A 144,179-nucleotide genomic window follows, 5' to 3' on the forward strand; every position below is an offset into this window, starting at 1 on the left:
TGTATATGTGTATGTATGTATATATGTGAGTGATATCTATCACAGGTTTGGACCATATATATTATTAACAAAATGTTAAATGTAAATATGTGATCCAGATCCTTGATTATACACATATATAAATAAACACAACATATGTAGTATGGGTATATGGATTATAAGTAAAACATAATATATGTTTTATAGTATATTTGTTTTATGTCTGTTTGATAATACAGTATATTATACTAATATATTATATATTCACATATTGTTTAAATATTATGTTGTTTATTTTATATTTTTTATATATATAATAGATATATTTATTTATAATCTACATTAGAGGTGTCAAACATGTGGTCCATGAACCTGCAGCACTTCTGGGTGCAGCTTGAATCAGATTAAATGTAATTGGGAAATATTTAACAAAATAAATAAAAATAGAAGAAAATACAGAAAATATTACATTTTAAAACTAAGTCAATATACAGCTCATAGAGATCCTCATGTATGATTTATGGCCCCATTTCTATTTGAGTTTAACATCATTCATCTCGATTATATATAGGTTACAGTTTATAATCACAATGTAGAGTCATATATAGTTATATATGATCATATAATCATATACATGATTATGTATTTACGGGGTCCCTTCAGGTTACCAGTAGACAAATTTTTACTACCAAGGTACCTGGCTTCAGTTTTAAAATATTTCCTTTTTAAAATTATAAACTTGACAACCACCAGCAAGCAGAAACATTTCTGTATACAAATAACAGAGAAGATTGTATGTCGAACCATGAATCTCTCTTATGTATAATTTGTCTTTTAAAAGTATTTGTTAAATTTTACAGGATAATAACAACACTCTTCCATTTGGTCTGTGTATTGATCAAAGTTCTCAAGTTTTTCCAAGTTGTTTTCCTTTACAGCATATTTCCTTTACAGTCTTTGTGTAAATTGTTCTGCTCACTTCATTTTGCATCTGTTCCTATAAGTCTTCACAAGTTTCTTTAAATTCATCCCTTTCACTCTTTCTTTCCACTTAATAACGTCCTATTACATCTGTATGCCATAATTTGTTTCACCATTCCCAAATGATGAGCATCCACTTTCTCTCAGTTCTTTGCCATAACAAAATTAGCTGTTATCAATACTTTTGTATGTTTCCCTCTTACTTTGATTTATTTGGCAGCTAGGTATCATAGTGGACACAGTTGCAGGCCTAGAGTCAGGAAGATTTGAGTTCAAACTCATCTTCAGATACTTACTAGTTATATGACCTGGGGCAAGACACTTCACCCTGTTTCCCTCAGTTTCTCTTCTGTAAAATGAGCTAGAAGGGGCAGGTAGGTGGCACAGTGGATAGAGCACCAGTCCTGAAGTAAGGAGGACTTGAGTTCAAATTTGGCCTCAGACCAAACACTTGACACTTACTAGCTGTGTGACCCTGGGCAAGTCACTTAACCCCAATTGCCTAAAAAAAAATAAAATAACATAAAATGAGCTGGAGAAGGAAATGGCAAACCACTCCAGTATCTTTGCCAAGAAAACCCTAAATGGGGTCATGAAGAGTTGAACATGACGGAAATGACTGAACAACAATAAGAACAACAGTAACAACATCGACCTCCTAGGTTTCTTGTAAAGATTAAATGAGATATTTGCAAAACAATTAGTATAGTGTCTAGTGCATAGTAGGGGCAATATAAATGCCAGCTATTATTATAAGTATATGACTAATAATGGTATCACTGAGTCACAAGGTAAGCATAGTTTAGTGATTTTGAGGGGTAAAGGTCTAACTTATTTTCTGGAATAGGAACACTACTTCACACCTCTGTCAATACTATATTGGAGTGCTCTTCTACCATTTTTGCAACAATTGTCATTTTCCTATTTTTGTCATCTTTGCCAATTGATGAGTTTGAGGTGGAACCTCAAGGCTGTTTCAATATAAATTTATCATCAGTGATTTGGAGCAATTTTTCATATGATTATTGGTAGCTCAACACTTTTCTTTTGAAAACTTTATATCATTTCACCATTTACCTGCTGGGAATATTCTCGTGTGTGTGTGTGTGTGTGTGTGTGTGTGTGTGTGTGTGTGTGTGTGTATGTGTGTGTTCCCTCTGATCTAATATCTTAGATGTTAGATCTTTATTGGATAAACTTTCTGCTAAAACTTTTTCCGATTTTAATGATAAGTGCATTGATTTTGTGCAAAATCTGTTTTATTTTTATGTACTTAAAATCATTTTATCTCTTAAAGCCATTTCAAATCTTTGTTTGAACAAGAACTTTTCCCCTATCCATCATGAAAGACATCGCCTTTCCTCTTTTGTTTATATGATCTTTTATATGTAGGTCATGTATCCATTTGGGGATTATTACAGTATAGATTATGAAATGTTGGTCTAAACCTCGTTTATGCCAATCTGCTTTCCAACTTTCCCAGAAGATTTTGTGGAATAGTCATTGCTCCAGTAGTTGGCATCGTTGGGTTAATTGAACACTATGCAACCGTGGCTCCTGATTTCTTAAAACCTATAAACATTTTTAAATGATTTGTTTCTGTAGTCCCTGCATACTGTTAGTAATATCCCTGTTTCCCTCCTTCTTCCCAGCTCCTGCCCTTATTTCCCTGAGAGCTACATTGAAGATAGAGTGATCTGCAGTAGAGAATTTATTAAATGGATACAAATGAGAAACTGAGGCCCAGAGAGGGGAAGAAACTAACCAAAGCTTTCCAGAGGTGGTCACCAAAATTCCTTCTTCCTCATCTAAAAGAGCTGGTTCCCCATAGATGACTGGGCAAATACCTGATTAAACTCTAAAACTGTCATTCTGCCTTCTACATGGAGTCATGTTTCCTAAATTGTGTTCTGTGTGGTCCTTGAAATTGATGGCTAGCATTGGAATTAGAACCTGGGTCTTCTGATTCTCTGGCCAGGGCTCAGAGCAAAAGAGAGTCACCACATCATTGGCTTGGGAGTCAATTGCCATGGCCTATGTGGAAAATCCCCGATGGCTTGTTTATGTTCATATTGGGCAGTCCTGGCCCTGGCCTGGTCCCAATGTCCTGACGAATCTCCCTCTGATTTCCTGGGTTCAGGGATGAGGGGGAGGGTGTTAGAGGTAGTTTTTCCACTCACTCCATCACCCCAGAAAGGAGAACTCTTCTGTGCCACGTAAGCAAACTTTGAACCATCACTAGTTTACTCTGGTTGATAGGGAGTATATATCAGATGTGTGTGCAGCAGGGAACCAGGAATGGGGGGCAAGGGAAGGATGCATGGAGAAAAGGAATGGAAGTAGAGATGGAGTAAAGGAGGCAATCTAGGAAAATGGGAGACTCAGAAGAGGATCCAGTGGGTCAGAAGAACTGAGTACTGAAAGGGAGAACATACATTTATTAAGCACCTACTATGTGCCAGGCCCTGTGCTAAGCACTTTACAATATTATCTCATTTGATTCTCATCACCCTGCGAGATAGGTGCTTATTATTATTTCATTTTACAGTTGAGGAAACTGAGGCAGACAAAAGTTGTCACTTGCCCAGGATCACATAGATAAAAAGTGTCTAAGGCTGGATTTAAACTCAGATCTTCCTGAGTCCAGGCCCAGAAGTTCACGCACTCTACATTATGGCCAAACTCAACTATTCTCTATCCCTCTCTCTTATTTTGCCCATTTCCATTTCTATGACTTCGTGTACAACATCCATTATGCCTGGAATGGATTTTTCCTGCCTCCCCCTACCAGTCTCCACCTTTCTTTTCCTTCAAGATACAACTCAGATGCCACCTCCTCTATGAAGACTTTCCTGCCTTCCACCTCATGTTAAAATGATCTCTCCCTACTCATATCTTTAATAGCATTTTGCCTGGATTTCTCCTTTGCTCTGATGTCATTTTGCTTTTTATCATAACTATATGTGCCTCTATTAGATTGCAAGATTCTTAAGCATCAGGGCTTTGTTGCATCTATCTCTGTATCCCCAATGTCCAACAGGGTGTCTTTCACATTGTAAGTACTGAAAAATGCTTGAATAGAAATAAATTGCTTCTTCCCACTTCTTCGCTTATTCTACCCCTTCTGCCAGCCCTTGTCTTTATCCTCCTTTCCTTTTATCATGGAAAGTTGGCAAGTGAAGATCAGATCAATGCCATGCACGAGGTGCTCAGTAAATAACTATTAAATATGTAATTACCCTAGAACAGAGTGCCAGATTTGGAAGGGACCTTAGAGATCATCTATCCCAACTTCCTTATTTACAGAGAAAGGAACTAAGGCTTAGACAGGGGCAGTGATGTTCAAATCGCCCATCAAATGAGCAACACAGCTGAGGTTAGAACCCCATCCTCCTGAAACCTAGTCTAGTGAGATTTTCACTGTAAATGCCTGCACTTGACCTAGAGGTCACCAAAAGTCCCATAGAAAGGTCAATTCCCTAACAAACACACCTTTCATTCCAACCACAAGAGCCAGATTTCATTGCCATTGCTACACCCAACACCCAACTGAACCCACTGGTGGTTCTGTGAGATGCCGTTACTGTATAGGCTTCATGATGTCCCACCATAAGCATAGATTCAGTGGTGGCTATTGAAATCCTTTGCCTCTCCTCCACTACCTTAAAGAGTGGATTCTCCACAAGCCATTGGAAAAATCTCTGGTTGACTTTTGAAATTGTCCCACTCTGAGTGTTCTATGAGTAATTCTTAGACTTTTTCATGGAACTCTGCACCTTCATGTGATATGAGAACATATGAATGTTTTGTTTTCCTAGGATTGCTTTGTGATTGTTTTCCTGGGAAATATTGAAAATGCAGTTCAGTTATTCAACAAGCACTCATCAGGACCATGAGTGGACATTGCACTAGGCACTGGGGGTACAAAGACAAAAATGAAAACAACCGTACTCTCAAGGAGTTTGCATTCTACAGGAGGAAAACAACATGCTCTCAAATAAATAGTAAATTTCAAATATACAAAATAAGTGACAAGTGATTTCATTATCGTAGAGGGTAGGGAAGTACTAACAATTGGTGGAAGGCATGAAAGTCTTCATGTAGGGATTAAGAGCAATGGAATTGAAGGGAAACAGTACTCTAGTTGTGAAGAGTGACCTATACAAAGACAGGGAAGGCCATGGAGACAGATACTGGGAATTGTTGGTAGGCTAGATTTGTGTGTGGTAGTTTTTCAGGATGAAAGTAAGCTTAATTTCCTTTGTTTGGGGCTGCTAGTTGGTGCTGTAGATAGATCACTGAGCCTGAAGTCAGGAAGACCTGAGTTAAAATTTAGTCTCAGACACTTACTAGCTGTATGACCCTAGGGAAGTCACTTAACCCTGTTTGCCTCAGTTTCCTCATCTGTAAAATGAGCTGGAGAAGGAAATGGCAAGCCAGTCCAGTATCTTTGCCAAGAAAACCCCAAATGAAATCATGAAGAGTTGGACACAACTGAAACACCTGAACAACATGTTATTATAATTGTGTATATAACAATTCTATATTTATATTATATAATTATATGTAAATATGTGATATTTAAATTCTATATAATTGTGTAACATAAAATATGAATAAAATAGAATGTATCTTATTATATTAAAATAATATAATAAATTTCCTTGTCTCCATCCTAATGATCCCTTTGTTATTTCTTTTAAAAATAAACAAAACCCATATGTATCTTCCACAGTTTTTAAAAATTTTATTTTAATAGTCTCTAGAGATGAGGTAATAAGTTTAGTTGTGCTTTCTTTGTTTCTGTTGTTTGGGGTGTTTACAAGTCAAATAATCTGCTACATCTTTTTTTTTCCCCAGGAATGCTTTAAATGTCTCACTTTTATTAAATGTCCGTCTTTTTCATTGGTGATTAGACTTGGGTTTGCATTTTTGAGTTGCATCTTGAGCTCCTTTTGTTTTCTGAAATACAATCTTCCACTCCCTTCTGTGGTTTCTAGTAGGTGCAGTCAGGTGTTATTAAAATTTCCTTTGCTTTGTATTTTACGGTCTTTCTTCCAGCAGCTTGTAAATTTGTTGTTCGTCATTGAAATTGTGAAATTGCACCACCGTGTGTCTTAGAGTTTGAAGCATTCGGTTTTATTTGTTTGCTTGTATGTTTTTCTGGAGGTGATCTGTGGATTCTTTTGATTGGTGCTTTACCTTCTGTATTCAGAAGTTCTGAGCAGTTTGTAGTTTCATGTTTTATAGCATCTCTGAATCCTCAATCCCCAGAGTAATAGCTGCCATATGTCAATGGGAGCTATCCACCTGAAACTCATTTACGGAACCAAGACGGCAGCGCCCACATCTACCACTCAGGCATAAAACCATTCATACACATGCAGAACATTGAATGCTTCGCATTATCTTGGGCTCTTAATGAAACTTGAACCCTTCTCATTCTCTCAAGTATAAAAAACTTTTTCTGGACCCAGATGACTGATCTTCATCTGTCTCTAAGCATTTTGATTTGGGGGCACTGATTCATGCTTCTGATTTGGGAAACAACCTCCTGCTTTTGGCCTTTCTACTCAGTACCCCTATCTAGGGGTATGCTGGTAAATGTTTAGCAACTAGACCTCTAAGAATACACTTTTTTGTTGTTGGGTTTTTTTTTTTGGTTAGGCAATGGGGTTAAGTGACTTGCCCAGGGTCACACAGATAGTGTCAAGTATCTGAGGATGGATTTGAACTCAGGTCCTCCTGAATCCAGGGCTGATTCTCTATTCACTGTGCCATCTAGCTGCCCCAAGAATATACTTTTAAGAACACAATTTTAAACTTAACCTGCATTATCCACATTTTTTCCATCACTCTCTCTCTTTTTTTTTTTGGCAAGGCAATCAAGGTTAAGTGACTTGCCCAGGGTCACACAGCTAGTATCATGTGTCTGAGGTTGGATTTGAACTCAGGTCCTCCTGACTCCAGGACAGGTGCTCTATCCACTGTGCCACCTAGGTACCCCTTCCATCACTCTCTTAAACCTAAATGATTGACAAAAGAATATGTCAAGCCCTAATTTATGGATTTTGACGTATAAATGCTCACACTGAAAATCTAACAATCAGCTCCCTCTTTAGTGAGATGACCTGGCTCTGGCACACCGCAGTTCCTTTCCCTGGTAATTGATCCCTGGTCATAACTGATACATAACTAATATGGCACTCCTGGTCTATTTCTTAGCAAAGATTCTGCATACAATGGCCTTTCTTCGTTCCCTAGCTTTGGAAACCTCAACCTGTGCCACAAGAGACTCCTAGCACCAGCCCACAGCAGGGCCTGACCTGTATTAAAACAGAGTTCCGACAATATATTTTAAGCCTCAAAGCAATCTGAAGCTAGATTAGTTTGGGGAACTCTGATACAAAACATGTGACACAGATCTGGCCCCTACTCCTCAATATTTGCCTCCACCTCTCTCCCCATCAATAGGAGAATGGCTAAACAAGTTGTGGTATATCATTGTGATAGAATACTATTGTGGGGGCAGCTAGATGGTGCAGTGGATAGAGCTTCAGACCTGGAGTCAGAGGGACCTGAGTTCAAATCCGGTCTCAGACACATAACACTCACTAGCTGTGTGACTCTGGGCAAGTCACTTAACCCCAACTGCCTCACCAGAAAAACAAACAAACCAAAGAATACTGTTGTGTTGTAAGAAATGACAAGCAGAGGTGCAGCTAGGTGATGTAGTAGATAAAGCACCGGCCCTAGAATCAGAAGGACCTGAGTTCAAATTCGGCCTCAGACACATAACACCCACCCACTATTTCACCTTGGGCAAATCACTTAACACCATTGTCTAGCAAAAAAAAAAAAAAGAAATGACAAGCAGGATGCTTTCAGAAAAACCAGGGAAGACTTACATGAACTGGTGCAAAGTGAAGTGAGAAGAACCAGGAGAACATTGTACTCAGTAATAGCAATATCGTAAATATGATCAGCTGTGAATGACTTATTCTTAGCAATACCATGATCCAAGACAATTCCAAAGGATCCATGATGAAAATGCTATCCATAGGGGCAGCTAGGTGGTGCAGTGGATAGAGCAGATTAAAGCACATTTTTTATTTTCTTTTGTGTATATGTATGTGTGTTTTCTTTAGCAACATGACTAATATGGAAATGTTTTGTGTGATTTCACTTGTATAATTGATATATTGCTTGCCTTCTCAATGGATAGGGGAGGGGTGAGAGGGAGGAAGAAAATTTGAAACTCAAAATTTTTAAAAAATGTTTAAAAAATTTTACATGTAATTGGGAAATATTTAATGAAATAAAACATATTTAAAGAGCTGCCTACCCCATCAGTATCCATATATCACCTTCTCATGTAACAAGGGAACACAGCAACTTGGGCCACAGGACCAAGGCAAATTCTGAAGTGCTTTACCCAGAGAACCTTTGCACCATACTTTTGCTCCAAATCCTCCAGCTTTTCTTCCCCAAACACACAAGGATGTCCATGATCTGGCCTCCCTAGTTCCCAGAGGAAAAAGTCCAGCCTTGGCTCTGTCTTGTTTCCCGATTGGTTGGTTTCTTTGTTCTCTGTTATCATTCATGTCCCTTGGCCCCATTGCTTGTATTAAAAAGTCAACAAAATGGAAATTCCTTTCCTGAAATCATGCAGAAGGGAAAATTACACAGAAATAGTTGATATGGGAAATGAGATACAGGGGTTAGGAGGGCACACATGCCTGCAGGTGGGGTGGTGGGGTTAGAGAGAGGGGTAGATCCTTAGTATATAAAAGAGGAAAGTGGCTGCTCTTTTCCTCAGTCCATTTTGACTGTGGTAATCAGAGTAGCTTCTCTACTACTGTGGCTCATAAACTGGCACCATGAAGTGGCTTGTCTTGGTCCTGGTTTGCCTTTACCTCTGAACTGGGGGAGGGTTATCAGGTGGGTGATGAAATTTAAATGGGGCAGAGACGTAGTCCTAGGTCAAGAGACCATAGTCACTGGCAAAGGATGGGGAAAACTTCTATCTTCCCAGTTCTGTGTTCTGTTGGTGGGAAGACAGTGAACCATTCTAGGCTGGGCCACTGTGTGCTACAGGGGAAGCATACCATCTCACATTTCTATATTATAGTATTCTCTAAGTTTACAAAACCCTTTGCTCATGACCCTGTAAGTTGAGGTAGTACAAGTGTTCTTATGCCCATTTTACAGAGGAGGAAAGAGATGAAGAATATAAGAGGCTATGACCTCTTCCTGGTCCTAGCTAATAAACGTCAGAGCTAGGATTTAAACCCAGGTCTCCTAACCCCAAATTTAGTGCAATTTCCCAGACATTGAACCAAGAGAAGACATGGTTTCTACCTTCATAGTCTCTGTCCCCAGTCAGATGAGAACAGATAGTCCTCACGCTCAGGGCTTTCTCAGTCTGGTAGGGGAGACACAGTCCTTGCACTTGCAAAGTTCCAAGTCTGATGGGGAAAACACAGTCATTGCTCTCAGGAAGTCCCCAATCTGACTGGGGTATCATTTCTCAGGCATGACACAGTGTCGTTTCTCAGGCAACCTCTATCTAGTGTAATGGAGGAGATATAAATCCCTGAGCTCCCGATTTTATAGCAGAGACACAGTCCCTCCAGTCTGATGGGGAATACACATCACATGCCCTCATGAAATTCCCATTTTGACGGCGATGGGGAGAAAAAAGGCTGAAGACCCATAGGTCATGTATGGGACTACTGTCCAAATAGCTCTTGCCCTGCAATCCTGATGCAGTTTAGGGGTTCAGGGGTCCTGGGACCCCAAAATCACAACACATGGATCCTGTCCGAAAGAATTTGACCCAAACCTTCTTCCAGCCAAAGACAAGGTTTATTAGAACATCCATCATATTGGGCAGACTCTTAAGGAGCTATTGGCTAGATTTTAAGAATCTGAGCAACCACTAGATTATAAGAATCCCAGCATCTTAATGGAGACAAGATGGACCTTATATACAGAAAGCCTGTGGGAGGATCTAGGAGTGGCCAAGTAGTTTGGGCTGATGGGAAGAGGGGCCTAAGGAGATCTGGATGGGAGGGGACATGGCCAGGGGCAAGAGGGAGGTAAGACAATGGAGGGGAGATTGGGTGTAACCACAATAAAAGGCCAGCTGATGGGATTATAGCCTCATGGGAATGCCAGAGATTTGGCCATGTGGGAAAGTCCAGGGTTTTTCCTTTCTGGGACCCTATCAATCCCACTGATGAAAGAAAGTATCTCTCTCCTAGAAAAAAGTTTTTCAGCCCACCAACAGTAAGGTACTATTTTCTGAGAGGACCTTGAACGTACCTGGTCCAACTCACTCATCTTACAAAAGAGGCAACAGAAACCCAGAGAAAGAAAGTGACTTACCCAAGTCAAACAACTGGTTGGTGGTTGAGCCAAGAGACCACTGTCCAGTGCCTCTTCTAACATACAAATAGCTCTGAGAAGGGTAAGACAAGTCCTTTATTCCTGAGTGGGAAGGAGATTACCACAAGCTCCCTGACAGAAGGAACCCAGGCAATAGAAGTAAAAGGGTTATTGGTGGGGGGAAATACAGAGCTAAGGCACAGAAGGAATTCAGAGGGGGGAAGGAATAATATGCAAAAATGGATCCTGTCCACTTTGACATTTGAAGGAAGGCTGGCATTAAAGGTGAGTCATGAGCAGAATTTCCCAGGAGAGGAAGAAGTTACCTATTATTAGAGAGCTATTCCCCAAACTTCCATTTGGGGGAAGGACCTCATACCAGGCACTCCAGATTCTCCAGACTTAGTCACCATACCCTCCTCTCCTTTTCAGGTTCCCTTTGAATGGGATGTCCCTGTGAAGACTTCTCAGTGTAATTAAGGTAATGAGTTCAGAAGGTAGTGTGAGAAATGAACTCTCAGAAGTGAAGGCTCCTCAAAGAGTCAAATAATTCTTGATTATTGCTTTCAAAATCCTCCCCCACTCAGACACTGTTTTTAAGCACTTAACAGATAGAATAAGCCCTGCCCCACCCCCAACCTGAGCTGTTTGCCCTTGGCTTCCAGCCTCTTTCCTTGTCTTTGAATTTCTCTCCTGGAATGTAAGCCCCACCTCCCAGTTAAGGAGATAGGAAGAAACTTTACAGCTTAGAATGTAAGCCCCACCTCCAAGTTAAAATGTAAGCCCAGTTAAGGGGGTAAGGGAGAGTGGTGGGTGGAGACTTGTTTGTAGTGGACTGAGATTTGCTTTTATAAGGTGGCCCCTGTTAGGTGGTCTCTCTCTCTCTCCAGGTGTATGGAAGGAGCAGACAGCCATCTCCTGAGATTGTAATAAAGGTAACCTTTTCTCTTCACCTTGAGAAGTCTCTGAGTTTAATTTGGGTTAGGGTCGCTGTCCCACACACCTTTTATGAGTTGTCTCCCCTCATTAGAATGAAAACTCCTTAAGGGCAGGGATTGTCTTTCTTCTTGCTTATAGCTATCCCTTCCACATCTGGAGGGGGGCAGAGGAGTTAGGGGCACAGCACCCCCCTACCCCCTTCACAATCTGGCAAATCCACACAAAATTTTTTGGCCCTGTCTTCATACTAGAAAAGAAGTCTGAATTGTCATAGTATTAAAAGATAAAATATGTTGATATTATACAATATTATACATACATTTTATGCATTTTTGAGTTTCTAAACTTTTTTGGTGTCATCTTCTGGCCTTTGTGTGTCATCTGCAGTTTCCACAAAACTCCCCCAAAATTCCCATTTGATTTCTTATGACAACTCACAATAAATTGAAACTTTGATGGGGAAAGGAATAGCCATATTTCTAATTCCAGTGCTTAGCACAGTATGGTGCACATAGTAAGTGCTTAATAAATGATTGTTGCCTAACTGACTGACTGAATGGGTAAATATAGAAAGGAAAGTTCCAGGAATGGAGAGGAAAGGAAAGATCCTACCCTTGACTTGCCACCTTTTTCTTCAGAATTCCCCTGAAGAAGGGCGAATCCATCCAGGAGACCACGAAGAAGGGCATTCTGGAAGAGTTCTTTGAGACCCACCAATATGATCCTGTCAAGAAATATCACTTCAAGGATTTCAGTGTGGCCTTTGTACCCATGGCCTACATGGAGAGGTGAAATCTCTCCTATTTCACCAGTGCTGAGCCTTGGGGACCCAGCTTTCTTGGGAAAGGTCCTTAGCAGATACTCATGGACTAGTCAGTCACCTATGTGCAACTAGATTCTATCAAGCTCTCTTCTCCCTCCTGTCCATAGGCCCAAATCATGGCACTGTAATTTCTTTTCCCCATCACTGGAAAGGGCATGAAACTAACAACTCACTTTGGAAATGAGGGAACTGAAGCAACAAGCAGTGAAGATGACCTTACCCACTCAGTAAATTGGTACTAGGCTTAGACAAAGGTCCGCTCACTCCAAGACCAGTTTTCTTCCTGGCCAATCCAATTCAAAGATTTCCTTCCAAGCTGAGCTCAAAATCCACCTCCTGCATGAATGAGGCCTTTCCTAACCTCTCCTGTTGCTGGTGTCTCCCCCTCAAGTGCTTTGAATTTATTTGGTATGTACTTATATGTGTACGTGTCCACTCCTTGTCAGAGGGTAAGCTCTTTGAGGTCAGGGACTGCTTTATGTCCGTCTTTGTATCCTTAGAGCCCAGCACAACACCTGGCACTTTGTTGTTGTTGAGTTTTTCAGTCCTATCTGCCTCTTGGTGATTCCAAGAGATATTCGAGTGGTTTGCACCACCTAGCTGCCCATAAGTGAAATCATAGGACCAAATCTTTTTTTAAAATGTCAGACAGGGACAGCTAGATGGCGCAGTGGATAGAGCTCCAGCACTGGAGTCAGGCAGACATGAGTTCAAATCCGACTTGAGACACTTGACACTTACTAGCTTGTGTGACCCTGTGCAAGTCACTTAACCCCAGTTGCCTCACCAAAAAGGAAAAAAGGGGGGAAAAAGTGTCAGACAATGCTAGGGCCCTGCGTAGGGAGATAAAAATACTCCCAGCCCTCTTTTCTGCTGGAGATCATATTTTCAGCCTTCTTATTCCTTAAAACCAATCTCACATGCTATAACTGAGTAACAATCCAAACTTGCAGCTTTGGTTGTTCCCTTCTACTCTGAAACTTCCATGACTCTCCCTTTGCCCTTCAGAGAAGGGCAGGAGCCAGCCTTTATCCAAATCATAAAGTCCAATATTGGGGTGTACCTGTGGCCTGCACCACCTTACCTTGATGTCTTCTTTCCCCCCTTCCTGTGGTCCTTTCTCCTTTCTCTTCCCCACTTTCCTCTTAATGAAAAGACCTTTGAACTCAGGTCAGCAGTGGAGACTTGGATCCACCGTAGAATGTAGCAAATCACTCAACCTTCCCAGCTTGCAGTTTCCTCAACTGTAAAACTGAGGGAGCTGAAGTTGATGGTTCCTCAGGTTGATGAAGATGAGAGCTAGACCCCCAAAAGGAAAAACTCTGTACTTTCTCACATGGCCAAATATCCAGCGTTTGCTTGAGGCTATAATTCCATCAATTAATCAGTTAGCCTTTCATTGTGGCAACACCTAATCTCCCAATTCTCTGTTACCCCTAACCTAGCCTAGCCCTCCCTATAGCTGGGGGCCATTTCCCACACTTAATCTTAGCTAGGCTCCATTGTCCAGGCCCCAGGAATTTGGTTGACCCCAGTTTACTGGCCATTCCCATTCACATCTTCCTTAGACCCCTCCTCCAGTCACCCCAAACTACTTGGCCACTCCTAGATCCCTCCCACAGTCTTTCTGTATATAAGGTCCATCTAGTCTCCATTAAGGGGCTTAAGATTCTTAAAATCTAGCCACTGCTCAGAATCTTAGAATCTAGCCAATATCTCACAGATTCTCAGATTGCTCAAGAGTCTGGCTAATATGGCAGACCTTTAATAAACCTTGTCTTTAGCTTGGGTCGAATTCTTTCAGGCAGGACCTGTGTGTCATGGTCTTGGGGTCCCAGCATTCCTAAACCTCTAGACCTCATCAAGGTGACTTTCAGTTCTAAAACTCTGATCTCATGATCTTCAGACACCAGGTGAGTCCTTTCTCCTATTTTCCCTTCAGTTTCCTCATCTGTAAAATGGGGATATTACTTACTTCCATCTAGTTGACAGCATTCTGGTGAAAAAAGTCAATTTAAAGTTTGTCAACCTTAAAGCCTGTTATTTTGTTCTAGAACCTTCCTAGCTCATGGAAGAGGGAACTGATAAACTCAATCAATTTAAGCTGTTGGGTAACAGATAAGGGCCTACCCAGGGGTGTGTGCAGATTAAAAGAGGCAACAAGTCAAATCCTGCCTCAAGTACTTACTAGCTATGTGACCCTGGGAAAGTCACTTAACTCTCTTGGCCTCAGTTTCTTTATCTGTAAAATGAGCTGGAGAAAGAAATGGTGAGCCACTTTAGTATCTTAGTCAAGAAAATCCCAGAGTCACGAAATATACATGACTGAAAAATTACTTAACAACAAAACAATAGGCAATAATTAGCCCAAAGGAATTTTTAAAAAACACAATTGTCTTCATTGTTGTATCTTGTCTCATCACATCACAAAGCTAATATATTTGGGGCTAGAACAGGCTTGTAATAAAAGTCTTTAAATTTTTTTCCAATTACATGTAAAAACTAACAATGTTTAACATTTTTTAAAAATTTTGAGTTCCAAATTCTCTCCTTCTTTCCTTTCTTTCCCCTCCCCCCTCATTGAGAAGGCAAGTAATTGCATATAGGTTATACATGTACAGTCATGTAAAACATTTCCATATTATGTGAAAGAAAACACAGATCTCTCAAAAAATCCACACACAAAAAAATGAAAAAAGAGTATGCACTCTGACTCCATCAGTTCTCTCTGGAGGTGGGTAGTATCTTTCATCATATGTCTTTTGGAATTGTCTTACATCATTGTATTGCCAAGAGTCATTAACAGTTGATCTTCATACGATACTCTTTTTTTTTAATCTTTACTTCATTTTCTTGTGATATGTTGTTGTTGTTGTTGTTGTTGAGGCAATTGGGGTTAAGTGACTTGCCCAGGGTCACACAGCTAGTGAGTGTTATGTGTCTGAGGCAGGATTTGGACTCAGGTCCTCCTGACTCACCACCTAGCTGCCCCCCTACAATATTCTTGTTACTGTGAGCTGTGAACTATGTCTCCTGGTTCTGCTCTCTTCACTCTGTATCAATACATATAAATCTTCCTGATAAGGATGGTATCTGAACCCCTAAAAGGAAAAGACCATGTCTTTCAGATCTGGACCCCAAAAAGGAAAAGCCCCTGAACTTTCCCACAAATTTCAGCAGCCCAGATCCCTGGCACTCTCTTGAGGCACCTCTTCCACCCCAGCCCACCTAGATTACTTAATTAGTTTACTTGACACTCCTTAATCCTACCCAGGCCCCTTTCTCTGTCACGCCAGACCACCCCAGGCTATTTGCCTCTCCTTAATTCCATCCAGATTTTCTCACAGTCTTTTTCTATGTAAAAGTACCATTTTTATCCTCATCAAACACGCAGACTCTTAAAATCTGGACCACTTCAATGAGCTACAGGGTAAACCTTGTCTCTGACTGAAAGGAGGATTGAGAAGTCAAATTCTTTTGAGGCAAACCTGCCCTGTATTTTAGGGTTCCTAGCACCCCTAGACTGTATCATTCCCAGGTTTTTCTGAAAGCATCCTGCTCATCATTTCTTATAGCACAATAGTATTCCATCACACTCATATAACTACAACTTGTTCAGCCATTCCCCAATTGATGGGCATCCCCTCAATCTCCAATTCTTTGCCACCACAAAAAGAGCTGCTGTAAGTAGGTCCTTTTCCTTTTCCTTTGATCTCTTTGGGATGCAGATCTAGTAGTGGTATTGCTAGGTGAAAAGGTATGCACAGTTTTATAACCTTTTGGGCATCATTCCAAATTGCACTCCAGAATGTTTGAATCAGTTCACAACTCCATCAACAATGCATTAATATCCCAATTTCCCCTCATCTTCTCCAGTATTGGTCATTTTCCTTTTCTGTCATATTAGCCAGTCTGATAGGTGTGATGTGGTACCTCAGAGTTGTTTTAATTTGTATTTCTCTAGTTAATAGTGATTTAAAGCATTTTTTCATATGACTATAGATAGCTTTGATTTCTTCATATGAAAACTGCCTGTTCATATCCTTTGACCATTTATCAATTGGGAAATGATTCACATTTTTATAAATTAGCCTCAGTTCTCTATATTTTTGAGAAATTAAGCCTTTATCAGAGAAACTTGTTTTAAAGTGTTTTTCCCGTCTCCTACTTTCCTTCTAATTTTGATTGTATTGGTTTTGTTTGTGCAAAACCTTTTTAGTTTAATGCATAGGTTCCCAAAGTTAGCAATACCAACCCCTGAGGGGTGCTGGAATGATCCAGGGGGGTAGTATTAGTGTCAGATGCAATTTGGGGGTATTGAATAAAAATAAGGGGGGCATGGAAGCTTAAGGAAAGAAGAGAAGAAAATTTTGAAAAAAAAACATTTGTACATGTTTCATGTGCTATGTTACAGAATTAAAGTTTTAGTGATTATGTTATTTTCCAAATAAATGCACAAAATACAAGTTATAACCTATCAGTGGTCAAGTCTGCCTACAGGTCTTAACAAGCAAGTGTTGGCAGGTGAGTATGTCGCACATTGTTGGGAAGTCCAGCACATATTGTCAGGAATATATGTATGTAATGACTTGTTTACAATATGATACTATATAATTATGTGACACAATATTGCATTATCAAAATTTCAATGCATGAAAATCCCCACAAATTTGCAATAAATTATTAAATTTAAGATGTGACATTTAAAAAAAAATTTTGAAATGATATCAATTAGAAAAAAACATTAAAGGATTAAAGAAAGTAGATTTCTAGGGGGATGCTGAGTAATTTTTTTTTTGAAAAGTGGGCAGTAGGCCAAATAAGTTTGGGAACCTCTGGTTTAATGTAATCAAAATTACCCATTTTCTGTTCCATAATGTTCTCTATCTCTTGGTTGGTCAATAAATTTTTCCATTATCCATATATCTGACAAGTAAACTATTCCATGCTCTCCTAATTTGCTTATTGTATCACTTTATGTCTAAATCATGTACCCATTCTGATCTGATCTTGGTATATGGTAGGATATGTTGGTCTATACCTAGTTTCTGCCAAACTGCTTTCCAGTTTTCCCAGCAGCTTTTGTCAATAGCGAGTTCTTGTCCCAAAAGCTTTCATCTTTGCATTTATCAAACACTAGATTGCTACGGTCATTACCTACTGCAGATCGTGAGCCTAAAGGAATTTGGTAACTCCTGGATAGTAGAGATGTTTATAGGGGATGTCTTTCTCTCAAATCTCTCCAACCATAACACTAGACAATTTACTCCATCAACTAAAGAAAGTCCTCCTTCAAACGGCAATTCTTCAAAACTCCCCCAATTATCTTATCTATCCACTTAGCTTCCATGATGACCCAACCCATACTCTGCATTCCAGCTGTACAGACTCCCAACATTTGCTCCTTCTCTCTCCCTAATTATAAGCCCTCTCTCCCTAGTTATAAGCCCATAACCTGGCATAGCCCCCCTTTTTCTGATAGCTACCACCGCAAAGATCAGATCAGCCTTCAAAAGGCTGCCTCCTCCATGTGACTTTCCAAGATTTACCCAGCTCACCTCCAACCAGTCATTCTGCCCCATTCATGTCTACTTAAGGCTCTTTTAGAGCTAAGCCCTGGGGGGAATTATTTTGCCTCCTCAGTCTTTCTTTGCCACCCTTGCTAACACTATCCTCCACGCTTCCTTCTCCTGCCTACTCCCTAAATGCCCTCCATCTCTGCTCATTGATATTTCTCCCTCCAAGGCTTAGCTCAGATGCTCCTTTTTAGTGAAGCCTTCCCTGAGGCACTCTCCCCACTCCTTCTCCAGGTGCTGGTAACCTCCTCTACATCAGACTTCTCAAAGCATGGCTGTGGCAAAGTTGAAAGACCACCACTAGATTTGGAGTCACTAGAGAAAGTTCAAAATCCATCTCGGTCAATTGCTACCTGTCCAAAGTACTTTCTATGACACCACCCTCTCAGTTAAATCATATGTTACTCAAGGGCAGGGACCACATCTTATTTCATCTTTTTTTAAAAAATGGAATTTTTTTCAATTAGTAGGCATTGCTTTTCTCTCCCTCCTACCACTCCAACCCCACTGATAAAGGAAAAATGGAAAAACAGAACCCTTATTTCATTTTGTATCTTCTCTAGCATCTAGCATCACAGTGTCCTGCATACAGTGCAAAACAAATATTTATTGAATAGTGTGCCTGGTAATATGGGTGTCTCTAGTGCCTGTTATTATTCAGTGGTATGCAACTCTCCATGACCCCATGGGTCATACTGTCCATGGGTTTTCTTGGCAAAGATACTGGAGTAGTTTGCCATTTCCTTCTCTGGTGGATTAGACAAACAGAGGTTAAGTGACTTTCCCAGAGTCACACAGCTAGTAAGTATCTGAGGCCTGATTTGAACTCAGGTCTTACTGACTCCAGGCCTAGCACTTCATCCATTGAGCCATCTAGCTGCCGGGTGCGTTGGGCAGCTCAATACAACAAACACCTTTGGATGGACCTAAAGCTGTGGGCACAACTAAGAGAAGGCTTTCTATTGCCCCCTGTATTCAACAAGTGCTTAGGTCAGGCAGGGTCTTCTGAGTTTTGGCTTTGTTTAGAGAAATGGGATAGGTTAGGGAACCAAGAGGATCCAGTGTCTATGACCATACTTCTGGCGCTGTGCTTAGTTAAGGGTGGGCAACCCAAGGGCACAACGAGTCCATTGCCGGTGGGAGCATCTACTGGGTTCAGCAGGAATGATGGAACCCTTTGCTCTTCTCCAGTCTTCTTACTATGGGGAGATCAGCAGTGGGACTCCAGACCAGAACTTCCTGGTCCTCTTTGACACTGGCTCTTCCAACCTGTGAGTGCCCTCCATCTATTACCAGAGCCAGGCCGGGGGTGAGTACCCCAGATGCTGGGGAACGGGGAGGAGGGAGAGTCAGGGTCCTCAATTGAAGAAGATATGGCACCAAGTAGGAGAGGAAGACCACTGGGGGGAATTTCTAGCAGCCTGTTTATTTTCTCAAAATCAAATTGCATAGCTGGAGTGGAGCTGAAAAGAATCAATCAATTTTCTCATTCCATTAAACTCTAATCCACGTATTTTTATGAAGCATCCTTTGTGTGCTTGTGGGTGAGGAGGTGGAGAGGGGGCAGACATAGGAGAAATGTAAGATCTGGTCATTAGAGGGGCAACTAGGTGGCACAGTGGATAGAGCACTGGCCCTGAAGTCAAAAGAACCTGAGTTCAAATCCTGCCTCAGACCAAACACTTGACACTTACTAGCTGTGTGACCCTGGGCAAGTCACCTAACTACAATTGTCTAAAAAAAAAATCTGTTCATTACCCTGTAGTCTCAATTATGAGCATACAGGCCCTAGATATGCCTGCTCTATCCCTGCAAAACCCCAAGGTTTGGGTCACTGGGTCCAGTTTCCTGGAAAGCTTGGGAATCCAGAGAAAAGTTATCCATCTGAGAATGTACAGTGTACTAGAGAGGCAGGTGTCTTAGCTCCCATTCCTGGCCTTAAGCTTGCCAGTGGGAAGGGACGACATCTACAGGAAGAGGCCAGAGGCCAAGAAATCAGGGAGGGGAGGCTATCATGAAGGTGTACATACCCCAGATGCTCTCTGCCAGCCTATGCTTCATGGGCAATAAAAAGAGCATTGGGCTTGGGGTCAGGAAAATCAAGATAAAGGCCTGACTCTGCCACTAAATAGCTGTGTGACCCTGGTCAAGTCACATAACCTCTATAGGCCTCTGGTTCCACACCTGTAAGATGAGGAGGCAGCTAGGTGGTTCAGCATAGAGTGCCGGGACTGGAATTGGGAAGACTGAGTTCAAATCCCGCTTCAGACACTTTATTATATGTGTGACTCTGGGCAAATCACTCAACCTCTATTTGCTTTAATCCATTGGTGAAGGAAATGGTAAACCATTCCAATATCCTTGCCAAGAAAACCCCATGGACAGTACCAGCGTGCTCTAGTCCACGGGGTCAAGAACAACTGAATAACAGCAAAGAAAAGGAAATTAGATTAGATAATCTCTAAGGTACTAAGAGTCAGGAAAACCTGAGGTTAAATCAATATCTCAGACACTTAGTAGCTCTCAAGTCACTTAACCTCTGTTTGCCTCAGTTTCCTCATCTATAAAATGGGGATGACAATAGCATCTGCCTTCTAGGGTTGTTACCAGGATCGAACGAGTCAACATATATAAAGTTCTTTGCAGACCTGAATATACCATATCGATGCTATTCCAGCTCTAAAAGAATTTTAATACGTGAGTCCTGTGGGTTCCTTCTGCAGGTGGCCATGCCCGATTCAATCCCAGACAGTCAGTGGACAGACCTTCTACCTGCAATATGGCAGCGGTAGCCTCACATTTCTTTGGCTATGACACTATGACTGTGAGTAGCCAATCCCCCCCACCCCATTTTTTGTTCCCTTTCTTCTTTCTCTTGCCTTCTCAAAAAGGGTCCGACTTGTACTCCACAATTCTATGACTTTTGTACAAGGCTGAAGGACTGATGATATTAGGCCTCGAGAAGAGAAACCTTGAAGGGGGTGGGGTGTGAGAGCTGCCTTCCAGTATCTGAACACTCATGTGGAAGAGGGATTAGCTTTGATCTGCTTGGTCTCAGCTGGCCCAACAAGAGAAGTGAATAGAAGTTGTAGAGGCAGATTTCAGCTTGATGTAAGGGGGAAAGTTTATAGCAATTGGAGCTGGCCAAAAGCAGAATGAGCTTCCTCAGAAGTGATGTGAGTTTCTTATCATAGGACATCATCAAAATAAAACGTGGATGGCCACTTGTCAAAGGTAGCCGTGGAGGGGATGATTTCTTTTGAGGTATGGCTTGGACTAGGTGGTCTCAAGGAAATTTCCCAATCTGAGATTCTTTTAGCTACTGTATGGGTCAAATTGCAGAACAAATCACAGAATTCCAGAGCTGAAAGAGGGAGAATCAGCCATGGAAGGAAAGGGCCTTGATGGATAAATAGGATTTGGAAAATCTGAAGATTTATAGTTGTAAAGAACCCACAAATCATGCCATCCATCTCCTTCATTTTGCAGATGAGGGGCAGCTAGGTGGCTCAGTGGATAGAGTGCCAGGCCTGGAGTCAGGAAGACTCATCTTTCTGAGTGCCTCAGACACTTACTAACTGTGTGACCTTGGGCAAGTCACTTACCTTTGTTTGCCTCAGTTTCCTTATCTGTAAAATGAGCTGGAGAAAGAAATGGCAAACCACTCCAATATCTTTGCCAAGAAAACCCCAAATGGGGACATGAAGAGTTGGATACAACTGAATGACATTACATTTTACAGATGACAAAACAGGAGCTAGTGAGAATCAGGGAGTGCATTCTAGGCAGGGCAATGGGGAGTGGTGGGGAAGGGCAGCAGCAAAGTAAGTGTGGCAGAACCTTTAGGCACTCTGGGTCCCTCAAAGATGGGACACCCCCCTAAAGCCCTTATCTGATGGTCTTGCTCACAATCCCCCCTTACCATCTATCATCCCACTGTACTCTCCTCCAGGTCCAGGGAATCCAGGTCCCCAGTCAGGAGTTCAGCCTGAGTTAGAATGAGCCAGGAACCAATTACTTCTATGCCCAGTTTGATGGCATCACGGTCATGGTTTACCCTGCCCTGGCTGTTGGGAAAGCCCACACATTCCTGCAAGACATGTTGCAACAGAACGTCCTTACAAACCCCATCTTCAATTTTTACCTCAGTCAGTAAGGAGCCCAGAGGGCGCACAGTCCTGCTCTCCCTCTTTCTGCCTCTTTCAGCTCTCTTTTCCCAAGAGCTCTTTTCCCATTTTATTCTTCTGTGCTTTCCTCCCATTCACTTTTCTTTAAACCTTACAAAGTGCTTTTGTCTTTTTTTTTTGTAAACTTTAAACCTTAAAGAAGCCATGTGAGATAGGTAGTGAAAGTATAATTATACCTATTTTATAGATGAGGAAACTGAGGTTCAGAGAAGTAAACTAGTCACAGAGCTAGTGAATGTCAGAACCCAGGCCTCTTAACTTCAATTCCACTAACCATGCTTGTTGATTTGACCCTGTCTCCTTTTCCTGCTGCTTTTTCTACTACTATCTAGAGCTTGGGGTTCCTTCCTGGAGTCTCCAGTGTCAAGTGACATTATATACTTCCTTTACTACAAGAACTACCCCCCAGCCTCACTGTCATTTCCTACCTCCTACCTTTTTTTTTTTTTACAGAATTGTACATTATTTTACCAACAGGCATTATAAACAGATGCTAATTGCTAATAATCATATTTAAAAACCACAAGTGCCATGTTGGTGAATATATACTTCTTGAATGATTTAGAATGACTCCCATTTTATAGATCAATACACAGCATATAGAATTACTGAAAAAAGAAGCTATAATATGCATGTGATATAATATAATGTAACATAATGTAACATAGCACAATATTATTGTATATATCACAATATTATAATCTGTCAATTAATATATTAAAATTAATTATGCCACATTACATAAAGTTACATAATAGTATATCATTACTTTTTCTTCTTTTTTTGCAACATGGTTAATATGGAAATAAAAATGTTACTCAATATATACAAATAATATAAATATAGAATGTCACATATAGCAATATCATACAGCACAATATGTCATACAATAATACCTATTTGTCTAGTGTCATAAATAGAGCATAATTAATGCTTTCTGTGCTCAGTACATTTTAATGTATGATTCACATCATGCTTCACTTTCCCTAGGCATTGAATTCTGTACTTCTTCTTCCAAAATTAGTACAGTTGAGTTATGCTTAGGCATCATATTCTATTTATCATCACAAATTTAGTAAACGAGTAACACAAAAATATTCCATTCTCACGTTCATCAAATATTTGCCGATGATGAAAATAAACATGAAAATATTTTGTGAACCCTATGGTATATCAATCCTAGACTGGTAACAGATGACTCCTTTATGCTAACCCTGCCAGAGAGATATTATTAGTCTTCAGAAGACATGCAGAAATGTCAAGTGCAGATAGAAATTGGAATACATTCAGGCCAGTTGTCTTGGAAGTTCCAGAAACTTTCCTCTGGGCATGAGGATATAATATATAATTTATAATTATATAGTATATAATCTGATATAGGTTGGCCATCACAGGTTAGAAAGCCCTGTTCTGTCTTCTCTCTTTTGCTCTCGTAGGGTCTTGTAGTTTTCCTCGTATTTGCTGCTTCCCCAGTCTGACCGGTAGGTCTGGTCCTCTGGCCAATGGTGCCTCTTGGGTCTACTTCAAAGATGCCTGAAGTTTGGCTCTTCCCCAGCAGATGGCGCTCATTTCCTTTCCAGAAGATCAGCTTTGAAGCTGGTGCTTAGGGCTGAGTGTTAGAGCTTCTGTTTTTATTTTTAACAAACCCAGAACTCCACAGCCCCGAGGAGCGCGGAAGTTTCTCTCAAGGAGAGCTGATTGTTAAATTTCCAGTGTGAGTATTTCCATCTCCAAAATCAGCAAGCTACACATCAGGGTTTGATTTACTGTTTTGTTGTTTGTCTAGCATTTATATAGTTCTTTAAGGTTTGCAAAATGCTTTATGAATACCTCATTTTATTCTCACAACAAACCTGGAAGGCATGATTAATCTCCCCATTTTACAGATGAGGCAAACAGAGCTTTAGTAATTTGCTCAGAGTCCCATAGTTAATAAATGCCCGAGGCAGGATTAGAATTTAAGTCTTCCTGTCTCCAAGTCTAGCTCTCTATCCATTGAGCCACTGAACTATTCTAAAATTGAGTAAAGAGCATAATTGAGAACTGGATTCAGTGGCCTCTGATGTCCCTTCCTGCTCTGAATCTATGACCCTTAATTCTATGGATCATTCAAGTTCTAAGTTAGGATTTCACTGAGCAGCTTCATTATTTGGATTGGAGTATTACATTTAAGAGGCAGTTAGGTGGAGCTAGGTAGATAGAGTGCCCAGCCTGGAGTCAGCAGGACCTGAGTTCAAATCCAGTCTCCGACACTTAATAGCTATGTGAACTTGGACAAGTCATGTTACCCTGTTTGCCTCGGTTTCCTCATCTGTAAAATGAGCTGGAGAAGGAAATGGCAAACCACTCCAGTATCTTTGCCAAGAAAACCCCAAATGGAGTCACAAACAGTTGGACATGACTGGGGAAAAAAAGTCCTTTCCAATGATCTTTGGATTCTATGAACTACTCAAGTTCTTCTGAGTCAAGATTTCACTGGGCAACCTCATTATTTGGTTTGGAGTACTTGCATTTAGCCAAATACATATTTTAGATTATAGTTTTTGCTTTTATATTGTCTTCATTTCTAAATATATCCTGTCTTGCCCAGAGAGACATTTCTTGTAACAAAGAATAAAAAAGAAAGAAAAAAACACTTTTACAAAACTAATCAATACATTTGACTGTGTAGTCTGACTGTGTAGACAATATTCCACACCCATAGTCCCCCGCCTTTCCAGTGGTGGTGGTGGGGTGCATTTTTTTCATTCTTTTTTCAGGGCCAATCTTGGTTATTATTTTTAGGCAATGCTCAGTTGTTGTTTTTCTCTTGTTCTTTCCATTTGCATTGTTGTTGCTGTGTATTGTATTATTTTATTCCGCCAGATGCATATTTTAAAACATTACATGTAACTGCTACTTTGGATCATCCACTGTTTCCGAATTTTTTCCAGGTGAATGGAAATTACCTTCCATTAATTCTGTATATATCTTTATGCAATCAGTTAGTTGGGCAGCTAAGTGGTACAGTGGATACAGCACTGGGCTTGAAATCGGAAAGACTCATCTTCCTCAGCTCAAATCCAACCTCAGACACTTACTAGCCATGTGATCCTGGGCAAGTCACTTAGCTCTGTTTGCCCCAGTTTCCTCATCTGTAAAATGATCTGGAGAAGGAAATTGCAAACCACTCCAATATCTTTGCCAGGAAAACCCCAAATGGAGTCATGAAGAATTGGACACAACTGAATAACAAAAACAACCAGTTATTTACATGCTATCTTCTCCACTAGATTGTGACCTCCTTGAGGGCAGGGAATGTAGTCTTGACTTCTTTGTATGCCTAGCACTCAGGTAAACTATTAATAAATGAATGCTGACTGAACTGTCTTCAGGGAGTCGTATGTCTTATGAGGAGACAGAGGTTCAGTCATTTCTTCTCCCTTCCCCACCCCCTCTTCAACCTCCCCATAATTCCTTTCTCTCTCTTGCAGCCAACAGAGCTCTCAGAGTTGGGGTGAGCTTATCTTTGGAGGTGTCTACAACAACCTATCCACTGGTTAGATCTATGGGGCACCTGTCACTCAGGAACTCTATTGGCAGATTGGCATCCAAGAGTGAGTTGTGGAAGGGAGAGAGCGTGGATTAAAGTGGAGACAGGGAAGCTAGCAAGGGTAAATTTGGAGGAAAAGAGTAGCTGAGCCCCCTAAGGATATTGTGGTCTCCCTGAGCCTCACATTCTCTGCTTAACATGTCACACATCTGGGAAGTGGAAAGTGAAGCTATGCCTGGTCAGGCAAGTTCTTTAGAAGTAAACCTCTAATGATTCCCCAAAGCCTATACAACCTCAGTTGTCTTATGATGGAGCCTCAGGATCTACAGCTTGAAAAAGAGAGAGAAGTGAGAAGAGAGGGACTTAGTCACCATCAAGTGTTTATTGAGGGCTGTCTTGTGTGCATGTTGGGGCAGGCAGTAATGATAATCCAAACTGATAAAGCTTTTTAAGACTGTACCAACAGTAGCGTAAGCCTTATCCCCCTTTTATAGATTGGGAAATTGGGGCCCAGAAAAGTGAAGTAAGTTGCCCAGGGTTCCTCAGCTAATTAGTGCCACAGTTGGGAATCAGACCCAGGACTTCCAATTCCCAGAAGCAAAGCTCTCTGTGCCCTTGAGGAATCTAGAGGAAAGGTTTTGACCCAGAAAAAGAACAGGAGCAGATGAGCTTGTGTGGTAGGAGGAATTTCAGATAGGTACCAGGAAGAACTTTCCTTAGACCCAGGACAGTGGGATTGAAGTGGATGATAGAAATTGTATTCCTTCCCCCTGTTCTGTGAAAATCCTTTAAAGGAGATGTCTATCTGGATTGACTTGGATGGGGACTTTATGCTAGGAAACAGGGAGGGAACAAGGGGATCACTGGAGGGTCCTGTAGCTAGGTAAAGGGGCCTCTGTGATTAGAGTTGATTTTTAAGAAGCTGATCTTAGGTAGTAGAGTGGCTAGAACCGGACTTCCTGGAATTAGGAAGACCTGAATTCAAATATTGCCTTAGATGTGTATCTGCTGTGTGAGTCTCTTAACCTTTTTGTGTTCCAGTTTCCTCATCCGGCATTCTAAATCTATGATCTTTTAGTGAGATATGGTAGGGCTGTGTCACCCTGGGCCAGTCTTTTGCCTCTCTTTATCTCAGCTTCCTCATCTATAAGATGAAGGTATTGGACTTAATGGCCTTGAAAGTCCCTTCCAGGGGCAGCTAGGTGTCTCAGTGGACAGAGCACTAGCCCTGGAGTCAGGAGGACCTGAGTTCAGATCCGATCTCAGATACATAACACTTACTAGCTGTGTGACCCTGGGCAAGTCACTTAACCCCATTGCCTAGTGAAAAAGAAAAAGAAAGTCCCTTCCTGAAATGCATCTTTTGGTGGAGCCTGGGAAGGGACTTAACAGAAGTGCCACTTGCCCTTGGACTGCCTGTTCCTGACCTCTTAGGCCTGAAGTGCCTAGGCATTTTCAGTTCTCCATTGGGGTGAAGCTACTGGCTGGTGCTGCCAGGGTTGCCCAGCCATTGTGGACACTGCCACCTTCCTTCTCACTGTGCCCCAGCAGCACATGAGTGCTTTCCTTCAGGCAACAGAAGGCCAGCAGGACCAGTATGGACAAGTATGTTTAACTTCAATTAATATTTATTAAGTGCCTACTGTAAACTAGGGAAACAAAGATTGAAAAAAAGCATAATCTTTGTCCTCGGTGAGTTTTTTGTCTGCTGGGTGATGGGTATGACATGCATACAGATAAGTATAGCATAAGGTATATTATGATGGGGGCAGAGAAGAGACCCCTGTGTCTCATCGGCTACCTGTCCCAGGTTGGGGTAGCTCCTCCCTTTACTCCCGTCACTCACTGTTAACACCTCTGGGGTGAGGGCTGCTGAGCCCTTTTCAGGGCTGCTCATCCACCTTTGGTGTCCACCTGTCACCTAGCTCTCACCTGTGGCTCCAAGAAGCTGTAGCATGTACAGTGGCCACACTCCAGTAAAACCATCTTGGCAGACGGGCTAAACAAGGTTGAGGGTAACTGACGAGCCTCAAACCTGTCAGTGGGTTAGCGAGATGTCTACCTCAAGCATCTGAAGACTTCCCCCAAAGGAATGGGCGGATGAGAACAATTTGTTCCAACAGCCATGGAGGCAGCTGAAGCAGGCGCTGTAGAATGCTGACTGCTTGCTTAGACATGGAAAACATCAAGGTCACCCACTGCATCCGAGCCATTGAAAGTCATCCTGAAACTAATGAAAAGAAATGCAGGGGAAGGTGGCCTAGCAATTCCAGATCTTAAATTGTATTATAAAGCAGCAATCATCAAAACTGCTTGGTACTGGCTAAGAAATAGGGAGGTGGATCAGTGGAATAGGTTAAATATGCAAGACATAGTAGTCAATGACTATAGTAATTTATTATTTGATGAACCCAAAGACCCCAGCTTCTGGGATAAGAACCCACTCTTTGAAAAAAACTGCTGGGAAATCTGGAAAAGAGTATGGCAGAAACTAGGCTTAGACCCAAATCTCACACCATATATCAAAATAAAGTCAAAATGGGTTCATGACTTAGATATAAAGGCTGATACCATAAGTAAACTGGGAGAACAAGGAATAGTTTACCTATCAGATCTATGGAGAACAGAAGAATTCATGACCAAACAGGAGATAAAGAACATTCTGAAAAGCAAAATGGATAATTTTGATTACATTAAATTGAAAAGTTTTTGCCAAACAAAGCCAATGCAACTAAGATTAGAAGGAAGGTAGAAAACTGGGAAAGAATTTTTACAACCAGTCTCTCTGATAAAGGCCTCATTTCTAAAATATATAGAGAATTAAGTCAAATTTATAAGAACACAAGCCATTCCTCAATTGATAAATGGTCACAGGATATGAACACACAGTTCTCAGATGAAGAAATTAAAGCCATCTATAGTCATATGAAAAAAAATGCTCTAAATCGTTATTGATTAGAGAAATGCAAATCCAAATAACTCTGAGGTACCATGTCACACCTATCAGATTGGCCAACACGACAAAACAGGAAAATGATAAATGTTGGAGAAGATGTGGGAAAATTGGAACACTAATACATTGTTGGTGGAGTTGTGAAATGATCCAACCATTTTGGAGAACAATTTGGAACTATGCCCAAAGGGCTACAAAAATATGCATACCCTTTGATCCAGCAATAGCACTTCTAGGGCTATATCCCAAAGAAATCAAACAAATGGGAAAAGGACCCACATGTACAAAAATATTCATAGCAGCTCTTTTTGTGGTGGCAAAGAATTGGAAATTGAGAGGATGCCCATCAACTGGAGAATGGCTGAGCAAGTTGTGGTATATGAATGTAATGGAATACTATTGTGCTACAAGAAATGATGAACAAACTGACTTTAGAAAAACCTGGAAAGACTTACATGGTCTGATGCTGAGTGAAGTGAGCAGAACCAAGAGGACTTTGTACACAATAACAGCCACGTTATGCGACGACTAACATTGTTAAACTGAACCCTTCTCAGCATTACAAGGATCTAAGACATCTCCAGAGGCCTTGGGATGGAAAATACTGTCCACATCCAAAGAAAGAATTATGGAAGTCGAATTGCTATCACTTATTTTTACCTTTTGTTGAGTTTTGTTTCATCTTTCTGATGGTTCTTTTCCTATTGGTTTTAATTTTTACTTACAACTTCACTAACGTGAAAATATGTTTAATGGGTATGTAAATGTAAAGCCTATATCAGATTGTGTGCCATCTTGGGGAGGGTGGGGGGGAGGAAGGGGGAGAAAAATTTTCAACTCAAAAGCATATGGAAGTGATTGTTGATAAATCAAAATAAATTAATAAAATTTTAAAAAAAAGAAAGAAAGTCATCCTGACTTTTGTCTCATCTCTGGACTTTGATGACTCAGGAAGACAGAGTGAGGCTGATGACTTTGCACAGCTCTGCCTCACTTAAATCCAATTCATGAGAAAGTTAAGGCATCACCCTATGATGTCATTGGTGCTCTTTGAAACAAAGGATAAATAACAAAAACAAGAAGATACCTGGAAGATGAAGGCCCCTGGAGTTGGTTACAGGAGGTCTGGGTTCTAATATCAGGTCTAAAATGTAGTAGGGGAACAGTGGATAGAGCACAGGCCCTGAAATCAGGAGGACCTGAGTTCAAATCTGGCCTCAGATCAAACACTTGACACTTACTAGCTGTGTGACCCTGGACAAGTCACTTAACCCCAATTGCCTAAAAATAAATAAATAAATAAAAAATAAAATGTAGTAGGAAGATATTTTATCTCTCTGAACCTGTTTCCTCATCTGTAAAATGAAGAGGTTTTATCAGATGACCTCCAGGCTTAAATTTCTTGATCCTGTATATACAAAATGGCACAGCTAGGTGGCTCAGTAGATAGAACCAGGGCCTGGAGTAAGAAAGATCTGAATTCAAATCTAGCCTCAAATACTTACTAGCTGTGTGACCCTGGGCAAGTCACTTAACCCTGTTTGCCTCAGTTCCTCATCTGTAAAATGAACTGGAGAAGAAAATAGCAAACCATTCCAGTATCTTTGCTAAGAAAACCCCAAACGGAGTCACAAAGAATAGGACATGACTGAACAACAATAACAATAAAATATATGTATAGAACATATAGAGATATATTAATGTGAACTGTTATTATTACTATTACTAACAATTATGTATGTGTTACCCCTCCCAGAATCTGGGCAATTTCAAAGAGAACACCCAGAGTATGAAGTGCTTGGTTGAAAGGATTAATTTTGTAGTGGTAGAGTCTAAAGCACCAGAAGAGAAGTATGTGAATAGGGTCCTTTGATGTCCATTCAAAGTCTCCTGGGTAGTTGATTACCTGCTCTGTCTACTCTTGTTTTTTGTTTTTTTGCTTTTTGGTGAGGCAATCAGGGTTAAATGACTTGCCCAGGGTCACACAGCTAGTAAGTGTCAAGTGTCTGAGGCTGGATTTGAACTCAGGTCCTCTTAACTCCAAGGCTAGAACTCTACCCACTGTGCCACCTAGCTGCCCCTCTACTCTTGTTTAAAAAAAAATAGATTTTTATTAACAACTATTGCTTTCACCTCACCTACATTTCCCAATGTATCCCTTCCCAGAGAAAAATAAACAGAATAAAAAAGAAGGGGAAAAAATCAGCATAACTAAGCAAGATATGGAAAATTCTGCCAGTGTTCCATGCCAGGTTAAGATGGCTTCTCAGATTTCTTCTTTGGGATCAAGCTTGGTCATTATAATTTCACAGTATTTAATCTTGATCTGTCTACTCTCAAGGTGTAACTAGGGCTGGGAAAGGCCAGGATAAGGATGGGTATGAGACTGATGCCCTGGGCTTGGGAAAGTCTAGGTCCAAGCTAGGTCTCAGTGCTCTCTCTCCCCCCAACCCTCTGTATTAAATGGAATAATGGCTACTGCATTGTAAGGATTGAGACCACCTACTTGGCCTCCCAGAATGGCCAGCCCCTTTGGCCATTGGAGACATCTTCCTCAGGTCCTGCTTTTCCATCTATGACATGAGCAAAAATAGGGTGGGCTTTGCCACAGCTGTAGACTCACTGACTGGCTGTCGAGACACCATTCCTCTCTGCCTTTTTTTCCCTTCCCAGACCTTACTCCTCAAGTAGGATTTATCCCCTTTTGAATGACCACACATGTATAACCTGTATTGAGTTGCTTGCCATCTTAGTGAGGGTGGGTGGAGAGGGAAGAAGGGAGAGAATTTGGAATCCAAAGCTTTAAAAACAAATGTTAAAATTGTTTTCACATGCAACTGGGAAATAAGATATACAGGCAATGGCGTATAGAAATCTATCCTGCCCTACAGGAAAATAGAAAGGAAAGGGGATAAGAGAAGGAGAGGGTGTGATAGAAGGGAGGGCAGGTTAGGGGAATGGGTATTCGTAATGCATGCCTGTCTTGGGGTAGGGGTAGGGGTAAGATGGGGAGAAAATTTGGAACTCAAAATCCTGTGGAAACGAATGTTGAAAACTAAAATAGAGAAATAATAAAGGATTTATCCCCCTACATTCTCACCATGTGTCTCTTCCCTGGACTATGCCTTCCTCTCTACTGCTTCTTGGTAGTCACTCTCTGACCTTACCTAATAATAAATGGATCCTCAAAATACTTCTCCAGCCTGATATTTTCCAAGGGGGAGCCCCTGAAATCAATATATCCTCTGCCAAGAGTATCAATTTTATTTGATCCAACACAGATTTATTAAGTGATGAAAGCACTATGGTACACACTAGGACAAAGATAGATGAGATGCAGATTTTTTTTTATGTGGGTTTTAATGTGGCTTTTATGTGGGTTACTGTCAAGATTACAGCAAGAAGGAGCTTCCCCCAACCCCTTAAGAAACCCAAACTATGAAACAAAAGAGTAAGACAACAGCAACAAAGTTTTACTGAGCACCTACTATGTGCAGAAACCAATACCTGACCCTGGGGGATAGGCAAAGTTTAGACAAGAAATGGTCTCTGCCCTCAGAGAGTTTATAGTCTAGTGGAGAATAACAGGAGGAATGATGTTTCAGAAGGCCAAGAATCTAGGCTTATAACTAAGAAAAATCTACCCAGAAACTCCTCATAAGGAAAAAATGGATCTTTAATGAAATAGAAGAGTTCTAAGCATTCCTGATGAAAAGACCAGAGCTGAGTAGAAAATTTGGCACACAAACACAAGCATCAAGAGAAGCAGAAGAACACGAGTGAGAAATCATGGGGGAATAAACAAGATTAAATTGTTTACATTCTTCTATGGTGAGATGATCCAAGTAGCTCCTCAGAACTTTATCATCATCAGGGGTCACCAAGAGAGAGTCTCATTAGACTGAGGGCCTGGGTGTGATTCTGTTCTATTTGGATGACCTCAAAAGAAAAAATGGAATGTGTGGGGAAAAGGAATGCACCGGGAAATGGGGAAAGGGAGAGGAAGAATGGGGAAAATTATCTCACATTAATGAGATAATTTGATAATGAGATAAATGAGGGGGAAGCAAAAAAAGAGTTTATACAACAAGGAAAAGGCATTGGGGAAGGGGAGAGGAACGGCATTTGAACCTGACTTTTACCTGATTAATAGTTTAAAAAGGGAAAAATACATATACACACAGTTGGGTACAGATATGTTAATGATTTGCCCAGTCACACAGCTATTAAGTGTCTGAGGTTGGATCTGAACTCAAGTCTTCCTAACTCCAGCTCTCTACCCACTGCACCTCTATTAGTAACTATACCATGGAGGCTCCTAGGTCATGGATCTGGAGCAGGAAGGGACATCAGAGACCATATAGTCCAACTCCTTCATTTTACAGATGAGGAGACCGAGGCCTGTAGAGGTTAAGGGACTTTCTCAAGCTTATGCAAATAGTAAATGTCAGTGAGTGGAATTTGAACCCAGGTCTTCTTGGTTCCAAAACCACTGATCTTTTCACTGTAGAGTGGAGCAAAACAAAATGCTGTGTCAGTTCTGAGGGGTAAGGCTCATGTGGACCAGGGTAATCAGGGGGCTACTAGGTGGTGTGGTGGATAGAGTCCCAGGCCTGGAGCCAGGAAGATTCATCCTGAGTTCAAATCTAGCCTCAGATACGTCCTGTCTGTGTGACCCTGGGCAAGCGACTTAACCCTGCTTGCCCCAGTTTCTTCATCTGTAAAATGAGCTGGAGAAGGAAATGGCAAACTACTCCAGCATCTTTGCCAAGAAAACCCCAGATGGGATTGTAAAGAGTCTGACATGACTGAAACAATCAAACAACAATCAGGGAAGGCTTCATGATAGAGTTGGCATTGGGGTTGGACTTTATGGCTGGAAATTCAATTAATCAGCTAAAGATGGGGAAGAAAAGTATTTCTGGCTATGGAAAATGAGAGGAAGACAAACTCATTTTTACTGGGAGGGCAAAAGAAGAGGGGTTCAGGGAAAAATTCATGGAGTAGTTGGAATCTAAGAGAAGAGAGGGTCTTCAACAAATTGAAATGGGGGTACATTCTAGGCAGAGACATGTAGTTTATTGTGGTCACAGAATTTAGAACAGAAAAGGACCTCAGAAACAATCTAATCCAACTCCTTTCATTTTGCAGATGAGAAAACAACGGCTTAAAATGATTCACTCACCTAGGGTCACATAGCAGAGCCAAGACTAACACATGTCTTTTTTTTTCCCCACCTTTGGACAATTAGACTTTTTTCCTTCTATCTTCTTTGTTTTTGCACTTAATAGTATTTTTTCCCCAATTACATGTACAGATAGTTTTCAACATTCATTTTTGTAAGATTTTGAGTTCAAAAATTTTCTCCCTCTCTCCCTTCCTTCCCCCCTCCCCAGGATAGCAAACAATCTGATACAGATTATACATGTATAATCATGTTAAATATATTTCCACAATAGTCATGCTGTGAAAGAAGAATCAGAACAAAAGGGAAAAACCATGAGAAAGAAAAAAACAAAAGAGAAAATAGTATGCTTCAATCTGCATTCAGACTCCATAGTTCTTTCTCTGGATGTGGATAGCATCTTCCATCATGAGCCTTTTAGAGTTGTCTTAGATCATTCTATTACTAAGAAGAGCTAAGTCTACCGTAGCTGATCGTCACACAGTATTGCTATTACTGTGTACAATGTTCTGGTTCTGCTCGTTTCACTCAGCATCAGTTCATGTAAGTTTTTCCAGGTTTTTCTGAAGTCTGCCTGCTCATCATTTCTTAAAGCACAATAGTACTCCATTATATTCATACCGTACAACTTGTTCAGCCATTCCCCAGTTGATGGGCATCCTCTCAATTTACAATTCATGACCACCACAAAAAGAGTTGCTAGAAATATTTCTGTATATGTGGGTCCCTTTCCCTTTTTTATAATCTCTTTGGGATACAGACCTAGAAATGGTATTTCTGGTTCAAAGGGTATGCATAGTTTTATAGCCCTTTGGGTATAGTTCCAAATTGCTCTCCAGAATCAGTTCACAACTCCACCAACAATGCATTAGTGTTCCAATTTTCCCATATCATCTCCAACATTTATCATTTTCCTTTTCTGTCACATTAGCCAATCTGATAGGTGTGAGGTGGTACCTCAGAGTTGTTTTAATTTGCATTTCTCTAATCAACAGTGATTTAGAATATTTTATATGACTATAGATGGCTTTAATCATCTGAGAACTGCCTGTTTATATCCTTTGACCATTTATCAATTAGGGAATAACTTGTATTCTTATAAGTTTGACTCAGTTCTCTATATATTTTAGAAGGGAGGCCTTTATCAGAAACATTGGCTGTAAAAATTGTTTCCCAGCTTTCTGCTTTCCTTCTAATCGTGGTTACACTGGTTTTGTTTGTGCAAAACTTTTAAATTTAATGTAATCAAAATTAACTATTTTGCAGTTCATAACGTTCTCTGTCTCTTGTTTGGTCATCAATTCTTCCCTTCTCCATAGATCTGACAAGTAAACTATTCCTTGCTCTCCTAATTCACTTATGGTATCATTCTTTATGTCTAAAGCATGTACTCATTTCAACCTTATCTTGGTATAGGGTGTGAGATGTTGGTCTATGCCTAGTTTCTGCCATACTATTTTCCAGTTTTCCCAGCACTTTTTGTCAAATAGTCAGAGTCTTTGGGTTTATCAAACAGTAGATTACTATAGCCATTTGCTACTGTGTCATGTGTACCTAACCTATTCCACTGATTCACCAGTCTATTTCTTAGCCAGTACCAAGTAGTTCTGATGATTGCCACTTTATAATATAATTTTAGATCTGGTATGGCTAGACCACCTTTGTTTGCATTTTTTTCATTAGTTCCCTTTATATTCATTTTGTTCTTCCAGATGAATTTTGTTATTATTTTTTCTAGCTCTATAAAATAATCTTTTAGTAGCTTAATTGGAATGGCACTGAATAAATAAATTAGTTTAGGCAGAATTGTCATTTTTACTATATTGGTCTACCCATGAGCAATTCTGGCTATTCAGGGACAGAATCCAGGAAATTGGATTACTGGGTTCATAGGATTGAGAGCTAGAAAGTAGCTCTAGTGCAGGTCCTTCATTACAAGAACGAAAAACCTCTGGAATAGAGAGAAGTGACCTGCCAAAAGTCACAAAGGGAACAGAGCTGGGATTCGAACCCAGACCCCTGCCTCCCAATCCTGGGCACCCTCTACTGTATAACACTGCTCTTTACTAGAACACTGCTAGAGCACTTTGACCTAACTACTTGAGCTTACTAGCCACAGACACAAGGACACATAGGCACATACGGATAGACAGGTATTTTTGTTTTGTTTTGCATTTTTTTTCAGTTTTATTAAAATATTAAACTTTATTCAATGGCTAATAACCTGTAGGAATCAGTATCAACCCTTAATATGTCAGCACAGCTTGTCACACTAGGTCATTTTGCCACTGATTCATCAAGAATGTCGGTACTTGGGTGCAAAGATTCAAACTCAGGTATACTGCAACGTCGGCTTTTCCCCTATTGTGGTAGTACTGAGAAAGTTTGGGTTAAGGGTTAACTCCTTAGGCCCCAGAGAGACACCCCCCCCAAAAGCCAATTCTAATTACTTTATTGTCTGTGAAATGTATTGATTTATTTTCCTGTTACTTTACATTTCCCAGTCTCTTAAGTTTTGTGAAAAAGGGGGAAATATCGTTTTGTATGAGCAAGAGGAATCTTCACTAAAGGAGCTGATACCCCAAGTCACTCCCCATACACCCACAATAAAGCAGCATGCAAAGAGTCTATGCACTTGGGTTAGAGTAGGGAATCTTAACTCATCCCTGCTTCTCTACTGATTGTGGTTTACCCGATAGATACAAAACAAAGAACTCTGACACAATGTAAACATTGCTTTGTAATATCCCCTTGGCTGGCCTCTCCTTTTCCAAAGCTGTTTACACAGACAGGTATTTTTAATACACTTCGTGTGAAGACTGCAGCATGTACCAGTCCTGGCTTATTCAAAAGCCCAGGGAGGAAGGAGGAATGCAACCATTTGTAGAGGATGGTAGAGTTAGTGCCTTTCCCCATCTTCTCTCTCTCAAGTCCAATTTGGGCTGTCAAGTGACTAGGGACAGAGCAAGAAGCATCTCTTCATTCTAAGACCTAGCTAGGACTAATTTGGGACTGGAGGAGAAAGACCTCAGCCCCAGAGGCTGCAGAACAGAATGGAGAACAGAGGACATAAAAATATCAGGGTGTAATCTCAAAGAAAAACTGGGGAGTCAGAAGATCTGGGTTTAAGTCCTGATTTTGGTACTTACTAGCTATGTGAACTTGAGGAATTCACTCCACATCCTCCCGGCCTCGGTTTACTGCCATGCAAAAGGAAGATCACGATATTGACACTAACTACCTCACAGGGTCAGACAGTAGAGTACAAAGGCCTCTGGACTGGAAGTGCCTGCTTACATACCAGTTGATCTTGGACAGTCCCTCCGTCTCTCCTTAAAGTGGACCACTAGGTGGCATAGCAGATAGAGTGCCAGGCCTGAAGTCAGAAAGACTGATCTTCCTGAATTCAAATCTGGCCTTAGACACTTACTAGCAGTGTGTCCTTGGGCAAGTCACTTAACTCTATTTGCTTCAGTTTCCTCATCTGTAAAATGAGCTAGAGAGGGAAATGGAAAACCACTCCAATATCTTTGCCAACTCCCAAATGGAGTCATGAAGAGTCAGACATAACTGAAAATGACTGAACAATATAAAGTAAAAAATGTAGTGAATTTGGAGTTGGTGAACCTGGAGACTGGGGAACATGTATTTCATGGCCAAGATCTTCAGTCTACAGGTTCTCTCTCCCCAAGGCCTCATGGGTAATAATTATTACTCTGCTCAATTCAACAATCAGGTGCAAGGATCTATGCCAGGGCCTAGATAAAACCAAAGTGGCCCCTGCCTTCGGGGAGCTTACATTCTAAAAGAGGTGGGATTTAACACATACAGAGAAAAACAAATACAAAGTACCTGTAGAATAATACAAAGTTACTTCAAGAAGGAGAGAGAGCCAATGGGTAGAGAAAGATAAGTAAAGAGTGGAGAGCACAGGAGAATCTCTGAAAGAAGCCAAAGATTCTCCAAGGTGGAGAGAAGGACTGAGTGCCTGCTATATACAGGGTGCCCATAGTGCAAATGTGTAGAGACAAGATTTTCTGCAGAGAGAACAGAGCTGACTAGTTCCTGAAGGAGAGTAATATGAAATATATGAAAGAAAACAGCATAGGAATGAGGGGGCCAGATTGTGGAGGGGTTTAAATGCCAGCCCGAGGATTTTGTATTGTGTCCTGGAGGTAATAGGGGGCCATCCAAGTTTGGTGGGGTTTTTTTTGTGAATGGGGGAAGAAAGTGGGTGACAATACATTCAACACTTAAAAAGTAATTCCCTCACGTGCAACAGCCCAGCAACGCAGGTAGTGCAAGTCAGAACTAACCTCTTAAGTCCTAAAATGTAGATATTAGCAGTCATCTGCACTCTCATTTAAAACCAAGGTCTAGAAAGGCCGATGACTTGCCTAAGGTCACACCTCTAGTTAAAGGCAAAGTCAAGTGGGAACAAATGACTCCTGGCTCGGATAGTGTAATAGAGAGAGAGTCCCCAAAGATCTAATCAGTTCCCTAATTCCTAAAGAGGAAAACTTTGTATAGGAGGGGAAGACTCGATACAAATCTCCTGGTTTCCCTGGATTAGACCAGTTAAAGGAGGGCATGTTGCTGGTGAGATCTCGTGTAATAGGTAAGAGAAAAAACCTATCCACTAGGGGCAGATACATAGTCCAAACAGCTGGGTGGAATCACAAATACTTGAGTTCAAATCCTGTTAGAAGCTTATTAGCTGTGTGATTCTCAGGCAGTCTTTTGCCCTCTCTGCCTCAATTTCCCCTCTATAAAACTGAAGTAATAACGGTACTCGAACCCCGCCCCCCAAGTGCTGTTGTGAGGATAAAATGAGGTAACGGTAAAGTTCTAGCTGTTATTTTGGGTAAAAGGATGTAGGGAAGGAAGACAGGGATTCAAATCCTGAGTCTATTTTTTCCCAGCTGTATAACCTTGGGCAATTTACCGTCCCTCTGTGGGCCTCGGTTAGACAGCTGAGGTCCTTTCCAATTCTAAAATCATGTAATTCTTAAATTACAATGCACTTAGCACATTGCCCTTCAAGAAGCCAAATTCCAAGTACCCACAACAAGGACGGGACTACAACTCCCAATGTGCCCTGCGGAGGCAGGTCTCAGAGTCCAGTGACTACAAGGCCCGGGAGGACTGCGATTTCCAGGCTGCATGGGGGCGGGGCGGGGCGGGACGGAGGAGGCCAAGGGGGGCGGGTGCTGCCCTCTGCCGGGCGCGGCGGGAAGTGGGCGAGAAGGTGACAGCCGGAGCCCGGGCGCCGGGGTTCGCGGTGACAGCAGCGGCGGCGGAGGAAAGGAAGAGCGGGAGGTTGCTGAGGGCTCGGAGGAGGCGCGGCTGCGGGGCACCCGGCGGCGGAACAGGAGGAGGAGCCGCCGCCGTAGCCGTAGCAGCAGCAGGAGCAATAGCGGCGGCGGCGGCGGTAGCAGCAGCGGCGGCAGCGCGACCAGTGGACGGGGCGAGCCCCCTGGGCAGCAGCGTCGAGCCCAGAGGAGGCCCCGGCGGGGCGGGGCGCGCGCCAGCTCGTGGCCCGGGCACCTGAACTTGAACAAGTTGCCGGAGCCGCTCAGGCCGACTGACCTTCAGGTCGAGGTGAGCCGGGCCGGAGGAGGAGGAGGAGGGGCGGGGGCTAGGACCTCGGACTCTGGACCGGGGGGTCCGCGGAAGCGGGACCCCGATTCTTGGCTCCCGCATCGGACAGGGAGTGTCCTGCCTCCTTTGGGTACCGGAGACAGGTGGCTGGAGCTGGAGCAGCGGGTTGGACCGGGCGAGAGCTAGAAGGAGGAGATGGGGAATCCCCCTGCCAGGTCGGGTCCAGGCGGCGTCCCCTCTGTCCCCGCGGGGCCGGCGCTGTCCCGCAGGCCGGGGGGTGGGCGCTCCAGCCTCTCCCCAGGGGCTCGGGCAGGGCGGGGGTGAGGGGGGGGCGGCCGCGCCGGGACCTTATGTAACCAGGCGGGAGGGGCCCGGGCTGGGGCCTCCCCCGGCCCGGGGAGCTGTGGGGTGTAAGGGGGGGAGGCGTGGGAGTGAACTTGGGAGTTAGTGGGACTAGACGGGAAAAGACGGTGGCCCAGCTCTCTTCCTCTCCCTCCCCCACACCGCCCCCCCGCCCCCGACCCGGGCGGGGCGCTGAAGGGGGGCCGGGGGAGGGGTGCGGGGGCTGTGTCCGGCCCGGGCCAGGCTCCGCCTGATGGTCGGAGAGGGGGCGGGTCCAGAGCAGCGTCCCGCCCACCCGGGGGGGCCAGCCTCTCGAGGGAGGGACCACCACGTTCCCCTTGCATCTTCCCCCCACCTCCCCCTACTCCGAGCTGGGAGAAGTTGCCCCCACTGGCTGTACCCTCACCCCAGACAGTAGCTATTCTGATTGTCTCCCTCCTTCCTACTGCGTACTCGCCTAGCTGTCTAGCTCTGTCTTGTCTCCAAAGAGTGCCAGCCAACACCGGGACTCTGGAGAATGCACCCGCGGTCCTCTCTTTCGGAGGGCTCCCTTCCTCTGCTGAGTCCGGAATAACTTGTAACCCTCCCGCCTGCCCGCCCAGCGCCCCCGCGTCCCGGTGCCTGGGCTGCTCCGCCCCCAAATCAGTGCGCCCCTACTCCTTTGCCAAGGCCGCAGACTCCGGATTCCTGTCCTTCCCAGGGCCCGGGATTCGCCCACTTTCCTGCCCCTGCTTCTCGGGCCGATGACAGGGGCTCTGGCCGGCCCGGGTGCTCTCTGCCCCGCCCCTTCTCTCCTTCCCTGACCCAGGCTTTCCATAGCTTTCCGCTCCGCCGCCCTGGGGCCGCTTGGGGCTGCGTGAGCAGGTTCCCGCTGCTGTCGCCCGGCCCGCCCTGGCCTCTGAGCACCTTTCCTCGGGGGCAGGGCACAAGCTCTAAAGAGCTTCAGACCCCAGCCTCAGTCCCGGGACCTGGCCCTACCCGATCCCTTTGATTCTTGCCTCCTTCCCCAGATCCCTAGGTTCCCCACTCCCCTCACTTCCCTTCCCCCCTCCCTTTTCCACTCTTTACAATTCACACTTTCTTGCGACACTTAACCACTTCTTGATGTCTGGATTAGCCACTCTTTCCCCTGCCCTCAGCCGTATCACTGCGTTCCAAATCACTCCCCTCCCTCTTTTGTCTTTAGTGTGTCTCCATTAATACTTGTCTCTACCACTTTCTGGATAAAGTCCTGACCTTCCTCAACACTTTCCTGGGGTCAGAGACTGAACACAGAGGTTTCAGCCTACCCTTCCTTTCCAGTCCCTTCAACCACTGAGGGCTTGGAGGACAGTATTTGGGTTCCTTTCTCTGTCTCCAGCAGGAGCTTAAGTCTAGAAGTGAGTGGAGAAAAGGGAGAGACAGAGACTGAAAGAAAAACCTGGTCCAGGGTGCTTGCTGTCTCTGTGACTAGGTTAGACTGTAGGTTACTTCTCCCTTAGTCTCCAACCTCAGTGATAGATCCCCTGTTTGCAGCTTGTGAGGCTGCTGCCGTGGGGCAAAGATCCCAGAATGGCTGGGACTTGGGGTGGAGATTCAGACTTGCAAAGTTTAGAAAAGACTTTAGTACACCTTCATTTTATAGTTGCAGAAATTAGAGCAAGGCCTAGAGTGGGGAAATTCCCTGGCCAAGCTCGCATAGAGAGTTAGCTGCAGAGTCTATACTAGAACCCAGGTCTCCCAGGGCTTTCTACTCCCCCAGGCCTGAGGCACTCCCTCTGCTAAGCTCTTTTCCAACCAGAACCTGAGCCTTCTGTCTGAAGCTAGCCTGATACCTGCTATCATCAGCTACTTTGCAAGTGTTTTGCACAAAGTAAGGCTTAATAGATGCTTTTTCATTAATTCGTTCACTATCTTCAGGAAGGCAGGAGAAACAATCTAATAACTTGGCATTGGAATTCCCTGGTCTATGTTTGCTGGGGTTGTGGGTAAATATATCATATATTTTATGCTCTAATTTCCCCATCCGTAGCGGAGAAGGATGGCAGCCCAGAGTACACTCAGGCTACATGGGAATCTTATGACCAGAAAAAGTCACTGGCTTCACTCCTGAAGGACCAAACATTTGGTCCTTTGCTCTTTTGATTGTTGGGGGGGGGGGGGCAAGCAGAAGGGGAGGAGACAGGGAGGTGGAGCCAGAAACCCTTGTGGTACTGGTGTTCTCCGATCTTACTTTCCTCAGTAGTGAGGTACCTGGGATCCTGGTATGGTAGAGGATTAGGGGAAGAGACAGGTCCAAACCCCTGAACTGAACTCTGTACACAGTAGGCACTCAATAAAGGTTTGGTTGTTCTATGTCTTATTCCCCTAGACTAAGTTCATGAAGGTTGGATCATGTCTTACATGAATTTTCCCTCCAATTTTCCCCCCTTCAATGCCTAGCACAGTGTTCTGTAAACAGTGGGTACTTAATGTTTACTGAATGAATGGTTGGATGGATGAATTCTGGAAGAAAAGTTGCTTATCTAGTGCAGTGATTCTTGTGACAGTAGGGTGGGAAGGGAAGAGATGGGGCAAGTAACAATGAATTCAAGCTTCCAGGTGCTGTCTGAAGTGAGGGGCCCAGTGTCTGCTCCCAGACTCCCTACCCCTCTTCCATGTGGCCCATTTCCTAGTAGGAAGAAAGAAGGCAGGAGGAAGCCCCAGGGCTAGAGTAAGTTCTACTTTCCCAAAACTTGGTGACTTCTTGAGTGTCTGGCTTCTAGCTGTCCCTATTTCCAGTCCTGTTTCTCACTGTAATTGTATGTTTTATCACTTCTCAGCACCTGTATATATATATATATATATATATATATATATATATATATATATATATATATATATATATATATATGTATATATATACATACATATACCCAACAGTGCCTGAACCACCACTAATCTCCTCCTTCCCTCTTTCCCTTCTGGTCTTGTAGTGACCCCTGTTTCTTCCTTTTCAAAGTAGCAGGCAGTTTGTGGCTCCAGCAGGGACTACCCAGAATGTGCTGGCTCTAAAAACCAGTCTGGCTCCCTGCCCCCTTGGGAAAGAGGGTGGTTGTGCTGTTGATGAACCGCATAGGCTTCAATTGAATTCAAATGTTTATTATTAGGCACCTGCTGTGCTAGGCTCTGAGGGGTATGTGTGGGGAATAAAAAAAATTAGATCAGACAGCAGCCTTGTCCTCATGAAACTGGTAGTCTGGGGGGGGAAGTACAAATATAGAAAATTATAATGCAGAATGATATAGGATAAGTGATCATTTTAGATTTAGAGCTGGAAGGCACCTCATTTTACAGTTGGGGAAACTGAGACAGAGTGGCAAAACAAAGTGTTCTAGGAGGTCTGAAGAGGGCCAAAAGATCCCTGCCATTATGGGGTGACTATGGAAGGCTTCATTGTAAGCTAGCAGCAGCATCGTTATAGCTAACACTTATATAGTGCTCCAACATGCCAGGCAATATCTAAGCACTTGAAAAATTATTGTCTCATTTGATCCTCACAATAACTCTGGGAGGTTGGTGCTATTGATATCCTCATTTTACAGATGGGGAAACTGAGACACAAAGGGGTTAAGTGAGTTGCCCAGAGTCACATAGCTAGTAAGTATCTGAAACTGGATTTGAACTCAGGTCTTCTGGATTTCAAGCTAGGTGCTCTGTAGGCAGGTTTATGGTAGAGATGATGTTAAAGTTGAGACTGGGGCTCTGGCTGCCTGGTGAATATCTTTGGAATTTTGCTATCCTCTGAGACTGTTTAGAGCCCTTGGGCATGGGCTGGGCCACCTGGGCTTGACAGCACATTCCTAGGAAAGGATCAATGTGTCATAGGTGCGGAATTCTTGTGCTGGAAGGAACCTTAGAAGCCACCTAGTCCAACTGTCTCATTTTACAGATGAGGAAACTGAGGCAGAGAGGTGGGATGATTTGCTCTGGGTCATGAAAGAAGACTTAAGAGATCATTTAATCCTCTTGTCTCTCAGTCACCCCATGAAATAGGTAGCACAAATAACATTAACCTCTTTTCCAGATAGGGAAACTGAGGCCCAAAGAGATTCTGTAATTATCCCAAGCTCACTTCTACGAAGGCCAGTCTTAGTTGGTACCAGGCTTGAGAGGGACATTTCAAGCCTATTAAGGAAAAGCATTACTGTGTTAAGAAGGAAACATCTCACAGTGTAGATTCAAAAGATCATGTCTCTAGAGTGGGATAGGTCCTCAATGGCTGTCTAGACCAACCACCTCATTTTACAGAGGAGGAAACTGAGGTCCAGAGAGGTGAAGTGATTTGCCCAAGGTTATACAAGGAGTATTTGGCAGGGTCGTGATTTGAACTCAGTCTGTCTTGACTTAAGGCCAGAGATCTTTCTTTCTTTTTTTTTTTTTTAGGCAATTGGGGTTAAGTGACTTGCCCAGGGTCACACAGGTAGTAAATGTCAAGTGTCTGGTCTGAGAATGGATTTGAACTCAGGTCCTCCTGACTCCAGGGCTGGGGCTCTATCCACTGTGCCACCTAGCTGCCCCCTTTTGGGGTTTTCTTGGCAAGGATTCTGGAGTGGTTTGCCATTTCCTTCTCCAGTTCATTTAACAGAAGAAGAAACTGAGGCAAACAGTTAAGGGACTTGCCCAGGATCACACAGCTAGTAAGTATCTGAAGTCAAATTTGAGCTCAGCTATTCCTCAGTCAAGGTGCACCTACCCCCCCCCCCAATCTATTCACTGTGCCACTTAGCTGCCCTTGAGAGCATATTTATGCAAGTTTGAAGGTTTCAGCCCCAAACTAGGGTTAGGAGCTACTGCTTTCAGATTCACTCAAAGCACCTTCCTGTAGACCTAAGGCCTGAAAGTCTATGATGAACTTGGTAGCTGTATCAGCAGAGGCATGTAGGGAGGATTCTGCTTCTTGTCTTACTGCAAAGGAAGCTATATAAGGCAGATTGTGGCTAACAATGGCCAGACTTATCATGTCCGAGAGAGGGGCAGGAGCGAAAATATTAAAACTCCTCGACTTCAGAGTTGTAAGAGACTTTCAGCTCCCTCATTTTCCATGTGGGAAGCACTCCTCCAACCCTTAAAGGGTCACACAGGAGTTTAGTGGCAAAGGCAGGACTAGAACCCAGGTCTGTTACAAGATTTAGATCCAAAAGGAACCAACCCTCCTCATTTGACAAGTGAGAAAACTGAGACCCAAGATGGGGAAATTACTTGATGGTTTTAATAAACAGCTTTTATTCTTTTTATTTTAAAAATTATTTCATACAAGGGATAAGGAGGGGAGGAGGGAAGGTTGTATATTCAGGAATGAAAAAGTAATTTTTTCTTCTTTTTAAAATTTTTTTTCCAATCACATGTAAAGACATTTTCAACGATTTTGAGTTCCGAATTTTTTTCCTTCTCCCTCCTCTCCCCACTCCCCAAGATGGCAAGCAATCTGATATAGGCCATACATGTACCATCGTATTAAACATATCAATAAAAATAATTTTTAAAAAAATTTTTTTTTCTTTTTTTGAGCTAGGCAATGGGGTTAAGTGACTTGCCCAGGTTCACACATCTAGTAAGTATTATGTGTCTGAGGCCGGATTTGAGGTCAGATCCTCCTTACTCCAGGGCCACTGCTCTATCTACCGCACCACCTAGCTGCACCCTAAAAAAGTTTTAAAGAAGACAATTGAGTATAGGATGCCAGAATTAGCCGTTTGGATCCCCAGTTAGCATAATTTCTGGGGAACTCCCATGGTTTAGAGATAATCCTATACTACCATCCCAGATTTTAAACTAAGTTCCCTTATGTTCAAGGTACTGGGAGTGTAGATTTGAGCATGAGTGGTGTTATGTGTGTGAGAGATCTACATGCATATGTAGATTTCAAACATATTTTCATGTTTGTAGATCTTTTCTGTGTTTTATGTTTTGTTTTGTTTTCTTTGGGAGGCAATGGAGGTGAAGTGACTTGTCAGGGTCACACAGCTAGTTTGTAAGTATCTGAAGCCAGATTTGAACTCAGGTCCTCGTGACTCCAGGGCTGGTGCTCTATCCACTGCACCACCTAGCTGCCCCTCGATCTCTCCTCTTTCAAGCTGACTGTGAACTCCCACAGGTAGGGAATGCCTTTCGGGTTGTCATATCCCTCATCACATTCAGTGCCATACTGGGCACAATTGATTGATCCATCTTCCTGTTCAATTGTGGCCGAGTCGGGCCTGGAAGGTCTACAGGTCACAGAGCTGGAAAGGAAGGTAGCAGGGTCATGGAGAGATGACAGGATATGCAGTATTTCCCATTCTTAGTCTTCCTCCTCTCCTTATTTAGGCTCCTTCAGGGCAGGGCATGTTCAGGCCCCCTGTTACCCATCTGCCTCCTTTAGGCCAACCCAGGCTTCTCCCTCGTCAATGAAACAGGCCAATCTTCTGAGTTGGGAAGTAACTGTGAGTGAAGAAGATGACTCTCAGTGATAGGGCAAGAACTGAAGATTTATCTTAACCACAGAAATGAATGAAACTGCGCTGAGTAAGCCCTGTGCTAAACCCTAGGGATGCACATAAGAAAAGTAAGATAGCCTCTGCTCTCATGGAGCTTGCATTCCAGTGGGGGAGAAGACACATAGAGGTTTCAGCTGCAAGTCAGATAGAAGGGTCCCATGGTCCTCATGTACAGGGGCAAAGCAGATGGTCATGCCTCTCCTTCATTGTCATTTCCACTGCTGAAATCATATCGATTTCTGATGTAGAATCATCTGACACTGGCAAGGACTTTGGCAGTGAGAAGTTTCTCTTCTGGGTCTTCAGTAGATGTGGCTACAGGACCCCCAAAAGCAGTTCCCAGGCTGCATCTCCATGGGAATTTCTTCTCCATCTCATGGTTATGATGGCTGGGCTAGAAGCAGGCCCTCCTACCAGTCCCAGTGCTCTTGGGTTCTTTGGTAGCAACTGGTCAACAGTTTGTGTAGGTGGTAGCAAGGAAAGTAGACCCTTTGTGTATAGCCATTGCTCTCCTAGTTGATGGCTGTGGGGCCAGGCTGGAAGCAGGGCCAATGGTCTGGAGTGCACTGGTGTTTCCAAGGTTCTCGGGGCAGACTCCTGGGTGGTGTCTATTGGCATCTGGGAGGAGGTAGTGATTGAGGTGGTGGTGTTGGTGTGATTCATCTGGTGGATGACACCTTCTGTCTCTCCCCCAGGATGCCCTGCTGTTTCGGTTAGGCAGGCTTGCTCAAATAGCAATTGGTCATGTTTAACTGTGGGATTGGGAGAAAACTTTTAAAGCCGTCTCTCTGAGGATGGCTAATGTCAAAGATAGATAGAAGATGCATAAATAGCTAGCTAGACAGAAAATAAACAGAAGTTAGATAGGCAGATAGAAGATAAATAGCTAGCTAGCTAGAAGATAAATAGAGAAGATAGGTAGATAGAAAGATAGATAGATAGATAGATAGAAGATAAATAGCTAGAGAAATACAAAATAAGTAGAAAATGAATAGAAGATAGATATGTGAATAGAAGATCAATAAATAGCTAGATAGATAGAAGATAGAAGATATAAGTAGAAGACAGAAGATCAATAAATAGCTAGCTAGAAGATAAGTAGGTAGCTAGTTAGGATGGATAGAAGATAAATAAATAGAGAGAAGATATAGGTAGATAGAAGATAAATAGATGGGTAGATAGATAGAGCATTTATTAAGTGCTTACCATATGCCAGGCAGGAAAGGTTTCTGATCATTTTCCTTGGTGGGACTTAAGCCTGGTCAGAGTAAGGGGGAGGGAACATAGGATTTACAGCTTGGAGGGAGCTTAGAAATCATTTAATGCAGCTTCTTCATTTTACCAGTGAGGAGACAGGGCCAAGATAGGAAGTGATTTGCACAAAGTCACACGGGGAGTTAGTGGCAGAATCAGGATTAGAACCCAAGTTCTCTGACTCTATATCTAGCTCTCCCTCCACTATACTTTGTTGTTGTCCAATCTTTTCAGTTGTATCTGACTCTTCATGGCTCCATTTGGGGTTTTCTTGGCAGAGATACTGCAGTGGTTTGCCATTTCCTTCTCCAGCTCATTTTACGGATGAGGAAACTGAAGCAAACAGGGTTAAGTAACTTTCCCAAGGTCACACAGCTACTAAGTATCTGAGGCAGGATTTGAACTCAGGTCTTCCTGACTCCGGGGCCTGTACTCTACTGCTTCACCTACCTGCCCTTACTGATGAATTGGGCCAGTATGGATACTGGGAGTGGGGTTGGGGAGGGTCTAAAGTGCACTGGAGAGAGTAAGAAGAGGAGACATTATATATAGAAAAACACCCTGAGAGAACAGAAGTTTGGAGATATTTAGGATGGAGGCTATATCAGGCTGCAGTCGCTATGATCAGGGTAGGCCCAAGACCCTTAGCTTCACGATGCTTGAGACTGTAGAGGCATTCATTGGTTTAGAACTGGAAGTGACTTTAGAGGTCATTGGGTCTAACTGTCTCATTTTAGGAAAGGAGAAGCTGAGGCCCAGAGAGGATGAATGATTTGCCCCAAGGTCACACTGATAGTATGTGGCAAAGCTGGGGTTTGAACCCATGTCACAAGTGACAACAGCACTGGAGGCCAAGTCCAAACAGCCAAAGTTTAATTCTGCCTTTTTTCCTCCCTGTTTCTTCTCAGTTTCTTCATCTATAAAATGGGGGAAAGGTTGGACTCGATTATCTCTAATTATCTTAATTATCACTTCCAACTGTTATTCTGTGATTAAGGAAGAAATGCCTGTGAATGTTTGGCGGTCCTGGCATCCTGAGTGCACCCAAGAGGAGAGGGAAGCAGGATTTGAACACACGCCTGCTTTATGTGTGACCTTTCAACAAGGCTCTTAACTTTCCTGGGCCTCAGTTTCCCATTCTGTAAAATGAGGCAGTTAGTCTAGCTGGCCTCTGAAGGCTCTTCCAGCTCTAGACATATGATTCTACTTGCTATGATCCCTGATTCTATGTTGGGGACTGTGCTGTCTTGTGAAGTATAGAGGAAAGGAACCCCAAAAGAGAGGGGGTCACATGGGCTCCTCCAGGTCTGAGAGGTGTTCTCTACTTTGGTGTCTGTCAATCAACAAATACTTATCAAGCCCTACTGCTAGTGCCCAGCACTGTAGGAGGCACTGTGGGGGTTGAATAGAAAGAGATGAGATGCAGTCCTTGCCTTAAAGAGCTCAAAATCCAGTTGGGGAATCATAAATAATAATGAACATACATTGACTCTTCAGTCAAAAGTCCTGGGTTTTTATCCTAGCCCTGCTATTTTACTACTTATATGACAATAGGAAGATCACTAAAACCTCTGTGAACCTCAATTTCCTCATCTGTAAAATGGGTGGTGGTGGGAAAGATAGACTAAATGAATTCTGAGCTCCCTTCACTTCATCCTAAAGCAATGTTTCCTGTTTCCCTTTCCCCTTCCCCTTCTCCTTCCCTTTCCCCTTCCTTTTCCCATTCCTCTTCCCCTTCCTTTCTCCTCCCTATGTTGCTACTAGGTGTGTGTTGGTAGAGCTATACTAGGGAGTGGGGTGGGGGAGGGGAGGAGTGGCGACAGGTTTGTTTTCTCCTGCTTAAGCAGCGAAGTCACAGCCTGTCCTTTGACTTGTTTATTATGGGTTCAGAAGCAACAGCTGCTGTAGCTTCTGGTGGTCCCTGCAGGGAGAAGTGAGGCCAGGGAGGTGACACATTATACTGCCCACTTCAGAACGCCAACAACGAGGCCTGGCTGTTGTCCCCCCTCCCCAACCAGCTCCCTCTTCCTGGACTCTCTGAGGTCCTTTCAGCTGTCCCTTGTCAGGATGGAGTCCATGGCTTTGGGGACTGATTTAGGATCATAGAACCACCCCTTGGAAGGGAGAGGGGTGAGCTTTACTCATTTGGGCCCTTTATTTTCCTGTTGAGGGTACTGAGACTCAAGAGAAATGAGGCAGCTTGTCCGGGGGGGTCCCTCTAGAACCCAGCTCTCTCTCCTGGATTTCTGGCCAGTGTTCTGTCTACAGCAACAGGCTGCCTTTATTCTGTTCAGTTGTGTTAATTAAATACTATGAAGCACCTGCCTACCCTGTGTCTACACCCCCTATTAGCCCCGACAGAAGATAAACAGAGGCTGGCTGGCCTCTGGCCTCAGGAGATCTGAGTTCTAGTCTCTACTATGATGCTTCCCAACTGGGATTGACTGTGGACAAGTCACTTCACTCATCCTCAGCTTCCCTGCTTACAAAATGGAGATCATATCTGAGTTCCTTACCTGTTTGGGTTGTGGCTTTCCAGGTAGGAAATGAAAGCTAAGTTGACTGAGAGTGTTTTAGAACCAAAAAAAGAAAAGAAAAATAAGGGGGCAGCTAGGTGGTGCAATGGATAGAGTACTGGCCCTGAAGTCAGGGAGACCTGAGTTCAAATCTGGCCTCAGACCAAACACGTGATACTCATTAGCTGTATGACCCTGGGCAAGTTACTTAACCCCAATTGCCGGAAAAAAAAAAAAGAAAAATAAGTTGTCGTTGGATAAGAAAAGACAGGGGTCCCTGCCTTCTAAGAGCTTGCTGTCTTATTGGGTCAGTTAGAGTGACATGCCTGAAAATACAAGGAAGTCTATAGGAACATGAGAAATTGAATGGAATCATCTTTCCTAGTGAAAAGAGCACAGGCTCCAGAACCAGAAGACCGGCTTCAGATTCCCCTCTGGCACTTAGTAGACTTATTTAATCATGGTCCAACAAGTTACTTTTCTCTCGGCCTGTTTCCTCATCTTTGCATGAGATAGAGTAAGGTCTCTCCTACTTCTCTTAACCCTCTTTTAACTTCATCAGGGATCAGAGGGGTGCCATCTCCCAATGCTTGGGATTCTTGCAGGTGGAAGGCCCGCATTGACCTGAAAGGCAGCTTTCAATTCATCACACATCCCTAACCTTCAGGCCCAAGGAGTATCTGTCACTTTGCGTGGAGGTTTTGGGGGTCGAGTAGAACTCTACCACCTTTGGAATCTGAGTCCTTATTACCTGTGTGACCTTAGGCAAGATGCTTTACCTCTCTGGGCTTCAATTGCCTCAGCTATAAAAAGAGAGGAATTGTACTTGATGGTACCTGAGGTCCATTTCAACTCTAAATATATGGTCCTAGCATTCCATGAATACTATATCCCATGGTGGGTTCTGCTGGTTAGCCTTCTCTCTCCCTCTCTCCACATCTTCTTCCATATCCCAACATGCCTTATCTTCCTTCTCACTGGGGACTGAGGCTGGGAAACAGTGGTCACAGGGAAATGGGCTTGGGAATCCCTCTCCCTTTGGGAACTCTGGAAGCCACCATGGCCTTTGGTCCACTTGCCTGCTTATTGGTGTCTCTGTGGCCATGTGCCTGGGATGCCTGTGCTAAATTGGACTTGATGACTCAGACATCCTTAGGCCTGGTCATTGCTGATCTACTGTCCTCCTGCCCAGCTACCAACTCTGACCTGCTCCATTCTTAAAGGACAGCTCTCTCTGAGAATACCCACCCTGCTCGGGGATCAACTTACTCAGCAATTCCCTTGTCCCCCATTTTTTCCCCCCTATATACCTTGGTCCCACTATCTTCTCTTCTCTACCCCTTTCCCTACAACTCCTTGTTGTTGTTCAGTCACGTCCTACTTTTCGTGACCCTATTTGGGGTTTTCTTGGCAAAAATACTGGAGTGATTTGCCATTTCCTTCTCCAACTCATTTTGTTAGGTGAGGAAACTGAGGCAAACAGGGTTAAGTGACTTTCCCAGGGTCACACAGCTAGTAAGTGTCTGAGGCCAGATTTGAACTCAGGTCCTCCTGACTCCAGGCCTGGTACTCTATCTATTGTGCCACCTAGCTGCCCATAATTTCTATCCCTTTCTAAATCTCTTTATGTCTCCCTCTTTAAAAAAAAAACTTTTTAGGAATATATTTTGTTTTTATATTTTCTAAATTTCCCCCTGAATCATTGGCTCCTGGAGAGTCAATCCATATAATGTCTCCCTTTCTTTTGACCTTTCCCTCCTCCCTCATCCTTCTCTGTCCCTCTTCACCTCGACCTCTTTCATCCTCTCCCTTCCTTTGCTTCCTTTCTCCCTTGTCCCCTACTTTCCCCACATCTCCATTTCCTTCCTTTCTCTGCCTTGTTTTCACCTCCCCTCTGGCCCCTTGCTTTCTGCCTCCACCCTATTCTGTCTCCTCTCTTCTTTGCCCCCATGCCCTCTTCCTCTTTTCTGTAGTTCCTCTCTCCTTCAGTTCCACTTTGTTCTTTTGCAGCAGAATTTCACTGTGGCCCCATGACTTGTTTAGAAGACTACTGGAGATTCCTAGAAGTAGAATATCTAAGCCCCAGACCCACCGATTCCTCTTTCTCCCAGATCTTCTCATCTCTGCAATTCTCCATGGTTACAGAATCCTTTGGACCTGTCTTGTCTGCCCGTGGCCCTCTGTTACCTTTGCCCTTCTCCATTCATTCATTCATTCCTTCGTTCATTCACTCACTCAACGGCAAACATTTACTGAACACCTGTCATGTGTACAGTTCTTTACTAAATTTCTCTGACAGTCCCAAATGGGCTATTAACTCACCAGGGGCCTGAAGCTACTCTCCTAGCTAAAGATGACCCCTTTGGATTCTTGGGTAGGGGCAACTAACACTGTTGCCCGCCACTGCCTCATATGCCTCCAACAAAACTGTCAGCTCTCCATGTCATGCATTTGCTGTGCACTGACCCTGTTCTCCTCCTAGGAACCCTAGCCCCGGGCTGGGGACCATCTCCTGGGAATGGAATGCCCTAGGACTCTGCACATTGCTGACCTAATCTTCCACCTGGGTGGGACCAGGAGCCACAAAATAGTCCCAAGGATATTGTGGGTGGGAGGGAGTGTGTGTTTGCAAGCTCACATGTGGCATGGAGCTGATGTATAGAGTCTAGTTTTAGGGTAGAGTTTCAGGGGCTGACTCAGAGACTCTTGATCAGGTAGGGGTGTGTGTTTATACATAGGACCATTAGCTTTGGAGCTGAGAGGGAACTTAGAGATCAGAGATTTAGTCCAGCTCCCTTATTTTATAAATGAAGAAGGTGACCCTCAGACAGGCTGAAGGGACTTGACCAAGGTCCCTCAGGTAATCTGTATCAGAGCCAAAATTTGGAATGTGATTAAAGCCTTAGAGTCAGAAAGGACCTTGGAAATCATCTAGGCCAACCCCCTCATTTTACAGATGAGGAAGGCTTAGGGGGTTTAAGATTAGTCAGATGTTAAGTAGCAGAACCTGGTTCTGAATGCTCGTCCTCAGATTCAAATCCAACTTTTTTTTTTTCTGCATCAGGCCATGTTTATCTGACTCCAAACCCAGTATTCTTTTCACTGGCCCAAACTGCTCCAGTGGGAATGATGATGGTGGCAGGGAGGGGACAGCAGCCTGAGGGCACAAGAGAGGCCCTCTAGGTTTAACTTTGCCCTTTAGCTCAGAAATGCATCAAGGGGATATGCAGGGTAGTTGGCCAGGGTCTGTGATGGCAATGGGGAGGCTGCCCACACTATCTCCCTTCCATACATCCAGGGACAAACCTCTGTTTTCTCTATGCTAGGGATGGCTGTCATAGGGTATCTCAGCTAGGAACTGACCCTTGGAGATACAGTGATCATCAGTAGGGTAGGCATCTTTCCCAAAGTGCCATAAATCATCAGAGGAGAGTATATTTTTTGCTTCTACGGGAGACCTCCCATAGGAAGTTTGAGGTTCCCCTGCCTGAAGGTGCAGTCTTAATTGGGGGGTTGGGGGATGGGGGAGAAGGGGACACAAGGGGACTCAGAATGTGTTCATCAGTTAGCATTTATTAAATGCCTGCTGTGTTCCAGACACTGTGGCTGCAAAGACAAAAGTATAAATCTTTACCTTTAGGAAGCTTGTATTCTATCAGGAAAGACAAACTCTCCGTAATTAGCTATATACAAAGTAAATACAAGGAAAAACAAAAAAAAAATTTTTTTGCAGGGGCAGGGGAAGGGACACTAGAAGCTGGGAGTATTAGGAAAGGCTTCATGTAGGAAGCGTTGAAGATAGTACATCTATAGATGCCAAAAGAAACCAGCCATATTCCAGTTTCTTTCCCCTCCTCCTCCTCTGCCAGTCACCCCAATGTGGCTCAGAGAAAACTACACTGGCCCTAAAGTTAGAGGATATGAGTTCAAATCCTGCCTCTGATTCTTATACCCTTTGTGACCTCAGACATGTTATTTAAACCTGTTGTGGGCCTCAGTTTCCCTATCTGTAAAATTAGAGGTTTGAACTAGATAGTCTTTGAGGTCTCTTTCAGCCCCAGACCTGTGTGGTCCTGTGGCCCTTTCAGTTTTGAGGTGACAGGGTTTAGGGAAGGCCAAGTAATGTGTCACTCTGGACAGTTCTGGATTCTGCCATCAGCTCCTTTTGTGGCCTTTGGGAATGAACCACTTACTGTCTCTGGTCCTCAGTGTCCTCATCTAAAGTGGGGATAATGAGGCCTGCCCCACCTCTCTTTAGAGGGTTGTTGTGAGGATGAAATGAAATAATGGGTACCTTGAAAAAACAGGATACAGTAATAGTAAGGTATCATTATTATCATTATGTCTTGAGGGGAGGGAAGGGCTTTCCGCCCTGGGATGGAAGGCTCCCCTGCCTCCTCTCCCTTGGTCGCAGGGTTCCATAGGTCAGACGGAGCTTAAGGAGTCAGGTGACTGTGGGCCTCAGACTCAGCATTTTGTACAGGCTCCAGTCTAGGCTAAGAGGCATCTTGCTGTCTAGAGGGAAGTGGGATGGCCCTGTTCTGAGGGCCCTTCAAGGCCTCCTGGCCTGTTGATGAAGGCCGCTGAAGTGAGGGGCTCTGGGGGAAGCTCAGGGTTGGGGCAAACCACATCTGACTTTGTCCCTTGGACCAACGAGTGATAAACTGGGGTGATAAACCAGGCTTATTGTGCCCCTTATCTGGGGCCCCTTTGCCAGCCTCTGTCCTGTTCTTCCCTGGATTAGTGATTGGGAATCAGAGGGCAGGAAACCCAGCACCCCCCTCCCCCCAAGCCCTTCTCATACCATGTCCCCTGGTCCTAGGGTGAGGGGCAGGCTGGGCCCTGACTCATTTTTGGTACCTTTAAAAAGGCCCACTGTCCCCAGGAGGAATATAGTATAATATACTGCAAAAGAACTCTGGTCCCAAGTCAGAGAAGCTGGCTTGGAAACCTGACTCTGCTACTCACTACCTTTGTGACCCTGGGCAAGTGACTTCCCTTCTCTAGGCCCCAATTTCCTCATCTGTAAAATGAGAGGGTTGGGTCAAATGATCTCCAAGGTCCATTTTCAGTTCTAGATCTTGTGCCCTCCTGGTAGATGGCAGTCCTCTTGGTCTCTACCTTTCCCATTTTGCTCCTTCTTCCCTGACCCATCTTCACTGGTAGAAGATAGGAGGAGCCCATTGCATTCCTTACTTCTATCTAAATTTTTATCAGGAAAGAATCTGCTGGACTCATTCATGCAGAGATAAGTGATTGGTAAATGGTTGCTTCTGTGACCCTTCCCAGGGGTATTTGCATTTAACTGGGTGGGGAGGCAGGGCTCTGGGAGTTTGTAAGCCAGAGGAATGAAGTTTTTGTTTTGAAATTAGAAACACCCCGAAGCAGGTGGGAGATCTGTTTTGAGGTTTTTCTCAAAGAGGGGAAGACCTTCTCTGTGCCTCCAAAATCATTATAGGTAGCACTTGATTCATCTCTTTTGGCCTTAAGGCCTATTGTGACTGGAGTCCTCAGATCGTCTAAACTGCCTGTCCTCAATTTTCTCATCTAGAAAATAAGGGGGTTCAGCGTTGGAGATTCTTCCTACTCTAGATGTTTGATTCTGTGTTCCTGTGATCAGAAGAACCTACAGATGTCTCTCCCCGAGAAGAGAAGGTTTAGGGAGGACTTGTCGGTTGTCTTCACATATTTCCTGGACTGTCCCATAGAAGAGGGATTCCAGTTGGTCTGGTTGACCCTTTTGAAGTCTAGGGGTGCTAGGAACCCCAAAATGGAAGGGCAGGGATCTGCCTGGAAAACTTGAAGTTTTGAGGAGGAAGATTTAGATTTAACCTAAGGGGAAGCTTCCAAACAAAAGTGGAATGGGCTGTCTTGAGAGACGGCAAATTCTTAATGACTTGAGGGCTTTTGGATAGCTAGGCAGATAAAGCATTTATTAAGTTCTTACTCCGTGCTCGGCACTGCCTGAGCAAAAAGATATCGCCTGCCCTCAAGACTCATCCTAATGAGGGAAGACAAAGTATGAAGGAGAACTGCAAAAGGGGGTAGGATATGATGGGATGGCTTAGAGTGGGCTTTGAACTAAAGAGGAGGCCTGGGACCCCATCGAGATAAGGCAAAAACTGACCTGTCAGAGCCCAGGGACCCAGGGAAGAAGCCTCAGTTACCAGAGGGAGAAGGTGGAGATGCTGGTTTGCAAAGAGGAAGCTTAGGAAGGAGAGAGCCAGGAAGCAGCTCTGAGGCAGCACAAGTGAGAGGCTATTGTCTTGAAGAGTGGCTCAAATAAGGTTGGATTAAATGGGTCTTCGAACTCTGAGATTCTTTGTCTTTTTTTTAATTTTAATTTTTATTGTTGTCTTTTGTTTTTATAGCATCTTCATTTCTGAATATGTCCCCCTTACTCTCTCTTGTGAGCCACACCCAGTCCTTATGACAAAGAATAAAAAATGAAGAAGAAAAACCCAAAACAATTCAGCAAAACCAGTGTATGTGTAATATTCCATATCCATAAACTTTTTACTTCTACAGAGAGAAGATGGTATGCTTTCTCAAAGCTCTGAGGCCAGACTTGATCATTATAATTATAATGTTGGCTTTTTGTCCTTTCCTTTTTCTTTGCTGTCATTATTATTTTTCTGGTTCTATTTATTTCCCTCTGTATCAGTTCATATAAGTCTTTGCATGCTGCTCTGAATTTTTCATATTCATCACTTCTCAAGGTACAGTAATGTCCTATGACTTTCATTTTCTAAAATTTGTTTAGTTCTTCCCCGACCCATGGGCATTTGCTTGGTTTCCAATTCTTTGCTGTCATAAAAAGTGCTGCTAGGAATATTTTGGGTCTTTTCTGTCTCTGGCCTCCTTGAGGCATGTGCCTAGAATCAGAGGGTATAGACCTCTTAGTAATTTTTAGCATAATTCAAAATTGTTTTCCAGAATGGCTGGACCAATTCACAGCTCCAACAACAGTGATTTAATAAACCTGTCTTGTAGCCCCTCTGATGTTGACTATTTCCGTCTTCTGTCATCTTTGCCAATTCGTTGGCTGTAAGGTGAAACCTCAGAGTTGCTCTGATTTGCATTTTCCATCAGTGATTTGTAGCAGTCTTTCATAGGATTGTTACCAGTTTGCAATTCTTTTGAGAAGTCCCTATTTTTTTTTCATCACATCCATTGGAGAATGGTTCTTGGTCTTATAGATTTGTGATAGTTGCCTATGTATATATTGGATACCAAATCCTAATCGGAGATATTTAATACAAGTTCCCCTCTCCCAGTCGACATTTTCCCTTCTCATCCTAACTGTGTAGATTTTGTTCATGCAAAAGCCTTTCGATCTCAAATGATCAAAGTTATTTATTTCATCTTTTGTGATTGCCTGTGGCTGTTGTTTGATTCATTTTATCACTTTGTAAGAGGCAATGTGCCATGGAAGGAATGCTCGAATTGGAAAACCTGGGTTCGCATGTGACCTTTAGCTATGTGACCCTTAGGATGGCTCTTTGTTTCAGTTTCCTCATCTCTACGTTCATATATTAGTGAATCTATGATCTCAGCCATGTTCTTCTCTCCAGGGATGCAGATGACAACCTGTCCATGTTCTTCTGTTCTATGTGACTCTTGTCTTTGTGCTCCCCTGAATCTCAGGAGTTCACCCACAGGGCAGGCTAATGGCCGTTTTCTAGATCTCCTGTCACTGTACCGTTACCAGTGCACAACTCAGCTCTTCACAGCTTCTCTCTCATTCTTGATACATAATCCAGGTCCTTCCCTAGTCCTCCATTTCTCTGATGACATCCGCTTTTGCACAATTCCTCATTTTCAAAGTCATGCATCATGCTCCTGCTTACCAACCTATATGCCTCCTTTCCTATCTCTACAAAAATGTTTTTAAAACATTTTTATTGATGTCTTTTGTTTTCTTTTATATATATATATGGCATTTTATTTCCCCCCCTAATTACTCACTTTTTGAAATTAATTAATTTATTTTTAGTTTTCAACATTCACTTCCATAAGCTTTTGAGTTTTCAATTTTCTCCCTCTCCCTCCCCGTGTATTTTGTTTTTTACAAAAAAGATATCACCTTTGTTTTTGAACACAACTCTCTCCCCTCCGGACTCCTCCCTGGAGAACCATCTCCTGTAACAAAAACCAAAAGAGTAAGAAAAAAAAGTCCAGCCAGAACAACCAACATATAAACTGAATCTGACAGTTTAGACAACATTTTGTACCCATGGTCTCCCACCTCTGTAAGAAGGGAAGGAACTGCATTCTCTGCAAAATTTTTGTGGAAATGACCTAACCGCCATCACTGCGAAGGTAAGACAAAAAATTAAATGTTTGCAATTGTGTTCTCTGGCAGAACACATCTTTCTCCTCATGCAGCTAACTGCCTGAAAAGGAGGGAAATTTCAAGATCTCATTGTACTTTTTGTTTGTTCACCAGGTTGGTTTTTTCTCTTTTGTGGCCTCAGAACTTAGCCCAGTGCCTGACATATATGTCAGGTGCTTAATAAGTGCTAGTTGAATGAAAGAAAAATTTAAAAACATTGTATTTGGCAAAGCAAATTGTACTTTTATAGAATGCTGAGCTCCTTCAAATCCAACCTCAAACACTTGGTAGCTGTGTGACCCTGAGCAAGTAAGTCACTTAACCATTGCCTGCCTCAGTTTCCTTATCTGAAAAATGGGAGTAATAATAACACCCTGCCCCTCCAGAGTTGTGAGGATCAAATGAGATAATTTTTAGTAATTTGCTTTGCAAACCTTAAAGCTGCATATAAATATTGGCTGTTGTTATTAAGCTCCTGGAGGGCAGGGATTGTCTTTTGCCTCTTTTTATATCCCTGTGCTTAGCACTGTGCCTGGCATATAGTAGGTGCTTAATAAATGTTTATCGATTATTACTCATGTTATTAATGTCAAAATTGTTCAAGAGTTCTTAAAGATAGTCATGATTTCCTCATCTGTAAAATGAGAATGATAATTGCTGTAGTACTTACCTCACGTGAGTCAGCTCATCCCAGTGAATAGATGAGGCCACCTTTGAAGTCCAGAAAAACCCTGGGATTTCAGTCTTGCTTCTGGTACCTGCTGGCTGTGTGACTGTGGACAAGTCACTTGATCTCTCGGTGGCCCCATTTGAGTGATGGACTCTCCAAGACTGAAAGTTGTGGGAAATTGTTGATCTTAATAAGTGAAGGGAGTTTCCATACTGGGAGTCTCCCAAATTGCTGATTTGTACCAAAAATTAGACCCCCGCCCAAATCCTAGGGTTGTTGGTGAGGATTAAATGAGATAATGTATGTAAAGTGCTTTGCAACTGAAGTGCTACGTAAATGCCAGCTAGTATTTTAATTACTATTTTATGACATTCAAGGCCTACTTCTTCCTGGCAGTTTCTCAGTCTCCTGACTGTGTGGGTCAGTAAAGGTTATGAACTGGAGATGTTGCTCCCAAACCTGAGATTCAGCAGTTTAAGGCTATGGGCATGAGAGGAGTGTTGCTCTCTCTGAAGAGGGGCCACTGATCCTATATGGTTTGAGCAGGACCTGGCCAGGAGTTTGACCTAGGCCAAGCTCTTTTCTCTCTCTATTCTTTGTGCCTTGGTTTCCATTCATTTTCTGGGCAGTGGGGGTCAATGGATGCTCAGGCAGGGCCCCTGGAGGTACCAACATTGAGTTCCCACAAGAGCCCAGAGTTAGGTGTACAAACGGTCACTTTGGCCAGAGTGTTGGGTGAAGAGGATGTAAGGCCATTGTCTAGATAAGGCTTGGCATCAGGATGGAGGTTGCCTCTTGCAAGTGGCCTTTGGAACCTCCAGGAGTGGGTGAGATTTGAATTCAGGGCTGATGAGTGTTCAAGTATGGGAGTATAAGGTCTTCCAGGCTTGTGGCTCATTCTGCCCAGTTAGTAATCCTTGGTCACATTTGTATCTTGAAACAACTTGTGCAACTTCCTGTCTTGGTGGGGCCAGTAGAGGCTGGGTGAGAAATAGCACCCCGAGAAAAATGAGGAAACTCAGGGCCTGAAGGGAGGGCCTTGGGAGATGTCTGGGCACCAAATGGGGCTGCAGACCTTAGGCTCCAGAGCCCCACAGACGGGAGCATTCCGGCCATCCTTCCCAGAGTGGCTTCCTGCCTGCCTGGTGGGAGAAGGAGGCCATAAGGTTCATAATACTACCCTTGGTCAGTAGGGATGGCTAGTATGGGTGGGGTGTGAGCCTTGGCCAACTACGTGGGCCTTCGGATTACTCTTTGGGAGGGAAAAGGGATGATGGGAGATCTGGTGAAGGGAGTTAAGCCTAGGGAGGGTCTGGGGGGGACAGTGGGGAGCTGTGGCTTAGGGTACTTTGTCAGAGATGAACCAGCACTGGTTTTAGTGGAGAGAGGAAGTACAGAAAGAGACACCACGCTTATCATCAGCCCCAGCTCTCAGTGACCAAATCTTGGCTTAAACACTGCTTACCACTGATTTTTGAATATACTTAGGAACTTGGGAGGAAGGGCAGTACCCAACCCTATAGAATCACAGTATCTGTAGCCAGAAGGGGCCTAGATCATAGAATCTTTGATCTATGTGTGAAAGGGGCCTCAGAAGCCACTGGGTCTGTTCTCTTCATTTTACAGATAAGGAAGCTGAGGCCCAAGGAAGCTGGGTGACTTGCCCAATGTCACACAGGTAGAGAAGGTGGCAGTGTCTTCTCTCTGTATGAACCTTGATCATGCCTGGGTCATACAGGGTCACACAGCTAGTGACTAACAGAAGCAGAATTTGAGTCCAGGTTTTCTGACTCTAAATCCAGAGCTCTTTCTATTCCATTGTTTGTCTATCAACAAACATTTCTTGTGGATGCTGTTATCTACAGGAAACTAAGTTGTGCTGAGTTGGGGCACAAGGAAATAGAGACAGCCTCTGCCTGTATTGAGTATATGGTCTTGTGGGGCAGGTACCATGAATGACACTGCCTGCCTCACAGGGACAGCAAACAATCCTAGGCGATGCTGTTGCAATGCTAAGGGTGCTGTCTAATGTCTAACTGTCTCATACCTAAAGAGTGGTATGGCTCTTCAAAGTTGGGGGGAATCCTTTCCACATGCAATTAAGAGAGCTCATGTGGGGCCTGAACTGGTGTTTGAAGGATAGGGAGTCAGGGGAGAAGACAGACAGAAGAGGTTACTGGGGGTGGGACTAGAGGATACTTTCCTGGGGGCCAGAGACTGGAGCAGCCGAAGGTTTGTGTAAATGGACAGTGGGATCCTATCCTGGCCCGGCCTAGGGGTGGCTTAGTGTGATGGAGCAGCAGAATGAAGGGATGAGACATAGGACTGACTCCTTCCCTTCTGGGCAGTGAGATGAAGCCCCTTGGCTGCCCATTGACTATGGGCAAAACTAAAGATCCTATGTTTGTTTGTTTGTTTCTTTTTTTTTTTAAGGCAATTGGGGTTAAGTGACTTACCCAGGGTCACACAGCTAGAAGATCCTATGTTTGAGTCCCAGTTTTAATACTGATTAGTCTGACCCTGAGCTTCAGTTTCCTCATCTGTAAAATAGAGGTGATCATATTTGCCCCACCTGCCTCATGGGGTTTTTAATTAGTCATTTTATTTTTAGACTGGACCTGTGACTTCATTGATAGAGGGAACTCCCTCTCTCAATGTAACTCGGCACCCACGCTGCAACTTATAGGGAGTTGCGGGGGGCACTAAGCTAAATGACTTGTCCAGGGTCACACAGCCAGTCTGTGTCAGAGGTAGGACTAGAACTCAGGTCTTCCTGACTCCAAGGCTGGTTTTCTAGCCACTATATCACACTGACTCTCAGATGATGAAATGATAAAGTGCTTTATAACTCTAAAGCACTGTATGTTACCATTATTATAGGCAAATCTCTTGACTTCACTGAGACCCAGTTTCCTCATCTGGAACAAGGACCAAACCATGATGATAAGAAGGATTATGATGATGATGATGATGGAGGAGGTGGACTCAGTGGCATCTCAGATCTATAATAGTATGATTTACCTCTCGAGGAAAGTGTTTTGGAGGAAAGTGTTTTGAAGTCTTTAAAGCTCTATAGGAATAGGAGCTATAATCCTGTATTAGGAAGGCCTTGGATTCTGAAGAGGGTTTACTTTCTCTCTTTCTTATTTGCTTTCTCTCTTATGTGCCCTCTCCTGGGTGTCCGTTCAGCTCTTGGGTTTTCTTTGCCTGGCTTCCCCAGAAGCAGCCTGGACACGGAGACTAGTGGCTATTTATGTGAATAAAGATGGAAGAACTGAGGGAAGTCATGGGGAGATCAGCTGCCTCGGCTCAGCCTTCTCTACCCCAATCCCATGACTGGAGTGGTAGGAAGAGTGAGGGAGAGGAGAGGTCAGGCCTCCAGGGGGTGGAGAGTACTCTGGAATCACCACTGCCTTGTCATTGTGGCAGAGGGAAATACCCCGGCCTGTCTTTGGGATAAGGGTAAAGAAAGTCATGGGGAAGCTCAGTGGTTGGCTCTTTCTCCAGAAGAGGCACTTCTGGGTTTGGTTTCTGGGATCCTCCAAGAGCCTCCTAAGTCCTTCCTGCCAGCTGGGGCTGGAGGGTTAGCAGGGGAGCCCCTTCTGGGCTCCCAGAAGTAGCAGAGGATGGAGCCCTGGACCTTGGAGTGGGTTAAGCCAGCAGAAACAAGCCATGGCAGGTCTTAGCAAAGGCCTGATTATGGGCCCAGTGGAATGTAAGCTCTTTGAAGACAGGGAGGGTCTCACTTTTGTATTTATAGCCACAGTGTCTAGCACACAGATGCACTTAATCAATACTTGGTTTTTGACTGATTGATTGAAGGGAGTACCCACATGGCTGAAGTCACAGATGCTTGAAGCCGGTGCTGTGCTATTCACTGGGGCTACAAAGACAAAAGAAGACTATCCCTGCCCTCAAGGAAGCTAGAGGGACCCCTGCCAAATAGCCATTGCCTGTCCATCTGGAGGATCAGTGTCTAGTTTCTAAATTCCAGGGCCAGGCACTTTTGCCCTCAGGAAGGCTTTCACATAGCACTGTGTCAAGCAGCATTCACTATGAGTGGTGGCAGCTAGCTGGATGGAGGGAGGAAAAGGACATCATTCAAGGCTGAGTCCCAGACCCTCCCTGGGCAGGTTTCTTTATTCTCTGAAAGACTTTGCCTTCAATCAGTTAGATAGAGCACTAGGCCTGGAGTCAGGAAGACCTGAGTTCAAATCCAGCCTCAGAGGCTTTCTAGCACTGTGATCCTGGGCAAATCACTTACCTCAATTTTCTGGTCTGTAAAATAGCACCTTCCACTCAGGATTATTATAAAGGTCAAATAAAACAACATTTGTAAAATACTTAACATAGTGCCTGAGATATAATATGTGCTTGACAAATGTTTATTCCCTTCTATCCTTCTTTACTTTAATCCTCTGGACTTGAGGCCTTCTGTCTTTACTGACATCACATGTGAGGAATTGGACCCAAACCCTAGATCAGACTGGAGTCTGATGGAGCTCATTTCTGCTTGAGGTTCATGTCTCTGCCTTCTAACAGAGCAGAGCCAGAAGGAACAGCACCAGAGTAGGCCTGCTATAACTTTAAGATTCCTAGAACTTTAGAACTGGAAAGGCATCCTAGAAATCACTTAGATCTTCCCCTTTCGTTTTTTAAGAATAGTGTGGTGGAAAACACCTTGTGCTTGGAGTCTTAGATCCTGAGTTCAAATCCTAGGTCTGGACTTGTTACCTGGGTGATCTTGGGTAAATCATTTCTCCATCTGGATCTGTTTCCTCATCTGTAAAATAAGGGGCTAGAACCGATTTTTAACTTATAACATCACTAATGTGAAAATATGTTTAATAGGAATGTATATGTATAGCCTATATCAGATTCCACGCCGTCTTAGGGAGGGAGATGGGGAGAGAGGGGGAGAAAAATTCAAAACTCAAAAGCTTATGAAAGTGATTGTTGATAAATCAAAATAAATTAATTTTTAAAAATGAAAAAAATGGGGCTAGACCAGATGACCTCTCAGTTCCTTTTAGCGCTTAGAGCTCTAGATCTGTGACCCCATAAATTGTGGATAAGGAGACTTAGGCTTAGGGAGTGGAAGTAATGTGCTCAAGGACACATACTTAGTTTTGGAGAACCAGGTCTTCAGCCTCGAGCTCTTTGTATTCTACCACACTCCTCTCACTTCCTCCCCTTCTTGCTTGGTTTGATGAATGAAAATAGGGTAAGCATATGGTTGCTGTTGTTCTTGGGACCATAGATGTAGAGCTGGAAGGGGCATTAGAGGATAACTAGTGAAATGTCCTCATTTTGTAGATGAGGGAACTGAGTCCCAGAGACTCAACAGGTCAACAAGAGCCTACTAGGCATTGGAGATACGAGGAAAGGCAAAGACAGTCACTGCCCTCCAGGACCTTACAGCCTAATGAGAGAGACAACATGCAAACAGCTCTGTGCATAAAAGATATAGCCAATGGTAAACGGTGGTGGTGGTCGTGTAATTTCAGAGGGAAGGTGCTAGCATTAATCAGAGGTGGGGAAATGCTTTTTTCAGAAGGTGGGATTTTGAACTCAATGATTTCCTTTTTTTTTTTTTTTTGGTTAGGCAATGGGGTTAAGTGACTTGCCCAGGGTCACACAGCTAGTAAGTGTCAAGTGTCTGAGGCCAAGATTTGAACTCAGGTCCTCCTGACTCCAGGACCAGAGCTCTATCCACTGTGCCACCTATCTGCAGAAGGTAGGATTTTGGCTTTGATTTGAAGGAAGCCAGGGAAGCCAGGAGGCAGACATCAGAAGGGAGAGTGTTCAGGCATGGGAGTCAGGCAGTGAAGAGGTTCAATGCCTTGTCCAAGCAAGGCCATGTGGTTAGCAAATGGCAGAGCCCAGGTTCAAGCTAAAGCAACTTTTTTGGACCTCAGTTTCCCCATTTGTAAAATGAAGGGGTTGAAATAAATGATCTCCAAGATCCCTTCCGTCTTTAGTTCTGGTGGTCTTAGGATCTTTATCTCAGGACACCCAAAACAAGGTGGCTCCCAAGACAGTAAGAATGTCTTATGAGCAGAGTCTCATAGGATCATAGATTTAGAATTGAAAGGGATCATTTAGACAAGCCCCCCTCCCCCATTTTACTGATGAGAATACTGAATCTCAGAGAAGTGACCTGCCCAAAGTCACTCAGGTTACAAGAGGCAGAGCTGGGATTTGAACCCAGGTCCTATGACTCTGAATCCCATGTTTTTTCCCAGTGAACCACATGACCTCAGATCTGATTCTTTCTTTCTTTTTTTCTTTTTTGACTGGGCAGTGGGGGTTAAATGACTTGCCCAGAGTCACACAGCTAGTAAGTGTTATGTGTCTGAGGCCAGATTTGAACTCAGGTCCTCCTGACTCCGGGGCCGGTGCTCTATCTGCTGCACCACCTAGCTGCCCCTGATTCTATCTTTCTTGTATAATCTTAGGCAGATTGCTGTTAAGCCTTCTCTGGGTCTCAGGTGCCTCCAGCACCCTGAAAGGTGGGGTAGTTTAGCCGCTCTTGGCTAAACAGAAAGGGCAGGAGCAATGATCTGGCCACGTTGCAGACCTCGGGTGCTGGAATATGGTCCCCTGCCATCTCTCCTCCATACGGCGACTCTTCCCCAGTGCTTGGCTCCTCGTCACCCCTAACCTGGGGCTATGGGCTGCCTGGCTCATGGGACAGGAATGCACATCACCCCCTGAGCCACACCGGTGTCTGTGTCACAGCTCACAATTGGGTATAAATATCCCCCGTGCTCAGAGGGCTTTGGAGTGAGGTGGGCAGGGCCCTAGGGTGGGGGCAGGGCCCCTCCTGGCAGGAATCTGGCCTCTCCATTGCCATTTGCTGGAGCTATTCATAGAGATGCTTCATTACTGGCTCTATTTTTAACTCAGCTTTTAAATTTTGCCAGCACCTGGTCTGGTGCTTATTGAAGAGGGGTGGGAGGATGAGAGAGTGGAGTAATGCTGGCCAAGGGGTCTTGGTAAGAAGGAAATAGTGGATATCTTCTACTCATGGATGGAACATCAGATTTGCAGCCAGAAGATATGGGTTCAAATCCTGACTCTTCCATTTATTAACTGGGTGACATTGGGCAAGTTACTTAAACTCTGTGGGCCTCAGCTTCCTCATCTGTAAAATAAGGGGATGAATCAGGTGATCTGGAAGCTTCCCTCCATTTCTAAAATCTCTTGATCTTCATCCTAGGATCTTAGGCAAATTCAAATCAAATTCAGTGGCTGTTGTGATCTTCTTCTGCAAATCCTATCATTTGTCTCGGTTTATTATTATTATATCATCCCAGTTTCCTGATTTGTAAAGTGGGGGTTCATTGTCATAACTGGTATTTATTTAGTGCTTTAGTGTTCTCAGAGCCCTTGGAATCTGAACCTCACAACCACCCTGAGATAGGTGCTACAGATATTAAAATCCATATTTTTACAGATGGAGAAACTGAGGCTCAGAGAGAAGTTACATGACTTGCCCATAGTCACAAAGCTAGGAAGTATTGGAGGTTGGGATTCAAACCCAGGTTTTCCTTGCTCTGAATCTAACTCTCTGTCTCCTATATGATGCTCTTCTACCCTGATCACCATGAGGGTAGTCGTTAGGAGAAAATGAGATGACTTGTACAGGGTGTCCCAAAAATCTTAGTTCAGTTTTAAGCTTTAATGGCTTGCCCTAAGACTTTTGAGACACCCTGTATAAGGCTCTTCATAGATCATAAGGCATTTGAAGAGGATGACAATGACGATGTTGAACCATCGATGGGCACCTAAGTAGAAGCTTAGTGAAGAATGAGTTGATGAAGGACTTGTCCCTTCCAGCTACAGATCTGAGGATTGAATCACTCTGCCTGATCATGGCAATGGCCCAGGATTGATTGTTTACTGGCCAGGAAACATATTGGCCATCCAAAAAGTCAGCGTATCATGTTCTAGGTCTGGCCATTTTTGTCTAACAGCTGCCCTGACAAGCCCCATGACACACTGGGACTGAGGCTTTCCTTTTACATCCCCTGCCTTTGCGTAGGATATCCTCCATGTTTGAAATGCACTTCCTCCTCCCCTCCACCTCTTAGAATCCCTACCTTCCCTCCAAACTCAGTTCAACTTTCTAATGAGTCCTTTACTGATTCCCTTAGTTGTTAGTATCCCTTCCCCAATTCCATTGTTCAGTCATTTTCAGTCATGTCCTACTCTTCATGACCCATTGGGGTTTTCTTGACAAAGGCCCTAGAGTGGTTTGCCATTTCCTTCTCCAGCTTATTTTACAGATGAGGAAACTGAGACAAACAGGATGAAGTGACTTGCCCAAGGTCACCCAGCTAATAAGTGTCTGAGGCCAGATCTGAACTCTGATCTTCCTGACTCCAAGCCCAGCGCTCTATCCATTGCACCGCCTAGCTGTCCTCCTCCCCTAATTACTTTGCATTAATTTTATATATGGTTTGTATTTATTCTGTGGGTGTCTGTTATTTCCCCCCAGTAGAATGTAAGGGAAAAGGGCAGGAACAGTTTTATTTTTGTCTTTGTACTCCCAGGGCCTGGCACTTAGAATGTACTTAATGAGCACTTAGTGCTTAATAAACATTTGGCATTCAATTGATCTTCCACCTGAGAGGACCCCAGTCTTCTTCCAGACCTGGGCTCTGACAATACTCTGGCTGCAGGGGAAAGGAATCAAACAGACATGAATTGTTTAGGAAGGCAGAAGCTTGGCAGCCTGGAAGAGGATGAGGAGGAAGAAAGGCCCCTGACTGCTTTCCCTTTGGTGCCCACCACCTGGCATCATAGGACAGCACAGCAGAAACTCTGGTACTTCCATGTAGGTAGTATATGTATGGAGATATGAGAGCCCAGTTGCCCATGTGGAGAGGCGAGGACTGTTCCCCTTCAAGAACCTTTTATTAACTTCTACTGTGAGTTGAGAAGCATAGATTGAGCACCTACTGCATGTAATCAATAAAGCAACAACGGTCTATGAAGCACCTGCTATGTGCCAGTTAGATGCCGGGGATACACCAAATACGCAAGTGAGATAGCCCCTTCTGTCTACCAGGGAAAACAAGAAGAGGAAATATATAAGAGGGAAGCAGCAGCTGGGGAGGACCAGGAAACACCTCGAATAGGAGATGACACTAGAGCTGAGCTCTGCAGGAAGCTAGGGAGTTTAAGAAGTGGGCAGAAGGAGGGAGTGCATTCTAGGCCTGGAGGACAGCTTGTGCAAAGGTGTGGAGGTGGGAAATGGACTGTGTGGTTTGAGGAACAGTGAGTAGGCTGAAAGGCAGAATTCATGAAGTGAGGTAATATGTAATAAACCTTGAAAAGGAGCCTGGAGCCATATTGTGATGGGCTTTAGAAGCCAATGAGAGGAATTTATGTTTTATCCTAGAGGCAATAGGGAGCCAGGAATCTTTGTGAACTAGGAACTTTTTGAGTGACATGGTCAGGCCTGTGCTTTAGGAATGTACCACTTTGTCAGATGCCTTCATGGAGCTTACATTCTACTTGGAGAAAGCTATATCTACATAAATAATTATAAGGAAAATTGAGGCTAAGGAGATTGTTAATAACTGGGGGAGAATGAAGGAAGGCTTCGTGGAAGAGGTACATCCAAGCTGAATCTCAAAGGAGAGTCCTTCTTTCTTCCCTTCTTTCCATCCTTCCATCCTTCCTTCTTTTCTTTCTTCCTCCCTCCCTTCCTTCCTTCCTTCTTTTCTTTTGTCTTCCTCCCTCCTCCCTTCCTCCCTTCCTCCTTCTCTCCCTCCCTTCCTCCCTTCCTCCCTTCCTCCTTCTCTCCCTCCCTTCCTCCCTTCCTCCCTTCCTCCCTCCCTTCCTTCCTTCCTCCTTCTCTCCCTTCCTTCCTTCCTTCCTTCCTTCCTTCCTTCCTTCCTTCCTTCCTTCCTTCCTCCTTCTCTCCCTTCCTTCCTCCCTTCCTCCCTTCCTCCTTCTCTCCCTCCCTTCCTCCCTCCCTCCCTCCCTCCCTTCCTTCCTTCCTTCCTTCCTCCCTTCCTTCCTTCCTTCCTTCCTTCCTTCCTTCCTTCCTTCCTTCCTCTCTCCTTCCTTCCTTCCTTTCTCTCTCCTTCCTCCCTCCCTTCCTTCCTTCCTTCCTTCCTTCCTCTCTCCTTCCTTCCTTCCTTTCTCTCTCCTTCCTCCCTCCCTTCCTTCCTCCTCCCTTCCTTCCTTCCTTCCTTCCTTCCTTCCTTCCTTCCTTCCTTCCTCCTTCTCTCCCTTCCTTCCTCCCTTCCTCCCTTCCTCCTTCCCTCCCTCCCTTCCTCCCTCCCTCCCTCCCTTCCTTCCTTCCTTCCTTCCTCCCTTCCTTCCTTCCTTCCTTCCTTCCTTCCTTCCTTCCTTCCTCTCTCCTTCCTTCCTTCCTTTCTCTCTCCTTCCTCCCTCCCTTCCTTCCTCCCTCCCTTCCTTCCTTCCTTCCTTCCTTCCTTCCTTCCTTCCTTCCTTCCTTCCTTCCTTCCTTCCTTCCTTCCTCCCTTCCTTCCTCCCTTCCTCCTTCTCTCCCTTCCTTCCTCCCTTCCTCCTTCTCTCCCTTCCTCTTTCCTTTGAGTTCCACTCAAGCTCTGAGTGTCTGTGACATTGTGATGGACAATCCTGAGGCCTCCAAAGTCTGGTCCTTCTTTGGATCATCCATTTTCTTGCTGTGGGCTAGCTTCTACCCAACCAACTCCTTCTTGTTTATCCAAGCTTTCCTTATATAGATATGGGATATTGATCATATACGAGGTCCACGTTTTCTTTTTCCTCCGAGGAATAAAAGTTTCCTCATAATTCATTCAACAGACATTAAGCACCTACTCTATGCAGAGCACTGTTAGATATGACAAGATCCCTGCCTTCATAGAGTTTTTGGGTGGACAGGACCCATTTACAGACAATTGCAGTATCATAATATGGGTGCAATGGAGAGATGCTAAAAATTGCTGTGTCAGGCTAGAATTTGGAAAAGCTTATTACCCAAGGGGTATGGGTGTGGTGGGTATGGGCAGGGCCAGATTGAGATCTAGGAAGCCTGTCTGCAGGAGGAGATGACACTTGAGTTTGGCTTTCTAAGGATTGCTAGGAATTCAATGGGCAAAGAGGGGAAGGGACGGGGCACAGGGAATAGCATAAGCAAAGGTCTGTGTTCAAGGTTAGAAAGGCAAGGGGGGTAGGAAGGGTAAAGATCAGAGAGGGAGATCCAGTTTTGAGTGTAGTGGGAAACCTCATTCTTGAAGCACTCACCAGCACAAAGCTGGAAGAAATAGAAGAAATAACAATAATTCACATTTATATTTAGCTTTATAATGCCCAGAGATGTCAATTAAAACAAGCCTGTAAGGCATAAGTATGATGAAATTTACAGGTGAATATGGAAGGTATAAGGAGGTTGAGGGATTTGCCCAATCACAAAACTAGTGACCCAGATCTGATTCCAAATCCCATGCTTTTCCTGCTGTAGATAAGTAGAGAGAGGATGGGAGTTATTAGAAGAGGAATAAAACTTAGGAGGAAGGAAAGAGTTGCCAAAAAATGCCAAGAACAAACCAAGAAAATCAATCAATAAACATTTGTTAAGCCCCTACTATGTGCCAGGTAATATGCTAAATGCTGGGGATACAAAAGGAGGCCAAAGACAGTCCCTGCCCTTAAGGAGCTTACAATCTGATTGGGGAGACATTCAAAGAAATCTATACAAAGCAAGCTATAGACAGGATAAAAAGGAAATAATTAACTGAGGGAAGGCACTGGAATTAAGAGGGGTTGGGGAAGGCTCCTGGTAAAAAGAAGTAAAGAGAAGACAAGGATGCAGGATGGCTTTAGCTTATCTTTTGAGACTAATTTCCCATCATTTACCCCTATTCATGCTTCTTTCCAGCCAAACTGGCTTACTTGTTTTCTGTACACAACATTCCACCTCCCACCTTGGTGCCTTTGCATGGGCATGCCTAGAATGCTGTCTCCTCTTACTTCCACCTATTGGAATTCTTAGCTTCTATCCAGGTTCAGTTCATTGTTACCTTCTATACTTTCCTCATTCTTTCTAACAAGTGGTCATCCGACTTGTGCTTGAAGACCATCAGAGATGGGGAGCTCATGACCTCTCGTTGGGCAGCCCACTTCATTTTTGGACAGCTCCTTATGTTGAGTTGAAATCTACCTCTTTCTCACTTCTACCAGTTGGTCCTAATTCTTCTTGTTAATACAGCCCAAGAGCCCATTAGCCTTTTTTGGCAGCCATTGCATCCTGTTGACCTCAGTGTTCTTCCCATCCTGCTAAAAAAAAAAAAGACTTTGTATTTATTTTGTCTACATATAGGGGTAGCATGATATCTTGGATTCTAGCCCTAAGGCTAGAAAGACTCAGGTTCAAAGCCTCTAACAGGCATTGGTTATGTGACCTTGAGGAAAGTTACTTAACACTTCAGTGCCTTAGGCAACTCTTTAAAAAAAATTTTTTTTAGGCAATTGGGGTTAAGTGACTTGCCCAGGGTCACACAGCTAGTAAGTGTTAAGTGTTTAGTCTGAGACTGGATTTGAACTCAGGTCCTCCTGACTTCAGGGCCCCTGTGCTATCCACTGTGCCAACTAGCTGCCCACCTAGGCAACTCTTTAAGGCTGTAAGTTGCAGAGAAACTGCTGACTTGAGTTGTTGAAGGGCCTTTCCTTACCAGGAGTTCCCTAAACTAATGAAATAACTGGTTTAGTCTGTATCCCTATCTTATATTTTATATTTACTTATTTGTGTATGTGCTGTTTCATCACAGTAGGTAGATCGTAAGCTCCTTGAGGGCAGGTGCTCTTTCTGACTTTTTATGCCTAGTGCCTGGCATATAGTAATCTTAATAAATGCTTGTTGGATTGCATTAAATTGAGCATTGAGCTGGGAATCAGGAAACCTGAATTCTTGACCTGACACCACTATTAACTCATTACATGATCTTGGGCAATTTCTTCTGTAAAGTGAGTGGGTTGGACTTTATAGTCAATCAAATATTAGTCATTTATCAGACACTACTATGTGCCAGGTACTGAACTAGACACTGGAGATACAAAGACAGACATAATACCATTCCTGCCCTCAAGGGGTTTATATTCTCTGATGTCCCTTTGTCTCTAACATTCTATATTTTCTTTCTTCAAGGTTCTAAGATCCTTTCCAGCTCTCACAGTCTATGCTGTGTTCTGACGTTCTATGTTCTAAGGTTCCTCCATGCTCTAACATTCTGTATTTCGTGTGCTAACAATCTCTGTTCTAAAACCCCTTGTAGCCCTGCTGTTCTAGATGAGGTGGGGTGGGGTGTTCTCATGAGAGTCGGGGGGAGTTCAGGGACCTTCCCCTCTTTCACTGAGAGGCACCTGTGCCTTTTGGCAGTGACGGGTAGGCTGCCCTGAGCATGTCTATGTAAGACTTGGTATGCATCTCTTTTTGTGACTGGGTGTGTCCGAGAGCAGGCTGTCATGCATAACTGATTTTTTGGACTTGGGGTCAAGTGTAGGAGGCAGGTGTTCTTGACAGCTGAACATGCTTCTCTGTCCCACCTTGCGTGAAGCTGTGATAGATACAGTTGTGACCAGCCTCCTGCTACTGTGGGAGGCAACCTGTAGGTATGAGTTTTTGTGTCCTGATTCTCAGCTTTAGTTTGTTTCGCAGTGCTTTCCTCCAAGAGACTCAAAGAAAATGGAAAGGCATGCATCTGAAGTGTGTGGTTGCTTTTCATGAACATGAAAATGTCAGCTTTTTCATTCATAGGGTCAGAGAATCTGAGAACTGGAAGGGACCTCAGAGGTCATCTAGTCCAACCTGTCCCTAAAGACCAATCCCTTGTTCAACCTCCTTAACAAGAGGTCATCTAACTTTTGCTGGAAGACTTTCAGAGAGGAGGAGCTCATGACCTACCCTAAGGCAGCTTGCTTTGTTTTTGGAGGGCCCTAATTGTTAGAAAGTCATTCCTTTTACTGAGATGAAATCTGTCTCTTTGGTCCTAATTTTGCCTATTAATAAAGCCCAAGAGCCTATTAACTTTTTTTGGCTACCATGACTCTGTCTCCAGATCTTTTCCACACAAACTGCTTGTCTAGACTGCTCTTTTATCCCAAACCTTATGCAGTAGATTTTTTTTTTGGACCCCTACTAGGGGACTTTACACTTGTTCCCATTAAATTCTACCTCTAGTAAGACAACCTAAGCCTGCACTAGCATTTTCTTGACCAAAGAGACTAGGACCAACCCTCAGTAAAATTGTGAAAACGAGGCTTGTCTTCCCTTGTAATTTGTGCTCTTTTTCTTCTTTAGTGATCGATGCTCCTCTCCTGGCTGATTGCCAGGGCCTTTGGAACCTTTCATTTCTCTCCTTTCCTCTTCCCTCTATCCAGATCATCCCTCAGTTCTATTACTTACACTGAAGTCTAATCTGAGTGACCAGAGAATAGTGTTAGGACCACTGGGTTTAGAACTGGAAAGGACCTTAGAATATAGTGGATAGATCTCTGACCTCGGAACCAAGAATGCTGAGTTCAAGCCTTGTCCCAGACACACGGTCACTTAGTCAATCAACATTTTAAAGCGCCTACTATATGCTGGGCATTATGCTAAGTGCTGGGGATACAAAGAAAGGCAAAAGACAGTTCTTGCCCTCAAGGAGCTAAAAATCAGGTAGGGGAGACAGCAAGCAGAGAGCCACGTACAATCAACGTATGTACAGGGTGAATTGGAGATAATCAACAGAGAGAAAGCACTAGGCAAGTCACTTAACCCCAACTGCCTGAAAAAAAAATAAAGATAGACTTCCATGTCAATAGGTGGGTGAGGATATTTTTAATTTGGGGGTGGTGTTGGTGGCAGTGGTGAATCAGGACCCTCCCAGCTCCCTGAAATCATTCCACAGATGTAGTCTCTTACTCCACCTAAGGGTGAGGTGGCCTTGATGGGCATGACCCTCCCACCCTTTGCCCCACTTAGTCCCCTTGTAGCAGGCCTGGGAAACCCTTATTGCCCCTTTGGAGGGTCAGCCCCAGACACCAGACCACAGTGGATGTTCTGGCACAGGGGTATCTGCCAGGGAAGGGGGAGGAGATATTGTCCCTGTCCACCCTCTGGATAGGCCAGGCTGATGCCAGGGCTGGTGACTCATCCCCCTGGGAAATTCCACCTGTCACAGAGCAAAGCCTAGCTTGGCTTGGCCCCAGAGCTTGCTGGTGGCCTAAGAAGCTGCCAGGCAAGGATGGAGCCCAACCATCCTTTTAGTTCCTGTCGATTCCATGGAAGAGAAATGCTAGACCCTGACCTATCCCTGGAAGGCCTGTGTTAAGGTATGGATAATAATAATAATCACTATAGTTCCTTCCATTTATGTGGTGCTTTATGGTTTATGAAGTGATTTCATAGACATCATTCTTCACTGTGAAGTAGGAGGGCAGCTATTACCCCCTTTTTATAGATAAAAACAATGAAGTTTAGGGAGGATCAGTGATTTACTCATAATCAAACAGCTAGTAAGTGTGGGAGCCAAGGTTGGGATTCCAACCCCAGTGGTCTTTTCACTATTCCCCATTTCCTCTTGAGGTAACTGGATATTGAGGCATGGGGTTTAATGGGGTCAGAATAAGGGTTTGGGAGCAATACCAGGGATTCCTTTGCACCTTTCCCTACTTTGGTTTCAGGGTTTGATTTCATTCCTGGGGCAATCTTCAGGCAACTGAAATCAAAGAATAGGTTCAAGGCAATTAGCCCAGGGTGAATCATCAATCAATAAACATTTATTAAGTGCCTGTGATGTGCCGGGCACTGTGCTAAGCTATGGGAGTACAAAAGAGGCAAAAAACAGTCCCTGCCCTCAAACAGCTTACAATCTAACAGGGGAGACAATGTGCAAATACATATATCTAAGCAAGCTATGTACATGATAAATGAGAAATAATTAACAGAGGGAAGGCACTAGAATTAAATAGGGTTGGGGAAGGAATTTTAGTTAGAACTTTAAGGAAGGCAGAGAGGTCAGTGGGCAAGGCTGAGGAGAGCTAGTGTTCTAGGAAAGGAGGTTACCTTTTATAGGCTCCTAGGACTTATAGCCTGAAAGGCCCTTGGAGATTACCTAGCTCAGTTGATCATAATCCCTTTGGTGGAGCCTCTAGACCCCTTCTCAGAAAAATATTTTTAAATGCATAAAATGAAATACATAGGATTATAAAGGAAACCAATTACGTTGAAATAAGGTTATCAAAATATTTAAAAACCAAATTCACAGATCTCCAGAAATCTATCTATAGACCCTGTGGGACTTTTTGAACGTCACGTTAAGAACCTTAGTCTCCTTATTTTATAGAGGAGTAAACTAAGACCCAGAGAAGTTGATTAACTTACGCAAGGTCACACAGCGAGTGGCAGAGATGAGATTTGGCCCAGACCATTTTCCAAACCCTATTATCAGAACACATCACCACTTCCAACAGAAGTGGGATTGGAGTGGAAGATAGTGAGGAAGGGTGGTGAAAGAGTACCGGAGTTAGCAACATCCATGACAGGTCCCCTCCCTGGGGAGTATGATAGGTCTGTGCTATGACACAAGTCAGGCAGTGCAGAGGGAATAGAGTGACCCTCTCTTTGGGGGTGGGGTTGGCTCTCTCCAGGGAACTGAATTCCTGGCCTGACCCCAGACACTGAGCTGCCTAGTTCCTCTCCTTGGTAGCCCTAGGCTGCACACACAGCCCCATTGTGTGCCTGGGCCCTCTGCCCACTGCCGGGGCTGGCACTCAGTCACATCAGCAGCAGCAGCCACTTGGTCACTTCCCCACCCCCTCTCCTCCCACCCTGCAGAGAGGCAGAACCCTTGGGCCCACCACAATGGAGGGAGCCAGGGTGGGAGGGATGAGCTGGCTGGAAAGGCTAGCCGGAAAGCCGTACAGACTAAAGATGCTATAACCTGTCTTGTCCTTCTTTGCTGTGCCTTGGGGACCTGGGGGAAATTGCCAGGAGATATCTAGAGCCATGAGGGGATTGGAATTCTGGGAGAATGAGGGCAAGGCTATCTCCAGGCAGGGTAGTGTGTGGGTCCTGCGCTCTTACGTGTCTGCTGTGCCTCAGTTTCTCTTGATGCACAGTATCTCTAGTACCTCTCCTACTCTCTAGAGGGGGAAGCAGGCTTTAAAAAAAAAAAGCTCAGAGGTTTCATGTCTCATGGAATGTTAGAGGTGGAAGTTACCATGGCAATCAACTTGCCTCATTCTCATGAAGAAACCAAGGCACAGTAGAGGAAAAGCAACTTGCCCAAGGTCACGCAGTGCCTGAGTGGCCTAGCCAGGACTAGAACCCAAGCCTCCTGATCCCCCAGGTCTGGGCCCTGTATGCTGACCCACGCTGCCTCTCCCTCCAGAGGAATTTGGAATCTCTCGATATGTACTCCAGGCAAAACCCAGGGCATCTGAGGATAGGGCCCCACCTGCAGCTCCTGAGAGGCCCTGGCTGCTGAGCTCAGGGCCTCCAGGGCATTGACACAGCCTATTCGGTTCATCTTCTGCTCCAGGTGCCAGGCTGTGGGGAGCAGCTTTAAGAAATAACCCATCTGGGAACCTCCACCTGTCCCAGTTCATTCTGAGAGGCACCAGGATATGCTGACCTTGGGGTGCTAGAGCACAAGGAGGACATGGATTAAAATCCTCTGACACTAGCTGGGTGACCCTGGGTAAGTCACCTAACTGAGCCTCAGTTTCCAGTAAAATGGAAATAATAATAGCACCTCCCTCACAGGGTTGTAGTAAGCCTAAGTATACAAAGTGCTTTGTAAACTATAAACCCCATAGCTGCCTTTCAATCAACAAACATGTATTATGCATCTGTTGTATGCCAGATACCCAGTGAGGTGCTGGGGATACAGATACAAAGAGGAGACAGCCTTCAAGAAGCTTACATTCTGCTTAGGAGTTACACGTTCAGAGGTTACGAAAAATAACATAATAATAATTTCACTACTTTCTTCATAGGGCTGTTGTAAGAGTCAAATGAGAGGGATATAATTGCGAAGTATTTTGTAACCATGAAGGAGTCAATCAATGTGAATTGTTATTATAGCAGAGTCGTAACTGGCATGGGGCAAACAGGACTTTGGCCCAGGGTGCCAGCACAGGGAGCAGACAGCCCCTCCCCAGCAGGACCTCCCTTCAGTGATTTCTATTCCTCCGTGCATTACCTCCACGGCCTGTGCCTGGTAGCACATTCACCACCCCTCAGCAGACATCAGTCAGGTGTAAAGTAAGAGCCTTGGACTTGGAGTGAGGAAGACTTGAGTTCAAAACCTGCCTCAAACACTTATTAGTTGTATGACTCTGGACAAATGACTTAATCTCTCTCAGTCTATTTCCTCATCCATAAAATGGGGATAATAATAGTACCTACTTCCTAAGGTTGTTGTAAAGATCAAATCAGATAACACATAGAAGGACATGAGTTCATATTCTGACTAAGATCCGTATTAGGCAGCTTTAAGAAATAACCCATCTGGGATCTCAGTGGATAGAATGCTGGGCCTGAAGACAGGAAGACCTGAGTTTAAATCTGGCCTCAGACACTTACTAGCTGTGTGACCCTGGGCAAGTTACTTAACCTAAGCCTCCATTTCCTTCATTGTATAATGGGGATAATAAAAGCACCTACCTTGAAGGGTGGTTGTGGGGAATAAATGAGATAATATTTATAAAGAGCTTAGCATAGTCCCTGACACATAGTAGGTGCTATATATATATATATATAGATATAGATATAGATATATATATATATTAGTGCACATTCCTTTTCTTTCCTTCCTATAACTTCTCTCTAGTAGCCATCCTGCACAGATCATTCACAAAACACATTGTCGGTAATCTATGAGTACAAAGCTACCATGTGAAGGTTTTCTCTTTTTGTCTCTGTGTCTGTCTCTCTGGTTTTGTTTTGTTTTGTTTTGTGTTGTACTGTTCCTGTGATTCCACAGATGTGGGGAGCTGGAGGGGAGGGATGTTGGGACTTCTACCAATGTCGATATGAACTTTCTCTGAAAGTTTGTCTTAGAGCGTTGCCTGGGAGATCGGAGAGGTTAAGTGACTTGGCTCACACAGAGATCATGCATCAGGAGACTTGAACCCAGGCCTTCCTGACCCCAAGGCCAGCTCTTCATCCATCATACCCTGATGTTTCGCAGTAACAAACTAAAAAGGGGCCTGTAATTTAGAGATACACAGCTTAGTCATTGAATTCAGCTTGACTCAGCCTGTCACAATTAAAAAAAAACACATTTATTTATGCCTGTATTTTCAAAACACTTTGTTAGATGCCTGCTTCCCAGTGCTAGCTTCATTCCAGCCTTAAGGGATATTTTCCCTTTATTTCAGAGGCAAACAGGGTTAAGTGACTTGCCCAGACTTGCACAGCTAGTAAGTGTCTATGGCTGGATTTGAACTCAGGTCCTCCAGATTTCAGGGCTGGTGCTCTATCCACTGAGCCACCTGGCTGTCCCATTTTTCCTTTCTTAAAGAGAGTATCTTCTTGGAGCAACTAGGTGGCACAGTGGGTAGAGTACCGGCCCTGGATTCAGGAGGACCTGAGTTCAAATGTGACCTCAGACACATAAGGCTTACTGGCTGTGTGACCCTGGGCAAGTCACTTAACCCCATTGCCTAGCTTAAAAAACAAAAAGGGAGAGTATCTCCTTGCCTTAAGGTTGAAACTGCCCTAATATACTAGTTTCTTCCTCACTTTCTGTTTGGAGAAATTCTCCCCTTCTCCTTCCCCTTCCCCACCCTTTACAAATCTCTTCCTGGCTGCTCCTTACAGTGTCTACAACCTGGATGTGCCTAACAGTTCTAAAACCAAGGTCACCCACTGCCCATCCTGGGCCATTCTGTCATCTTGATTCTTGTCTTGCCACTGGGCTTTGATGACTGGAGGAAAGAGTGAGGTGCAGGAAAGAGTGAGGCTGATGACTTTGGGCAGCCCTGCCTCACTTAAATCTCATTCACTTGCAAGTCTAGACATCAACCTCCTGATCTCATTGGTCCTGTTCAAAATTCCCTGGCTCTGTGATTCCCTTGTACTTTATGCTCCCCATTTTCTGTCTCACCATTCTTGCTGACTTCTCCCTCTAGGTCATCAAGTGAGGTACTCACACTCAGTTTTCTGTTTGTCAGGGGCAGCTAGGTGGCCTACTATATAAAGTGGGGAGCTCGGAGTCAAGAAGACCTGAGGTCAAATCCAGCCTCAGATACTTATTAGCTACGTGACCTTGGGTAAGTCACATAATCTCTGTTTGCCTCAGTTTCCTCACCTATAAAATGGGGGAAAAATAATCGTACCTACCTCCCATGGTTATTGTAAGGATCAAATAAAATATTTGTGAAGCACTTAGTATAGTGCATAGAGCTATACCATAGTAGGTGTGCCCCTCTCAGATGTAATACTGTGTTTTTGGGTTCTCTCTGTTTGTGCCTTATCCCCCCACTATGGGGGTAGTGGATAAGCTCCATGGCGATGGGGATTCTGTTTATCAAAACTTTGTATCTTCCCAAATGCTTAGTATTAGTGACAGGCATAACACCTGCCCACAGCGATGGCCTGATACATGTTCATTAAATGAATGAGTGAGTGAAAAAGTCTCTTCTTATTCAGTACTGGAATAATCTTTTTAAAGTTTTCCTTTGTGTTGGGTACACCTACAATAGTTAGGGTGTAATTCAGGGGCTGTGTATATTTCTTTGGATCACAGATTTAGAGCTGGAAGAGATCTTAGAAGTCTTCTGTTGAATAAGTGAGGAAACTGAAACCCAGAAAGTACAGTGACTTGCCCAAGGTCATACAGGTAGTAAGTGACAGAGGAGGGATTTGTACCCAGGTCCTTGCATTTTGAATCACCATTCTTTCCATTGTACCAAATAGACACCTTCTTGTGTTCCCTATAAAGGTGAGAGATTTCTTCAGCACTCGGGGGATTCCAGACAGGCAGCTTCTCTCCATCCCCATGAGTTCCTTGTCAGCACAGTGAATTTAGAGTTCAAATCTTGCCTTAGATGCTGCCTGTGTGACCCAGGGCAAGTCATTTAATCTCTTTCAGCTTCAGTTTCCTCATCTGTAAAATGGGGATGGGGAATAGAACATCTATATGTGTGTATAGAGAACATATATGTATATATAGAACATATATGGATGTATATGTATAGAACACACACATATAATATACATATATATGTGTGTATATATATATATATATATATGTATATATATATATATATGTATGTATTAATCATTGGGGGAGAAAATTCTAAAAACTGTGTATAGGAAGAGAAGCTTTTTTAAATCTCGATGCCACTGCTTAGACAGTTCCCTAAGAATGCCTGCCCACCTTCATTAGCTGAAACATTTTCCACTCTTTTTTGGTTTTTTGCTAGGCAATCTGGTTAAGGGACTTGCCCAGAGTCACACAGCTAGTTACACAGCTGAGGCTAGGTTTGGATTCAGGTCCTTCCTGACTCCAAGGCTGGTGCTCTGTTCACTGGTGTTACCTAGCTGCCCCAACATTTTCCATTCTTAAATATGTCAAATATCACCTCCTCTAAGATGCCTTCCTAAGATCCTCCAACCAAAAAAGGCCTTTTCCTCCTCCAAACTCTCAGAGCACTTGGGCACTGTTCCATACAGTTCTTTGCACTTACTAGGCATTTAATTAATGTTTGTTGTTTAATTAATGCTTATTGGCCTTACTTCACAGGGTTGTTGTGAGGACCAAACGGTATGATATATGTAGAAATCTTTGTAAAACTTAAAGGACTTTGCCCTGAAACCCACTCAACCTGTCTTCTTGAGTTGCCATATTTTCCAGAAGCACTGGACCAGTAGTAGGCAGGAGGCCCTGAACCAGTACTATATAAAGGCTGACTATTTTGATTGCTATCTTGATTAAATTCATCAGCCCCTAAGGGCTTTATCTGCCTCCCCTTCCTTCTCTCGTCCACCCTACCCCCTACCTTCCATTTCTAGTTAGTGGAAACAGTTGGGGAAGTAGCCATCAGGAGTTTGGGATTGGTGGGGGATTGAAGAGAGGTAAATGGGAGGAGGGTCCAGGCCCTGACTTCAGAGTTTATTCAAAAAACCTCCAAGGCAGGCATTAGGGCATCCAATACCCCATTTTCTTTTTGTTCCGTTTTCCTCTTGATCTCTGCATTCCAGAACTAAGGTTGGCACAGGGTGAGAGGCAGTGAATTATTCCAACATCTGAGTCTTGGCCTTGTCACCTTTCACAACCTTCGTTAATTGTTGAGATTCCTACCTTCATTGACTAAAGGCCTATGACTCACCCAGACTTAACATGGCAATTAGTGGCAAAGTGAATTGGAATTCCCATCTCCTAACATTTCTCCATTCTTTAAATAATTCCCTCCCATGTAGAATGAAACATTGCTTCAATGAATACATTCACCATTTATCAAGCATTTTATATGCAATACAAAATAGCAGCATGATATTTATTCATTCACTCATCCAACAATATTAATTAAATGCCCACTATGTTCCTACATGCTTTGAGAGTTTGGAGGAGAAAAAGGCCATTTTTGGTTGGAGGATCTGGGAAGGCATCATGGAGGAGGTGACATTTGAGATGGATGTTTAAGAATAAGTAACATTTCAGCTAGCGAAGGTAGGCAGGTATTCTAGACTTAGGAAAGTGATGTGATCTGTGACATTAAGGTTGAACCTCAAAAAACCATTGCCTATGGTTTTTAGTGTTTTCTCCCCTCCACCAAATTATTTTGTATGAACATACCTACGTGCGTGTTCTATTCCACCTTCCCACCTCCCCGTTCCGCCCCTCAGAATGTCCTAATCGATTAGTAATTAGTCTGGTGCATTGCTCACAGTATGTGAAAGAGTAGGAAGTGTTCCTGGAGTGGTGAATAGACTGCATCCCCTTTTTTGCCTTTGTTTCTCCAACCTAGCAACCGTGCCTTGAAGTAGCATAAGCTTAATCAGTGTTTGTTGAATTGAATTTGAGGAGCATGGACAGAGGAGAAATGTGAGATAAAGCTACAATGGGAGGTTAGAGCCAAATTGGAATTGGCTTTGTGAGAGAGGGAGAGAGAGAGAGAGAGAGAGAGAGAGAGAGAGAGAGAGAGAGAGAGAGAGAGAGAGAGAGAAAGAAGGGAGCCTGAGAGGAGGGAGAGAATTGTTAAGTGAATGAAAAGTGGTGTTTCTATGGAAGATTTTTTTTCCTTTCAAGTTGGGTATTTCAACACTGAAGGAAGGAAGAAAGGAAGGAGGGAGGGAGGGAAGAAGGATAGAAGGAAGAGAAGAAGGAAGAAAGGAGGGAGGAAAGAAACAAGCATTTATCATGTACCACATGCTTTACAAATATCTCATTTGCGACTCACAATAACCCTGGGAGGTAGGTGCTATTATTATTATCACCCCCATTTTATAGTTAAGGAAACCGAGGCAAACACATATAAAGTGACTTGCCCAGGGTCACACAGCAAATGTCTGAGGTTAAATTTGAACTCAAATCTTTCTGACTCCAGGACCAGTGCTCTCTCTACCGTGCCACCCTTGCTGCCTCTTTGTTCTACAGGAAGAAGGCCCAGGCAGATGCTTCAGTTCCTGTTTTCTTCCAAGTCTTCCCAGGGGATTGAAAGTGCATTAGGAGACCAAGAACCTCAACCCGTCAGCCCAGGGGAAGGGGGAAAAAGGGGGAAGGAGCAAGGTGAAGGAGGGGGGTGAGAGATAGTTGATGTGGGGTAGAGAGGTGAGTTCTGACTTGCTGCACCTCCCTCCTTATCCCATGATATTTGTAGCCAGTCTTCTAATTTAACTCTATGTGCTCTGACAAAGGCAGAGCACAATAAATCTAGAAAAAGTTGGGCAGTACCAATACCACTGTTTCATAGCAGAAGAAACAGTAGGATTGAGTTAGACTGTGTGGGGAAAAGTCTTTTTTATTTTCATGTGAAAGTTATGTGTGGGTGGGGGAGTTAGGTTGGTAAATTCTCAGCAAATGCATATTACAGTTTACAAAAGTGTTTTTTTTTGGGGGGGGTTGTTTTTAGTAACATTCCTGTGAGATATGTGACATCTGTCTAGCTTTGGAGACAGAAAGGCCTGGGTTCAAATCCTGCCTGTGAGAGATTGTGGCTGTGTGACTACAACCTTTCTATTCTTTCAGTGAACTCTTTAAGACAAAATTGCCTGTTATCAATCTACATTTGTAGAGACAGTTTACACAAAAGGTGTTCTCTACACCAGTGAAATTATAGCTCTAGAACTCCCCATTCCCATTTTACAGATAAGGAAATCAAGGCTCTCTGTGACTTATCACAGATCATACAGTTAGCAAATAGTGGCACTGGGGCTTGAAATGAAGTTCTTCTGGCTCTAGCACTGACACTAAATATTGTAGGATAGGATTTATTTTTCCTCTAGAAAAAGTCCTGTTGGAAAGATTGTTTTTCCAGTGTCCTCCCTTTGACTCTACTGGCTCTGTGTGTGGGCGGTGGGGGGTGGGGGACAGGGATGATGAGTATACTTGGGTACCTTTGGAGTAGGAGAGCTGCTCACCAGCCATACTGACTGAGACAAGATGGCAAGTTATGTCCTGTTTCCCCCTCATCACTGCTTAGCCAAATTCTTGTGTTTGTCAGTCTACTATTGCTGAGAGAGAGAAGAAACAGAAACCATGTGATTGAATTGGATCCTAAGAGGTTGTTGCCTTGGTCCCAAGCTTTAGCCTACTATGTTCAACCCTGATTCCAGGGAAGTATTGGGCCTGGGCTGATTTTGGAGGTGATCTGTGAATCACCCTAGAAATTTAGATTTGAGAGGAAATGGAAGGAAGAGGGAAGTATGGTAGGCTTGATTGGGGGATGGGGAAGAGGGGTGAATTGGGGAGGTCAGGGTCCAAGCTGGACTGACTATGGGGATGGATTTGAGGGTGTCCTCTGCCTTGGAGCCTGGGGACCCTGCTTGTCTGCAGACCCCACAGCCACCTCCTTGGAGCCGCCTGCTGTAAGTGGGGGAGTGAGTCAGACTGAAAGCAGAAGCTGCCAAACATTACACAGGGTGAAACCAAGCAGAACCATGTGAGCTATTTTGGAACTTGGTTAATTCCCCCTCTCCTCTCTCTCCCCCCCCACCTCCTTTCCTTTCCCCTGTTACAGGACTGCTGCAAATTAACTTCAGCCAGCCTTCCTTTCCCCTTCTCCACACTGAGTGGGTGGGTGGGACAGGACACTTGGTTTTCCTTTAAGTAAAATGGCCTCATCTTGCTGGGACATCTCCCTGCGGGCCCAAGGAGAGAGGTGGGAGGGGTGCCAAAACTCCTGGGAGTTCCAGTGGGGAGCTGTCCCCTCCTCTGGGCTGGGCAGAGGGCAGGCCTGGCAGGCCTTGGAAAGTTTATCTTTGGTTGCTGTCTACCTCCCTTCTCAGCAACAACTCCCCCCTCCCACCACCCCCAATCTGTCTTACTGTCAGCCAAGTTGTCAACTATCCCCCTCAAAAGTGTTAGCTGACAAGGGCTTAATCACCATCCCCTCCCTTGCCCCTGTCCATGCCCCTGCAGACTCTGGAACACAGAGGGGCCTTCAAGAGGCATCGACTTGGAGCTCTGATGGGTGACTTTCCCTGTCCTCCCAAGCAGGAGGAAGTCTTCCCAGCAGGCCCCAAATCATCCATTTGTAGATTGCTAGAGTCAGAGAGGACCTAAAAGGTCATCTAATCTAACACTCTTATTTTGTAGAAGAGGAAACCGAGGCCCAGAAAAGGGAAGTAATTTCCCCAAGTCTCAGTGGTAGTAAATAGCAGAATTAGGTCTCAAGCTGAAGTACTCTGGCTCCCAAGGTTCTCATTCCTCTACAGACCTTTACAATGGGTTCATTGTGGTGCTGGCCAGCACCGAGGTGCGTGAAAAGGAAAGTTCTCTACCTCTTCTCCCCTCCCCATCCCTGTGTAGCGCTCTTTCATCAGGATATGCGCTGACATGGCCTTGGGATGACAAGCTCCTGATGCATCATCTGTGGCAAATAGTGACTAAATTGAACAATCTTGGCTTTTACCCTGTAACCTACCCTATAGCTGGTTTTTGTTGTGTTTTTTAGTGAGGCAATTGGGGTTAAGTGCCTTACTTAAAGTCACACTGCTAGTAAGTCCTATAGCTGTTTTTCCCACTGGGCAAGTGTATGTGTGTGTGTGTGTGTGTGTGTGTGTGTGTGTCTGTCTGTCTGTCTGTCTGTGGATCTATTTCTGTTGCAAAGGATGGATGGTTGGAGATGGGTGTGGTCACAGGGTGTGCCTATTAGATTGTAAATATTATAGGAATAGGAGGCATAGGGTGAAGAGATGGGGGGACAGGATGTATTCTGGAGGGCAGGGTATTTGTGTTGCTTAGGAGGACAGCGGGTGGTCATTATCTTGGAAGGCCAGGGTACTTGTGGGGGAAGCAAAGTTCCTGCGGTGGTTGTGTTACATCTATATGTGCAGTGGTGTGTCTTGAATGGGGGAGGTCATATATGGGTATGTAATGGTGCGTGGAGGTAAGTGTGTAGTGATATAAGAGCTTGTATCTTTGTATAGGCAAATAGGGGGACCAGTGGATAGAGTCCTAGACTTGGATTCAGGAAAACCTGAGTTACCATCTGGCCTCAGATGCTTCATATCTTTATGATGCTGGGCTAGTCACTAGCCTTAGTTTCCTCATCTGAAAAATAGGGATAATATTAGCACCTACTTCTTGGGGTTCTTATGAAGATCAAATGAGATATTTGCAAATTTTACAGTGCTATATAAATGCTAGATATAGGAGTAGTATTTGTGTATTCATCTAGTTGTATAGGGGTTGTGTATGTATGTGTAATAGCATGGGAGGGTGTATGTATAATAGGGGTTGTGTATGCATGTGTAATCATGTAGAGGCTGTGTCTGTGTGGGTTGTGTGTATGAATAGTAGTGTGGGAATAGTTTTGGGGTGGTTTTTTTTTTTGCTTTTTGGTGAGGCAATTGGGCTAGTAAGTGTCAAGTGTCTGAGGCTGGATTTGAACTCAGGTCCTCCTGACTCCAAGGCTGGAGCTCTATCCACTGCATCACCTAGCTGCCCCTATGTGTTTTTATGGTGGTACATAGTGGTATTATATATTTGTGTTGTGGGTGGTGGGGTGAGTGTGACATTGTAGAAGAGAGCACAGGTATGGCAAGTGTGTGGCTGGGCAAGTCTCTGTATTTTATTTATATCTCTTTCCACTTCTCAGAGTCTAATTTGTATCATATTTATCTGTCATTAGTCTGTTCTCCCCTACCAGACTGGAAACATATTAACATCAGGACCTGAGTCCTTTTTTTTTTTCCGTTAATTACCCTGAGGGCCTACTGAAGTATTCTTTAGTACTTACTACAAGTATGGTTGAATAAGGGGAGGAACGGCTAGTTTGAGGAAAGAGATTGAAGGTGGAACCCAGGTAGGGGAAAAGCAAGACCAAGAATGAGTTGGTAAAAGTCAGCTATGTGATTTTAGGAGAGCTGAGAACCAAGGCAGAGAACCATATGTGAACCTAGACAGCCACCTGGGCTTTGAAGGATGGGTAGGATTTGAATTGGTGGAGATAGGGGGCAAAGAGGGAATTTGGGGGTGAGACACAGTTATGAGCCAAGTTAAGAGCCTGGCCTTGAGCCTGATATAAGCAGATGGTGCTGAGGCCACCAGGATATCAATGGAAGGGAGGAGGAAGGAGGATGGGAACAGAACTGGGGTTAGTCCTCATAATAAATACACTTCACTCATTCTCAGAGTTGATCTCCACAACAAACATAAACAGAACCCAAATCCACCCCAAAGCCCAACATACACAGACCTTGCCTGGTGGCTCTCCTTGGGTCATTTCCTAGTGGAGTGGGGCGGGGGAGGGAGGAGAAAACATCCTAGGATGATAGATTTAGAGCTGAGAGAGACCTTAGTCTAGGCTATGGAGTCTAACACCCTCATTTTACAGATAGGGAGACTGAGGCCTGGAGATTTTAATTCACTTGCCTAGGGTTTATATAGCTAGTAAATGTCTGAGGAGGGATTTGAACCAAGGGTTTCTTGACTCCCAGTCTAGCATCTTGGGGTCTTTAGGACTCTAAGGTCCTCCTTGGAGAATTAAGGCTGAAGAAATTTCTCCTCCAGGAGGCAGCTAGGAAACTGAGTGGATAGAGCACTGAGCCTGAAGTCAGGAAGACCTGAGTTCAAATCTAGCCTCAGACACTTACTAGCTGTGGGATCTTGGGCAAGACACTTAACCTCAGTTTGTATTGATCCACCAGAGAAAGAAATGACAAACTACTCCAGTATCTTTGCCAAGAAAACCCCAAGAGGGGCAGCTAGGTGGCACAGTGGATAGAGCTCCAGCCTCGGAGTCAGGAGGACCTGGGTTCAAATCCGACCTCAGATACTTGGTACTTACTAACTGTGTGACCCTGGGCAAGCCACTTAACCCTGATTGCCTCAACAACAAAAAAACCCCAAACTGGGGCAGCTAGGTGGTGCAGTGGATAGAGCACCAGCCCTGAAGTCAGGAGGACCTGAGTTCAAATCTGGCCTCAGACCAAACACTTGACACTTACTAGCTGTGTGACCCTGGGCAAGTCACTTAACCCCAATTGCCTAAAAAAAAAAAGTGATATGTAACCAAGAAAACCCCCAAGGACAGTACAATCCACAAGGTCCTGAAGAGCTGGACATGACCAAACAACAACAATAACAATAAGAGTTGTTCCTTCACCAGCCCCTTGTGGGGTGAGGACCTTCTTCCTGGATAGTGCATAGGAGATGAATGGAGATGAATTTACCTACTATACCATAATGCACTCGAAAGTATGTTCTCTTTCAGCAGGATTCAAGGGAGCCCCCTTTGGACTTTGAGCCCATCATCTTTCCCTCTCATTCACAAGAGCAACCCTTTGCAGTGGGACACCTGACCTGTACTGTGGTACCACAGAAAGAAGTCTGGATTTGGAGTTAGGGTCCCTGGGTTCACAGCCGTGATTGGCCACTAACTACCAGTATGATATTGTGCAAGTTGCAAACCCTCTGGGCCTTGGGTGCCTTATCTGTAGAATGAGGATATTGGACCAGATGACTTATGAGGTCCCTTCCAGCTCTAGAGGGGTGATCCTTGATCCTTTGTGACCTGATGGCCTCTCTTGTATGTTTAGGATTACAATAATCATACGTTTGGATCTGAAAGACACTAAGAGGAATCTGGGAAAAGGTCATCTAGCCCAGCACCCTCATTCTGCAGATGAAGGAACCAAAGCCCTGGTAGATTAAATGATTGGTCCACGGTCATGCCGATAGTGTTAGATCCTGGATATGAGGCCCTTTCCTCTTCCCAAGGATCATCCCTGATGGAATGGGGTTTTTTTTGTGTGTAGACAGGTTCACACAAACCCTGCATTGGGGAAGGGAAGGGAGGGGAGGGGAGGGGAGGGGACAAACCACAGAACACTGAATGTGGAATTCAGCCAGGCTCAGCTTGTCCTTTTCCTCCTACCCCCTGCCACCCCCACATCTCCCATGCTCAGTGGACTGGGCCACAGGTAGGACCCCCACACGTCCTCACATTCTTTCTCTCTCCCAAACACAGGCAGGCACCACCTCTGCAGTCCAGGGCTCAATCTTTGATCCATGTAATTGTACTGCTGTCTGACCAGCTTGATTTAATTCTCCCCCGAGGCACTCTCGTGGCATAGTGTTAACCGCCTCAGTGAGAGCCAGATATATTGGCTTTGAGGCAGGTCCCCTCATCCTTCCCCTTGGCTGGACTCTGCTGAGGTTTGGTTTGTTTTTTTTTTTCTTCACTATTAAGGTGGAAAAGAAGAGTGAGAATACAGGATCAAGTTGGGCCAGGGCTGCTGGTCCTCCTTGGAAAATTGGGGTGGGAGGAAGTGCTCCTCCACCTTCCCACTGTGGGTAAGGGCCCTCTGCCTGGACAGGGAATGGATAAGTGTGAACAGGCATTGGTTAAGCTCATACCATGCTCCAGGCACTGTGTCAGGCACCGCAGATCCAAAGACAGCTAGGAGACGGTCCATGCCTTCAGGAACTTTACATTCTAATGCTGGGATTGGGGCCAGGAAAGGGAGTTTTGGTCTGGGGGTGTCACCGGGATTGTGAGAGAAGCAATAGGATGGTTGATGGTATCATTGATTTTATTACTATTCACATTGATTTTATTACTACTCACAGAACCACAGTGAGCGATGGAAGGACGTGAGAGTGGGGAAGGGGGCATGAGATACCTGTGGGCAAGGCAGATAGCAAGATGCCTTCAGTGGGCAGACCTTGGTGGTCTCCTAGTGGATGACTCACTGAGAAATGAAGAATGGGGAGAATTTGACTGAGTCAGGAACATATTTAAAGGCGGGTGGGCAGGGATAAGGAATTGAGAAAGGGAAATTCACCGGTCATGTTAAGGAAAGCATCAGTAAGATAGCATCTCTTCTCCCTGGGCCCACCAGTTTTCTGGGCCTGATTGTAGGGGTCCCCACCCCATGCCTCCTGTCTGTGTTACTTGGAGAAACTATCTTTATGTGAGATTGACTACGAAAGGAAGCTAATGCTGAATAGCTGGCCCAACACTGATTCTTTCATTCAAAAAAGCATTTCTCTGTGTGCTGATGAGCTGATGTTGCTGGAGGGAGAATGTTAGAGAAGACCAGAGTCAAGCAGCCTGGGTTCAAATCCTAACAGACTTAACTTCTAGTATGACCACAGGCAAGTCATTTAAACCTCTGTGAGCCTTAGACAAGGCTGACAATACTTATAGGATGCCCCTCACAGAGTTAATCTTATTTTTTCCTCCAAATTAATTAAACTGTTTGTCAACGGACAAGCTTTTATTTTCTCTCCCCAGCCCCCCACCCCCATTGTAAAAAATATACATAATCAAGTGAAACAAATCCTCACATTGGTCAGTTCCAAAATGTATGTCTCATTATGTACTCTGGGCCCATCACTCCTCCGCCAGGAGGTGGGCAGCATGCTGCGTCACCAATCCTTTGGAGTGCGGTTGGTCATTGCATTGAACAGGGTTCTTAAGTGTTTCAAAGTTGTTTGTCTTTGTGACCACACAGTTATTTTGTAGACCTTAAAGGGCTAGAGAAATGTGACTAACTGTTCTTTATTGGCAGTGGAGTGGGAGGGTATGATTTTCCTGTTTATCTGGGAAGACCAAGTATACACCCACAACACAAGAGGAAAGCTATTAGAGATGGGTGTGGATGCGTGCCAGGAGACCTACTGAAAGGGCATCCAGATGAGTGTGTGCTGGAGGTAAGAAAGAGAGAAGGAAGCAACCAAAGGGGCTGGGAGGCCAAGGGTAGCCGGCTGCGGGGGCCAGAAGGGCATGGCGAGATCTCTAGGGAAGGAATTCCCGAACATCAGAATGCGATTGTCAGGGTGTGGAATTTTGAAATGCTTTTCAAAGGGCATCTGTGTATGAGAGATAGAGGGACTTGTGTGTATCTTGCTGTGCATGCATTGGACTTGTGTGTGTGCATGCGTGCATGTGAGGGATGCACTGGCATCTATCTGTGTGTGAATGAGGCATCTGTGAGACGTGAGGGACCTGTGGGAATCTGTGTGAAATGGAGGGACTAGGATTATCTCTGTGTTGGAAGGCACTTATGTTTGTCTCGTTGTGTGCAATGGCCTTCTGTGTATCTCTGTGTATGATGGATTTGTGTGTAGCTGTGTGTGCACGAGGGACTTGCATGTATGAATGAGGCCTTGTGTGTACGTGTGAGATGGAGAGACTGGTGTGCACCTGTGTTGTGTGTGAGATGGACTTTATGTGTAATATGGATGTGAATGAAGCAGTTGTCTGTATCTGTGAGATGGAGGGTCTGTAATATCTCTGTGTGTATGTGCAGCACTTATCAATGTCTATATGAAAAGGCAGTTTGGGCTTGTGGATAGACCACTGGATGTGAAGCCAAGAAGACTGGCTTTGGACACTAATTATAAGGCCTTGGATAAGCTTTTTAACTTCTGTGAGCCTCAGTTTCCTTATCTGTGAATAATAATAATAACAATAATAATAATAATACTAAGGGCATCTAGGTGGTGCAGTAGATAGAGCCGGGCCTGGAGTCAGGAAGACCTGAGTTCCAATCTGGCTTCAGACACTCACTAGCTGTGTGACCCTGGATGAGTCACTTAACTCTGTTTGCTTCAATTTCCTCATCTATAAAATAAGCTGAAGAAGGAACAGGCAAACCATTCCTGAATCTTTGCCAAGAATACTCCAAACGGGGTCACGAAGAGTCAAACACAATTGAAACAACTGAACAACAAAAAATATTAATAGATATTTGCAAGCCTTAAGGACTATATACATGTTAACTGTTATTAGCAGTTAACTATGTGAGACAGAGGCAGTTGTATGTACTTTTGTATGTTTGAAGGACTGTATCAAGAAAAGGAGCATTGTTTGTAAGTGATTAAAGGGCTGCCTCTGTGTGTGTGTGTGTGAAGGAGGGGAGAGAGAGAGAGAGATTAAGGTTGAGAGACTCTATCTGTTGTGTGTATATCAGGAAAATGGGGTGTTTAGTTTGGTGTAACACTGTGTAGGGGGGAGCGGAAATGCTGTGGGTGGCAGGAGAAGTGAAGAAGTTAGCCTGGTGAGACAACCCACTATATGTGGTCAGTTTCTCTGTTTCCCCAGGGCCCTTGTAGCCCTGGGGCCATCCAACTCCTTTGCGCCCTCCATGCGCACATGTTTCATCTTTCTCTTCCCAGTTTCCAAACTGCCTCCTGCTCCCTGGGCTTGAATGCCTACTGTATTTCCTCTCACTTCCTCCTGACCCCCACCTCCAACCCTCAGGTCTCATGAGATGTCTGCTTTCTGGGTCAGCATCTGGCTGATCTCCATGGGACTCCTCACTGGCCTTCAATAGCCCTTTGAAGCCTTCCCAACCCTAGCCACAGGACTGCCTTGACTTGCTCAGGGCTAGAAATCCCAGCCCTACCAGGCACCAACTCCAACAGCACTTTCCCTGGGCTTGTGGGCTGTGGGGAGCAAGCATGCTGGGGCATGGGGCTGGTGTGCCTGACCTCTGGGAGTTTCAGGCAGGGTGGGAACCAGGCCTGGAGAGCAGCAAACGCTTGTTCCTTGCCCTCCTCTTCCTTTTTCTGACATCACCTAGTTCTCTACTCACATCGCCAGCCCCCAAGCTGTTAGACTGGCGGAGGTCTTCCTCTCCACACGGAAGCATGGGAAGAAGATGGTCAAGAGCTGCATCTTCAGGGTCCAGTTCTCTAACCACTAGGTTGCTCTGTTTTGTTTTTTCCTTGGGGCCTCCCCAGATGAGTACTCAACAGGAAGGAAATGCCTTCTGTCTGATGTCCCCATGGGAATTCATGAAGTGTAATTTCCCCTCTGTGCATCTCACAGAGTCTCAAGAGCTGGAAGGGGCCACAGAGACCAAGCTAGTCCAACCCATATATAAACAAGCTTCTTTTTCTACACATCCCTGAAAAGTGAGCATCCAGTCTTTGCCAGTGAGGGAGAAGCCACGACTTCTCGAGGCAGCTCCCCCCACTTTTAGATACCTCTAATTCATGGGGAGACTTTCCTTACATCAAACGTCAGTTTACCCCTTTGATCTTCTACCCATTCCTCCTTTTTCTACCCTCTAGGGCCGATTAGAACAAAACTGATCACTCTTCCTGCCAGCCTTTCAGATATTTGAAGGTGGTTATGATGCCCCCATGAGTCTTTTCTAGATTAAATTTTTCCATTCCTTCAACTCTTCTTCATCTGATATAACCCATCCTCTCAATGCTTTCATCTTGTCAGTTTCCCTCTTAAATTGTGCCCAGAAGTGAACACAGTACTCTAGATGTGGTCTGTCTAGAGCAAACTAAAAGCTGGACTCTCACCTCCCATTTTAATACAGCCTGCAATAATGTTGGTTTTATTGCCCACTATATATCATAGTTGACTCACATTAGATTTTCAGTCAGTCAGGCATGGTGGCACACACCTATAATCCCCTGTTCCTAAGGGGGCTGAGGCTGATGGATTTCTTGAACCTCTAGAGTTCTGAGCTGCAATGGGCCAGGCTGATTAGGTGTCTACACTAAATCTGGCACCAATATGGCAGCAGGAGAGACCACTGTCTGTCTTACAGCAGCTAGATGGCACAGTGGATAAAGTGCTGGGCCAGAGGTCAGGAAGATCTGAGTTTAAATCCAGCCTCAGACACTTACTAGCTGTGTGACACTAGGCAAATCACTTAACTGGGGGTAGGGAAGGCCATATGTGGTCCTCTAGGTCCTCAAGTGTGGCCCTTTGAATCCAAACTCAGTCAAAGGGCCTCCCTTGAGGGCCACACATGGCCTCGAGGCTTCAGGTTCCCCACCCCTGACTTAACCTCTCTCTGCCTCTGTTTCTTCAATCACAAAATGGGAATAATGACAACACCCACTTTTCAGAGTTGTTGTGACAATCAAAGAAGATAATATTTGTAAAGCACTTAACACAATGCCTGGAATGTAATTGGTGCTATATAAATACTTAATTCCTTTCCCCTGTCTAAGGAGAAGCAAACTGGACCAGGTCAGAAATGGAGAAGGTTGAAGCTCCCTTGATGATCAGTAGTGGGATTAGGCCCGTGAATAGCCACTACACTTCTGGCCTGAGAGTAATAGGGAGACCCAGTCTCAAAAAGACCAGAAAACAGGCAAAAAAAAAATTGTAGTCCACTAAGTGCCCCGCCCCTGCCCCCTCCTTGCTCCCTGATCTTTTTCAGACAAGCTGGTATTTAGTCATGTGTTCCTCATAGTGTGTTTGGGTAATTGATCTTTCCAGCCTATGTGTAAGTATTGCTATTTCTCTATTCAGTTTTGTCCTTTTTAGATTTAGCCTAGGGTTCAAGGTCTCTTTGGATCCTGAATGTCATCAAAGGCATGAGTTATCCCTCCTGACTTTGTATTATATACCACTGTTATGGTCATGCCACCTATGCCTTTATCCAAGTCATTGCTAACAATGTCAGCTAAAACCAGGCCACAGGCAGAGACAGAGGGAATCTGCCAGACACTTCCTTTCAAATTGATACCAAACTATTAATGGCAGCTCTGGGGCTGGCCAGCTCTGCATCCTCCTAACTGCGCTATTGTCTAGCATATTATCTCTCCATCTTTTTCACAAGAATAGCGGAGAGATTTTGTCAAGTGCTTTGCTAAAATCTAGGTAATCAATATATACAGCATTTCCCAGACTGACCCATGTAATAACACTGCCAAAAAGGAAATACGTTTAATCTCGCATGACTTATTATTGATGAGGAAGGGGATAAGCATTTAAATGGTGCTTGCTATGTGCCAGGCACTGTGCTAAGCTCTTTACAAATATTGTCTCATTTGATCCTCACAATAACCCTGGGAGGTATGAGCTATTATTATCCCCATTTTATTGTTGTGGAAACTGAGGCATATAGAGGTTAGGTGACTTGCCCAAGGTCACACAGCTAGTAAGTGTCTGAGGCTGGATTTGAACTCAGGTCCTCCCAACTCCAGGCCTAGTACTCTATCCACTGTGCCACCTAACTTGCCTTATTGATGAAACCCTGCTGGTCCTTTGGGATTGCCACTTCCTTTTCTAGTTATTCACTATCTCTTTACTAATATGTTCTAGAATTGTATTTGCAACCAAAGCTAAGCTTACTTTTTTGTTTTTGGCCTCCATTTTCAGGAGGTAGTTCATATGGGCCTTCAGGGGCAGCTAAGTGAGCTCTATCTCCTTACTTATCTTGGGTTTCAGCTGCCTAACAGACAATTTTGTTCTGTCCTTTCCAGTCTCAAAATCATTCTCCTTGACAGAGAAAAAAGAAGCAAAGTGGGAGTTGGGCAGTTCTGCCTATAAGCGTGTACCCAAGTGGTGGTTGTTTCCCTTCTTTGATTGTCATTCCACGATAGAACTAGCATGGAGTCTTGTCTTCAGTGAAATGAGCAACTTGGACTAGATAGATGGTCTCTTAGGCCCCTCCCATCCCTCACATTCTATGTTCAGTCTTAAGATTCATGTTCTAAGGCAGAGCACTCTGACATCTTATGTTCTAAGGCTCCTTCTGGACCTGACATTCTATGCTCTGTGTCCTAACATTCTATGGTCTAAGGTTCCTTCCAATTCTGACTCTGTGTCCTGACATTCAATGTTCTAAGGCTTCTTCTGGCCCTAACATTCTATGTCCTGTGTCCTAACATCCTCCGTTTTAAGGCCCTGTCCAGTCTTCACATTCAACGTTCTAAGGCTCCTCCGGGATCTAACATTCTGTGTTCTAAGGCTCCCTCCAGTCCTGACATTGTATGTGCTATGTCTCAACATTCTATGTTCTTTCTATGTGATAAAGCCCCCTGGAGTCCTGACATCCTGTGTTTCTCTATATCCTAACATTCTATGTTCTTGACCCCTTCCATCTCTGACATTATGTGTTCTGTGTTGGATTCAGTTTATAACAGTAATAGTCTAGCTGTGCTATTACTTAGCCCATCAATCAATCCATCCATAAGTACATTCTAAGTGCGGCTTACTATGCTAAGCAGTGGGCATGATATGAAGATGAAAATGAAGTCATCTCCCTCCCCGAGAAGCTTTGATTTTCGCAGGAACAGCAACATGTACCTACAGAGGTCTATTGAAGATATACATGAAATAAATGTTAAGTTAATGGGGGATGCTGGCATCCAGGAAGACCAGGGAAGGCTTCATGTAAAAGCTGGGGCTGGGATGGAACCTTGAAGGAATCGAGCAGCTTTAAGAAGCAGAGGTTTGCAGGAAGTCTGTTCTGGGCATGAGGGACAGCCAGTGCAAAGCCGCGTAGGGAGGGGATGGAGTGCCTGCCATGTGTGAGGAACTGCCAGAGAGTCCATTTGGCTGGAGTACAGGGAAAGTCAGGTGTAATTAACCTGGAGAAGGATGGCTGGAGTCGGATTGTGAAGGACTTTACTTTCCAAAGACAGGAGGGTAAATTTTATTCAAGACATAATAGAAAAGCACAGCAGTTTCTTTCAGGGGAGTGACATGATCAAACCTGCACCAAAGAGATATTTAACAATATCTCTTTGGCAGTTGTGTGAAGGATGGATTGGAGAGGGGAGAGATTTGCTGTGGGAGGAGGGGGAGCCCAATTAGGAGGCTATTGCAAGAGTCCAGTTGAGAAAGGTGATGAGAAATTGAACTAGGGCTCACGAAATAGCTGTGTGATCTTGGTTGAGACATTTTCCCTCCAAAAAGATTAATTTATTTGCTTCAGAAAATCAGTGCAGGGGCAGCTAAGTGGCACAGTGGATAGAGCACCGGCCCTAGAGTCAGGAGGACCTGAGTTCAAATGTGACCTCAGACACATGATACTCACTAGCTGTGTAACCTTGGGCAAGTCACTAACTCCAATTGCCACATACACACACACACACATCAGTGCAAAGGCAAGACCAGCAGCCTGATTCTGAATACTGAGCCCTTGTCACTCCAAGGCCACTAGATGGCTGAGTGGATGGTGATGCCAGACCTGGAGTCAGGAAGAATGAGTTCAGATCCAGCTCAGACACTTGTTAGCTGTGTGACCCCGGGAAAGTCACTTAACCTCTGTTTACCTCAGTTTCCTCATCTGTAAAATAGGGATGATTGTAGTAGCACCCACCTCCCAGGGCTGTTGTGAGGATCAAATGAGGTACTGATTGTAAAGCCTTTAGCACAGTGCCTCACACTCTTTGTTGTTGTTGTTCAGTTGTTTCTGACTCTTCATGACCCCATTTGGGGTTTTCTTGGTGAAGATACTGCAGTGGTTTGTCATTTCCTTCTCCAGCTTATTTTACAGATGTGGAAACTGAGGCAAACAAAGTGAAGAGACTTGCCCAGGGTCACAGTGGGTACTATATAAATGTTAGTTCTCATTAATATCATTCTTTTGTGGTGGTTGTCCTTTCCATTTACACTGTTGAAGTCATTTTTGTCTGTTGTTTTCTTGGCTCTGTTTACTTCCTTTTCCATCGCTTTACGTTAAGTTCTTCCATGCTTCTCTGTAGACATGACAGTCGTCATCTCTTGTAGCACAGTAATCTTCCCTGTTTATTACGATATCACAGTGTAGTAAAAAGGGCGCCAAGGATTTCAGTTCAGGTCCTGACTCAGCCACTCACTCTGTGACCTTGAGCAGGCTCCTTAAGCCTGGCTTTGATTTATAGCCGATCTGTCAGGTGAGGAAGGCCGGACCGGAGGATCACTAAGCGTCCCTTCCAGCTCTCCAAGTTTGACCCTGCTGCTCTTCCATTGGAAGGAGCAAGGCAAACAAAATAGGAAATTCAAGTCAGTTCATTCCAGGTGCTGACTCCCCCCCCCCCCCCCAGTGAATCTCTTCTATTCCTCCCAGTCCAGGCCAACAGGTCATTTTGGCCGTCTTTCTGCCTCACTGTTTTGCAGGCCCCTGGATTTTCTTCCTGCGGTAGTCAGTTTATAAGCGTCTATTAAGAGGCAGCTAGATGATGCAGTGATAGAATGTCAGGCCTGAAGTTAGGAATACCCATCCTTCTGAGTTCAAATCCAGCCTCAGACACTTACTAGCTAGGCAAGTCACTTAATCCTGTTTGCCTCTTGGCAAAGATACTGGAGTGGTTTTCCATTTCCTTCTCCAGATCATTTTACAAATGAGGAAACTGAGGCAAACAGGGTTAAATGACTTACCCAAGGTTGCACAGCTATGGTCTGATGTGAGATTTGAACTCATAAGGATGCATCTTCCCGACGCCCAATACTCTATTCTATTCAGTCTGCCACCTAGCTGCAGTTAGTTCTCCAGTGAAATCACAGGTCCAGTTCCTGTCTTCATCTCTGTTTGGGAGAGCTCTGAGTTTTGGAATAGGAATCTGGAGACCTAGGACACCTGGGTTCTAGCGCTGACTCTCTTTCTTGACCAACTACATGTGTGAAGCTATATGAGTCATTTATCTTCTTCTCCCTCATCTGTCCGTGGAGATAATTTGCTTACCTCTCCAGGCACGTGGTTGTGTGATCATATAAGGTGATGGATGGGAAAAGGATTAGGAAAAATTATGCCATGCTCTACAAATGCAGGGGAATTTTGTAGAAGGTGTGGTGAATCTTCTAGGATTGGTAGGGAGCTCAATGAGAGAGGCTGTCTTCCTCACAGACAGTGGGACATGGTGAAAAGGGCACTTTTCCCCACAGGGGTGGGGAACCTGAATTGACCAAATTCAGTCAAAAGGCTGCACTTGAGGACCTAGAGGCCACAGGTTCTTCACCTGTGCTCTAGAGTCCCAGAGGACCTGGCTTCAAATGCCTCTCCCATATTTAATGCCTTTTAACTTCCCTGATTGGCAGGTCTCCCTCATCTGTAAAATGAAGGGATTGCACCAGGTGGCCTGTGAGGTCCCCTCCAGGCTAAATTTATGACCCTATGATCCCTCAGCCCCTGGGGGGCCTGGTCCTGTGAAGTATTGGTGATAGCGGTCACCTTTGAAAGACACTACCTGGCTCAGCATTTCCTCAGTGAAATTATGAAGTTGTCCAGAAAGTGCCCTCTGACTTTCTCTTTGGATGGCCATCTCCTTACTCTACTCAGTCTAATTCAATAAGCATTTATTACACCTCTATGTGCCAGGCGCTGTGCTGGGTTCTGGAGAGACAAAGACAAAAATAAAATAGTCCCTGCCCTCGGGTAGCTTACTTTCTACTAGGGGAAACAATATGTACCTTGAAAATGAGATACAAAGTCATTTCTGGGAGGAGGCTATATACGTAATATTAAGGGAAGTTTGCTAACAAGATTCCAGAGGGCACAATGGAAGGGGAGAAAAGAGTATGTTAGGAGCACAAGAAAGATGGGGGCTGATGGGGATGGCTTCTGAGGGAACAGGGCAGCTAGTTGATCCGGTGGATAAATCGTCAGGAAGACCCATCTTCCTGAATTCTAACCCAGCCTCAGACACTTCTTAGCTGTGTCACTTAACCTCCGTTTGCCTTAATCCAGTGGAGAAAGAAATAGAAAACTGCTCCAGTATCTTTGCCAAGAAAACCCCATGGATGGCTTTGACCTGCAATAGTTTACAGGGTCAAAAAGTTGGAAAGGACAGAACAACAACAAAACACGGCCATCTTCTGCTTCCCTGCCTTTCTGTGGGCTGTGCCCTCTGCCTGGAATGCCCTCCCTCCTGACTTCAGCCTCTTGGTGGAAGCTCACAATGCCTTTCCAGAAGTCCCCAAGTAGTTAGTACTCTTTCTGATACTCCTAGGTCAAAATAAACTTTATGTCTGCTTTGCATGTTATTGTTCAGTCATGTCCAACTCTTTGGGAACTCATTTGGGGTTTTCTTTTTTTTTTTTTTTGGTGAGGCAATTAGGGTTAAGTAACTTGCCCAGGGTCACACAGCTAGTGTCAAGTGTCTGAGGCCAGATTTGAATATTTGGGGTTTTCTTGCAAAGATACATTTCCAACTCATTTTACAGATGAGGAAACTGAGGCAAACGGGGCTAAGTGACTTGCCCTGGGTCACCCAGCTAGGGTTTGAGGCTGGATTTGAATTTGTCTTCCTGACTCCAGGCCTGGCACTCTATCTACTGCGCCACCTAGCTTCCCTACATACTCCTTTGCATATGTTTTACATATATATATTTCCCAGGTAAGTGTGGTTTCCTCAGTAAAACCAGAGCAGGGATTATATTGGTTTTGTATCCTTATGCCCTCGCCCAGTTGCTGGCAAATTCCTGTAGAACTGAATTCCCTCAGGGCCCTGATTTCAGCTTGCTCTCCTGAGGGAGAAGTGCTGGTCTAAGTGGAAAGGACTCAGAAGTCCAGGAATCTGGCTTCTGCCGCTAACTAGATGTCACATCCCAGGGCACTCCGGTTCCCTTTCATGAAAAAATGAGAGGTTTGGACTAGATGAGCTTGCTGTCTTCCTGCTCAGTGGCTCCCTATTGCTCTGTTGGGCACTAGCCCTCTCCTACCTTCCCAATCTTCTTACACATTACCCCCCAGAATGCACCCTTTGATGCAGTGACTCTGGCCTCCTGGCCGCTCCTCTAACAAGACTACTCCATCTCTAGGCTCTGGGCATTCTCTCTGGCTGTCCACATGCCTGGAACGCTCTCCCTCTTCCACTCTGCTGACCTCTCTGGCTTCCTTTAAGTCCCAACTAAAATCCCACCTCCTATAGGAAGCCTTTCCCAACTCCTCTTAATTCCAGGGCTGTTAATTATCTCCTATTTATCCTGCATATAGCTTGTTTTGCATATTGTTTACCCCATTAGACTGTAAGCTCTTTTTTTAAAAAAAATTTTTTTTAGGCAACTGGGGTTAAGAGACTTGCCCAGGGTCACACAGCTAGTAAGTGTCAAGTGTTTGATCTGAGGGCAGATTTGAACTCAGGTACTCCTGACTTCAGGGCCAGTGTCCACTGTGCCACCTAGCTGCCCCTAGAGTGTAAACTCTTTGAGGGCAGGGACTGTATTTTGCCTCTTTTTGTATCTCCAGTGCTTAGCACCTTACCTGGCATGTGTTACTCTGACATGTCTGACTCTTTATGACCCCATGGGCCATAGCTCTTCTGTACTTTACTATCTCCCAAAGTTTGTCCAAGTTCATGTCCGTTGTCTCCATGATACCATCTGTCCATCTCATCCTCTGCCATGCCCTTTTCCTTTTGCTTTCGATCTTTCCCAACACCGGGGTCCTAGGAGTTCCATCTTCACATTATGTGGCCAGAGTATTTAAGCTTCAGCTTCAGTATGTGACCTTCCAGTGAATAATCTGAATTGATATTCTTAAGTATTGACTTATTTGATCTCCTTGCCGACATAGCTACTGGCACATTGTAGGTGCTTAATAAAGGTTTATTGTTTATTGAATTGAACATATTGGTCACAATGGAAGTCAGTCCCCAGCCTCTCTCCTCAGTTCTCTCCTCTGTAAAATGGCGTTGGACCGGATGGCCTCAGAGGTCCCATCCAGCTCTGAATCTCTGATGCTACGATTCCCTGTCTTCTTGGACTCTTCCTACTGCAGATGGTGGTTTTTCTGCAGATGTGACCTCCCTGTAGGTGCTAGGTAAGGCTCTTTCCGGAGCAGCCCATTCCAACAGTGCCTGCTTTGCCTCCTTGCCCCATAATTGGCGCCTGGTCCCTTTGTGGAGAGGAACAAGAGCCCTGTCAGTGTACTGCCATCATCCCCCCATCCTCCACCTCTCCCACCCCCAACGCCGGCTGGTGCTGCCAGGCCCCTTGGACTAGCCCCCTCACCAGCCTACTCTCACAGTAATCAGACTGTGTCTGTCTGCACAGGGAAGAGGGAAAGCACGGGCCAGGTGGGGCCTGGGTCTGAACTAGAGGCCTGGGTCTGGGGTGAGGGGGTGAGGGTGGGTTGGAGAGTGTCCTAGCAAGAGACGGCTCCTAACTCACCAGGACCTCTGGAGAAGAATGAGCGTGGCCGAGGGGCAAGGTGGGGTTGGAATTGTCTCGGAGCTCCAGCTGAACCAGAGGGGCCAGGATTTAGAGAAAGCTGCTAATGAGATTAGCTGACTGCTCCAGGTTCCCCTCGTCCTCGCCTCTCCCCAGAGTCCCGTCAGATCTTCCAAGGGCTGGGGTTGGAGGAGCCCTTCCGGATTCCACCGAGGCTGGGGAAGGGATCTGGAGAGAGGCTCCTCCCCCTCCCCCTGCCCCAGACACGTGGGTAGATTATTCTCCTAGGCTCCAGCCAGCATCCTGATAAACTGCCAGAGCTCTTGTCTCAAAAATACTTTGCAAGTGATCTGGCATATACCTTGTGTATGATTCAAAAGGCACAGAAATTCCTCCCCCTCCGAAGTGGATCCAGGCTGGAAAAACAACTCATCCAACTCCCTGGCATGGGGGGGTGGGTGGGTGGGGGAAGACTTGTGTAGTTGCCTGCCCTTCCTCCTCTCCCTCCCCCACCCCTTCTTCCTCCTCCACCCCGTCGGCTCCCTCTTCCACTCCCTCTCCCTCCCATTCCACTTCCCTGTTCCCGGGGAAAGCACTTCTGTGAGGGCCTTCTGTGTAGGACCACCCCGCTTCTGCCCATGTGCATCCCCCCGGCCAGAGGTGAGCCCCTCTCAGGAGGTGGGACAGTGTGAAGGAGCTGGTGTGGTGGTGGTGGTGGTAGTGGTGGTGGCACTTTGGACTTAAGGCTGGCCTTGGAATATCTGGAATCCATACTCAGCCGCATGACCCTGGACAAGTCACTTAGCCTCTAAGCCTGCTTCCTCATTTGTAAAATGACCATAACAACTGCCTCACCTTGAATGAGAGCTGCTATCCCTACTCATCAAAAAAGACTACCTGAGCACTCGAAAAAAATAATTGACGTAGTCTGTGAAATGTGGATCAGGCAGTCTGGATTTGCCATGGACTTGGAATGGAGATAGAGCCGAATTCAAATACTGCCCCAGATGCTCCCCAGCTCTATGACTCTGGGCTAGTCACTTAGTTCTAGGTCTGAGTTCCTCATTTGTAAGATTGAAGGGGCTAGATAGCCCCTGAGGTTTCTTTCATCTCTGAATTTAGGATCCAGTGGTAGTTATGGTGTAGCTGTGAAATTGAAATGAATTTTATTCCAGAATTTTATCTAGATTTTTAAAAAACAAAGTTTCATTTTGGTTTTTTGAAATGTCCATTAGTTTTGTTGTTGTTTACTTGTGTCTGACTCTTGGAGAACCCGTGGACAATATTATATCAATGCCGTCCAGGGAATTTTCTTGGCAAAGACTTTGGAATGGTTTTGTCATTTCCTTCTCCGGTGGATTAAGGCAAACAGAGGTTAAATGACTTGCCCAGGGTCACATAGCTAGTAAATGTCAGAAGTGGGATTTGAACTCAGGTCTTCCTGACTCCAGGCCCAGCACTTTATGCAGTGAGCCATTAGTTCCCTTTATTTTTACTCCTTGGCAAAAAAAAAAAGATACAGTAGAAAGAGCAATGGGTTTGGGTCTAAGGATTTGGGTTTCAATACCAGCTTTCCTGCCTACATGTTGGTGTGCACAGTTGAAATGGCACGGTCCCAAATAATAGGGCCCTGATTCAAATCTCACCTCTGATTTTCACTATGAGGACCTTGAGTTAGCCGCTTAATCTCTCTAAGTCTCTGTTGCCTCATCTGTCAAATCAGAGGGTTGGACTGGGAGGCTTCTAAGATTTCTTCCAGCTCTTAGAAATCAAACCATAAGCATTTATTGATTGTTTACAATGTTCAAAGCACTGAGGCTACTCTCTGGAATACAAAGAAAGGGGAAAAAAAACGACTACCTTCATAGAGCTTACATTCCATGTAAATAAATAGATGCATATAGATACCTGAAGAGTAAATGGAAGGTAATTACAGAGGAGAAAGCCCTAACAACTGGGTAGGGGGTGGCTAGGGAAGGCCTCCTGGGGACTTCAGGCAGGAAGACCAATTAAGGAGGCTTCTGCAATAGCCCAGGTGAGAGCTAATGAAGGTCTGAGAGCTAGTCAAATTGAGATAGTTAACCTTTGGGGGCCCTTCTAGCCCTATATCCTGTGATTCTTGATAGGTCAGCTGCCTCATTGGGGAGTTTGGGAAAGATACAGTGAGAAATGTTAATTTCTGTGCCCTGTGTCCCAATGAATAGTAGGAACAAGGAATCCTCTTGGAGTGGTGACAGTATTCAAATTCACATTGCATATTTCTATTGAGCTGGAACCAACGACCATATTTTACATAATTATAACTGAATAGTGCAAATTTGAATATATTATATTCAGTCACTTTTATTATTCACACTAATTGGTACCTAACTGGGTTTAGTAAAGCACTGTACATATGTGCATTTTGATATTAACCTGGGAAAACATTTCGAATATGGTAACATTTCTTTCATGGCCAAATCATTCCCTTGAGTTTACAAATAGAATTTATATTTTTGGCAGTTTGTAGAGTTATACAGGTGTTGCAGGTGGAAGCATATGGTTGGTGTGAGGGTCAAATGGGATAAAGGATATGAGAGTGTTTTTAAGGAAAAAAAGTATATATGTATAAAACAAACTAGTGTGATTTTTTTTTTGGCCAGGTACAGGTGGTTATGGTTAATGCTCAACTTATGGGCTGATGTCCAACAGTATTAGCCTGAGGGAATGATTTATGTTTAGATTAAACCAAAACATCAGCATATATATGTGGGTAAGATCCAAGTGAACCTTCTAACTAGTCATAGAAAGTCAGATCTGAAAGTGATGATTGAGCATGTTTTTACAGATGAGGAAATTGAGGATAGATGAAGGGATTCACCTAAGATCACACAATTAATTAGTGGCCCAATCTAGATTTGAAACCCGGACTCTACCTCCTTTTGCTTTCTTTTTTTTTGGGGGGGAGGAGGCAAAGCAATTGGGGTTAAGTGACTTGCCCAGGGTCACACAGCTAGTAAATGTCAAGTGTCTGAGGCTGGATTTGAACTCAGGCTCTCCTGACTCCAGGGCTGGTGCTCTATCTACTGAGTCACCTAGCTGCTCCCCCCCTTTTGCTTCCTTTGATGGTGGAAACACTGACAGGCCCTGCTTTGAAAGGGCTCTCAGTCTAATGGGGGAATACTCCGGGACCTCTTGAAACAGCTGGATGGCACAAGTTATCAGCCTCACACTGTGTGACCTTGGTCAGGTCACTTAATCACTCTCTGCCTCAGTTTCCTTATCTGTAAAATAGGGACAATTACAGCAAGTACCTTCTAGAGCTATTGTGAGGATCAAATGAAATAACATTTATAAAGCACTTTACAAATTTTAAAGGACTATATAAATGCTAACTATTATTGTTATTTCTAGGGCCTGGTTTGCTGCTCGGCACACGTAAAGTAGTCTAGAAATTGATTATAAGTAGTCTATACATTGGTCAATTGAACCAAATTGCTTATGTATATCTTTTCTGATTGATTTGTTTAAATGAAACTTCCTGCCTCTTAAAGAAGGATTTCTGTAGCTAGATCTACACTGATTACTGAATAGCAGCTGGCTCCTTAGGCTACAGTAAACATCAGCCCCTTGTTAAACATCAGCGTGTGTATGCTGCTCGTCCTGGTAGGAGGATGAGAAATAACCTGGAAGGGACCTCAGGGGTTGTCAATTCCAAGCCCCTTGTTTTATAGAGGAGGAAACTGAGGCCCACGAGTAGTGACCGGCCCAAGGTCAAATAGGGGAGAAATGGCAGAGGGGGGGGACTTGAACCCAGCTTCTTTGATTCTGTGCCTACTGCTCTTTCCACTATACCATCCTGCCTCCCATAGACTGCTGAACTTAGGGTCAAAAAGACCTAGGCTCTGAGGCTGCATGATGGTGCAGTGGATTAGTGTTGGACTTAAATTCAGAAGTTGTTATTTAGTTGTTTTTCGGTCCTGTCCTACTCTTCGTGACCCTGTTTGGGGTTTTCTTGGCAGAGATACTGGAGTGGTTTGCTATTTCCTTCTTCAGCTCCTTTTACAGATGAGGAAACTGAGGCAAGCAGGGTTAAGTGACTTGCCCAGGGTTACATAGCTACTAAGTGTCTGAGACCAGGTTTGAACTCAGGAAGATGAGTCTTCCTGACTCCAGGCTTGGCACTCTATCCACTGAGTTCAAATCTAGCCTTAGAGATTTACTAGCTATGTGACCCTGGACCAGTCATTTAACCTTTGTTAAGCAGATCTATTTCTTCATCTGTAAAATAAGGATAATATCAGCACCTGCTTCATAGAGCTATTCTGGGGTTCAAAAAAGGGAGTATCTGTCAAGTGCTTTGTAAAGCACTGTTTAACTGTACCTTATCATGGTGCTGCTCCTTAGGGTGAACGTGAGCGCCATTGGTCCTTTGCTTCTCCCACAGGGATCCAGCTTGCCTTCGGGCGCCTGCAGCCAGCTGCCATGGCGTCCCGCATTGGCCTTCGAATGCAGCTCATGAGGGAGCAGGCCCAGCAGGAGGAGCAGCGGGAGCGGATGCAGCAACAGGCTGTGATGCATTACATGCAGCAGCAGCAACAGCAGCAGCAGCAGCAGCTGCCAGGGCCTCCCACCCCAGCCATCAACACGCCAGTCCACTTCCAGTCCCCACCTCCAGTGCCAGGAGAGGTCCTGAAGGTACTGCCCGAATCCCTTGCACCCTGACAACACTGCTGTCCCTCCTAGGGCTCGTGGCTCCCTTGACACCTTCTTCCCCTTTCTCTTTGGGGCAACAGGTGCAGTCATACCTGGAGAACCCCACCTCCTACCATCTGCAGCAGTCACGGGACCAGAAGGTGCGGGAGTACTTGTCTGAGACCTATGGGAACAAGTTTGCTGCTCACATCAGCCCTGCCCAGAGCTCCCCAAAGCCGCCTCCAGCTGCTTCCCCTGGGGTCCGGGCCAGCCATGTGCTCTCTTCCTCTGCGGGCAATAGTGCCCCCAACAGCCCTATGGCTATGCTGAATATCGGCTCCAATCCAGAGAGAGAGGTGAGTCAGGCCATGTGCTACTACCATGGACTGGTCGGGTTCAAAGGCCAGTATAGGGCTTCTTGGGAGCATGAGCTAAGCTCTCAAGGAACAGCTAGTCTAATAGGGTCACAGTCTCTATCCCCTGGGAGCTTCCAGTCTGATGGGGGAGATGCAGTGTCTGCCTTCAGGTACTCACAATTTGATGGGGGAATACTTGGTCTCTGCCCTTGAATAGCCCCCATTTTGATGGGAGGAACACAGTTCCTAGACCAAGAGAACTCCCAGTCTCATAAAAGGTAGGAGGCAACACAGAGAGATATGATTAATACATGCTTCCAAAGCATTGGGTCAAGAAGTGGTTGAGGATCACTGAGGAAAGCATGGGAGTGGGGTCCCTTCAAGACCTTCTGAAAGTCATGATTGTCAGAGTGAAGATGTATGTGTGTGGGGGGGATGGTAAATTCACCTGGTTTCCCAGCTGCTGTGACAGTGACCTGATGATGGCATCAGGTCCACCAGCAGGAGAACCTCAGAGATGTCATCTAGTCCATCCTGGCCTTCAACAGGAGTTCCCTCTCTAGCATCCCTGACAAATGGCCATCTGGGCTCCTGCCTCTGCCTCCAGTGATAGGGCATTCACATGTACTGAGGAAGCTCATTCCGGTTTTGGACAGCTCTCCTTCTAGCAGAATGGGGTGATTAAGAACAATTTGTTCCAAGGCCATGAAGGAGGCCAGAACTTGGTCAGACATCAAAGATGCCAAAGTCATCCATTACATCCTGGATCACCGCCAGCCATCCTGACTTTTGTCCTGCCACTGCACTTGAATGACCCTGGAAGAGGGAGTGAGGCTGAGACTCTGCAGCTCTGTCTCACTGAAATCCAATTCATGCAAAAGTCAAGACATTACCCTTTGATGTCATTGGTCCTCTTTGAAACAAGGAACAGACAATGAGGATTTTTAGGAAATTTTTCCTAATATTGGTAGACAGCTCCTGGCCTTGGAATTCCCTATATCAGTGAGATGACAGGTTCAGCCCCCATTAGGCAAAAATATGTCTCTATATACTCATTGTTCCTATTTCTTCTTTCTTGTACTAAATAAAACATCTCTCTGTTCCCAACAGCTCCTGAGATGCTTGGAAAATATGGTCATGTCTCTCACCTCTACCTCAGGCCCTCTTCCTTTTCTTTTTTCTTTTGGCTAGGCAATGGGGTTAAGTGACTTGCCCAGAGTCACACAGCTAGTAAGTGTTACGTATCTGAGGCCGGATTTGAACTCAGGTCCTCCTGAATCCAGGGCCGGTCCTCTATCCACTGCGCCACCTAGCTGCCCCGGGCCCTCTTCCTTTTCACTATAGATAAACACCCCAAGTTTCTCCAATTGTTCTTACTCTAGCCTAGTCCCAAGTCCCCTTATTGTCCCAGTCCCCTTTCTCTGGACCACTTTCAGCTTGTCAAATGTCCTTCTTAAAATGTGGTGTTCTAGGGGCAGCTAGGTGGTGCAGTGGATAGAGGACCAGCCCTGGATTCAGGAGGACCTGAGTTCAAATCCAAGCTCAGACAGATAATACTTAACTAGCTGTGTAACTCTGGGCAAGTCACTTAACCCCAATTGCCTCACCAAAAAAAAAAAAAAAGAACGTGGTGCTTCAAACAAGACTATAACTGTGACCTGGCTTGGGCAGAGTAAAGGGGGGATTCTTTGATCTCATTCTCTGGATGTTGCGTTTCTACTAATGCAGCCTTGGAGCTCATCAGCTTGTGGGGCTGCTGAGTCACACTGTTAAGCCGGGAAGCCACAAAACCTGGTGCCCCCCCCCATTCAATTCAGCAAACAGTTTTAAATATATATATATTTTTTGGGGGGGGGGGCTAGGCAATGGGGTCAAGTGACTTGCCCAGGGTCACACAGCTAGTAAGTGTTATGTATCTGAGGCCAGATTTGAACTCAGGTCCTCCTGAATCCAGGGCCGGTGCTCTATTCCCTGTGCTACCTAGCAGCCCCCAGCAAACAGTTGTTAAGCACTTACTATACAAGAAAGAAAGGAAGGAAGGGAACAAGCATTTATTAAGCCCCTACTATGTGCCAGGCACTGTAGTAAACTGCTTTACAAATATTTTCTCACTTGATCCTCACAACAACCCTGGCAGGTAGGTGGTATTATTTTCCACACTTTACAGATGAGGAAACTGAGGCATACAGAATTTAAATGACTTGCTTGGGGTCCCACAGCTAGTAAGTGTCTCAGGTCAGATTTGAAAACAGGTCTTCCTGACTGCAGGCCTATCACTGTATCTGCTGCACCATCTAGCTTGCCTCTAAGCAAAGCTCCCCTGGGGGAGATACAGAGTTAGGAGAAGACAAGGACTTTGCCCTCATTGAACTGTCTTCTAGGAGCTGTTAATCAGGATTCCTAAGGGTTGGAAGTTGGCTGTTGAATTCCCAGATTCCCCGAGTCTGTGCCTGTGCCTCCCCCTGGTGTTTCTTAGCTTTAAGGTGAAAGGAGGCAGGCTGGCTGGGAGAAGGCAGGATAGAGCAACAGGTCACTGGCCTAGGTGGCTGGTTGTTATCTGTCCACCTTTCCTGTCTACTTTAGAGGCAGATCTCTGCCCTTTCCAGTCCCTTCTAACCCCAAATCTATCCGTCCTTCCCCCAAGTAGGAGATGCCAGGGGCGTATGACTTACATGCACCATTTTTCTTCTAGCTCGATGATGTTATTGACAACATCATGCGCTTGGATGACGTCCTGGGCTACATCAATCCGGAGATTCAGATGCCCAACACGGTATTGACAACCGGGGGGGGGGGGACGAATGGTGAGTAGGTGCTGCATATCTTAGGGAACACAGGAGCAAGATGTGACATGGCCTCTAAGCTTGGAGAGCTTATGCTTGCTGAAGAGATGAGATAATCACAGAATTTCCCAACTGGTTCAGCCCTGTCATTTTATGGAGGAGGAGACTAATGTCTAGTGAGGGACATGACTTACCTAAGGTCACACAGGTAATAAGTGGCCAGTGTGCTTCCTACCACTCTATCACACACACACACACACACACACACACACACACACACACACACACACACACACAAAGACAAACAGATACAAAATATAGTTAAGTGGCTGATTATATGGCACAGCCTATAAATACTGCAAGAATTAAGAGGAGAGGAAACTCAGTGAACACTGGAGGAGACCAGGAGGAGGCCTTCCCGGAGGAGGTAGGATTGGAATCCAGCCCTGAAGGAGAGGGAGGGTTTGGAGAGTCAGAGAGGAAGGGGGCGAGGGAGAGATTTGGGGTTAAAGGGGGGCAGCATGAACAAAGACATGGAGGCAGTATTAAGTACTGTGTTTCTTTGGGACAGAGAGTACTGGCCTCGCCACGTTTTGGGATGGGGAGTGCAGTAATGGCATCCATAGTCTCTTCCTGGCTGGGTGGATGGGTGGGTGCAGGTGCTGTTCTCTTTGTGGGAGGAGGGGGGCATGGACCGGCCCAGTCCCAGAGGAATAGACCCTCAGGCTGCTGAGCTGGTGAAAATTCCTTCAGACATCCTGGAGTCTTAAGAAAGGCAGTGCAGTGGGCTAAAGTCTGGGAAGAATCCTGGCTTAGGATTTGGGAGCCACTGCTCTGCCACTAATTCACTCTGTGACCCTGGGCAAGTGACTGTTTGTAACTCAATTTTCTTATCTGCCAAATGGCAGTAAATCATAACAACCTGCCTAGCCTACCCCACAGGGGGTTTGTGAGGCTCAAAAAAGGACAGGATTTGAAAGGGTTTGATAAAACAGCAACCACCCCAGCAAGGTGAGGTTTTGGGGTTCTCCCTTTCCTCAGGAAGTATCTCTGCCCCTCCTCCACAGGTCTCCCTATCTCATCCCTGCTGCCTAAGCTTTGGGCACCTGGCTGAACTTGTTGTCCCCAGGCTTCCTGGCCCCTGGCCCATGCCAGTGAAGGGAAAATCTGATTTCTGCTGGAAGTAGTCAGGCTCAGTAGGTTAGCAGCCCGGAGCTGGCTTGGGCTGGTTTGGGCCTGAGCTGAAAATCAGGAGAGTTAGAGAAGGTTGGAAAGTGAGTGAGTGAGTGAGTGAGTGTGTGTGTGTGTACATGTATATGCATGTGTACATTTATACCTGTTCTGTGTCCCTGGCTGAGCATGTCTGCCTGTCTGTGAACTGTGTATATAATCAGAAGGCTCCTAAATCTTGGGGTTTAAAGTAAAGGCCAGAAATCCAGTAAAGGGTAACTCAGACACTGAATTCTTTTTTTGTTTGTTTGTTTTACTGGTTCTTGTTTTTTTACACCAGTTACTTCCTCCTCTACCCCCTTCCCCATGCACATACACATGTACACACACAGATATACCAGCAACAACCACCCTGAAGATTTTAGAGCTAAGGGCCTGGAAGGTGACTTAGCTCAAATCCACAAACCCGGAGCTTCCTTTACTGGGCAACAGTGACAAGGAGATCAAAAAGAGAAATAGAGGTACCCACAAACTCTCCCTAATTAGGCCAGACCTACTGATACAGCAGGCGTGCTTGCCAGCATATGCAACGTCCTGTGCCTGTAGTCCCCCACCCCTCTATCAAGAGGAGGGAAGTGTGTTTCCTCTTCTGCCCTTTAGGACCCACATTGGTTGTTGCATTTCAGTTGAGTTCCACAGACTTTTGGTGTAATTTTCAATTTATGATTGTTATCATTGTGCATATTGTTCTCCTGACTTTGCTTTTTTTTTCTGTATCAGTTCATATGTGTCTTCTCACATTTTTCAAGTTCATCTTTTCATTTTTCATGGAGCAGTAAAATTTTGTTTTTGCAAGGCAATGAGGGTTAAGTGACTTGCCCAAGGTCACACAGCTAGTCTCTAAAGTCAAGTCTCTAAAGCCAAATTTGAACTCAGATCCTCCTGACTTTCAGGGTGGGTGCTGTATCCACTGCACCACTTAGCTGCCCCTGGAGCAATATAATTCCTTTGTATTCGTGTCCCACAGTTTTTTCAGCCATTCCCCAATCCGGGGCACCAATTTATTCACTTTGCGGTCACTAATTCTAAAATCTTAGATTATTATTTTTTGTTGTTGTTTACTTTCTCCACCTTTTCTTTAAAAAAAATCTTTTATTTATTTATGAAATCTTAGATTCTTAAAAGAAGACTGAGATCCAGGTTTGGGTTGTTGTGACTTTCCCTAAAATGATCTTATCTAACTCATTCCTCTCTGTCTTTCTCTGTCTCTCTGTCTCTCTCTTTCCTCTTTCTCTCCTCTCTGTCTCTCGCTCTCTGTCTCTCTCTCTCCCAATACTTTACTGATGTTCCCTTCCTCCCTTCCTCCCTTCCTTCCTTCCTTCCTTCCTTCCCTCCTTCCTTCCTTCCTTCCTTCCTTTCTTTTCCTTCCTTCTTTCCTTTCCTTCCTTCCTTCCTTCCTTCCTTCCTTCCTTCCTTCCTTCCTTCCTTCCTTCCTTCCTTCCTTCCTTCCTTCCTTCCTTCCTTCCTTCCCTCCTTCCTCCTTCCCTCCTTCCCTCCTTCCCTCCTTCCCTCCTTCTCCTCCTTCCCTCCCTCCTTCCTTCCCTCCCTCCTTCCTTCCCTCCCTCCTTCCTTCCTTCCCTCCCTCCTTCCTTCCTTCCCTCCTTCCCTCCTTCCCTCCTTCCCTCCTCCCTTCCTTCCCTCTTCCCCTCCTCCCTTCCTTCCCTCCTTCCCTCCTCCTCCTCCCCTCCTCCCCTCCTTCCCTCCTTCCCTCCTCCCTCCCTCCTTCCCTCCTCCCCTCCTTCCCTCCTTCCCTCCCCCTCCTCCCCTCCTCCCCTCCTCCCCTCCTCCCTCCTTCCTTCCTCCCTCCCTTCCTTCCTTCCTTCCTTCCTTCCTTCCTTCCTTCCTTCCTTCCTTCCTTCCTTCCTTCCTTCCTTCCTTCCTTCCTTCCTTCTTTCCTATCACTGGCACTTTCCAATGACTTCTCTCTCTTCCTCTGGTCCCAATCCCTTGTAGTATATAAGCACAGTTAAATAAAAACAAATTCAACACATTGGCCATGTCTGAAAATGTATGCCTCATTCCATACCTAAAGTCCACCACCTCTCTGCTGAGGAGGTATGATTTTCACTGTTGATTCTCTGAAATCATCATTGGTTACTTCCAGCTTCCTCTTCTCCTGAGATGGCCTCCCCAGGGTAAAGAGCCCTTGCTGTCCCTTCCTGAGTCTCTGATGAAGGAGGTTCTCACCCAGATTTTTCTTCTCTTTATCTTACAGCTGCCTCTGTCCAGCAGCCACCTGACAGTGTACAGTGGAGACCCCCAGGTCACAGCCTCCCTTGTCGGTGTCACTAGCAGCTCCTGCCCTGCTGACTTGGCCCAGAAGAGAGAGCTCACAGGTTTGAGACCCACTCTGCCTCCTAAATCCCTTCCCTACCTTGTCTCCCTCCTCCTTCCCACCCCTACACCCACGCTCAGTGTTGCTACTGATCACCGTTGTCTCTCTCCTCTCCTATCTGGTCATAGATGCTGAGAGCCGGGCCTTGGCCAAGGAACGACAGAAGAAAGACAATCACAACCTTAGTAAGTCCTGCTGACCCCTTCCTCACTCTCTCCTACCCCACTTCCTATCCTGTTCTATCCATCCAGAAACATATATCCCTACTTCCTGATGTTACTTCTGGATGCACTGCTTCAGTCTGGCCTGTGGTGGGAGGCTAGCCAGCTTCATAAGCTGTCTAAGTAGGTTTATAAGATCATAAGATCATACATAGGTCTAGAGCTGGGAGGGACGTCAGAGACTAGTCTAACTCCCTCATTTTACAGATGAGGAAACTGAGGTCTAGGGAGTACCCAAGGTCACAAAGCTAGTAAATAGAAGAGAAGGAATTTGAACCTGAATCCCTCTAACTCCAGAGATACTTTTTCATTGTTCTCTGCTATGCTCTATGGTTTGATTTTTATTCAAAAAAAAAAAACCAAGAGGAAGATCCCTTCCCTGCCAAATCCCTTCCACCATCGAGACCTGAAATCTGAATCTTCACCACAGCCTTAGGGCTAAGCATTACCCTCTCTCTCGAGTCTTTTTTTTTTTAAAGCCAATGTTCCTTTGAGGTGTGATAATTTATGGCCTTCATACTTTAGTTCAAATTAGAGTGTCAGATGACCTATCTTAGAGGACAGAAAAGAGGCAGTAACATAAACACCCTGGGCTTCATGAGGGAAGGGGTCCTACTGTTGGGTGAAAAGCACTAGGTTAAGAGTTAGGAGGAGCGGTTTGTAATTCCATCTCTGCTATTAATTAAGTGTATGACCTTGGGCAAGTCACTGCCCCCTTATGGGCTTCACTTATAAAATGAAGGGGTTGGACTAGATGATTTGCCAGTTCTTTTCTAGCTCTGACATTCTATGAGTCTATGCTGAAAGGGAAAGAAAATACACTGAAGTGAGGGGTGGGGGCACAGGGGGTAGCTAAAGATACTTCAGCTACTAAACAGCTTTGCCTGGGGTCAGCCTTCCCTCTGAGCAGCTAGGTGGTGCAGCGGATAGAACGCTGGGCCTGGGGTTAGGAAGACTCATTTTCCTAAATTCAAATCTGAACTCAGACACTTACTAGCTGTGTGACCATGGGTAAGTCACTTAACCCTGTTTGCCTCAGTTTCTTCATCTATAAAATGAGCTGGAGAAGGAAATGGCAAACTTCTTCAGTATAAACCTCAAATGGGGTCAGAAAGAATCAGATACAACTGAAATGACTCAACAATGACCCTGCCTCCATATGCCTCCCGTCCAGTCTTCCTTTCCCCTTCTGCCTGCTCCAACAGCCTGTTTTGAGACCCCTTGCCCCCTATCCCCTCATTTTGTGGAGGTATTTGCTGTGGGATTGGAGCAAGGTTACACAATATGACTCCACTCTGAACTGTGGTCTCTTCCTCACCTCCACTCCTATTAAACTCAGGCCCTAGAGTGGAGGCCAAGGAGAGAAAAGAGAAGAAACATTTCAGTTCAGATCAGTGTAAGGAAAAACTTCCAAAGAATTAGAGCACTACTTCTATCTCTTGAGTATCGTCATGTAGTACCTGGAGAGGAGCACTGGCCCTGGAAGCAGAGATCCTGGGTTCAAATCCCACTTTTGGTGATTGTTGCTTGTGTGACCGTGGGCAAGTGACAACCTCCCTGAGCTTCAGTCTCCAAATCTGCACAATGAGGAAGCTGGGCCAGATAGCCTCTGAGGTTTCTTTCAGTTCTAGAACTATGGTTCTATGACCCTATAACCTCTATGGGATGTATAGCTGGGAGCCATGGTGGATAGAGTTCTGGACTTTGCATCAAGAAGACCTGAGTTCAAATTCTGCCTCAGACATTTACCAGCTATATGATTCTGGGCAAGCTACTTCACCTCTCTCAGACTGTGTTTCCTCATCCATAAAATAAGAGTATTGGACTCAGTGGCTAGCTACAAATCCATGGTCCTGTTATCTGAGAGATGGAGAGTGGCTGTGTCTCATCTGGGCCTCAGGGCTATGCTTCCTCTCTGGCTTCAGAGATTCCTGCAGCCAGACCCTGGGGCCCTAAGGTGAAAGTAGGTGCCCTGATACTTCTTAACTGTTTGTCTCTCCCTCCCCCACCTCCCATTATCTTTCACTCTTAGTTGAAAGAAGACGAAGATTCAACATCAATGACCGAATCAAAGAGCTGGGCATGCTGATTCCCAAGGCCAATGATCTGTGAGTTCAGACTTTGGGAAGTGGGAGTGAAGTTAGAGAAGTCAGGAGTTAGGAGAGCATCAGCTAATCAGGGAGCTGTGATGTCCTGTGCACCTACTGTGTGCCAAGGCCTTGACCTTGTGTGGCTGCTGCAGGGGATAGAAGACTGAGCATCAGGAGCCCTAGGGTCTGATTTTTGATCCTAGCTGTGTCTACTATTAGTTATATAACCTTAGCGAAGTCATTTTACCTTTCTGAGTCTCGGTTTCCTTTTTTTGGCAAATGAAGGCTACATGTGTATAGGCTTGCTGTAGGGAATGAATTTTATAAACAGGAAAATCCACAAAAAATCAAGACTTCTCAAGGATTTTGTAAAAAGAAAACTAAAAGACCAGGGAAGAGGGCCCAGATCTGAGTGGCCCAGATCTGAGTGTGCCAGGCAAAGTCCTGGATAGATTTAAAAAAAAGATGATAATGACCATCAACAGTGTGTGTTGATCAAGTGTGAGCTTAGTATTATCATAGCAATAAGATTAAGGCGTTCAGCTGTCACTGATGAAGCAAGGACTGTGAAGGACAGGGTGCCCGATTATGGGGAATACAAAGAATGAGGTACCATCTCTGCCCTCACAGAGCTTATAGTTTAGTTGGGAGAGCCAACACTCACTACAAATTCCAACCATCTATCCATCCATCCCAGGCTGTGGAAGCTCAGTGCCTACAGCATGGTGCCCAATATAGGGGGAAGCTAGGTGACACAGTGGATAGAGTACCCTGGAGTCAGGAAGACTTCTCATCATGAGTTCAAATCTGGCCTCGGACACTTACGAGCTGTGTGACCCTGGGCGAGTCATTTACCGTGTTTGCCTCAGTTTCCTCACCTGTAAAATGCAAATAATAGCAGCACCTATTTCCCAAGGTTGTTGCTCACACCAATCAAGTGAAATAATATTTGTAAAAGTGTTTAAGCACAGTGCCTGGCATGCGGTGAGCCCTATATAAATGTTAGTGATTATTAATTCTGTTCACAGGAGGGAGAGATCTAGCAGGGTAGTCAGGGAAGGCTTCATGGAGGGGGTGGGACTTGGAGCAATGGCAGAAGGAATTAGGGTAGGCACATTCTGAGCAAAAGTGCAAGGGCTGGAGTGCATAAGGCCTATGTAAGGTATGACAGTAATGGGGGGAAAGACTGGGGAGGTAGTTCTGAGCCAAGCTCTTGATTGAAGATTTGGCCTTGATACTAAAGTCAGTAGAATTTTGAGCAAGAGACCGACAAAGTCATATCCACTTTAGGAAGATTAAACTGTCCACTATATGGAGAATGGCTTTGGGAAGGAAGAGATTAGAGGCAAGGAGACCAGGCAGGAGGCTATTACAGTAGTCTAGATGCAGCAGGGGCAGGGTCCTGGTTCTCTGCCCCTTCCCCGGGGATGGGGACTGGAAGCAGGGATTAGAAGTGTCTTCTGCAGAAGGCCAGGGAGGGCAAAAGTGGTGGTGTGTGACCGTTGCTTGTTTCAGGGACGTACGCTGGAACAAGGGGACTATCCTGAAGGCCTCCGTGGATTACATCCGTCGGATGCAGAAGGATCTGCAGAAATCCAGGGACCTGGAGAACCATTCTCGGCGCCTGGAGATGACAAACAAGCAGTTGTGGCTTCGCATTCAGGTCTGACCTCCCGACCTTTAACCCTGGGGCGGAGAATCTAACGATCTCCAAAATGTGGGCCTGTAGTCTGCAATCTCCCGGGTGATCCACAGGGAACATGGAGGGGAGTGGGGCAGGCAGGTGCCAGGCCCAGAATTTGGAGATAGGGATTCTAGTCCTGGCTCCAGTGCTTAGAGGCTGTGTGACCTTGGCCAAGTCACCTTCCTTCTCTAGGTCTCTGTTTTCTCCTCTCTTACTTAAACTAGGATCACATATCTAGAGAAGGAGGGGACTTCACCAGCCCTCTAGCCCTGCCAACCCTGCCATTTTACGGAGACGACCAGGGTGACTGATGACTTGTCCAAGGTCTCACAGATAGTTACATGTCAGAGATGGGATTTGGGCCCACGTGCTGTGGCTTTTTTCCGTTGTACTCATCCTGAAGCCCCTTCTGTCTGTGACATTCTGTGGAAGCCAGGACTGGTGTCTTGGGTGTGCTCCCCCAATCTCACCTCTCTTTCTCATTTCTCACAGGAGCTGGAGATGCAGGCCCGAGTCCATGGCTTACCCACAGCTTCCCCATCTGGTGTTAACATGGCTGAACTGGCCCAGCAGGTGGTGAAACAAGAGCTCCCTGGTGAGGAGGGCCTGGGGGAGCCCTTGCTCCCCACTGCTGAGCTCCCTGACCAAGAGCCCTCTCTGACCCTGCCCCCTCAACCGCCACCGCCACCCCCGCCGCTGCCACCACAGTCTCCGTACCAACTGGACTTCAGCCAAAACTTGAGTTTCAGCGGGGGTGAGGGGCCCCAGGGTTTCCCCGACCCCCTGGGGCCCGAGCATGGCTCCCTCTTCCCCTCCCTATCCAAGAAGGAGCTGGACCATCTGATGCTTCTGGACGACACCATGTTGCCCTTAGCCTCTGACCCCCTCTTCTCCACCATGTCACCTGAGGCCTCCAAGGCCAGCAGCCGGCGTAGCAGCTTCAGCATGGAGGAAGGGGACATGCTGTGACCCCAGCCACCCCCCTCCCACCCCCCAGAGCTGGGGAGGAGGGACAAGCCCTGGGGGGTTGGGAGTTAGGGATGTGTGATGGGGAGTCCTCCCTTCCTCTCACCTCCCTCCAATCTGCACTCGTGTGTGATTAGCGACATGTGTGGACACTGGCTCCCCCACTCCTTCCTCCCCTACTCTGCCAAACCTGTGCTCCCGACTCTAGGCCTCCCAGCCCAGCCAGGCCCCTGACATGCAGGACGTGCTTCAAGGGACTGGGAGCTGCAGCTCTCACGGGGCGCCGGAGATCTCACGGGGTGCCATCCTGGCCCCCAGAACCCCATAGTTCCCCATAGCGCTCTTCCCCTCCCATTCCCCCTCTTTGGCGATGGAGTAGGCCAGAGTGGGCAGGAGTCTGCCCTTGCACAGAGACCTGAAGGGCTAGGCCCTGAGGGCTGAGATCAGCTTAGATGGGGTGGGGTATCTAGTGTGGGAAAAGAGGCCCAGCCGGGCCAGGTGGCAGCCTACCAGGAGCTGTGAAGGGGCTTACAGCTCCTACCCTGGCCCCTTCCCCCCAGCCAGGCTGTAAGGGGAATGTGCATATGTAGAGGGAGAAGAGCAGAAGCATCTCCTGGGACGGTCTTGCACCCTTAGTCCCCACCAATGGTTCAGCAATGCCCTGGTTCCTTGGAGATCAGTATATTGAGGCCCCCCGTAGAGAGGGCCTGGAGTCCAGTGCTCCTCTCCGCTCTTGCCACAGACCTGGAGTGGCCCCCCACTTTGGTGCTAACTGCCTCCTTTCCCAGGACCCTGTGAGGGTGGGGCCACAGGGGAGACCAGTGGCTGCACCCCTGCGGGGGCGGCTCCTCCATGGGGGCTGGTACCAGGGCAGGGGATGGGGTTGGGGCGAGGGTGTGCTGTCAGAGGGGGCAGCCAGGCTCTGGCCTCCTCCACCTTGTGCCTTAGTAAATACTTTGCTTTGTATATCCCCTGTGTACTGTGTCTCTGGGGGCCTTTGACAGGGTAATGTCTGCTCCCCATCTCTCTGGGGCCGGGCTGGGAAGGAGGAGAAACTGAATAGAGAGGAGGGTGGGGAACACATCTGGAATTCCTCTTCTGGGCATCAAAACTCCCGTTTATGAAAATAGGAATGGGATGGGAAGCCCTCCTAGGACAGAGGACGGGATCCGTGGCCCACGGCTTGCTCCTGGCCCTAGCGACTTTCCTTCTGTCCTATGTCCAATCATTTCCCATCGCCACTCCCCGATTCTCCAGCCACACCAGCACCCTATGACTGGCAGGAATTTGAGACTAGTGGATGCTTTCCCCCAATGTAGCCACAAGGTGGCGCTGCTTCTACGGCTTGCAACTCCAGATGTTGCTGGATGGGATAAAGAGGAAAAGGGGGGAATGTAGCTTGGGACCACGCTAAGCTAATTCTGCCCTCTGATGCTCCTTTACTGGGAAATCACTGACCCAACTCAGTTTATCTTTTGGGGATGTGTAGAGGGATAAGGGAGTGGTGGTGGTGAGGAAATCACCTCTTCCACTGAGCCCCTTCCCATAATGGGGAGGGAATAGTGTTACCCTAGTACCAGCCCCCAACTGGAAATCCAAAGCTATCAACCTATCTGAGATCTTCCTCCCTGCCCCACCCCTCAAAGACAGGCCATTCTTGGTTTTCCCAACTGCCCTTCCTCCCCCTCTCAAAAGGCCACCAACACTTGATATAAACCTTTCTGAAGGAGATGCTGTACCCACTTTTCACTCCCCACATTCACTCTTTCCTAGAGAAGAATCCTTGTCATTCCTCCTAAAACAACTGCTTTTCCATTATGTCAGAAACAAGGGAGCTGCCTTGATTCCCCTGAGGAATTGGGGAAAGGATTATTTGTGTAAGAAATAATTCTGGTCTTTCGGAGGCAGCTGGGAGAAAGTCGTGGGGAGTAGAGACTTGACCTGGTCCTGATGTGATGGGGAAGCTCTAGGGCATATTTGGGGAGGGGTGGGTTGTCTTGAAGCCCACGCCTAGGGGTCCCCCTCACTTCTTTCTGCATACTTTAGCCACAAAAAGATCAAAATGGCTTCCTCCCTAAAAACTGCAACCCCCCTCCCTATGTCCCTTACCCCCACCCCTCCCCAAGCTGGGCCCTGAGAGGCTGAGGGGCCTAATTAAAAAAAAAAATGGAGCAATAAGATGACAATTTCCTCTGTGCGGAACAGGGAGATCAAATCAACATTGAGCAATTAATGTGCACGGGGAGAGAAGAAAAGGGGGCGCGAGGTGGGGGTGGAGAGGTGGAGTGAGGAGGGGGAAAGCTGGCGGAGGAGCCTGTGCTAATGACGGGCTCCGGTGGAGGCTCCGAGGATTAGTCTGAAGGTCAGATGGAGATGAGGATGACCTTGTAGAGCCAGAGTGAGGAAGCTGAAGCCTCCCAATTAGTGGGCCTGGCCCGGGCCCCACCAACACCTGCTGCCGGGGTCCAGTCCCTTAGAGGCAGGCTTTGCTGAGGATGCAAGGGTCCAGTTCAAGGATATGGCTCAGGCTAGGAGGCTGAGTGAAGACAGGTGCATCTGTGTTAGGACTAAAGGTGTTGGGAGGTGCAGAGGGGGATTGGGGGAGCCCTTAGACTTTCTGTAGCCTGCTTTCCTGCTCCTTTAAGAATCTAATGCTCTTTTGTCTCTCTCCACTGCTTCCTGTGTCTGTCCCTGCCTCTGTTTCTGTCTCTGATTCTATCTACTCTCTGCTTGCCCTGGGTACCAGTGGAGTTTGATAAGATGCCTCCTGGATAGAATCTGAGCTGACAGGGGCTTTACTCTCTATGACAGATAGAGGAGATGGTCCCAGAAAAAGGGACACACAGTAAGTGAATTACTAGAGGCAGCGTGGTAATGGGAAGGAATACTGGTACCTGGGACCAAGACTTCTGAGTCTACCACTAATTGGGTGTGACCTTGAGCAAGTTACTGGTCTTCTATGGGCTTCGGCTACTTCAGCTACAGAATGAAGAGATTGGGTTAGATAATCTCTCTGGCCTGACCACAGCCTCCACGCAGCTCCCCCACCCCCACCCCGAGGCTCTTACATTCCAGGATTCTGTAGCTCCCAGATCACCCCTGATTCCTCATCCCTCTCTCCCTTCTCTTGGGCTCGGGGGCATGTGACTGTATGATCTGATCCTGTCCTGCGCCTATGGGTTTTCAATTCTGAATTCTGGGTGGGGAGATAATGAGGACACAGGTCAAGAATGTGAGGCCCTAGGAATGTCTGAATGCGAGTGATGACGGACCTAGTTGAAGTGTGCAGTGTCAGATCATTCCCACAGGAGGGTGCTGCTGTCTCCCAATCATTTTATAAAATAGGGCAGAACCAGGAAGCAGTAAGCAGGAGGAGGCATTGGCAAAACTAGGGTGTATGAGCTGCAGTTTCTTCTGGCTCCATCAGGGGGCAGCACAATCCAAATAAACCAAGGCAAAGTGGGGATATGGGTTTGCAGAGGAGAAATCTGAGCCCTGGTCTCCTTTCTCTTATGGTTATCACTACCTGCCCACTTTCCTATCATCTTCTCTCCATCACTTCAGTCTTCTTTTCCATCTATGGACATGCCCCTCACCTCCACATGTGCTCTACCCCGAGGAATATGGGGTCTTATCCAAGGTGCCCTGGTTTAGAAGGAGAACCTGGGTCCTACTCTTAGCTCTGCCAGGTAACTTGCTGTGTGACCTTTAGCAAATCATTCCCCTCTCTGGGCATCAGTGTCTTTAGTGAAAATGAGCCATACGTTCTCTAAGGCCCCTCTCAGCTCTAACTTTCTAAGTTCCATCCCTAGGAAGTGAGTTAACCTCTTTATCACATACATACATGTCCGATTCAGCAGGTCATCATGTCTCCCCCAGGTCATAATTTCGTAAGGTATTGGTCAAAGATGAGAGCCCAGAAGTGTGTTATTGGCCTTGTGTCATCCCAGCTCTAATGAAAACAGGATGGGATTGAAATTAAACACCAGACTTTCAAATTTCCTGAGTCCCCTTCAGTCTTTGGAAGAACTGTTGGTTAAGCTGATCTATCTCTGTTGGAGTTGGCTCAGTTAGAATACGAGATGCCCTAACAGTAATGTACTGGTAAATTTAACAACCAGCTCTCCATATATATATATAACATCGATTATATATTATATGGCATTATATGACTATATGTGACACACAAGTTTAATCTGCATTATTAACGTTTTCTCTATCGCTTTCTTAAGTCTAGACAATCTACAAAACAATAAATCAAACACTGATTTGTAGAACTGAGGTGTAAGTGCTCACTCTGAAAATATAACAATCAGCCATCGTGGTTGAGCTGCCTTCAAGGTGCCCTTCAAGGACAGAAGGGGAGCAAGAGCTTATTTTTTCATGTAATGTCTCTGATTCAGGGATAGAGACACCTTCCAGACATGCTGTAGTCTCTGTGTGGCTCAGGCCCATACCCCTACCCCGTTTTCCCCAACCATTCTTCCAACTCCACTTCCACTTTAGTCACAGAATTCAAGGGTTGGGAGGGAGCTTGGAGGCCAACCAACAGAAGCCCCCAACTTGAAGCACCAATCCCTTCTGCAGCCTCCCCAGCAAGTGATCACCTGGGCCAGTGGCAGGGGACCTGCGGCCTCGAGGCCCCATGTGGCCCTCTAGGTCCTCAAGGGCGGCCCTTTGAATCCAAACTTCACAGAACAAATGCCCTTATTGTTCCCGCAGGTTCCCCACCCCAGTTCTGGGCTTTTAGCTGGATTGTAGAGCTAGAAGAGACCTCAGGGGTCATCTAGATTGACCCTTTCCTTTTACAGATGAGGAACTTGAATCCCAGACAAGCAAAGTGACCTCCCCAGGGTTAGGCATGGAAGGGATAGGGACTGGACCAGCTGCTATAGCACTGCTAAACATTTCCTGGGTGGAGAAATTCCCTTTCCCAATGAGGGTTAGCACTGTATAGTCTTAGAAAGTTGCCTTGTGCACTGAGCAGTCAAAGGACTCTCTTGGGGTCATATATACAGTCAAGGATTCACAATCAGAGCCTGAAGCCAGAGGTCTATCCCTTATAATGTTACCTGCCCGACCCCTTTTCCCCAGTCGCGACTCTCCAAACCCCTCTATTTGACCCTTTTTTTCTCAGGGCTCTGTCTCCAAACCCTGGTTCACAAACTCATCCCAACCACAGAACCTCTCTCTGTCTTGTCTTCCCAGATCAGTCTGCAGGGACCATGAATCCTTGACAGACAGAGAGAATCTCCTTCAACCTGTCACCCCCCATCCCGTGTCTGGCCCTTCCCCACAAAGTACAGCACAGATCTGGACCCAACCCAGTCCCTCTCCTTTCCCACCCCCCTACAGACTTGGGGCTCTCTGTGCCTCTCTCTTTTTCTTTGCTCTCTCTTTTCCAAGGGGGCAGTGGAATTTATACAATATTTAAGCAGCCAAAGCCGAGTCCGGGAAGATATTATTAATGTAAAAGGAACGGGCTGAAAATGCACTTGAACCTGGTTACAATTAGAGGGTGATTTTTCTAAAGGTCAATGAATTCAGATAATATCCACAGGGGGGAGAGAAATTTAATACCTTTTTAGTGAATTAATTAATTATAATATTATATCGGCTTGGGGTTCTTTTCCAGAGTGATTAAGGGAGCGATCTGTCTTCTGAGAGGCCAGGGGGAGCTGGCGCCCGGGAGCCAGCCTGCCACCAAGCCAGGGACAGAATAGGGCCCTTTTCATTCTTTTCAACCTGCTGCCCCCCCCCCGCCCCCGCCCTGGCCAAGGCTCCTCCTCTGCAGTGGCTGAGGGAGCCAGAGGGATTAGCTTTAGGGAGATGAGTGGAAGAAGACGGGGAGGAATAGAAAAATGGAATGAAGGTGGGGGGGTCAGCAAGGAGGACTGACAGCTTGAGGAAGGACAAGGTAGACTCCCCAGCCATCTTAGTGAGTGCCCTATAGCATCAAGATTCTACCCTCACCTCTCCATCCCCCTCTCCTCCATTTTCAGGTTTAAAGATGGGTTAGGGGCAAGTGGTGGGAAGACACCCCTTCCCCAGCACATTCCTCCCACTAGCCTGAAGCATTATGATCAGAAATTCAGTCTTTTGGGGCTAAGGCATTATCACTCTTTTCTAGCTCTTGTAGTGAAGTGGAAAGAGCCTGAGAGTCAGGAAAACTAGGTTTGAGATTGAATGAATGTGTGGTGTTTGGCACTTCATTTCCCCCTTTCTGGACTCCAGTTTCTTCATCCTGTAATATGAAGGGGTTAGAACAGATGGTTTCCAAGGTCTCTTCCAACTCTGAAATTCTGTGTCATTTGTTTTTATACCCTATGGTCTGACATCTTTCTATGTCTGACATCTGTCCTGTGCTCTAGGTTCTCACATTCTATGTTCTAAGGTCCCTTCTAGCCCTGACATACTCTATTCTATGTTCTCACATTCTCTAAGGTCCCTTATATACCTGACATCCTATGTCCTATGTTCTTACATTCCAGGTTCTAAGGTCTCTTCTAGCTTGGACATCTTCTGTTCTGTGTTCTGACAATCCATGTTTTCTAAGGTTCCTCATACACCCGTCATCCTATGTTCTCATACTCCATATTCTAAGGTTCTTTCTAGTTTGGACCTCTTCTGTTCTATGTTCTCTAAGGTTCTTCATACCTGTCATCCTGTGTTCTATATTCTCGTATTCCATGTTCTAAGGTTTTTTCTAATTTGACCATCCTCTGTTCTCTGTTCTCACATTCCATGTTCTCTAAGGTTCCTCATACATCTATTATGCTATTTTTTGTGTTCTCATATTCCATGTTCTAAGGTCCTTTCTAGTTTGGACATCTTCTGTTCTGTGTTCTCACATTCCATGTTCTCTAAGGTTCCTCATATACTGACATCCTATGTTCCATATTTACAATTTCCATGTTCTAAGGTCTCTTCTGACATGAACATCCTCTGTTCTGTGTTCTGTTCACATTCTACGTCCCTTCTAGTTCTAGTGTTCTGTGTACTATGTCCTAACATTTTGTGTTCTTAGGTCCCTTCTAGTTCTGAAATTCCATACCCTGTTCTGAAGCCCCTTCCATCTCTGACATTCCCTGGTTCCCCTTTTTAAAATGTGAAGGCCTCCGGGATCAGTGACACTGAATTGTAGCATGAATGGATTTTTCAGATTTGTTTTTTTCCCCTCAGAAGGCACTGGGTGCTGGGATGAGGCTGTGAGGAGAGTTCAGGGCACGGAAGATAGACATTCTTGCTTCACAATTTCCTCTGGGCCTGGCCCTACCCAAGCAGACAGACTTTATTCCCTCCCCACAGCTGGTGTTTTCAGATTTGCTCTCTGCTGCCAGGGTCTGAACTGAGAAGAAGTATGTCCACTCTCAGAGAAGGAAGGATCTCAGAGCAAAACTGGGGAGATTATCAATAATTTAGACCTGCAAGGACCTTAGAGGCCATTTCATCCAACCTCATCATTTTGTGGATGAGGAAACTAAAGCCTAGAAAGATCACATAGGTCCTGAGTGGCAGAGTAAGGATTTGAACCCAGGTCCTTGCACTCCAGATCCATCTCTACACTAGGCCACATTACTATTTAAATAGTGTTTTGATAATGTTTTGGTTTTTGGTTGTGTCCAATTCTTCATGACCCCATTTGAGGTTTTCTCAGCAAGGACACTGAGGTGCTTTGCCGTTTCCTCTTTCAGCTCGTTTTATAGATGAGGAAACTGAGACAAACAGGGTTAAGTGACTTACCCAAGGTCACAGAACTAGTAAGTGTCTGAGGCCAGATTTGAACTTAGGAAGATGTCTTCCTGACTCCAAGCCTGGCACTCTATCCATCATACCACCTAGCTGACCCTTGAGTCAGTGGATCTGGGTTTAAATCCCAGCTCTGCCACATGCTATGTATGTGACTTTGGGCAAGTGACTTTGTTTCTCTAGGCCTCACTTTCCTCAGCTGTAGAATGAGGGGGTTAGATTAGCTAAATGCTTTATATATGTTATTTCTCTTAATCCCTACATCAACCCTGTGAAGTGGGTGCTATTATTATCCCCATTTTACAGATAAAGAAATTGAGGCTGAAACAGATTAAGTGACTTGCCTAGGGTTATATACCTGATAAATGTCTGAGGCAGGATATAAGTTCAGGTCTTTCTGATTCCTATATAAAGCCACACTTTTTGCTGTGTGCTGAGTCAAGTTATAGAAAGACAGTCCAGTTTTGGAATCAACCGCTCTACCTTCAAATAAAAGCTCTGCTACTTACCTATGGTGTGACCCTGGACAGCTCTCTTCGCTGATGATTCGATAGGTGGTGCAGCTTATAGTGCAGGACCTGGAATCAGGAAAACTAGAATTCAGATCCAGTCTTAGATACTTACTTGCTGTGTGATACTGGGCAAGTTGCTTAACCTCATCTGCCCCAGTTTCTTTCTTTATAAAATGGAGCTGAGGAACACCTAGAGTTCCCCATAACCCTGGTTCAGGGATCTTGACTAGTTCAGCTAGATAATGAGAAAGCAAACAGGAGGTCATGATGAAGAGGAGCTGAAGAAAACTGGTTGCCTCATGGTTTAGGGCTAACTTGGGTTTCCTGGGGACCTGTGGATAAGGCCTGGGATCCCAAGGACCCCGCTGACCTTAACGTATGAGAGCTGGAATGTCGATAGATTGTCAGCATGTTTGGCTCTGAGTGGTACTCAAACATGGTGGAATCAATACCCTGTTCCTACAGTTGTATCTTGTATAGGCAGTACACACACACACACACACACACACACACACACACACACATGCACACACACACACACACCCTTAAATACAAACATACACAAATTCCTGTTCTTACTGTCTGAGGAAGGCACTAAAGCCAAATCGTAGTTTTATTTTGGATCATGTGATTTTCTTTTCCTTCCTTTTCTTTATCATCTCCCAGGGGGACCCCTAACCTTCACTTGGGCTGGCTTGGGAAGGCTTTTGTAAGAGGGGGTCACTTGGGAAAAGCCTTGAATTGGGGAGGAGATCAGTTGGATCATAGGATTTTGGGCTGGAAATCATCCAGTCCAACCCCTCTCATTTTACAGGTGAGAAAACAGCACTGGAAAGGTGAAAGAGGACTTCCCCAAGGTTACAAAGAGAGCTGTAATTCCAAAGCAGCCACCTGGCCCCAAATTCAGTACTAATTCCATTATACCTGGCTTCTTGAAATTTCTTCTCTTCCCTTCCTCTTCTTTATAACCTGGCTTTGTCTCCTGAGTATCCAAATGCCTCCCCTCGTTTTCTTCCCATCTCTCTTCACTTTCATTCTTTGGTTATTCTCTCTGAATCTTTTACTCTCTCTTCTGATTCCCCCTTTCCTCCTGATTCTTTCTTCTTGTCTCCCAATACCTCTCTTCTCCCCTCCTCATCTCTCCTTTCCTCCTCCTCCTCTCCCCTCCTCCTCCTGTCCCCTCTCCCCTGCCTGCTGCCTCATCCCTTCTTTCCTCCTCCCTGCTTCCCTCTCCTCTGCCCTGTTCCTCTCCTCCCTCCGGCTCCTCCCTCTTCGTGTGTTCCTTGGCTGGAGAGTGCCTTCCCATTGTACTATCTTTGGGCCTTAAATTAAAATTGATGACATCTTGAAATGAGCAGTGAGGGTAATTTTGCTCCTGAGCCTGGATGCTAATGAGGCCTCTTAATGGCGTGAATGAGGAGCTGACGGGTCGTGTGTCACGGTGGCGGCTGCACTGAGTGTAATGGCCGCGGTAAGTGGCGGTAATTACACCCTGTCTCACTGTATTTTGGCAGGCATGGTGGGAGAGCGGGGGCTCAATCACAGCCGGGAAGGAGGAGACCCCTCCAACACCGCCCCTGGCTTCACTGACAGAGCCACCTCCCCCATTCCTGCCCATTCAGGCCCATCTGGGGCCAGGGCATGGGCCCCCCACCCCACCTGGCACCTTGCAGGGCCCCAGACCTGTGCTTCACGCACACTCCATGCACACGTACCTGTTCACTTGTGCACCCTGGGCACACTGCTGGGTAAGCACTCTACACACGTACAATGCATATACAGACACATGCACATTCTGAACACATATGTACACATGTATGTCTATAATACAGGCAAACCACTATGCAATGAATATAGATGTTGAGTATATTTGTACATGCAAGTTGTCCATACAAGTCCATATATGTACATGTAAAGACACATGTACATATGAAAAGCTACACATTGTGTACAAAATATACTTGGATATTATAAATACAATAGAAATATACACTGTAAACAAATAACCATATACACACCCAATGAAAATACATATCTACAGTATGCACAAACACGAACCTATGTATATGCTGTGTTGTACATAAACACTCCAAAGATGAATTTTGATACAATGGAAAGAGCCCTGGAGCTGGAGTCAGAGGACTTTGATTCGAATCTGACTTTCTTTCTTTTTTGATGTGTAACCTTGGGGAAATCACTCAACCTCTGGAAGACTCACTTTTCTCTTTATTCAATGAGGGGGCTGTACTGGAAGGCCCAGTGAATAGAGCACGGCAGTCAGAATTAGGAAGACCTAAGTTAAATTCCTGTTTCAGGCACTTACTAGCAAGTCACTTACCTGATCTCTGCCTCAGTTTCCTCATCTGTAGAATGAGATTAATAATAATAATAATAATAATAATAGCACCCATATCCTAGGGTTGTTGTAAGGATCAAATGAGATGATGTCTGTAAGGTGCTTTATAAATGCGAGCTATTATTATAATGCAATCTTATGGTAGATCTACACACATAAAAGGATGAATATATGTATGTGTGTGTATATATATATATGTATATATATACACATATATACACACACACATACATATATTCATCCTATATACACATATATACACACACATACATATATTCATCCTATATACACATATATACACACACACATACACACCTATGAATTTCCTACTCTGCAAAGTGAAAGAGTTACGCCAGATGATTTCTAAAAGTCATTTTAGCTCAAATAGTCTATGAGTTTATGGGTGTTGCATGGTTACATAACACAATTTTTCTTTGGATAAATGCATATACTCATATATATATACACACACACACAGGTATTGCACACAGAGATGCACATGGTGCACATGTAGACATGCGGTGCACAGAGGGACACTGCACACATGTGTGTATACACAATGAAAACACACAGATATATACCGCAGTCTACACAAGCACCCTCATATAGCATGCACAGATTCACCGTGTGGTATAGTGGTCAATTGGACGTGGCATCATGTAGACCTTGAATAGAATTCTTTGTCCAGCGCTTACTAGCTGTGTAACCTTGAGAAAGTCCTATGAAGAGAGCTCTAGAGCAGAAAAGGGAAGGCCTAGAGGCCATCCAGTCCAAATCTTTCATTTTATGGATAAGGAAACTGAGGCCTAGGAAGGTCAGAAATTTACCCAAGATCACAAAGGTAGTGTCAGAGGTGGAATTTGAACTCAGGTCTTCTGCCTCCAGAGCCAGTTCTCTTTCCACTGCACTAAGTCCCTTAATCTCTCTGAGCCTCAGCTTCCTCATCTGTAAAGTAGGGATAATACCTATCTCATGGAGGCATATGCATATCATATACATATCTCATGAGGAATAAATGAAATAATATATGTAAAGCACTTTGCAAGCCTTAAAGTGCTATATAAATATGTTATTATTATTATAACTGTACTTAGTGGCATACAATGCGCATATTGTTGCATACAAACTGCATACACATGAATATGTCCACACAGTACATACTCATGGATATTCACACATATGGATGTGTTCACACATGCACATATACATGCATGCTCAACCCCTTGCTCAGCTTACACATCTATTTACACTTAAAACACACACAGTACTGCTCACAGTATGCCATGGTGCAGAGAGCAAAAGACTAGATTTGGCAGGGCAGGTACAAGCTTGAGCCCTGCCCGGTCCTCTGTGATGGGCTGTGCTCCTTCCTGCCTGGGGACTCAGACAGAAAAGGAGCCTCTGGTACCTCAGAGGCCTGTTCAGTTTCAGGCAAGGCTTGAGGCATAGAAGGGGGAGGACTGAGAACAATGAACTGTCGCTCAAGATTGGAACCCAGGGGTCCCATAGAATCATGGTATCAGAGAGTCATCTAGTCCCATCTGCTAGAAGGAGAGTTCTCCTGACTCTCTGGCCAAAGCACTTCCCATTACACCACACTGCCCAAGGCCTATATCTTCCTCATTCTAATACTCACCACTTTCCCTTGTTCCCCATTCTTCCACCAGGAGGCAAGAACCTCTCAGAACCAGATTTGCCAACTCTCTGAGTTCCATTACAGTCTCCTAGAATTCCACAGAGTAGTCCTAATTTCCAAGAATTTTTTTTTCCTGGGGTGTTAAGTTAGCCAGGTATTTAGAGCCAGACCAGGGAAGCAAGGAGCCACAGATTTCTCCATAACTGGAGTCTGAGGATTTGGGTTCAAATCTGCCTTTGTCACTTATTACCTGCATGGCCTTAGGAGGGTTGACCTACTGAAGCCTCAGTGTCTTCATTTATGGTGAGGGCACTGGACTAGATAGCCTTAGAAGTGCCTCCCAGTTCTAAAGCTATGGCACTCTATTGTTATAATCTTATGATTTGGTTGGCTAGCTTTCTTGGAAGGCTGGGCATCCCAGCAAAGTAGGGTTCTATCAATAAATCAATCAACAAACATTTATTAAGCATCTTCTATGTGCTACCCACTGTGCTAGGTGCTGGGGACCTAACACAAAGAATAGAGCAATCCCTGTTTTCAAGAATCTTACATTAGAGTGGGAGAGACAACAACTAACACATAAGTATATAGAGAATAAATGCAAGGTAGTTAAACACAAGGTAGTTTGAATATTTACCTACTTTTCCTGGGGCAGGATATTTCTCAGAACTCGAGGTCTCAAAAGCCCCACCAGACTTGCTCCAACTTTTCCTAAGAGTGGGCCTGAAAACTCATCTCCAAACCCAGAGCTCAGGCCTTCCTGAAAAAGAAGCCAGGGTCTTCCTTCCTTCTCCATCAAGAATTACCCACTGAGGACACCAAGGACCAGATTCAGGTTTAGGACATTAGTGGGAAGGGTTAGGGGTGGAAGGATACGTTATGTTTTAGAAGGAAAGGATAGAGACAGAGCCTGGAATCGTTATCTTTTCTGGAGTTTGTGTTGAGGTTTCCCTACCAATGTCCTCTTCTGATCTCTCATCTCAGGCCAAAGGTGACCCAGGGTTCTGGAAGGCTGTGTTCAACAACACAAGTCAATCAGCCAGTCAATCCCAAGCATCTATTAAGCCTTCATTATGTGCCAGGCACTGCACTAAGTGCTGAGAACACAAAAAAGGGCAAAAACAGTCCCTGCCCTCAAGGAGCTTACATTCTAACGCAGACATGCAATGTCTACGTAATGGAGACATGCAGAAAACTCTGTACATATGAGACATGTACAGGATGAATACATCTTGTAAGGAGGCAATCTCGATGTTAGCAGTGGTGGGAACTGGAAAGGGCCTCTTGCAGATGGTAGGATTTGAGCTGTGTTTTGAGGGAAACCAGGGACAGCCGGGCAAAGAACGTGGAGTCCAGAAAGGGAGTTTAACATGTGAGTAAGAGCAAAAAGGCCAGTGTGGTTGGATCAGAATGCATATAAAAGCAAAGAATCAGGAAGAAAGAGTCAGGTTGTGAAGGTCTGATAAATCCTTCCAAAGTAGGAAGACTTCAAATGACGGATTGCACATATGCTATCTGACAGTCAACTTAGCTAAGTGTCAAGAGGCTCTTCTCCAGAAAGTTGGCCATTCGGAGATTAATTTTTTTGGCACGATAACCCGTAAAGGCCACCTTCACTGAAAGGAAAAAAATACTCAATCTCCAAAAAGATCTAGAACAATGATCTGTCTATAGTTGAAATTCAGTAGACGTAAGTGTAAAATCCTACATGTGGGTTTGAAAAAAAATCACGTTGACAAGTACAAAATGGGGGAGATACAGCTAGATAGTAGTTTGTCTAAAGGGGATCTGGGAGTCTTAGTGGACTACAAGCTTAGTAGGAGTCAAGGGTAGGTCACCACAAAAGCAAATACAATTATCAGCTATAGTAAGTGAGGTACAATATCTGGAATGAAGAAGGTGGTAGCCCCACTGTCCTCTGCCCTGGTCAGACCACATCTGAAGTATCGGGTGTTCATCCCTGGGGGCCACATTTTAGGAAGGACATTGACAAAGTAGAGCACATCCAGAGGAGGAGAATAGTACAGTAAAGGACCTCGAGACCATTCCACACCAAGAGGGGATGTTCAGCCTGGAGAGAAGAACATTTAGTGTTAGAGGGAGCGTGATGACTGCATCAAAGTATTTGAAGGGCTATATGCAGTAAAGGGATTGAACTTATTATATTTGTCCCCGGAGGGCCAAACTGAGTAGTAGGTAGAGACTATGCTGCCAGTTAAGCTTAGTACCAGGAAAAACTAACCCAACAATGTTGTTGTTGTTCAGTCATTTTCAGTTCTACCCAACTCTCTGTGACCCCATTTGGGGTTTTCTTGGCAAAGATACTGGAGTAGTTTACCATTTCCTTCTCCAGCTTATTTTACAGATGAGGAAACTGAGGCAAGCTAGATTAAGTGACTTGTCCAGGGTCACACAGCTAGTAGAAGTGTCTGAGGCTGGATTTGAACTCAGGTCTTCCTGACTTCAGACCCAGCACTCTATTGATTGAACCATGTTAACTGCTTAACCTGACAATTGGAACTACCCAAAAGTGGAATGGGCTGCCATGGGAGCCCATGGGATTGTCTTTTGTTTGAGATTTTCAAGTGTTGGGGATGTCACAGAGAAGATCTTTGTTCAAGAACAGGTTGGACCTCTGAGGTTCCGTCCAACTCAAATTCTGAGAAGTCAGAGATTTTTCAATCAATGGATCAGCAAGCATTTACTAAATGTCTCCTATGTACCAGGCACTGTGCTAGGTGCTGAGGGTACAGGACAGAAATTAAACAATCCCTGTCCTCAGGGATCTTACAGCACATTTTATCAGGGGAAATAACATGCACCTACGTAAGTACATATGCAATGTATACAAAATACAAGGTGATTGTGTGTAGGGGCCTCTAGGTGGTGCAATGGGTAGAGTGCCAGGCCTGAAGTCCAGAAGACTCATCTTTCCGAGTTCAAATCCAGCCTCAGACATTTACTACTGCTGTGACTTTGGGCAAGTCATTTAGCCTTGTTTGCTTCAGTTTCCTCATCCGCAAAATGAGCTAGAGAAGGAAATGGTAAGCCACTGCAGTATCTTTGCCAAGAAAATTGGGTCATGGAGAGTTAGACATGATTAAAATGATTAAACAACAACAAAATTGTGTGTGTGTGTGTGTGTGTGTGTGTGTGTTGTGTTGGGAGCAGTATTTAACTCCCCCCAGCAAGTTAAGCTAGTTTTTCCTTAAAAGGCACTGAAATCTTCTTTGAGACTTGATTAGCTCAGTCGGTTGATGTTATTTTTTTCATCACTCAAGTACAAAGCAGTCACAAGATGCTCTAGGCACATTCTTTAATGCTTGGCTGGTAGAAAAATCGTAGGTGACTCAGGTAAAGGAGTATTACTTAGCTGAATCATCTGGAGGTATCTTCAATGCCTGACCTTGTTGAATATTCTATAGTGCTAAGTAAATCTCTTTCTGTTAACTTTTGAATAATCTATGAGTGTCTCATTTTATTCCAATATTGAATTCAAATTACCAGGAGACTAGCCCAAGAAAGGCCAGCCCAGAATGGGGAAGGGAGTAGGGGAAGAGGAAAGCCTAGATTCTCACATCTCATGATATCAATGTTGTGTTTGCACAAATGCAAACAAAGCCTTGGAGCCCATCAGCTTGTGGGGCTGCAGAGTTGCACTGTTGAACTGGGAAGCCATGAAAACCCCCCAATTCAATTCAACAAATAGTTACTAAGCACTTACTAAGTGCAAAGAAAGGAAGGGAACAAGCATTTATTAAGTAATTTATTAATTACTGTGTGCCAAGCACTGTGCTAAGTGCCTTACAAGTATTATCTTATTTGTTCTTTAAACAACCCTGAGAGATAGATGGGAGATGGGGGACCAGAGAAATGTAGAATGAGGTGCTTGAGCTGAGCTCTAAAGGAAACTTGGGAATATAGCAGGTGGAGGTAAGGTAGTCCATTGCTGTCTAGGCAAAGCCAGCCAGGGCCCTCTGAGGGAGAGACAGGAGGTGGCATGTGCTAGGCTGCCACTACCAATTTGATCACCATCTCTCATCAGACCTTAGTCTTGGTGACCCAAGACCCTGAACCCAAATGTCTTTGGAATAGCAATGCCTCCAGTCCAGCCGCTTCATCCATCACCTTGGGATCAGCCCCTGTGGAGATGCAGCCTGGCCACTGCTCTACTGAAGACCCAGGAAAAAAAGCTCTTGTCAGGAGCAGGAGGATGATAGAGGGGAGGCAGATTAGGAGAGGGGGTAATCAGAAGCAAACACTTCTAAGGAGGGACAGGGTCAAAAGAGAGAATGAAATAAATGGGGGGGCGGGATAGGATGAAGGGAAATATACTTAGTTTTTACAACATGACTACTATGGAAGTGTTTTGCGTGACTACAGTTGTATAACCTATATGAGTTGCTTGCCTTCTCAATGAGGGTGGGTGGGGAGGGAGAAAGGGAGAAAATTTGGAATCCAAAATTTTAAAAACAAAAGTTAAAAAAAACTGTTTTCAGGGGCAGCTAGGTAGCGCAGTGGATAGAGCACTGGCCCTGGATTCAGGAGGACCTGAGTTCAAATCCAGCCTCAGACACATAACACTTACTAGCTGTGTGACCCTGGGCAAGTCACTTAACCCCACTGCCTAGACCAAAAAAAAAAATTGTTTTCACATGCAACTAGGAAATAAGATATTCAGGAAATGGGATATAGAAATCTATCCTGCCCTACAGGAAAATTAAAGGGAAAGGGGGTTAAGAGAAAGGGAGGAGAGATAGAAGGAAGGGTAGATTAGAAGAAGGGGTACTCAGAATACATGCCATCTTGGGTTGGGGGGGAGAGACGAGATGGGGAGAAAATTTGGAACTCAAAATCTTGTGGAAGAGAATGTTGAAAACTAAAAATAAATAAATTAATTATGAAAAACAAATAAATATATAAGAGAAAAAGTCACTAAAGTCCTTGGCATTGTCAAATGGTTCAAGATCAGAAACCAAAATGATTTCATCAGTGTAAAAGGCATTAACACCTGCTTTGTACCCTAAGGACCATGAGACCTTTCCACCTGATTCACAGTTGAAAGTTCCGTATGTATTGTCTCCTCCATTAGAGTGTGAGCTCCTTGAGGGCAGGGACTGGCTCACTTTTCTATTTGTATTCCTAGTACTTTGCACATAGTAAATGCTAATAAAGGCTTCATTCATTCATTTATTGCAAGTATGAGCCTGTGCAAAGTTATAGAGATAAGAGATGGGAGATAGAATTATTGTGAAGATTAAATGAGATATTTGTAAAGCACTTTTCATAATGCCTAGCACATAGTAGACATTTAATAAATGCTTATTAGGCAGCTGGGTGATGCAATGGGTAGAGTACTGGGCTTGGACTTAGGAAGACTCACCCTCATGAGTTTAAATCTGGCTTCAGACACTTACTACCCGGGCAAGCGACTCAACCCTGTTTGCCTCAGTTTTCTCATCTGTAAAAATGAACTGGGGAAGGAAAATGCAAACCATTCCAGTATCTTTGCCAAGAAAATTCCAAAATGGGGTCACGAAGAGTTGGATGTGACTGAAACAATCCAACAACAATAACAAAATCTTTATTTCTTTCTCTTCCCTTAAGGAACATAAAATAAAGCTAATTTGACTGGACCAGAGAGTTCATGAACGGGTGAAATATGTAATAAGGCTGGAAAAGTCAGGTTGGATCTAGGCAGTGAAACAACTTAAATGTTGAACAAAGGAGCTTGTATTTGACCCTACAAATCATAGGGACCACGTCACAACAGTGCTGAGAGCCTGAGTTAAGGGGATGGTTGTAAGAGTAGAGAGAAGTGGTCAGATTTGAGAGATATTGTGGAGGCAGAATCGACAAGAGTTGTCAACTGATTAGGTATATGGGATGAAGGAGAAAAAAAAGTGGAAGATGCTACTGAAGTTACAAACCTGGATAATAGGGAGGATGTTAATGTCCTCAACAAAAAGAGAGGAGTTAGGAAGAAAGGTGGGTTTCAGGGGGAAAAGAGTAAGTTCACTTTTTTTTTTTTGGTGAGGCAATTGGGGTTAAGTGACTTGCCCAGAGTCACACAGCTAGTGAGTGTTATGTGTTTGAGCCTGGATTTGAACTCAAGTCATCCTGACTCCAGGGCCAGTGCTCTATCCGCTGCACATCTAGCTGCCCCAATAAGTTCACTTTTGACCATGTTGAATTTGATGTGTGTCTGGGACACACAGATGTAAATATCCAATAGACAGTTGTTCATATAGAATTAGAGCTCAAGAGAAAGACTACTTGGGCATATGGATCTGAGAGTTTTCTGCACAGAAATGATGATTAAACCCATGGGAGTTGATGAGGTCACCAAGCGAGAAAGTGTAAAGAGAAGAGGACCTAGGACAGAGCCTTGTGAAATGCCCATAGTTAGTGGGCATGACATGGAGGGTGAAATAGCAAAAGAGATCGAGAAGGAGCAGGCAGATAGGTAGGACCAGTGTCACAAAATACTGAAAAGTAGAAAGGTACCAGCTGGAGAGGTGGTTCAGTGGATAGAGCATTGGGCCTGGAGTCAAGAAGACCTTGAGTTCAAATTCAGCCTCAGACACTTCCTAGCTGTGTGACCCTGGGCAAATCACTTAACTTAAACAAACTCTGTTTGCCTTAATGCACTGGAGAAGGAAATGACAAACCACTCCAGTGTCTTTACTGAGAAAACTCCATGGACAGCATTGGCGTGCTATGGTCCATGGGGTCATGAAGAGTCACCCACAACTGAACAACTCTACAACGACAACCAATAGAAGAGGGTGTTTGACAGTGTCAGATGTTTCAAGAGAGGTCAAGAAGGATGAGGAATGAGAAAAGCCCATCAAATTTGTAATTAAGAGACCATTGGTTTCTTTGAAGAGAGCAATTTTAGCTGAGTGTTGCCAGTGAAGCCAGATTCCAGGGGAAAGTTTAGAAGAGAGTATGAGGAGAGGAAATAGAAGCAATAGGTGTAGACAACTTCTAGGATTTTGTCTACTAAAAGGAGGACAGGTATAGGATGATGGCTTAGAGGGATGGTTTAGCCTAATGAAATCATTTTTCAAAATGGGGGTGGCCTGGGTATATTTATTGGCAGCAGAGAAGAAACCGGTAAATAGGCAGTTGTCGAAGATTAGAGAAAGAGAAGGGATAATGCTGGGGGAGATCTAATGGAGAACAGAGAAGACGTTGGAATCAAGGGTACATGGCAAGGAGAAGGGTCACCTCTTCATCGGAGAAAAGAAAAGAGAAGGTAGGATGATGTCAAAAGGATTTGAGATGTAGAGAAGAGGGAACTCAGGGCAAACAACCTCTATTTTCTCAGTAAAGTGTGGAGGGGGTTACCTAAGAGCACAGAGGGAGATAGGATATGCTGAGAACCATTTAGGAAGAAGTGAAAGGATTACCTTGCTGCTGTGAGGGCCCAGTTGAGATTGTAGTGGAATCAGTCACGTTTGTGATTTCTGCCAGCTACATCAATCACAAGTGAATAGGAGCTGAGGAGGTAGATAGTTTGAGTATTCCAGGATCAGGGTTTGACAGGACATGAGTGGTAACAAAGCCAGGGGGTAATGGATTCAAGAATACTCAAGGGAGAAAAATCACTGTTATCACCCAAATACTGTATTACAGGGGCAGCTAGTAGATGCCAGGCCTGGGGTCAGACTCATCTTTCTGAGTTCAAATCCAGCTTCAGACACATGTTAGTTATGTGACCCTGGGTAAGTCACTTAACCCTGTTTGCCTCATTTTCTTCATCTGTAAAATGAGCTGGAGAGGGAAATGCCAAACCACTCTGGTATCTTCACTGAGAAAACCCTAAATGAGATCAAGAAGAGTTAGATACAACTCAACAGGAGGACTTGTGACTTCACCGCCATGGGGATAGTAGGCTATTCTGGGGTGGGGATTCTTTTCATAAAGGACAAGTCTGCGCTAGGGAGTTAGTTGCTTGAGACACATAAAGGTTATGTGACTGCCCAAGGTCTCACAGCGGTGAATCCAGGTCATTCTAACTCCAAGTTTTGTGCTGTATTTACTTTGCTTATTATTGTCACCAAAATGTAATAATAATAATTTCTTGCATTTTGTAAGATACTTTATGGTTCACAAAGCACTTTCACATCCTCTATCTCATTTTATATTCAAAAATTTTTGTGAGACAGTCAGAGAAAGAGATGGTTTTCTCATTTTGCAAATCTATGTAAGAGAACCATATGCAAAAGAAACTGAGGCCTAGAGGTGAAGGGTCAAGGTCACTCAACTAATCAACGGAAGAGCCAGGAAAGTAGAGTGAAAGGCTCTTCCTGAATATCTATCATGGGCAAGGATACAAAAAACAACATAGTTACTGCCCTCAGGGAGCTTTTAATCCAACTAGGGATACAACACTTCCACAGATAAACACATAGCAAATCATACAAAACATTACATGCTTAACACCCAGCAAGTGATATAGCTGGGCTATGCTCCAGGAGCTCAGAATAGGGAGAGATTCCTGTCAACCGGGACAGTCAGGGAAGCAGCTGATGGGACTAGAGCTGAGCCCCAAGGGGTGGGAAGGACTCAGATCAAAGGAGAGACAGGGGAGGATGCTACAGAAGAGGTGGGGAGGAAACAGCATGTGTCAGAAATGGAGCAACAGACAAGACCACACACACACACACACACACACACACACACACACACACACACACACACACATGCCTCACACCCAGAGGACTCTGTGCATTAGACTGTAACAGTTTTCAGATAATGAGCAGGGGGTGGGGGTGAGGATACTGACCTAATTGATGATGTCTCTTTTGTAAATGCCTAGGACTTCACCAAGGGTTTGGGAATGGAGCACTGACCAAGGAATGGGCATAGAGGGAGGTATCCCAAGGCAGCAGGAGGCACTCAGTGGGCTGCAGTTCATTTCCCCACATCCCCTGTTGCCTCCCCCATTTGCTTCCTGTCTCAGAGCTTGGGGCAGAGATCTGACCTACTTAGAAGAGGGGTGGCATCCTGGTTTGGAGCAGTTGGGCCTGAGGGACCAGGCACAGTTCTTGGAAGAGGACCTGGGGAGATGAAGAGAAGAGGGGAGGGAGAGAGAGAAACTGTAGGGGGGAGCAAGCAGGGAGCCAGGAAGACCCAAATCCCTAGTTCTGCTCTGGCCCCTTTCTCTGGCTGTGATTTCTATTATCCCTGGGAGCATAACATTATGAGATTGCAGTGGGATTTTGAGCTGGTCAGACTTGGAGATTGTATAGTCATACCCCTTTAGTTTTTTAACTTAAAAAAAGTTTCATCAATGCTCTTTTCTTAAATAACTTCCCAATGATTTTTCCCATTATGGAATCCTCTCTTTGCAACAAATAATAAGAGCTAACATTTACATAGTGCTTACTAGGTGCCAGTCACTGTGCTAAGCACTTTATAAATATTATCTCATTTGATCCTCACAACAACCCTGAGAGGTACGTGATATTATTACCCCCATTTTATAGGCAAGGAAACGGAGGCAGGTAGAGGTTAAGTGATTTGGCCAGGGTCATATAGTCCATAAGTGTCTGAAACTGGATTTCAATGCCATTCTTCCTGATGGACACTAGGCAGTGCAGTGGATAGAGCACGAGACACGGCATCAGGAAGACTCATGTTCCTGAGTTCAAATCCAGCCTCAGACACTTTCTAGTTGTGTGACTCTGGGCAAGTCACTTAACCCTGTTAGTTTCAGTTTCCTTATCTGTAAAATGAGCTGGAGAAGGAAATGGCAAACCACTCCAGGATCTCTGCCAAGAAAACCCCAAATGAGATCATGAAGAGATGAACACAGCGGAAAAACAACTGAACAATATCATCAACAGCTTTTCTGACTCCAGGCCCAATACTCTATTCACCGCATCGTGTAGCTGCCAAATAATTACAGTCAATCAAAACAAATGAACAAACTGACCAGGTCTAAAAATGTATGCCTCCTTCTGCATCTACCATCCACTATCTCTTTGCAAGGCAGAAAATTCAAGCCCTTTGTTTTGCAGAGGCCACACAGAGGGCAGAACTGGAGTTCTAATTCACATCTTGGGAATCAAAATCCCCTGTTCTTTCCTCTACATTGCGCCCGTAGCAGCTGTCCCTGAGATGCCACTGAGAGACTAGGTGTTGGATCCCAAAGTTGCTGCCTGCAAAGGTTGGCTGTGACCATGGTTTCCTTCTCTCGCAACTCTATTTTGTACTCAGCCATTCACTCCAGGCAAGAAATTGTTTCACTCAAGAGCTGTTTGACCTTAGCCCATTCACTTCTCAAATCTGCATCCTAGTTTCCCCCTTTTAAAAAAATCAATTAATTAATTATTTTTTTGTTTTCAACACTCACTTTTATAAGATTTTGAGTCCTAAAATTTTCCCTCCTCTTTCTCCTCCCCACTGCTCAAGATGGCATGCAAATCTGATATAGGCTATATGTGTACAATCATATTAAACATAGGGACACTTTCATCATGTTGCAAAAGAAGAATCAGAATAAAAAGGAAAAACCATGAGAAAGAAAAAAACAAAAAAGGGAGAGATAAAATAGTCTGCTTTCATCTGCATCAGACTCCATAGTTCTTTCTCCAGATGTGGATAGCATTTTCCGTCAGGAGCCTTTTGGAATTGTCTTAGATCATTGCATTGCTGAGAAGAGCCATGCCTACCAAAGCTGGTCATTGCACAATGTTGCTGTAACTATGTACACTATTCTCCTAGTTCTGCTCAACTTCACTCAGCATCAGTTCATGCAAGCCTTTCCAGGTTTTTCTGAAATCTGCCTGCTCATAATTTCTTATAGAATAATAGTATTCCACTACATTCATATACTACGACTTGTTCAGCTGTTCCTCAACTGATGGACATCCCCTTAATTTCCAATTCTTGGCCACCACGGAAAGAGCTGCTATAAATATATTTGTACATGTGGGTCCTTTCCCCTTTATTATGATCTCTTTGGGATACAGACCTAGAAGTGGTATTGCTGGATGCACAGTTTTATAGCCCTTTGGACATAGTTCCAAATTGCTCTCCAGAATGATTGGATCAATTCACTCAATTTCCCCTTCTTTAAAATGAAGAGGTTAGGTGCAGTGGATAGAGCACCAGCCCCGAAGTCAGAAGGACCTGAGTTCAAATCTGGCCTCAGACCAAACATTTGATACTTACTAGCTGTGTGACCCTGTGCAAGTCACTTAACCCCAATTGCCTAAAAAATAAATAAATAAAATGAAGAGGTTGGATTACATGATTTCTAAGATTTCTTCCATTCCTCCCAGGCTATAAGCTGGGTTTTTTCAGACCTATGATTTCATTAGGGGCAGGGAATTCCTAATGAGGAAATGCTTTCTGCCAATACAAATGGGCACCTGCTCTGTAATTTATAGTCCTAGAGAATTGCCTGGGGGCACTGAGAGGTTAAGTGATTTGCCCAGGGTCACACAGGCAATATAAATCAAAGGTAGGACTCCAACATAGATCCTTCTGACTCTCTAACCACTATACCATGCTGGCTCTCAGCAACTGGAGGTCTATAGACAATAGCTACCAGAATTTTAATTGGATGGTAGAGACGAATAGCATGAACCTCAAAGGAGGAGTATTACTGAGTGATGGAGGCAGGGAGGGAACCTGGAAGTGGTAACAGGGAACAAGGAACAATATAATTCCCTTGCCTCAACCATCGAGCCAAGGGGAATGAGTGAAGGTGTAGCCAGGACTGGAAAGGGTAACCTTCCGGGAAGGCTGTGCCATCAAGAGGGAGCCAGATCTTGGTGATTACAAGAAGATAGCGTTGGAGAGGAAAAGATTCAGGGGGGAGGGAAATTTGTGGCCTATGGAACAGGCATTCCAGATGGCATAGTGGAAGTGGATGGCAGCTCTTGGTTGGAACTTTGGTATGGGAAGGTTGAAGTGGATGGGAATAAAGAATAAGGTGGTGAGGGATGGGGAACAGGGCCTCACAATCGCTGGTATGTGTAGGTTATGACCAGATGTGAGAATATCCATCATTGAATGGAAGGCACTACTCCTTTTCCCAGAGGAGATAGGACACAAGTGCAGCATGATATGGAATGCACACAGTCAGAGGCTCAGATGGGTTAACCTGTTTCACTATTCTTTTTTCCCTCCAAAGCCTGGAGATTAGGCAAGAAGCAGGGCAGCAGGAGGTGAAAGTAGAGCTGCACAGTAGGATAAGGCAATACTTCTCTCCACTTTTCTTCCTCTTCCCTCTAGGGATGGGCACAGCAGGAGATAGAAGGCCTGAAGTCAGAAGGAGGGCTGCTCCTCTTTGCACCAAGACTTCTCCACATCACTTTGAGGAGACCACGCTGGTGGCAGGAGGTGGACGTCACCTTGTGTTAGCCCATTGCCACCTTCCTTCAGGGGACATAGGCAGAGGGAGATGGAAAGCATGTGGTCAGAGGAAAGTTTGATTCTTCTTCTGGAAGTTCAGGAAACAGCTAGTCATCTGGCTTGGCTGGAAAGAAGAGTGTGTGGAAGGAAGTAATGTGAAATCAGGCCAGACAGAGAGATGGTGGAGGGTCTGCAATGTTGGGCCAAGGAGTTTGCACTTCATCCTATGAGCAATGGGGAACTACTGAACGTTTCGGAGCTGAGGAACCACGGGGTCATTCCTGTGACTTAGAAAGATTATTTTGGCAGCTGTGTGGAGCATAGATCGGAGAAAGAAGAGAGCAGAGCCAGGGAGGCCAATTAAAAGGCTGCTAGGGTTGTCTAGGTCAGAGATGTAACTAGTAATTCTGGCACTTGAGTCAAGTACCACAAAATGCACCTACGTCAAACAGCAAGACGTGTGTGTGTGTGTGTGTGTGTGTGTGTGTGTGTGTGTGTGTGTGTGTGCACTCGCGTGGCCCCAGGGAGAAACTTTAGCCCTAGGGACACAAGGAGGAAAGGGTTGGGGAGAGAACAGGCCAGGCCAGGCCAGGTCAGGCTAGGGGAAGAGTTCACCTGGAGTGTTATAGGAAGCTGGGAGGGGAGCAGGAAACCTGACATCTGGTAGCTTCCTATTTTCACTAATTATTCATGCTAAATAGGTGCTAATCTCAGTTGTTTCTAATACAAACCCCTTAGCACTCCAAGGCCCAGTATTTAGAGCCTCCTACAGTCTGTTTCAGAAATATCTTTCCAGTGTTTTTTTGTATTACTTCCCTTTGCATCCTCTCTGCTCCATTCAAACTCACCTGCTAGCTATTCCCCAAGCACAATATTAAACTTCCAGCATCTCCGCTTTTGCACTAGTGGTCCCCTCATGCCTAGAATGCCCCCCTTCTCAACTCTGCCTAGTAGAACCCCTAGTTTTCACCAAAGCCTGGTCTGGTGCCACCTCATACAAGAGGCCTTTTCTAACTCCCCCCTCACACTTTTTCCCCTCTTAAGATTACTTCGTACGGAAGAGGCACTGTGGCAGGGCGGGTTAAGGGAGTTAGGAAGAACTGGGTTTAATTCCTGCTTGTGACACATAGTGACACATACTAGCTATGTGGCCATGGGCAAGTCAATCAACTTAGAAGAGATGGGGAAAGGAAATGAAGAAACATTTATTTAGTACCTACTGTATGCCAGACGCTATGCTAAGTGCTTCACAAATATATCATTTGATACTCCCAACAACCCTTCCAGGTGGGTGCTCATCCCCATTTTATAGCTGAAGAAACTGAGGCAAACAGGCTACGTGACTGGTCACACAACTAGTGCCTAAGGTTGAATTTGAACTCAACTTCCTGACTCCAAGGCCAGTGCTCTCTTCACTTTGAGATCTACCTGCCTTAGAACGCCCAGATAAACCTTTAGAACTCTAAGGTATAAATTACGTCCACATGCATCAGTGGTTCTACAATAGGAATTCCCTATGCCAATTAAAATTGAAAAAAACAAAACAAAAAAGGAAGACCCCTACACCTTTGTATATACTTTATACTTTGTAACTCTAGCAAGACATAAGCTACTTGATGGTTGGAATGATTTTATTCGTCTTTTTGTTCTCACTATTTTGCAAAGAGTACCTTGGTAGATGCTTAAAAATATGTTCAATGAATCACTGAATTGAAGGAATTTAAATGTTTTTAGCACCCTCTACCTTTTGGTACCTTTAGGCAAAGCCCTGGTATCCCTACCCTCCTTATAACTCTCCTCTAGGCTAAAAGTGATAATGATCTGAACTAGGGCAGTGGCTGTTCCAGTGTGGAGTGAAGGGATGGATGGATGGAAGATGTTATGCATATAAAATTTGAACCACTGCCAACTGATCAGATATGGGAAGAAGGATAACTCTGAAAATCTGTGTCACTAACATGATGGTGGTGTCTTCAACAGATATAGAGAA

General features: G+C 44.8%; 1 protein-coding gene and 1 long non-coding RNA gene across 2 annotated transcripts; one reads left to right on the forward strand and one right to left on the reverse strand.

The window, feature by feature from the left end:
• Positions 1-39,056: 39,056 nt before the first annotated feature.
• TFEB (transcription factor EB) lies at positions 39,057-118,529 on the forward strand. The gene is made up of 9 exons (XM_020999467.2): positions 39,057-39,146; positions 105,649-105,899; positions 105,998-106,252; positions 108,945-109,025; positions 112,481-112,601; positions 112,729-112,785; positions 114,854-114,929; positions 116,427-116,574; positions 117,088-118,529. Exons 2-9 carry the CDS (start codon positions 105,687-105,689, stop codon positions 117,562-117,564), a joined length of 1,428 nt encoding a protein of 475 aa, XP_020855126.1. The 5' UTR covers positions 39,057-39,146; positions 105,649-105,686; the 3' UTR covers positions 117,565-118,529.
• LOC110217227 (uncharacterized) lies at positions 95,769-101,436 on the reverse strand. The gene is made up of 3 exons (XR_002326988.2): positions 101,223-101,436; positions 100,315-100,947; positions 95,769-97,071 (listed from the first exon to the last, which is right to left on the reverse strand). It is a non-coding gene; the product is annotated as an uncharacterized LOC110217227 (long non-coding RNA).
• Positions 118,530-144,179: the final 25,650 nt, after the last annotated feature.

The sequence above is a fragment of the Phascolarctos cinereus genome, unplaced genomic scaffold (assembly GCF_003287225.1).
Source record: "Phascolarctos cinereus isolate Bilbo 61053 unplaced genomic scaffold, phaCin_HiC Scaffold_5;HRSCAF=322, whole genome shotgun sequence".
In the NCBI taxonomy this organism is placed as follows: Eukaryota; Metazoa; Chordata; class Mammalia; order Diprotodontia; family Phascolarctidae; genus Phascolarctos; species Phascolarctos cinereus.

Excerpts from the sequence above, each read along its gene's own strand:
- TFEB (XM_020999467.2), top strand. The coding sequence starts at position 105,687 with ATGGCGTCCCGCATTGGCCTTCGAATGCAGCTCATGAGGGAGCAGGCC. Across the intron at positions 109,026-112,480 it reads AGATTCAGATGCCCAACACG|CTGCCTCTGTCCAGCAGCCA; the intron begins GTATTGACAACC and ends TTTATCTTACAG. Across the intron at positions 114,930-116,426 it reads ATTCCCAAGGCCAATGATCT|GGACGTACGCTGGAACAAGG; the intron begins GTGAGTTCAGAC and ends TGCTTGTTTCAG.